The sequence below is a fragment of the Cimex lectularius genome, unplaced genomic scaffold (assembly GCF_000648675.2).
Source record: "Cimex lectularius strain Harlan isolate CLEC.00 unplaced genomic scaffold, Clec_2.1 scaffold361, whole genome shotgun sequence".
NCBI lineage: Eukaryota > Metazoa > Arthropoda > Insecta > Hemiptera > Cimicidae > Cimex > Cimex lectularius.
This window is the reverse complement of record NW_019392946.1, coordinates 42,632-186,810: the sequence shown is the minus strand read 5'-3', so window position 1 is coordinate 186,810 and position 144,179 is coordinate 42,632. Positions and strand designations below refer to the sequence as shown.

Sequence of the window (144,179 nt, the reverse complement as noted above, 5' to 3'; positions counted from 1 at the left end):
AATGAAAAAGTCGGTGTCACGAGCGGGATTCGAACCAACGTCCTTCGGCTCACTACTACTTGAGCTATTGTGCCTTCGATCCACTCAGACACCAACTTCCTATCTCAACCTACAACCTTTCGAATTTTCCCTCCTTCTTGCCATTTTTCAAATGTCGTGTAATCAGGATTCGATTCTCAGCGACAAATGAAATGGCCACGGGAAGCTGTTAGTGAAGTTATACTTCGTTTTACCTATTAAATCCATTGTATTTAGTGGTCTATTTAATGGAAATGAAATCCTTATTACAGGACGTTTGAAAAATGGCAAAAAGGAGGGAAAATTCGAAAGGTTGTAGGTTGATGGGAAGTTGGTATCCGAGTGGATGGAAGTCACGATAGCTCAGGGGTTAGAGCACCGGTGTATTGAGTCGAAGGTCGTGGGTTCGAATCCCGCTCGTGGCACTAGCTTTTTCATTTCAACCAAAACCTTACATAAAAAGATTAATTAATTGAAAGAAGTAATTTGGTCAATAGACCACTACATATAATGGATTCATATATATAAAGTTGAACATAGTCAGTTTTTAAGCAATTATTTAACTATCGATCTTATCATTCCATAGTTCAAAGCTTTTTGTAACTAGGAATGCAAGGAAGGTGCTTTAAGCATAGGAGCTTCTTTACGTTTTTTTTTAATTAGAATTTATTATATAATAAAACTATAGAAGAAATATACCACAAATTATTTTTAAGGAATGTTCTCTGTAAATAAAAAAAGGAATTCATAATTCTCTAAGGATGAAGTTTATCACATTTGCCCTTGCAGCTTTTAGCTTTTTAGAAAGTAGCGCGTTGAACAAATACTGTAGTACACGAGTTAATTTTTTTTTTTTTTTGCACAAGACTTATAGAGAAAGGCGTGGGTCTCACTTCTAACTGACCCCCAGCACATAAATTACTCTGGAAACATTTCGTATTTCTAGTATCTGCTAGGAATTAGCTATTATTTCTAAGTGACTTTAACAGGTGGTCAGCACAGACATACTTAACAGGCGCCAATGCTTGATGGTTATTCTGTTATTTCTAATATCATCGGTTTGAAAATGGAGGGAATTTTAAAATTGAATCGGATCAAATTGTTGTTCTTTCGAGGCGCAAAAGGAGCCGAAGAGATCATGGGTGGGTGCTTTAATCGTCCACGTTTTGGTTCTTGCTCGTGTTCGCGCCTTTCTCGTTAAAAGCCCTCGATCCGCGTTGAGGAAAAGCTCAAAGCGCGTCGTCGGGCCGGGCCCAAAGTCGCATTTTTACCGATGGAATCGCGCGCTCACGCTTGTTATTCAAGAGAAGAAGAAGAAGAAAAAAAAAGCTCGCCTCTCCCCACTCTCCGTCGGACCATTCCTGGAATTCACAGTTCGCCGGATGCGGCGGCAAGAATAAATTCGCGGCTTGATTTTGCGTTTATCCGGAAAAATCCGTCAAATTAATCCGCCAGGCTCGAAGACGGGGCGCGAGAAGTACGTCAAGCTTTCCATTGTTTACATCAAGCGCGATGCTATAACGCAAAGTTTATAAATAGACAGTCCAGAAGGAGTTTTTTTTTGCCGGTTATCGTAAGTGCAAAAGTAAAAAAACGAATAGGCGGAGGATTTCCTAGGTCTATTTTAGCCAGACACCGATTCAGATCGCCATCTCTTATGGAACTTCAAAACAAAAACAATCTGTGCATTGCTTGAAAGTGAAAATAATTATTTAGCAAGCACTGGTTTTTTCCATTAAAAATAAATGTTAGAATGTAAAGTTTTTGAATATCAAATATCATTTGATGCTCGGCTAAAATTGAAAAGACATTCTGAGCAATAGTGGATTTCAAACATTATCGCCTTTTAATTATGCAAAACGCATTATAAGAAATAAACATTTTGGTAAATGAAGCGTTAAATTATTTCTTTATTCGTGTAATTTAGAATGGAAGAATACAAATACAGGTGAATTTAGAGTTTGATAACGAGGATCGGACAGCCTCAACCAACAGAGTCAATAATTGAGGGATGTCTTAATCCTCCGGTTAAGAATTAAACAGAAGGCAAAAAAAAAGTGAAGGAGGCGTAAGTAGAGCAAGAGGTGGCGGAGGCTGGTTGGCGTCGGCCGCCGGTCGTTAAGTTTTCACTGCCGAAGAATATCTGGACGATCTTCGGCCCGGTGGAGCGTTTGAATTTAGTCGAAAGAATTAAAAGTGTGGCACAAGACAAAAGTCGAACTAACTAAAAATACACTATAAACATTAGCTGTTTACTCACTCACAGTTTCCGGTTTGTTGACATTGGAAGGGGGGCACAGATCCGAGGGTAACTAGGGGTTACAACGTGAAAAACGAGTTTAACCAGACTGGAGAGGTTTAAAGAGGATGGGAAGCGGTGGCCCGCGCTCAGTCGAGTAAGTTAACTGTGAAGAGTTGGACAAGATGGCTGCTCACTCCCTCTCTAAAAGCTCCTGGCCACCATATCCCTACTTCCCCTCTCTTTTTCTTACCTTATGGCCGTTTTCACTCTTTTTTTTTATCCCGCCTGTACATTTTGATACCGCGGTGGGTCCCATCTTAAGTGCGCCCCTCGGGAGCGCGCTACATCGGCATTTGTGCTCGGGAAAAGCGAAGGTGAAGAAAATCCAGGCGCGACGGTGTTCCCGAGACGAGGACTCGCTATCGTCGAGATCGACGTCCCCGACGCCCACGTACCACTCGTTCCAGCCAGTCGCTCGAAATGAATTTTCAAAGTATCCGCATTCTACTTCAACTCGGGAAAAACGGTTCATATTTCTTGTACATCACTTATTAACATACTGTGTACGAGATCTGCTCGAGATCTTTTAAATTATTTAACCTGTCCGCAATAGTTCATGCGATTAGATAAAGCTTGTTCCAACATGCGACAGTAGTTTTTCAGCAAATCTTTAAGGAATAACGACGATAACACCTATTCCACAATCCAACTGAGAATACTTACCTTGGCCAACGTACAAACACAAGAAGACGTTTAAACTAAAATAACAATAATGAGAAGATTCCAAAATTCAGGCAGATTTGGCTTACTGCCATCTTTAGAGAGTTATGGTGTCCTGTGCATATCTGTGAGTCCTAATGCTACTGCAATTACGGTTGATGATGATGATGGACTGCTAGGAACTGGGGGTTTCGTACTCCTCAAACACTGCAGCCTTTGCTTCTTTTGCTAGTTCATTAGTTCAGCACAACCAACTCCTCCTTTTAAGAAGTTTATGATAGAACTGCTGCAGTTCTTTTCTCTGGGATCTGTCTCCATAAGGAATTACGCTAAGCTTTGAGGACAAATCTCACCTCAACCGTAAAGAGAACTCGTTCCCAATCTTCAAATGTCAATTCACGTGCGAATTCAAGCCTGGCTGTTTTCTGAGCTGTGGTAAGAAGAGGTCCATATGCCGGATGCCGGGCCTTGGGTCCGCAAGCCGATTGCCGGGTCCTGAGGTTATTTTCATTAAGTCTTCTTACAGTCCTAGAAGAAATCGAAATATTTCGAACTTGTATTGTCAGATGAGATATCATTTCCCGTCTGCGGTTTCATAGAGTCTGATGACGGATGAATCTATTCTGAGTCTTTAGACTTAGGTCGACCCTTTCCTGGCCTTCTTGTGTGAAGCCCTGTTTCTCTGAGGAGCCGAAGAACCCTTCTTGTTGTAGAGAGATTTACACTCAGTCTACTGGCGACTTCGCGCTGGCTGGATACTTTCTCTAATGGCGGTATGACCCTGACATTGCATAATCAAATGCCTGACTGGAGCCGTTGAAAAAGCTTTATGAATAAGCATAATGTCAAATGAAATCAACGAAGGAAATAGATTATCTGAAAGTGCTCTTTAGTATAGCAGAAAGGAAGGGCGTAATGCTACTTTTTGTGCGTATGGTTTTAATCAATATAAGCTATGCATTATTTACCGTTTATTTTGACTACGATAGCTCCTACTTATCCGTAACTAATGTAGAAAAATGGATTGAATTTGAAACTAAATAAATTAAATGGTGCGTTAAAGTTGTCCAGCAGTGTGTATTTAAGAATTCAGGCATATTTTCATGTTGCAATCTTTTAGAGTTATCGTGTCCCACGTTCTGTACCTACAGCATATCAGTGAGTCTAACCCCACATCAACTACGGTTGATGATGATGAGGATGGAATAGGTTTCAAATCCAAGCACTGTAGATGATGATCTTACTGTACTTTTCCTAATTCCTTAGTTCAGTTCAATCAACTCCTTCCCTTAAGACGTATTAGGTTGTCTGTCATTGTTGCAATTCTTTTCCCTGGATCTTCTTTATATCCTAGGTCATGTTTGCTTTCAAATAATAGATTTTTTCTTTACACTGCCGAGCCTAGGAATGGGGTTATCATTGAATTTACTCTTGTTGTGTAGGTGTTTTCTTATGTTGTTGTCGTTCATGACGATGGTCAATGTTACCTTGCAGAAATTCCTTGAAGAAGACTGCCTACAACACTTCATCCACATTCCACCAGAGGGACACACCTTGGCCAACGTGCAAACACAAGAAGACGTTTAAACTAAAATAACGATATCTGTATAATGAGAAGACGTATACGTAGATTTAAAAATTCAAACATATTTGACATCCTGCAATCTTTTAGAGAGTTTTCTCCCACGTTCTGCACTTATAGCATATCTGTGAGTCCCAGCCCCATTTCAACTAATTGCAATGTTAGTTTGATGATGATGATGATGGAATGCTTGGAACAGGGGGTACTCATCTAACACTGCAGCCTTCTCTTACTGTACTTTTTCTAGTTTCTTGGTTCACTTCAATCAACTACTTCTCTTAAGAAGTATAAAATTGACTGTCATTGCTGCAATTCTTTTCCCTGGGTTTCTTGATATCCTAGATGAATTTTCCTTACAGATTATCAGTGTTTTCTCCCTTACTGAATAACCTAGGAATGGAGGTATCACTTTCATGAGTTCTCTGATCTTCCCAGCAGTGTTCAATAAATACAGTATTCAAATACATTGCACAAGCGTCATATTAATTATTAATTAATCCTTCATTTATTTTCAGCTACTTACCCAAATTCAGTCTATATATATATGTATATATATACTATATGTAGTCAGCATTAACTGAGATCCCTTTCTCCCAGTCTGCTTTATCGTGTACTTTAATTTGAAATTCCTTGTCAAATCTCAATGTTTGGGATAATATGCGTCGACAGACATCCCCAGGAACTCACCTGCCTGGTGATGTTGATGGTAATGGAGAGTTAGGGAGCGGCGGTTTTGTACTCCCCAAGCACTACAGTCTTGTCTTACTTGTCCTTGTTCCTTAGTTCAGTTCATATTACTTATCTTAAGAAGCCATTACATCATTGACTGGAATTTCTACAATTGTTTTTCATGAGTCTTAATGATGGACTATGTTATATCTCTATTGAGAGGTTGTTTCACATTCGAAGACGGCTTTTTCTTCCTTACTGCATAGCCTACGAATAGGTTATGATTGAATATACCCATGTTGCGTACGTGTTTTCTCATATGCCACTGACTGGTAATCCTATCATTCCTCTGAATTTTACCTTGTCAAAGTGAACCGATTAACCAGTTTTGGTGAGGGTTCTTTATCTATACGTTTGCTGTGTATGGCACCTCGTCGTGTCACCTTTCATCCACTTCTTTTGTTTTTTGTGGAGCCATTCTGAAATAGAGAAGTCTTGCCGATAGGTCTTGCAGATCCTCTGGCAGGTCTGCTTGTTATTACCCAGAACTCCTTTATGTCCTAGCACCCAAGATATTGGTTGTATTTTTCTAGGTGTTGGATGCATTCTCTGACTAATTTAGATCTGACGTTTTTACGCGCTCGTGCTTTTATGGCTGAAAGACTGTCCTTATGAGGACTTTTGTTAATGTAACCTCTTTTAATATTTTTTTATGGCGCAAGCATTGATAGCATATATTTCATCTTAAAAGACCGAGGTGTACTTAATCTCGCTGTTGAGACTTTCCGGTCAGTCGTTATTAGTCCCAATCCAATTTGATCGTTTTTGGAGTCTACATGAGCTTTTCCTAGCTCCAAGATGATGGGGTTGTTTTTTTTTCTCGTTCATTATTTTGACGTTCCGAACGCATTCTTCTGCATGTACCGGTTGATACAGATCTTCCTCAAATACTTTCCTGTTAAGATCTTAAGAGTTTTTCTCCTGCTTCCTTCGATGCATTCTACTGTTTCTTTCTTTCCAAATTCTCTCCGGAAAATGTTTGAACCGAGTGATTCCATCGTTTCCTCACATACGCCATTTTTTTCCTTAGATGATCGTTGATCGGTGGATACCACAAAAGCGTTCAGGGCCTATCAGCTTTCCTTGCAAGGGAATCCGTTTCTTGGTTTTTACACTTTTCCTGTGTTTCCTGACTCAAATCTTGTTTTGCGCATGTAATGTGTTTAGTTTTTGTAAACCTATCCCAAGAAAATTAAATTGGTCATCGATGGTCATGGTCGTACATAGCATACGTTTTTCCACCTGTTGTGTTTATCTTTGAATATATTAGTGCTATTTAACTCTCAAAGAAAATATTTTTTCTATCCTTTTGATTGTTTGCTTATTAATTAGGCCATTTCTAACTTCTCTATATAGGTTATTTCTATGCAAATGTTTAATAATTTTTTTTTCGTTTTTCAATAAATAAAAAATTTATAGTTCAATTAAAGGTTTGTTTTATTTTTCTATCGTTCAGTTCGAAAACGTTCAGTTTTGCGTGGGCACAGGGTCTGAGAGTTTGTTTCAACCATATCAGTTATTTATGTTCTATTCTTGCACGGCAACTGTTCTAGTTCGTTACTAAACGGATTTCGTACGTTCGATGAAAAATGATTTACATGCTTTTGTCCCGAGGTGTGTGTAAAATTGTGTATAAATCTTGAATAATTTTTACGAAATGTTGCGATGGTGGAGACAACATCGCATAAATCCGAATCTGTTGAAAGTCGAAAACGCAGCGTCCACCTGACAATAAAGAAGCTTCTGGACACGGGATAATTAAAAAGTTTAAATTCAACGCATAACTGGGTACGTCTAATGTTTGGAGTTAATTGGATGGAATTCCAAACGTATTCCTCACCGTGTTCGCTTTTAATGTCAGCCCAGGTTTCAAATGTATATGTAAACACCGCCTACGTTAAATCGCGATGGAAAAATCCGCGACAAATAAAATAGCGATCGGTACCATGTCCCAGGGATAAGCACAATTTCTTAAGAATATCACAGGACGGTGGTCGGTCGTATTTCGCTTTTCCTTTCGTGTCCCATCAACCGATAACCAATACATTTTTGTCGATTCATCTAACACCCCTATACCTAAAAGAATATTTTCTGAGATGGTTGCATTACGATTTAATACACACAGCGTCGAATTTTTTAATGTTTTTTTATTATTCAGTTTCACGATAGGATCAAATTACTAATTTGTTAGATTCTATTGTTTGGCTTGTTGATTATTTAAAACTAAATTAAGAAAAAAATCTATAGGTAAAAAAAAATCATCATATATTAGGAGAACAACATAAAATTAAATGCATCACCCGGTCAAATGGAGTGAAGAATTAAAACGATTCCAGTAGGAATCTTGGAGGCTATCAATTTCTTTAAAGGAAATAGTAAATTGTTGTATCTTTTACGCAAATCATGTACGTTTATACGTAAAAAACACATCATCATCACGAGGGCTGTGAACTTATGGTACTAAACTTTGTGTTTTCTTGGTTGCCAGTGAGCAGTAGTAATGTAACTCTCGTTTAATAACCATTCTTTATGTTTCATTCCATTGTTTGTTGCCTGTTCACAACACTGATATTTTTTACGTCAATATAAAATCTCCATCTTGGAATTTTGTACTCCAACATGACTTTCTGGATCTAGCATATTGGCTAAATGTTAGCTTATCTCAATCGGTTAGAGCGTGTGCAGTGTTTTTCTTTCAATGTTTCATCCCGTGTATTGGCAACACTGAATTTTTTGGCGCCAATCTCATCGTCTATCTCCAACATGGCTCTTCACTCCACCGCCCCATCTAGCATTGATTTTTATATTTGCCAAACACTTTTTCATGTACAGTTTATAAATTAACCGTTTCCTGCCCTAAGTTGCTTCAGAGCCAATTGTGTTTAAGCAGGAAATCCCTTGAATTTAGGGCGGGCGCAGTGTTGTTTCTGCACGTATATTGGCAACACTGATTTATTTGGCGCCAATCTAAACTCATCACTAACCTCATGGGATTTCCAGCTAACCATTTAACAAACTGTTAGGCCTTTAAAGAGTTAAATTTTAAGCCGAGTGAACTCCATCGTTTCCTCACATTCCCATTTCTTTCCTAAGATGATAGTTAATAATGTGGATATCACTTAAACGCAAGCTAAGCCTTCATCAGACTTGAATTTGCAATAGTTAAAAAGTCTTTATAACCATATTAATTCAACAGACTGTAAGATTTTTTCCTAGTTCCTTAGTTCAGTTCAGTTAACTCTTTCTCTTAAAAAGTATTTATTATTATTAGTAAGTAGTTATTTATTAAAAAAAAAAAGAGAAAATGTTATAACCGAATATGATGATAACAGAAGAAAAGAAACGCTAAACAACGGAGTTGTCATTTTCTTTTAAATCTTAACACAATATTTTCCCTTGGATTTAACAATTGATAATATTTTTTGCAAAATTCTTGTAGTTTTGAATTCGATTGAAAGAAAATCCTTCGAGAATTTATGAAAGAAATCCATTTAAATTCAAGGCCCCCTCAGTCTCGAGATAAACAAATCCCCAATTACCCTGATACGCAGTTAAATGGACAATATATTTTGTTGATTTATTATACCTGATAATAGGTTGTTCATGTCAGGTTTTGTCTCGAAGTGAAAAGTTAATTGATATAATTCCGAAACGAAAGTAAAGACTTTTCGTTTTAGAAACATACAGAACAATTCGGCAGATATTTACCGCTGTTCGCCGATTTGTATGAAAAAACCGTCAATATTTATCTAAAACATTTTTATCAAATCTGCAGGCGGAAGGAAACATCTTTTTCTACTTAGAAACAGTCCAGTTTATGAACTGTATTTCTATTTTACTTATGTTTCTTATCATTTAGGGTGGAGATATAATACGTTCACCACTACGAATAGTTTTATAATATTTATTTGTAAACTTCCGGTCGAAATTCGCCGGACTATTGCATGACTAAATGGTCATTTATATGAAATGTGAACCGCCTTGAGAATATCCGATCTCCTTTGGATCGAAGTGGACCGTCGACCCCCTCCTGGAGTCCTCGATTGAAAGGCGCTACATTTTCTTTTTATATTGGGTTGTCCGGAAAATAATGCAGGATTTTAAGTTTTCATTAAAAAAAATCTATATAAAATATTCTGTTTACGTTTACAGGATTACTCATTTGTATGAATGTCAACACTTNGGAGAAATGTATTGAGAGTATGGGAAATTATTTTGATTAAAGAACATTGCTTTAAAGTAACTAGTTTCTTTTTTTTTGTTTAATACCAAAATCCTGCATTATTTTCCGGACAACCCAATACATAATAAATTCACGTATAAATTAGGTTGGATTTTCAGGATTGAATCCCCCTTTAAAATGGAGGTCGTGCAGGATCTTCTTTCGTCCTTAGATTTAAGAGTTGGACTGAAAACAGACTTGCGGCCAAGTTAGCAAGAGACGGTGAAAAACCGAAACACTTCAGACAAACAAAAACAGCGAGGATATGCGGACCTGGATGATCGTAAGGACCGAATCATCCGCACAATTCAAGATATTTCACAAATCAGGTGGTTATGTATTTTTTCCCCTGGGTCACTGATGACGATAGTATCCCTTTCTTCCACTGCCATTAGGAAATGAGTATCTACAAATTATTGACGAGCAACTGCCTTGTTTGATTAAAGATCATATACTTATATGATGTTAAAGATCCTGAATTACCGAAATCACAAAGAATGAAGCTCTCATTGACTTTCCCTGAATCAGCAACATGTTTACACGTGAGCGATTCTGCACGAGTAAAATTTGAAATGTCAAAGAAATGAGTTGCCAATGATTTTCTATGAATCAGCGTGCGACAAGTTTCCACTGTGAGCGATTCTGCACGAGTAAAAGTTGAAATATCAAAGAAAGGAGTTGCCAATGATTTTCTATGAATCAGCGTGCAACAAGTTTACACTGTGAGCAATTCTGCACGAGTAAAAGCTGAAATTGCGAAGAAAGAAGTCTTTAACGCGTGTGATTGTTTACACTGCGAGCAAGTTAGTAAAATATTTCCACACTTGTTCTTTTCACATTTACCAATAATTCATATTTATAACCTTTAGCAAACTAGATTTTTGTCTGCTCTTACCCTAACCGGAGAGATTTCATTTTTACCACCCTTTTAAACGAAATCGAAGGCTATGAATTATGGATGATCTGAAAGAAATCAAAAGATGAAAGGCCCGGATGACCAAGAGCCCACTCAAAAGAGTCGGATAAAATGCCCATATTTTATTAACGAACGATATTCGAACATAGAGAATTCGAATAAGTGAAAGTGCGATCGAAGAAATTAATAGTAATATTAATAATAATTCTAGCGCTGAACAACATAATGTTTTAAATATTGAGAAGTCGTAAAATCTGTACTTTTGAGACATCGTCCTATGTGTTTTCCTGTTAATAGCTATGCCCTTCTTTCATATTCTGTGGCCCTATTATTCTAAAATAGTCCGACTTCCTTCCCCTCCCCCTTTTCGCTCTCTCTTCCTCTTTCTTACTCACTCTCTCTCTCTCTCTCTCTCTCTCTCTCTCTCGCTCTCTCAAGAAAGTGTTTTTGAAAAAAGTGTATTCGTTACTACGTCGCTTTCGAATGTAGGCCCGCTGGATTCGAACCCGGGTCCTTTGCCTTACAGTGCACCATGTCAACGCCTTAAACGTTGTGGCCAGCAAGGCCCCTGCGGTAAGCGTTAATTTATTTTTTCCCATTCACCTCCTTTAAAATCAGGAGTTGGCTTACCATATCCTTATTTCAATCCTTTAATAGGGTTAATACTTTTTTTTGGTCGTTTTCTACCTGACCCGCCCTTAACGACCCTTTGCGACGAGGTTTGCCTTTTACATAATAGTCTTTACATTACATTATCTCATCTGAGAGAATAACCTGAAACGAATCGAAATGCCTTTTTCTAATGGTCTGTAGCAAATCAAAGAAAGCGGTGGCCAAAGTTCTGTCCGTTCAATTGGATTAGAGATAATATTTCACTCAAAACAAGCTTACTCAAGGTGTCAGGTGTGAAGTAAGTTACGATTTAAGTACATTCAGACAGAAAAATATTTGATCTACGAATCATTTCATAAGCGATAATAAATCCAGATTGCGAATCACCAAATTGTGAAATTGAAAACAAAAAGGAAAAATGTGTGTTGTTAAAAAATTTGTTATTGTTAAAAAAGTTTCTATTTTAAGCCAATGAATCCATTGTGCAATTAAAGTATTATTCCCTCATCTCCGTTCGGCTATCAAACATCTCAAAATACTTTTAACTACTTGATCAAAAATTAGAATTTTTTTTGTGTGTGGTGATTAGTGACCGTTAGTCGATGATTATTCAGAAATCTTGAGATGCGGTTTGGTGTGATGTAGATTTCAGAAAAACATTTTCTTTATCGTGCCAACGTTTCGATCTTTATTGAGATCATCTTCAAAGCTCAAAGTGTTTGTCCTCTGTGTAATTGTGCCATTCTTGCGTGTCGTGTTGAGAGCGCCCAACACAACACTTCATGAATACACGACACGCAAGAATGGCACAATTACACAGAAAATAAACATTTTGAACCCTTAAGATGATGGCAATAAATATCGAAACGTTGGCACGATAAAGAAAATGTTTTTCTGAAACCTACATCACACCAGACCGCATCTCAAGATTTCTGAATAATCATTAGAATTTTTTACATATAATTTTTATGATTTTGCATTAAAGGTCGGCTGTCTTTTCAGACACTATTCGATAAAAATGCTGCATATAAAGGTGTGTGGGTTCGCAAATCGTAAATATCATAACATTTAATAAGCCTTTTGCACAGTTCAAATTATATGCAAAACACATACACACTGCACACTTAATGGACCGTGGTGGCAGAGTGGTTAGGGCATGTGACTCGTATTTGCCATGCTAGCGGTCCTGGGTTCGAATCCCGGCATAGCCCATGGGTATTTAATTGTGAATAGAGAGGAAGTATTCCAAAGTGGTTTAGCTATTAGTCCGCTACACCCAAGGTGTAGTTGTCATATGGTAGTATGACAGGAATTTTAACTTTACTTACTGCACAGACACACTTGCACCTGCTGAAGGGAGAAAGAATCAGAGAGTGAGTAGGAGAGAGAGAGAGAAAGAGAGTGAGTGAGTGAGAAAGGGAAATGTAGATAGATAAGTGGACAGATAGATGGATAAATAGAGAGAGATGAATAGAGACAGAGTGAGAAAGAGAGAGAGAGTAAGATAGATAAATAGGTACGTAAATAAATAGATGGAGATAGTGAGAAAGAATAAGAGAGATGGAAAGGTAGAAAGGTAGGAAGACAGATGAATAGGTAAATAGATAGAGATAGAGTAAGGAAAAGAAAGGGAAAGAGGGTAAGTATACATTGATAGATAGATAAATAAAAATATAGAGATAGTGAGATAGAAAGATGGATAGGGAAATATAAATAGATAGAAAAATGGATAAATAGACAGAGATGGATAGAAATAGAGTGATAGAGAGTGGGAGAGGGAGAAAGAGAGAGAGAGTAAGATAGATGTGTAATTAAATAAACAAATAGAGATAATGAGAAGGAAGGAGAGAGGTGGAAAGATAGATAGATAGATAGCTAGATAAAGAGAGAGAGAAGGTGGGGAAGTGAAAGCAAATAATATATATACATATACAGATGATGACGATGAACGCTTTATTTATCAATCACACAAGATTTTGTCTCAGGTTTAACCTACTTCTAATTTATTAAACATTAATTACATCGAATAACCTTATTTTTGTCAATATGTTCCATCTATTCGTTTTACATTGAACTTACATAATAATTAAGCAATTAAAAAGTAAATTTAGCAATTAAAATAAAACAAGTGAACAAAAATACTATTAAAAACAATGCAGTACAAATAATGAATTATAAACAAACCAATATAAATCTACAAATAAATTTGACTCACTAAATAGTAATATAAAACAAGACAAAACAACAACAGAAGTTAAATTTAAGACATTAATCATAACTAGATAAGAGATGATTTTTAAGATGATTCTGGAAATCTTTGATATTTTTACACCGTTTTATGGGTGTAGGGATTCTCGAAAATTTTATTGCGCCTTTTAGAAATTACACAAATTACATCCTTTTACAGAGAGAGAGAGAGAGAGAGAGAGAGAGAGAGGGAAAGAATGTGAGAAAGAGAGGGAGAGTGATATAAAAAGTAAGAGGAAGAGAAAATGAATGAGAGAGATGGTGACGAGGGCAAGAGAGTGCGTGAGGAGAGAGGAAAAGAGGATAAGAGAGTGAAAGAGAGAGAAACGAGTGAGAGGGATAGGAAAAGAGTAAAGAGTGAAATAGAGAGATAAAGAGTGAGTAAACTTTTATTCCTTATTTGTACAAATTTAAGACAATAATGTCCTCTAAGGAGAGAAGAGAGAGAGAGAGAGAGAGAGAGAGAGAGAGAGAGAGAGAGAAATGAGTGAGATAGAGATAGGATGGGAGTAAAGAGTGAAATAGGGAGATAAAGAGTGAGTAAACTTATATTCTTTATGTGTACAAATTTAGGACGCAATGTCCTCTAAGGAGAGGAGAGGAGAGGAGAGGAGAGGAAGGGGAGAGAGAGAGAGTGAGAGAGAGAGAGTGAGAAGGAAAAAATAGGAGAGGCAACGATTTTGGCATCGACACGGCGCTCATCATTGTAAGGTAAAGGTCCTGGGTTCGAATCCAGCGGACCTGCATTCGAACCCGACATACTTACAAATGGGCTTTTTTTTTAAAACACCGGCACCCTGAGGGTTTATATGACCCAAAAACAACTAGTAACGCATCAGGCAAGATATCTCTTATAAAAAACTATGAACGTCGATTAGGAAGGGACATACGGCTTAGTGGATTGTGAAGCTGAAACAAAGTGAGTGTGTGACTCTTCAGTTGATGCTAGAAAACCCGAAGTGCTTGGGATGAGCATCTAAGCATCTTCCAATTGATCAAAGAAAATTTCCCAGATTTACCGCGTTCCCCACCTTGTCACAATCATATAAAAACATCAGAATACAAATTCACTTTTCTCAACAATTTCACAGGAAGCAAACATGAAACCACAAGAATAACACCGCACTTTATGTATGAAATACTTGTCACAAAATTTATATTATTTACATGTGTATTGCACAATTTTTCCAGTCAACTAATTTTTTTAAATTTACACAGACACTGAAGATGACCCGAATAAAGATCGAAACGTTAAAAAAAAGAAAAAGGTGTTTTTTTCATCCTTGACTGTTCCTCACTATTCAACAAATTATTTTTTCTAAAAAGCTATTCCAATCGGTTTTTAATTATAACGTAGAATTTATCTGAGTAAATTAACCTTAACACTCTGCTAAATTGCTGCTGGAAAAAGAAAAACGACTCCTTTGTATTCTATCGGATTCAACTTTGATATATAGACCCGGGAATGGTATGCAATGAGTGTGGGACGAACCTAAGGGCTGAAATCGGTTTGATCAGGTGTTGCGACCGGAAGCCAAGTCTTGAATGAATGGGCTTAAATCTCAGGGGCCCTCGTTAAGTTCACTATACAGCACATCTGTCACGAATGGTTGAGATTAATCGGACTTTTAGGCCTGATTGTGATGGATCTAATTGTAAATGAACAGAGCAAACAGCCAAATAAGAGCGGTGGATCACAGACTAATTTAGATCAGCCTGTTTTTGAAAAAGGGGGTTACCGATAAAGAATAAGGTTTGGTCGAAGAAAACATCCTAACTTTAAACAGGACTGTCTGCTTGGCATTTTAATAAAATATGAATTACTCGACATTCTCCATTTATATTATTTATTATAAGATCTGAGATAGGTTGAAATGGGACGGACCATTTGATCACTTCGTGACATAATTAAGCGACGGAAGAAGATCCTGGAGGTCGACCGGCTCGGTTGCAGAGGAAAAAAGCTGAATTGAATAGGCCATCGAGAGCGACCCAACGACCATATGTTTTTCGGGGCTCAGCCGGCTACAAGGTCGCCTTCACGCAAACTGCCGTCTGATAAATCCCTGGATCCCGGGCTGTCAGGATCGGAACCCTTTGCTCCAACCCGCCCCCTGGAGGGAAACCTGACCCGAGTCGAACAACACTCCCCAGGTGGTGAGATGGTAGATGAGGAAGGATAGTCCTGTCTCGAAGGGGAAAACAAGACTTGTAAGACGTACAGAAGCGAAAGGATGCATCTCGAACTTGATTCGAGTCTCAAGTTCAATCGCTCAAGAACGAGTTGAACATTGAACCCCCGTCCGAAAGGGAAAAGCCACCAGCATCTTCAAGGACGACCCATGTCACAATATGCACACGAGATTTCTTGGAAGAAGCAGAAGATGTCGGTTGTCTCATACCGATGAAATATCTTCATTCTCCGTGTTCTATACCATTTGTCGTCAGGAGTTGATTATACGGGTCTTGTCATGCAACCCATTTTGCACGTAGTTGGCATATATTTGGATGAAAACCTTTGATACCAAATGAATGCTTGTATTAATCAAACAAAAAATAACAAACAATAGTCTCGAAGTTCCTTTCCTTTAATCAACACTGGTTAGCGTTATATAGAAAACTTGCAGTTATACCAGATTTCTTAAGATATCCAATTCCTCTCCCGAGAGACAACATTTATCCTAGATTTCTGATTTTAATTGTGGTGCGATTTCAGGAACCAGGTTGCACCAAGCCGGAAAACGAGATTGACCAACGGGGAAAATCGCCGAAGAAAAGGCTGACAAATTAAAAGGCGTCGCTCCTGCCCGACGGCCGGGATAGGAAAAGGTCAAGGATGAAGGCAGGACATCCGAGAATTAGCGTTTTATTTTTCGTCTTTAACGACAACGATGCAACTATGTATTACTTATTTATCGTAGTAAATGCAATAATTCGTTTAAATTGAGAAGTTTAGACTCTAAGCAATGCGCGGCCTTAAGAATTCCCGAGTTTCTTACATACATGACATTTCCAGGAATGGTGCGAATGTTAAGCATTTCAAAAACACCTTACGTTAGAAAAACAAGGAGTAAGAATATATCAGAATACATTCTGCAGCCATACCTATCAGAATCAAATTATGCAAGGAGAAAAATTTCTGATTTACACAGAAAGGGAGACTAAGGAACTCTCTCACTCTCACACACTCTGTCTCACTCTATCTATGTTTGTCTTCCTTTTCTTTGTCTTTCCCTCTTTCCCGTTCTTCTTTTCTTCCTCTTTCTTCTTCTTTTTCTTCCCTTTCCCAACTTGCTTTGATCCTTCTCCCCTTCTCCTCCTCTTTCTTCTCCTTCTCCTCCTATTTCTTCTTCTTTTTCTTCCCTTTTTCTACTGATTTTTCCTTCTCTCCTTCTCCTCCTCATTCTTCTTCTTTTCCGTCCCTTTTTCTACTTCTTTTCTCCATCTCTTCTTCTCCTCCTCTTTCTTCTTCTTTTTCTTCCCATTTCCAAATTCTTTTTTCCATCTTTCCTTCTCCTCCTGTTTCTTCTTCTTTTTCTTCCCTTTCCCAACTTGCTTTTTCCTTCTCTCCTTCTCCTCCTCTTTGTTCTTCTTTTTCTTCCCATTTCCAAATTCTTTTTTCCATATCTCCTTCTCCTTCTATTTCTTCTCCTTTTTCTTCCCATTTCCGAATTCTTTTTTCCATCTCTCCTTCTCCTTCTATTTCTTCTTCTTTTTCTTCCCTTTTTCTACTGCTTTTCCTTCTCTCCTTCTCCTCCTCTTTCTTCTCCTTCTCCTCCTCTTTCTTCTTCTTTTCCTTCCTTTTTTCTACTTCTTTTCTCCATCTCTCCTTCTCCTCCTCTTTCTTCTTCTGTTTTCTTTTCACTCTTTTATCATCTCTCCCTCTCTCTCTCACCTTCATTATTTCAGCCTTTTTATCACTCTCTCTCTTTCTTTCTTTCTTTCTTTCTTTCTTTCTCTCTCTCTTCTCTCTCTCTCTTTTCTCTCTCTCTCTCTTTTTCTTTCTTTCTTTCACCTTCATTCTTTTCTCCGCCTTTTTGTCACTATGTCTCCCTCACCCATTCTCTCTCCCTCGCACCATTTTCCTCTTCTCCTCCTCTTTCTTTTTTCCTCACTTTTTAACATCTCTTTCTTTCCCTCTCTCTTTCTCTCTACTCTTCTCTTCCCTTCACTTCTCTTTTCTTCACTTCTCTATCTATCTATCATTATCCTCTGTTTTACTCTAGTTTTAATTTCTAATCCCAGGTCACTTAATCACTCTTGCGACTTTCTGCAAAATTCAATTATGACATTAAGATCCCAGTTATGGCCGGAGAGAATAAGGAATTCTACTCCTTCGAGACAAAGGAAAAGACGCTGACCAGTACGACTCACAAGCGACGATTGTTCAGACTGTTCTTTATGGATTGAATTAAACGGATATCCTACAGAGAGGAACACCGGATAAGTATTTCCAAAAGCAAATATAAAGACAATTCTGTTGCGACCTATGATGTGGCTCTCTTATCTTTTTACTTACAGGAAGTAAGTTTCCGGATGATGTTCTATGATGTTTAATATAAAGCATGAAATATATGTTGAAGTTGACAAACACCAGCCTTTCTTATTTTAATTAAATTTTATATGAATAAATTTATTCGTTAGGAGATTTTTGGTTTAAAAAAATACAATTCGGCGGTGTTTTATATTCAGATTTTTCGAGAAGGGTAAGAACATAAAAAATTGAATTTAGTTATCTCTCTTTCTGGTATCTCTGAGATTAAAACCGACTATTCAGTTTAAAGGAGATCCGTGTGAGATGTTATTTGCGACTGAGTTGTTTTTTTCCAAAAGCATATTCGGATTCCGAAATAAACATTAAGTTTGAACTTTTGGATGTAGAACCAGATCGTTATCAAGAGGCTGGCCGTATATGGCTCGGGGTGGCCCCACCACTCACTTCAACATTTCGACTGACGTTCGAATGAATTTCACTCACCTTATGAATGATCGCCGGCCGAATAATTAACGGCGAACTAATTGCGTAAAACGTAAGAACGTGTTTTTAGCCTGGATTAAAACGCCAAGACTGTATAATCCATTTCGAAATTTAGACTTACATTTTAACTGAGTTTTTCACCTTTCAAGTCATACTGAAATCTACGATATTTCCATGGATTAGGAATAACGCTTTAATTGTTGCCTTGGTCTTAATTGCATTGAAATCGTTGAGTTCGAACAGATCGCCAAAAAAGTGGGTATTTTTTCTTGTCATGATTATAACAATTAACTCATACAATGTACTTTCACCATAACCATCCTTCTGCAGACCTCGTACCAATTTATGACAAAGTTCTCCGAATTGCCGTTTTTGTCTTCTTTTCTACATTATTATAACGTATAAAGAAACAAAACGTAATTTCAATTCAAATCTAAATACAAGAGTGTTACATAGTTTCAACAAAGGGAAAGAATTAGATTGGTTTGAGAAATTTGAAATTAAAAAATGTAAAATTGAACATGGTGATAAATGCATTAATAATATAACAGATTTTGATCTACCTCCCATTTTAAATATGTACATAAATAATATCAAACATCCAAATAATTAAACTAATTATTTTAATTGTTATTATTTTTATAGTAATTTAATAATATTAAGTATTTACTAGTATAATATTTATTTGTGTTATAATTTCCGCGTTTCGCACGTTCAAATTGAGCGCCATTAAAAAAATCAGCTGCTAATTGGAACGTCGCGTTGGCGGAGGTATCAGCAGGTTCACTTTGGCAATTCATGTCGAGAGACGTGGTTGTAGAAGTCCTTCAACCTGATGATGAGCTAAAAGGATCGAAATCCGGATCGTTCCAAAACAACTTACTGTGAGTAGGAACTATCTTTTTAAAAAGGATTGAACACCACACTCCATCATTTATCATTTCTCTTATTATAACGTTTTCTACGTTCATGTTGCTAATGTCTGACAAAAAGTAGTCTGAAATTTTTAGCCATTTGGTATGCTGCAAAACGGTTCAGGGGCGATAGTATCCTCATCGAACTTAACTTGGGTTACGTGCCCTGATATAGAACATGTCATTTTCTTGTTGCCCCAAAGACAAGACTTTGAAAAGCACTACTAACTATTAGCTAAAGATTATCCAGCACAAACCATGATAAACCTCAATCAAATACCAAATAGGCACATGTTTAAAATAGGAGATAGATCAAAATCTATTGTATTATTTATACATTTGTCTCCAATTGGCAGTTTGTAAAATTTAACCTGTAACTACTTAAATCAAGGACTTGACATCTCTCGTAATTCAGCGGTTCAGTCGTGGAACGCGAGTCGTTGTGTCAGTTGAGAAGACATCAGTACAATACTCTTGATAAAAACTAAGTTAAAATACTATACAAAAATTAAAAAACACAAAAACAAAACACTATTTCTATCGTTGAATATTTTCCAGTGAAAGGCTGGAAAAACTTAACCTTGTTGTTCAACAACTTTAAAAGATAGTTTGTTGTTTTCATCGATCAGTATTTTAAGCCTTAAAGCTCTTCATCAGGTCTCTTGACATGAAGTGTAATAATGAGCCTGCCGATCCAATGAGAAGCTGGTTTTTATTGGCGCTGAATTGTTAACGTATGAAAAAGTGAATTACAACAGCTAAATATCATCCTAACAAATATTATAAGAAAATAATTTTAAATTAGTCATTAATATGTATCAATTAATTAAACTTTATGTAAGGTATTGGTTGAAATGAAAAGTCTCGTGAGAGCGGGATTCGAACCCACGACCTTCGGCTCAATAAACCGGTGCTCTAACCTCTTGAGCTATCCTGACTTCGATCCACTCGGACACCAACTCCCCATCTCAACCTACCTTTCGAATTTTCCCTCCTTTGAAAAATGGCAAAAAGGCGGGAAAATTCGAAAGGTAAGTTGAGATGGGCAGTTTGTGTCCGGGTGGATCGAAGTCAGGATAGCTCGAGGGGTTAGAGCAGCGGTTTATTGAGCCGAAGGTCGTGTGTTCGAATCCCGCTCGTGACAATAACTTTTTCATTTCAACCAATACCTTATATAAAGATTAATTAATTGTAAGAAGTTATTTGGTCAATCGTACCACGAAATATAATGGAATTTATTTGTATTTCAAATATTATTTAGGTACATGTTTAAATTAGGAGGTAGATCAAATCTATTATATTATTTATACATTTGTCTTCATGTTTAATTTTACATTTTTTCAAATTTCAAATTTATAAAACAATATAGCTCATTCCTTTTGGTAAAACTGTGTAACACTGTTGCATTTCAACACTGTATTCAAAATTTTATATAATTAAATATAAAAATAAGACATTTTTCTTTTAATTTGAGAATTTAAAAAAAAAATATAAAATTGTTTTATACGTGAAATACCACATAAAAATTAATCACAAATAAAATTAAAAACAAAATCAAATATAAAAACAAATAATTTTTCAATTTATTTTAAATTTATTTAATTACTTGAAGATATTTCATTTCATCTCAAGTTTTTTGTTGCGTCATTTTGAAGTAAAAAGGGTTCATTTGAAGTTAAAAAAGGTTAATTTGTAGGTACAAAAGGGTTAATTGTATGTCGAAAAAGATTCACTTGACATTAAAAAATGGTTAATTTGAAGTTAAAAATGGTTAATTCGAAGTTCACTACGGTTAATTTGAAGTTATAAAATGGTTAATTTGAAGTTAAAACGTGTTAACAAATGATACTTAAATTAATTTTTAATTTGTTTAATTTCATGCACATATTTCATACCATCTGCTAAATTTTTGGTTGCTTTAAAGAAACGGTTAATTTGGAAGTAAAAACGGGTTCATTTGAAGTTAAAAAAATGGTTCAATTGAATTTAAAAAAGGTTAATTTGAAGTGATAAAAGGGTTAATTTGATGTTAAAACGTGTTAACAAATGATACTTCAATTAATGCTTAGTATTTAATTTCTTGTACATATGTCATACCATCTCCTAAATTTTTGTTGCTTTAAAGAAACGGTTAATTTGGAGTTAAAAATGGTTAATTCGAAGTTAACAACGGTTAATTTTAAGTTACAAAAGGGTTAATTTCAGGTAAAAAAGGGTTAACAAATGATCCTTAAATTAATTTTTAAATTTAACTTCAAATTTTCATGCTACCGTTAATATGTTTATATGCAAATATTATATGTTTTACTTGTTGCGTCGAAGAATGCAGTTGTAAAAAACAAATAAAAAGTTTAAAAAAAATCTAATTTCATGCACATATTTCATATTGTCGGTTAGTTTAAAGTTAAAAAAATGGTTCATTTCAAGTTAAAAAGGGTTAAGTTGAAGTTTAAAAAGACTTAGTTTTAAGTTGAAAAAGGGTTAATGTGGAATTAAAAAAAGTTTAATTTGAACTAAAAAGGGTTATTTGGATGGGAAAACGTTATAGTAGGTTGGAGGAGATATGGCGATGGTTAAAGTTTATTAAGTTGGATTTGGTTTAATGGAGCCCAATCATCCATTTCTTGAACCATTCTTCCAAACAGGAAAACTTACTAAGTTCATTAATTTTCAACAAAAATTAACACCACAGAAAATTTATGCTGCAAATAAATTAATCCATTTCTACCAACTATCTATTATAACGCATTGTACTCAATTTTTTTTTTACAATTAGTCGTTTTGTCACCAATTTTGACGTTAATTTTCTAGCTTTAACTGAAATATTTAAAATAAGAGCCAAATCAATTCATCACATTTCTGGTTGATTATTAAACTCCCGAAGAAGAAAAAAAAATTCGAAACCTAATATCAATTTTACGAGTATGAGATTTGCATGAAATGCATTTCTTCAATCTATATAATTTTTTCATTACATTTTTTCTCTCTTAAGTCTTAAGCACTTTAAGATATCTATAATTGCAAGTGTAGGCGGGGTTTCTTAAGTTCTCATTACGTGCTTTAGCCGCAAGGTAAAAGAGACAAATTGCCGCTCTTAATTTAAAATATCGTCGACTTTACCTAATTTAATTGATGTGATTTTTTTGTTCTATATCGATTTGCTCGATTAAAAACTGTTTTAATTTAATAGTTTTTTGTAATGAGGTCTATGACCTGATCGTTCCTTTATCGCTGTATTCTCGATCTTGCTGCTAGACGGCACAATTTTAAATTTAAATACAACAGTGTTACACAGTTTTACCAAAGGGAAGGAGCTAGATTGGTTTATAAATTTAAAAAAATGTAAAATTAAACATGGAGACAAAAGCATAAATAATATAATAGATTTGATCTACCTCCTATTTTAAACATGTACCTAAATAATATCAATTGAACCATTTTTTACCTTCAAATGAACCCGTTTTTAACTCCAAATTAACCGTTTCTTTAAAGCAACAAAAAATGAGATGGTATGAAATATGTCCATGAAATGAAATAAATTAAAAATTAATTGAAGTATCATTTGTTAACACGTGTTAACTTCAAATTAACCCTTTTATAACTCCAAATTAACCGTAGTGAACTTCAACTTAACCATTTTTAACTTGAAATGAACAATTTTTTAACTTCAAATTAACCGATGGTATGAAATATGTGCATGAAATTAAATTTTTTTAAAAATTAACGGTAGCATGAAAATTTGAAGTTAAATTTAAAAATTAATTTAAGGATCATTTTTTAACTCTTTTTTACCTGAAATTAACCCTTTTGTAACTTAACATTAACCGTTGTTAACTTCGAATTAACCATTTTTTAACTCCAAATTAACCGTTTCTTTAAAGCAACAAAAATTTAGGAGATGGTATGAAATATGTGCATGAAATTAAACAAATTAAAAATTAATTTAAGTATCATTTGTTAACACGTTTTAACTTCAAATTAACCATTTTATAACTTCAAATTAACCGTAGTGAACTTCGAATTAACCATTTTTAACTTCAAATAACCATTTTTTAATTTCAAGTGAATCTTTTTCGACATACAATTAACCCTTTTGTACCTTCAAATTAACCTTTTTTTTACTTAAAATTAACAGTTGTTAACTTCAAATTAACCATTTTTTAACTTCAAAAGAACCCTTTTTAAGTTCAAAATGATTGTTTTTTTAAAACAACAAAAAACTTGAGATGGTATGAAATATGTGCAAGTTATTAAATAAATTTAAAATTAATTGAAGAATTATTTGTTTTTATATTTGATTTACATGGTTTTTCATTTTATTTGTAATTAATTTTTATGTGGTATTTCAGGTATAAAACAATTTTATATTTTTTAAAAATTCTCAAATTAAAAGAAAAATGCCTTATTTTTATATTTAATTATATAAACTTTTGAATACAGTATTGAAATACAAGAGTGTTATACAGTTTTACCAAAAGGAATGAGCTATATTGGTTTATAAATTTGAAATTTGAAAAAATGTAAAATTAAACATGGAGACAAATGTATAAATAATATAATAGATTTTGATCTACCTCCTAATTTAAACATGTACCTAAATAATATTTGAAATACAAATAAATTCTCTTATATTTCGTGGTCCGATTGACAAATAACTTCTTACAATTAATTAATCTTTTTGTAAGGTATTGGTTGAAATGAAAAAGTTATTGTCACGATCGGGATTCGAACACACGACCTTCGGCTCAATAAACCGCTGCTCTAACCCCTTGATTTATCCTGACTTCGATCCACCCGGACACCAACTTCCCATCTCAACCTACTTTTCGAATTTTCCTTCTTTTTTTGCCATTTTTCAAAGGAGGGAAAATTCGAAAGGTAGGTTGAGATGGGGGGTTGGTGTCCGAGTGGATCGAGTCAGGATAGCTCAAGGGGTCAGAGCACCGGTTTATTGAGCCGAAGGTCGTGGGTTCGAATCCCGTTCTCACGAGACTTTTCATTTCAACCAATACCTTACATAAAGTTTAATTAATTGATACATATTAATGACTAATTTAAAATTATTTTCTTATAATATTTGTTAGGATGATATTTAGCTGTTGTAATTCACTTTTTCATACGTTAACAATTCAGCGCCAATAAAAACCAGCTTCTCATTGGATCGGCAGGCTCATTATTACACTTCATGTCGAGAGACCTGATGAAGAGCTTTAAGGCTTAAAATCCGGATCGATGAAAACAACAAACTATCTTTTGAAGTAGTTGAACAACATACTCACACCACCTTTATCATTTCGAAAAATAGTACTTTTGTATCGGAGTTGTATGGAGGTTAAGTTTTTCCAGCCTTTCCCTGGAAAATGTTCAACGATAAAAATAGTGTTTTGTTTTTGTGTTTTTTAATTTTTGTATAGTATTTTAACTTAGTTTTTATCAAGAGTATTCAACTGATGAAATTGTATTCTCAACTGACACAACGACTCGCGTTCCATGATTGAACTGCTGAATTACGAGAGATGTCAAGTCCTTGATTTAAGTAGTTACAGGTTTTAAATTTTACAAACTGTCAATTTTCTTTGAACATGCGGCAATTATTAATGCAGGTCCACCGTTCAGCCGAGCCGTTACAAAAGGCCTTGTGTATTGAAATATTGTTAAACAAGACAAATATTGATTCTTTTTATTAGGACATTGCATCCTAATAGGGCGACTTTTGGGTCCCGACTTTCAAGGTGTGCTTCGAAGGGACCGTCAGTTGGAACTGTTGTTTGAGAAGATTCGCGTAGATCGAGACTTGCATTACCCTCCTTATATCCCTAACGCGCCACAAATCCAATCCACATGTCCGGTCGACTGTACTTGTTTGAATATACAAACCGATTAACGCAGGTTTTTCACCTCAAATAAATGGAGTCTTTTTTTGTATTGGACGGCTGTTTCAATAAACAGACAAAACCACATCGTCTGCGGTACTCCAGCACCTTCTCAGAAGTTCTTTACAAAAACAAAAGGTGCACTCTTTTTCTTGAAGGGGTGGGGGGGGCAAATTGTGGAGTTACCACTTCTATAATTTCCGTCGTCGAACTGCCCTCAACCAACACTTGAGAAACTGATAAAGAGGGAGAGAGAAAAAAAGAGAAACAGACAGATAGATACATAGATAGAGGGAGAGAGAGAGTGAGGGAGGGAGGGATGGGGAAGAGAATGAGTGTGGGCGAAAGTAAATGGGAGAAGGAGAGAAGGCAAGGGACGAGGTGAGAAAGTAAGAAAGAAAAAGAGAGAGAGAGGTGGAGAAAGAGAGAGGGACAGAAAAAAAGAGAGACAGACAGACAGATACAGAGAGAGAGGGAGAAGGAGAGAAGGGGAAGAGATTGAGTGTGGGCGAAAGTAAATGGAAGAAGGAGAGAAGGCAAGGAACGAGGTGAGAAAGTAAGAAAGAAAAAGAGAGAGAGAGGTGGAGAAAGAGAGAGGGACAGAAAGAAAGAGAGACAGACAGACAGATACAGAGAGAGAGGGAGAAGGAGAGAAGGGGAAGAGATTGAGTGTGGGCGAAAGTAAATGGGAGAAGGAGAGAAGGCAAGGAACGAGGTGAGAAAGTAAGAAAGAAAAAGAGAGAGAGAGGGTGAGAGAGAGAGGGTATAAGAGAGAGGGACAGAAAGAAAGAGAGACAGACATATACAGAGAGAGAGAGAGAGAGAGAGAGAGAAGGAGAGAAGGAGAAGAGATTGAGTGTGGGCGAAAGTAAATGGGAGAAGGAGAGAAGGCAAGGAAAAGGTGAGAAAAAGAAAGATCGCAGAGCGAGAGGGAGAAAGAAAGAGAAAGGCAGATAAACAGACAGAGGATAGAGACAAAATTTGATAGCGAGTATATGAAAGAGAGAGAGAGGGAGAGAGAAGGAGAGAGAGTGAGAAACAACGACCAAGGAGAGAGAGAGAGGAAGAGAGAGCCTGACAAAGAATAGAGAGAGAGGAGAGAGAGAGAGAGAGAGAGAGAGAGAGAGAGAGAGAGAGGATCTATATCCGATTCAGACACGGACATGCTCAGCAAGTTTCAAAACAACTTACATGGTCATCACCCCGTACTGCAAAACGATAACTCTCCCAATTTATTACATTTGGTCAAAATATTTCAATGTACACGAAATATTCGGTCGCGAGAACATTTAAAATGTAAACCAAAAGAACCCATTCGGAACTAGTAGATTTTGTATCTTCAGTCCAAAATTTTTTCAGGAAGTACAGAAAAAAATGTGGATTATACCAAGACAAAAATAATATCTTGCAGAAAACATTGCCCGCAAAGAATTTAATCTTGGTTTTTCCTCTGACAAAGTGACTAGTCTTTTCGGAATTCCTTGACACATTCATGAGAAGTGCGATAACTGAATAAGAATGAACTGCAAACTAGGGAAACAAAACAAAGAGTTAAGTAATACCTAATTTTAAATTAAAAGTAAAAAAAATTCAGATTCTTTTATCCACTGTAGTGTATAAATTAATTAAATAGAAGGTTCTACATATTTTAAAGTTAAGTTGCGTTTGATGCTCAAATTGAGCCAACTAACATGCGAACAAAACTCATTAGTGTTCAAATTCGTACGAAAGAAAAAGCACACTCCAAAACACAGGTTGCATGCCGAGGGCCGGGCAACTCGGCCTAATTTTCTCCACCACCTTGCAGATTTATCGGTGCTTAACATCTTAAAATGAATAGTTAAACTTTGTAACTCACAGACGCAGATGTGAAACGTGTAAATACACAAACATATGGTGCCGCAGAGACCTCTTTCCCAGTGAAACGGAGTACATTTGAGTACACAGACCATTTACGGACTACGCCTTCTATTATTTTTTTTTAATATTCATTATATTTTTTAAACTTTTTCAACACCGGATATTTTGTTTATTTTGTCCGAGGGCAGGTGTGAGGCAAGAAAGGAGAATTATGATTGAATTACTAAGGAAGTTACCCAACGCGTAAACCCAACAGAACATTGAAATGTCAAAACAGACAAATTTTTACTTTTTTCCATATTTTAAGACATTCTTAACAAGAAAGAGAGAGAATGAGATATAAATATCTGGATATGCATGTAGTTATATTCATTTTATACAGCTTTATTCCGTGAAATTAATCCTTTTTAATTACAAATGAACTCTTGAACTATTTTATAAAATATTTCACTCGTTTCCAATCATTTTAGGTCTGCCAATTCTCGCCATCATCAGTGATGAGATTTTGTTTTACTATAAATAACAACTTTATAGTGTCTGGACAAAGTCAATTAACTCTTTGTCGGATCAATTTAACCTTTTTAATTTCAAATTAACCGTGATTTCCCTCAAATAACCCTTTTTAATTTCAAAATAACCCTTTACTTAAAACATCGAAAACCCACAAGGTGGTAGCGTTTTTTTCCTATTTTTAACTATTTTATACGATAACTCGCTCGTTTTCGATCATTCTAGGTCTTCCTATTCACGTCATCTTCAGTGATGGGTTATGTCATATGGGTTTTACTATAACTAACGACTTTATAGTGCCTGGACAAAGTCAATTAACTCTTTGTCGGATTAATTTAACCTTTTTAATTTTTTTTCTTTTCATAATTTCTATTAATTTAACCTTTTTAATTTCAAATTAACCGTGATTTCCCTCAAATAACCCTTTTTAATTTCAAGTTGGTTTTTTTTATTTCAAATTAACTCTTTCTTTAAAACATCGAAAACCCAGAAGGTGTAGCGGCTTTTCCTATTTCAATTTTATAAGATAACTAACTCGTTTTCGATCATTCTAAGTCTTCCTATTCTCGCCATCTTCAGTGATGGGTTATGTTATATGAGTTTTACAATAATACTTTATACCAAGTCCCCAGTTATAGCTCTTTTTTGACTAATTAACCTTTTTCCGCATCAAAATTAACCCTTTTTAATTTCAAATTCACCTTTTTTAATTAACACCTGATAATACTACTTTTATACCACTTTTTATTTGAAATTAATTTTTTCTTTAAAACATCAAAAACCAAGGAACTACTTTCTAAAACAGATTTCTCGTTTTTGATCATTTTTGAACTTACTATTCTAGCCATCTTCAGGTGTGAGTTTATGTTTTACTGTAACACATAAACTTACGTTTTATGTTATGTTATGTTGTTTTAACTTATGTTTTACTATAACTAACAACTTTATAGTGCCTGGACAAAGTCAATTAACTCTTTGTCGGATTTATTTAACCTTTTTAATTTCAAAATAACCTGGGTGCCCTTCAAATTAACCCTTTTTAATTTCGAGTTGGTTCTTTTTTATTTCAGATTAACTCTTTCTTTAAAACATCGAAAACCCAGAAGATGGTAGCGTTTTTTCCTATTTTTAACTATTTTGTAAAATAACTCCCTCGTTTTCCTTCCTTATAGGAATAGGACTTCCTATTCTCGCCATCTTCAGTGATGGGTTATGTTATGAGTTTTACTATAACGTATAAACTTTATAGTGTCTGAACCAAGTCCCCAGTTATAGCTTTTTTTTTTTTTTTTTGACAAATTACCCTTTTTCCGCATCAAACGACGAGTCCACTCGTCGACTTCTTTTAAAATCAACTATTGTAAAAAACAAATTGGGCAAGAACATGTTTTATAATAAAGTTAAATAACAAATAAAACAGTTAGATTACAAAATTTTCATATTTACAAATTCAGTAGAAGTTTCACTTATTCACCATGAAAGACCGAATTCGCATAACTTGTGACATAAAGTGGTATAAAAGGTACAAACGCTTACGTGAAGATCCATTCAGTAGGTTCACAAGGTTTGCTGAGTGGGAGTTGCTGCCCACAACAAAATCCAAGTAAGCAAGTCGGAAGGGTTTATAAATTGGTCAATTGAATAAAATATGTGAAAGGTATAAAAGATCATATAAAAATTAATAAAAAATTAAAATGAAAAATATGTAAAATCGAGTATTCATATGATTAAAATAAAGGATTTTCAAATTAGAAAAAGAATAATTTATTTTTATATTTTATTTTATATAATTTATAATGTTAATATTAACTTTCATATGATCTTAAAAGGGCCCAAATATTTTTCTTTTTACTGTAGATGCATTCGTACCATACATTCATACCATTTCCTAGGTTTTTCGATGTTTTAAACAAAGGGTTAATTTGAAATAAAAAAGAGCCAACTTGAAATTAAAAAAGGTAATTTAAAGGAAAGCATGGTTAATTTGAAATTAAAAAGGGTTAATTTGTCTTTTGAGTTAAGGATGTCGATCGATAACTAAAAAATATGGTTTTGAAAGAATAAACGGTTTACACACTATAAAATTACTATAACCTATAAAGTTTATGTGTTACAGTAAAACATAAGCTAACACCTGAAGATGGCTAGAAAGCTGTTTTTGAAAAAAAAAGCCCATTTGTAAGTATGTCGAAGCAGGGCCGCTGGATTCGAACCCGGGACCTTTACCCTACAGTGATGAACGCCGTGTCGACGCCTAAACCGTTGCGGCCACCGACACCCCATTATTATTATTATTATTTAGAAATCGTGAGATGCGGTCTGGTGTGATGTAGGTTTCAGAAAAACATTTTCTTTATCGTGCCAACGTTTCGATCTTTATTGATATCATCTTCAGGGCCTGGGATTTACAAACATTGTTTACATTTAACAAATACATTTTGGATGTGGAAAAGTGAATTTATACAATGCAAAATATATTTTTTATATATTCAATCAAAGTATTTCTACTCACTCAAGGTGTTTGTCTTCTGTGTAATTGTGCCATTGTGCCATTCTTGCGTGTCGTGTTGAGTTCCAGTGAGATTTTGCTGTTTTTTGTTTATATACGTTGGGTTTTGTAGGTGTTTGGTTGGCCGTCCGTTTATAATGGAACGTGTATAAACGCAAAACAGCAAAATCTCGCTGGAACTCAACCCGACACGCAAGAATGGCACAATGGCACAATTACACAGAAGACAAACACCTTGAGTGAGTAGAAATACTTTGATTGAATATATAAAAAATATATTTTGCATTGTATAAATTCACTTTTCCACATCCAAAATGTATTTGTTAAATGTAAACAATGTTTGTAAATCCCAGGCCCTGAAGATGATCTCAATAAAGATCGAAACGTTGGCACGATAAAGAAAATGTTTTTCTGAAACCTACATCACACCAGACCGCATCTCACGATTTCTAAATAATAATAATAATAATGGGGTGTCGGTGGCCGCAACGGTTTAGGCGTCGACACGGCGTTCATCACTGTAGGGTAAAGGTCCCGGGTTCGAATCCAGCGGCCCTGCTTCGACATACTTACAAATGGGCTTTTTTTTTCAAAAACACCGGCAGCCTGAGGGTTGATATGACTTCTGCTGTTGCGAACCCTCGTAAAAAATAATAATAATAATAATATATGACCTTTTATACATAATACATTCCATTTATTTTATACTTGAAAAAGTTCCTAAATTAAAAGAAAAACTCTTTATTTTTTATAATTTTAAATTATTGTTTTTGTATGATATTTATTACATTTCTAAATTAGAATAAAATTAAGTGAAGAATGCAGTGGTAATTCTCCAAGCATTTGTTAACAGGCACACCAGACACCACTATAAATAACTAAAAAATTTATTTTCCTAGAAATTATTCTATTTAGTTTAATAAGAAAAATACTTCTAATAGATGGACACGGATACCAAAATTACAGATATTTCAGTGAAAAATCTCTTATAAGCGGATATCGAAAAAAACCCTCAGGATTCAATAAATGGCAGATGACTCTTACTACTTGCAGAAAGCAATATTTCGGAAAATTTCACACCCAGCACCACCATCTCGAAAATATCCTTCCAATAAGCGTACAAAATTCCCGAGTGATGTCCTTTTAGGGGAAGATCGTACAGTAATTCGCACGCCTCTCGCCAGCGACGTCGGATAGTTGAAACCATCATTGCAACTAGGTCTTGCGGGCAAACTATATTTCATGCCATAAGACAATTACACGCCGTGAGGTCCTATTGTGCAGTTTGAGCTTTTATTTATTACGTATTTACATTTTTAATTATTTCGTAAATACCTAAATGATCGTTCCTTCTTTAATTTCATAATAAAACTGAACATTTTTTTTTAAATCTAGTTCTTCATAAAGGAATGTTAAGGCCAATATGAATTGTGTGATTTGATACGTAGAATGGAGCGTTTACTATTTTTTTGAGGATTTTAGATTGGGCTGCGATGTCAGTCGGAGCATTTGGTCGAATCCCAATGATGAAATTGATCGTTTGTCAAGAATTCGTGAGGGTGTTTTGTAATGTCTAATCAGTTCCCGATTTATTAGTCGTGTATGTTAATTCTATGTTAGTCTTTCGGTGTGCACCCCAAGATGACGGGCGGGGTTAACTATAGCTGTAGGTACAGTGAGGCATTCGTCAGAGGGTAAAGGTCATATGTTCATTTTTGTCAACAAAAGATCTGTTTTGGAATCCCTTTTTCAACCAAGATTTTAAGTTCATTAGGTTAGCCTTAGAGGGCAATGAAAGAGGATCTTTATTGGAGCAGATAGCAGTATCATCTGTACATGTAGTTGAAAACAAGTTGGGACCAAAGATATTATCTAGTGTGACTCCAGCCTTAAAAGGATAGTTGTCAGAAAGTGTTCTTTGGCAGACCTAACAGAAGCTGTCGGTTGTGATCGGAAGAGGTAGTTGAAATAAGGATGGGATTATTATTTTCGTGGGCTTCTCGAAGAGTTTGGAAAGAAACTTATCTGGCGATAGGTTTGAGGTAAGTAGTTAGGCTGGAAGCTAGAGTTAAAATCGCTGGGAAAAACATCAACGATCTCAGTTATGCAGATGGTACCACTTTGATGGCTGACAGCGAGTTGAGGAGTGTGATAGGTGAAAGAAGAAAGCGCAAAAGCTGGTTTGCAGTTAAACCACAACAAATCCAAGATTATGGCATCCATCTCGATTGATAATTTGCAAATAGAGGGTAAAAGAGGAAGCACTGACCTGCTTTGGATTTCTGGGTGCACAGATTACTGCCGACGCTGACTGCAGCCAGGAAATCAGAACACGTCTTCTTCTCTCTTGGGAAGAGAGCAATGGCAAATCTTGATAAAATAGTTAAAAGCAGAGATATTACACTGACAACAAAGGTCCGCATAGTTAAAGCAATAGTATTTCCACTAGTAACCTATGATTGCGAGAGCTGGACCATAAGGAAGGCTGAGCGAAGGAAGATAGGAGGAAAATTCTGAGAGTGCCTTGGACTGCAAAAAGATCAACCAGTCCATATTCCAGGAAATAAAGCCAGACTGCTCATGAGGGAATGATGTTAAAGGCAAAGCTGAACTACTTTGGCCACATAATGAGAAGACAAGAGACCCTGGAGAAGAAGCTGATAGGGAAAGTGGAAGGCAAAGGGAATAGGATCCAACCAAGGTAAATTGATGGGTGTATTGGAATATTGTATTGGTGTGTTGGTATATTCTGTAGATGACGGACACAATCATGGAGGAACTGGAGGTGGTTGCTGGTAGGATGTTTTTCAGCTTCCACAACATTCTAGTATCATACTCGGGTCAAAGGCTTGATGTATATCCAAGAACACACCAGTGCAATGTTGCTTTAGCTCAAGAGTTCTGGAAATAACTTCTGTGTTTTTTCTTTATACCTATCCACCTCCTCGCCGTACCTAAGGGAGACCACATACCAGCGGACCACGACCACTGAATAAGTTTCTATGATTTTTTTCAAATTTAGGGAATCTTACGGTACTTAACGGCTTCCTTCAGCCTTGCCCTAAAAGGTGAGGCCAAAGGAATATTTTTCTTTATTATTATTGCTATTTACCTCATCTAATAGGTAGGTATAGGTCTCCCCCTTGTTGGTTAATCCTTTTGAAAACATTTTCTAATAAAACAAACAGAATAAAAATATACATTAATAAGTAACAAACAAATATGGAAACAAGGGAAACCTGCCGAGATTAAGAGTTCAGGGTAGCGGTTAATCCAGCAATTAACTTAAATAACATTAAACAACTTATAAACTAGCCAGGTGCTTTATTGACTATAGCTCGGCTAACAGGCTTGAGGGCCCAAAGGTACTATTTTCTTTGATTAGTTTATTGAGGATGACCAAGAGTGGCGGAAAAGAGGTTTTAAAGATCCCCTCGCACTTTCAAAGAGGTGATAGTTGAACAGTTTGTGTCGGACACTGTCATCGACCCGCAGTCGGGACACAGATGACTGTTAGCTCTATGGGACTGTTGAAATTTCCGTGCCCTGTCAGCATTTGTCTGATCCAGAAATCTGGTTGAAAAGTGCTCTGACTTGATCCGCAATACTGGGTAGAAACTCGTGGGTTAGCCTACCTTGGTGCTTCCGTCCCATCTTTCCTGCCACGAATTTCAATCTCTATCTGACGCATCCAACTTGGCGCTCCTTTCCGTCTTTTAGCTGTCGTATTCCAATTCTGATTTAGATGACAATGTCCGTTGGTAGAGCGAAAGCTAGGACTTGGAGAGCGCGAATAGGGGCTGTCCTATAAGCTTTTGTCGTTATCTACTCTTTGTCTCTGTTCGATGATGCTTTGCAATTTTTTCCCCAGGTGCTCCTCGGTGCGTGGCGATGGGCAGAAATTAACCTTTATACGATGTCTTTGTTGGAAAGTCGAGTAGCAACTCCGAAAGCCGAATTGGTGATGGGGAACTGTGTTTGCAGGAATTTCCTTGGTCAATAAGAGCTTTTCCAGTATATTGCCAATATTGGGCAAAAGGCTGATGAGTAGGAAAGTGATTAGGTTTTTTAGGTATTGAGATCAACCTGATGCAACTATCCAAGGGGTAGAGAAATGGGTTGTACGTTGATTGGGAAGAAAGCTTTTTCTAAGAAGGATATGAAGAATTTCAGCGGTTATAAGGTCATAGCCAGGAGCTTTCTATTTAAGAAGGTTTTTGATAACATACTGGACATCTGAATTATAAAAAGCTTTTACTACTACAACTAGTGTTGATGATGGGTTTTGGTCTGCGAGTCGGTAAACTCATGTTGAACTACTGTTACTAGTCCAACCCAACTAGTTCTTTTCCTGTAGTTTCTGTATGATCAGGACTGGAATATTTTGGAAATATTTTGAGCCAAGAGCTATGTATTTCGTTCGTCTAACTTAGCCCATCAGTTAGCCCTTTCTTTTATAAGAGTTAGACTTTTAAACAGTTAGACTTTCTTCACATAAAATATAAAACCAGCTGATGTTACAAGACTTGCAAAAGTTTCGTTTACATGAACCTGAATAAATCCAGTTACTTGAAAAATTAGAAAGTGAATTCCTTGCCGAAAGTTCATTTATATCTGCAGCCACAGTTAAAAATCAAAGTAGCTTATACATGTGAGATTATATAAACAAGGGAATTTTTTTCCCTTCTCTCTCCTATTTGGAAGTGTTGAACGTTTGAATAATAAAAGCGATTGTCGGTTGTCCTCAGACAGTTCGGATCACTTTTACTTGTAAAGAGGTGTGTAATTTGATAAAAGCGTGTAAGCGTCGGTCTCGTTAAAGCCGGCCGAGAGAAGCCAAAGCTTTTATTACGCGCCTTTTCAAAGTAGGCTTGAAAAATCAGTAACACGTATGTAACAAGGTTGTAGGAAAGGTTCAACGGGCGTCGTTACGTAACATCCATCTTGGCCGATCCACATGTAAGCACGACTCTCATAAAGCGGTGTGCGTGAGCATGTCACCTCGGAAGTTAACAACTAAATAATAAACCAATCTGGTAAGAACGAATGACATTTCTAGAATAGAAGTCAGGGGGGGGGCAGAATTGGAAGAGGAAACGGTGGCGGCATAAGGAAAAAAAGATAAATAAAGAGCAAATTTGCATACTGGGAGATAGGGTCCTAAAATTAAGATTTCTCCGATTTCCACAGATAAGATGAGGTCGTAAATTCGTTAAAAGACGAGCTTTACCAACTGTTAGTGGGAGAAAAACGTTAAAGTGGCGAGTTCGAGGGAAGGGGAGTGGACATAAGAAGACTTTGGACAGGTGGACTAAATTATCCGAAAGGTCAACGGAAAGAGGACGCTACTTCCAGGTTCAAACAATCATTTTTCACCATCATCCAGACTTTCATCTGAAACAAATCAGACGAGACCTTCTTTGTCAGAATATCTTTTCCATTATCGTCTATTCATTTTTATTCTCTAGCTTCCTCTTAAAAATTAAGCCGCCATTTTCCATAGTGCAGAGAAAAAAATTCTTACAACGTAACTTGTGCTTTTATAAACATTTTTTAAACTTCAAAATAAATAATGAATATACTTGAAAATACTTGAAATTAACGATTTTGAATTTCAATTTAACCCTTTCTTTAAAATATTACAAAGACATAGGAGATGGTATGAAATATAAGCATGTAAAGTAAAATGCCTGTTTATTTCAATTTTTTATTGGATTCACTAGTTTTCGTGGTCCGCTTGACCAATTAATATCTTTCAATTAATTAAGGTTCGAGCGGGATTCGAACCCACGACCTTCGGCTAGACACGCCGCTACTCTACCACTTGAGATATCGAGACTTCCATCGTCGTGGGTTCGAATCCCGCTCGTGGCACTGACTTTTCTATCTCAACTAAAAACCTTAATTAATTGAAAAAAAAATTTATTGGATTGTCCAGAAAATAATTTAGGTTTTCATGTTTTCTTTCAATTACCACCCCTGTACAGGATGTTGGGCTACTCGTGTTACAAACTTTGCCAGTAGATTCCACATTCAAAATGGAACCAAAAAGTCTTAGTTAACTATGGTCCGAATCTCAGCAGTTTCAGGGTTATTCCCACTTTTCTGATTTTTTAAGATTTCACAACCTAACTTCAAATAAACAATGATAACTAAAACTAAAAGGTTTTGGACAAATCCGTTGATGCCATTGAAAACTACGTTAAATTTCCGATAAGATGTGATTAATACTAAACTTGTAAACGTTGGTGAAATAAGCGTTTTAGTTGCCAGAACATCGAAAAAAAGTTTTTTTTTTGTTAATGTTGAAAAACTTACTACGGTGATTTCTAAACGACTACTTCCAAACCTAGAGACCAACAAATTTCAAAAAACGTACTCCATTTAATCTCCTTTTTATTGGTTCAATTTATTTTTTAATTACTTTTTTCAGTGGAAGAAAGTAATGAAGGGAAGGTAAAAACCGTAGTTGATGGATTAGTAAGTTGGAAAGATTTAAAAAAATGAAAAAACTTAAGTAAATTTTGAATGAATTTTTTAAACGTTTTTTAATTTGGCTTAGAAACCAAAATAGTGCAATTTTTTACTTATTTCCAACACGATTGCAACTTCGATGAAATGATTATTGTATTATTATTCCCAAGAATAAAAGAGTTTTAAGATTCAGACGTTTTTAGTTCACTTCATTCAAAATTTCCTTTTTTTTTTTTTTTTATTACTATTAATCTTTCCACCTTACCAATCCATCGACCACAGTTTTTGTCCTCTTTTAACTAACGTATATTTCATACCATCTAATTTTTTAAAGCTTTAAGGAAAAGATTAATTTAAAGTTAAAAAGGGTTAATTTGAAATTATAAAAATGTTATTTTTTAATTCTCAAATGTACTTTTTTACATTTTTGCATTTTACAGGACAACCCAATCTCCTAAGTTATTTAATGTTTTAAAGAAAGGGTTTAGTTGAAATTAAAAAGCATTAATTTAAAGTTAAAAAGTGCTAATTTGAAATCGTAAAAAAAATTTATTCTCAAATATTCAGGCATTTTACTGTACAAACGTATATTTCATACAATCACCTAAGTTTTTGATGCTTTAAAAAACGACTCGTTTGAAATTAAAAAGGGCTAATTTGAAATCGAAAAAAAAATTATTCTCAAATATTCAGGCATTTTACTGTACAAACGTATATTTCATACCATCACCTAAGTTTTTGATGCTTTAAAAAACGACTCGTTTGAAATTAAAAAGGGCTAATTTGAAATCGAACAAAAAAATTTATTCTCAAATATTCAGGCATTTTACTGTACAAACGTATATTTCATACCATCACCTACGTTTTTGATGCTTTAAAGAAAGGACATTTGAAATTAAAAAGGGCTAATTTAAACTTAAAAGGGGTTTGAAATTGTAAAAAGATTTTTTTATTCTCATATATTCAGGCATTTTACTATACAAACGTATCCATCATACCATCTCCTAACTTTTTAATTCTACAAAAAAAAGGTTAATTTGAAATTACAATAGTTTAATTTGATATTTAAAAAATTAAAATTTGGCAGAAAAAAGCTATAAAAATGACTCAAATTTTATTATTATTAATTCCTGTACCCTAGATTTCCAATTTAAGCTTCGTTAAAAGACTGGGTAATCGGCGGGTTTCCGCGTCTTGCATTTTATTACGTCTCAGCCTTTAAGGAAAGGATTTCGTCTCCATCCGTTTCCTGTAACCATTTGAAAATCTGATTTAAATAACATCTCACTTGCCTTTCTTGTTATGACTTATTCATCGGACGACCAAGACGCATCACCACTCGACAAAGACATCTTAACCAATCGAAAGAGTTTTTCGGACTGTAATCGACATCCAAGGAAGATCAAAATTGCGCCTTAAGCTCTACGGTTTACAAGGATATTCAAAAATTCCAACCTTTTAATGGAATGTTTTGATGGTTCCCGACTATAAAACCTATCCTGCGTAAAAAAAAAAGTTTTAACGATGTTTTAAAATAGGGAGATTTGCCTGCGGAATCTGTCCAATTCCAATTACCCAGACTTTTAAAAAATTATTAAGCTAATTCGTTTATAACGTTTTATCTCTCAAACACTTAACCTCAAAAAAACTATTTTCAAATTCCAACCAGGGTTTCCTACCGTTTATTCAACCTTTGTCGACCAACTTATAATATAATTATGCACATTTATAACAGTGTTTTGCATAATTTATGCACAGAGTCAAAGGCAGAGTGTGGATAAAGGGACCCGTTACGATTTACCTAAAAACAAGTGAGATTATACTTTGAGGTCTTCTGGACTGTAGTTGAGCTCTATCAAATGTGTTTCGTCATCTTCTGTAGTGGGTTTGAATGTTATTTTACGCTGTTAATGTCAGTGTTATTTCTTTTATGCTCACTTAAATGTTTGCTTTATTAATACGCATTAAAAATTACACTCAAAACAAATCAAAAGTCTTTTGTGGGAGGCTTAGAATCATGGGATAAAAGAAGGATGCACATGAAATCGAAAGTCTTCATCTCGCCCTGCTTATAACTTGAAAATCTTATTTTGGCGCTATGTCTATACTATTTAATTGTTCTCTTGAAAGCATGCAGAATAAACCAAAAATAACCTGAGGGAAACTTACTCGACGTAGCATATAATAACATGATACTATAGATGAATTAAACATAAACGTCGCCGTTTTTCGACGTTTGTGTGCTCAATAGCAGAACAGTCTGCTGAAATAGGTAGTGGTAGTGATCGTTTATAAACTGGCCATCGGGGTGTCTAAAAACGACGAACCGTAGGAACGGAACCTCCCAGGGAAGGTACAATCCGTTAGGATACTGATTGATCCAGGTCCCAAGAACGTACCTGACCTTGAAGTCCTTATTCTTAACACCTATGGTAGCCAATCGACTATCATAGCACTTTACTTGAATATCATCAGATAGTGCTGAATTGCAAGATCAGACTAAATTTGAAAAACCGTTTTCCACCTGGTACGAGGGCATGTAGAATTAGGGGGGAACGAAGAAGCAGATGACCTTGCTAGGCAAGTAGCCACAACGTTCGCCCGAACCTTTCCGCGCGGTGGGTGTTCAATCAGAATCATCTTAGAATAGAGGGAAAGGAGAAAATGAAGATACGACGTGATTTTCCATCCGGTAAAACCCGATCAGACTGTGGTCCTACAACTATTCGCACAAGAAAGTGTTTTCGGAAACAACTGTGGATGGAGTACAGGTGAAACCGGATCAATTAATAGACATTTTTTAATTATTCTCTTTGTCTAACATATTACAAGTGTTATCACAAAACGTTTTTTCACAGGGTCACAGCACTAATATTGTGCCAGCGCTGCATCCTGCGGACATATGGCATGAGAAACTAGCCAACGCTGGCACTCAGTGAGGGATAAGGAACAAGGAAGTCTCGAGGCCATGGTCGATTAAGGCGAGGTGGTGGATTCTCGGTATGTGATTCCGTAGAGAGGGCTCAAGCAGTAGGATTAGGATGGATCGAGACGTTTTTCTAAAACTTTTGAAATCTGGAATGGATCAGGTCATTGACAAAAGGAATCTTGAGGTTATTGCGGTTGGTGAAATAGTAAGGATCATTGACGATTTGACAGAGGACTTTTGATTGGAAGTATTAGGTGCGTTAGATGTTGGATGGCTTGGCCGAACCCCACAGTTCCACTCCGTATGTCCAAAGTGGTCTCATTAAAGTCTTCTATAAGGTAGTTTAGTATTGTCAAGATGGATTTCGGTCCTAGAAGTCTTCGTAGTTGTCCAAGGTTTCTGTTAATTTGTTGTCTCTTAAGTATTGTGTGGGTATTCCACGTCAGTCTGTTGTCTAGGTATTTGATTTGAATGGAAGTAGGTATCTCTTTATTGTTGATGTACAGTGTAGGACAAGACTGTTTTTTTCAATGTGAACGTATACTGAGTACATTTTTGTTCATTTAGTCTTGTCCACTTTTTTCACCAGTCTTCAATAAGCTCAAGGTGTTCTTGGATGTTGGAGGTAGCTTACTTTCGAGTTAGAGGACAGAATTGCAGTATTAGAGTGTATTGGTAGCTCAGAATTATAAATGATAAAAGGATGGGACCAAGAACGTTCCCTTGTGAGACGCCGGCTTGTATGTGTTTAACATACGAGAGATTGCTTTGGTGCGTTCCTAGATGTAGCATGAGCGTTTGATCGGGTCTGGCACCGGAGTATGACTATGATGATGAAAAGAAACTAGGAAGTAAGATTTATGTTGCGCAAGCACTGAACCTTTCTGGCTAATTGTGTTTCCCTAGTTCCGTACTTCATTCCTCGAATCGATCCTTCTTTTAAGGAGTACTAGGTCGAGTGTCGTTGCTAAATTTCCCTGGGTTTTCTTTGTACCACTGGTTATGTATTGAGCAGTTGCTTCACAAAGAATATATAGGCTGTTTCTTCCTCCTGATTGCGTAATCTACTAATTATTAGTTGTTTTCTCAGATGCACTATAAATAGTTATATCGAGTAAGTTTAGCCCTCTCTAACTGTAGCTTTACAACCCCGGGCATGCTTTATAAATTTATAAACTTAGCTTCCTATCCACGACCTTAATACCTTCTCCTGAGTGTTGGAGGTAGCTTGTATAGGATTAGAGTTGTAGGACAAAGTTGCGATATCGTTCGCGTAAGTGATGATGGTATAGGGTGTATAGGTTGATCAGCAGTATAAATGATAAAAAGGGTCATCAATCAATAATAACGCAGCAATAATAATTGGGACTTACCGGACTTACTTGGTACAAAACTGTTTGAATGTTAAGCATACTTCAGGTTGGCAAAGATATCAACATATAAACAATGCAAGTTTATTTTGAATTCTAGAAATCCTGCGATAGCCTGATTTTGTATAAAGGAAGAGGTACAACGAAATTCGAAAACTGGGATGAAAGTAGAAGGATTTTGTCCGTTTAGCATTAATCCCAGCACCAACGATTCTTTATAGCATAAACAATAAATTAAAATATTTTCGCATTTTTAATTCAATAATTTATGTTCAAATCAACAAATGATATTGGAATGCGGTCTGCTTGGAAGAAAGGTATCTTTAAGACATTAATATCAAAGGAACTGGTATCTCACAGCTAACCGAAGGGGGTTGTCCAACCTGTTTCATTGGATCTGAGCTATTAGGTCAACAATTTGGGTCGCAAACAGCTTAACCGTCTGCTTGGAAGGATAAAGACCTCCTGAACCCGTTTAAATTAAAAATATATAATAGAACTTAATTTGACGACTTAACGCGAACTTCAATGGCCTTATTGAATCCCTGGTCAATCCACAATCCTCAATCTGGAACTTGATGGCTCACGAGTCCTTAAATAAAAAAATCTTCCCCTTCTCTCAAGTCCTGAAAACATCGCAGTCAATAGTCCTCAGCTAGCCGCCCCGGCCTCCTCACTCCAGACGGTCCGGTTTATTCAGTTCATTCATACCAAGTTATATCAATGAAATTGGACTTGAATGTCAAACTTGTCGTTTGGATACAAAAAACAACTATTTAGTAATTGAATACAAATACATTCGAAATTCTTATAAAATACGGCATGGAATTTTAACGGCGGACCTCTGCCGATCGTCCCTACGATCTGAGACAAAATGTCAAATATTAAATTCACTAATTTCGTGGTCCGCTTGACCAATTAATATATTACAATTAATTAAGGTTTTTAGTTGAGATAAAAAAGTCAATGGCATGAGCGGGATTCGAACCCACGATCTTCGGCTTGATACGCCGCTGCTCTACCACTTGAACTATCGTGACCTCGATCCACTCGGACATCAATTCCCATCTCAACTACACCTTTTGAATTTTCCTTCCTTTTTGCCATTTTTCAAGGAAGAATTCAAAAAGTGCGGTTGAGATGGGAAGTTAGGTTAGATAGCTCAAGTGGTAGAGTAGCGGCGTATCTATCCGAAGGTCGTGGTTTCGAATCCCGCTCATGCCATTGACTTTTTTATCTCAACTAAAAACCTTAATTAATTGTAATTTAAAATATATTGTTCTACCTTTGTTGTGTATGTATTTCGAGGACATTATATATCAGTAGATATGTTTTTTTAACCTAAGAATAAGAAACTAATAAGGAAGCTCGTATTAAAGAAGGTCAAAATAAAAATAGGATAAGTCAACTATAAGTCCTTACACACTTACTAGGGAAATGACGTAAAGGAACATCCAAAACGTTTTATTTTATTTCTCTCGTGCCAATTTTTTTTACCAAGGCCAATTGATGGCATTACGTGGAGTTTATAGGATTCTAAGGTCCTGTAATGTTTCCTGTGAATCCGTGGTGCAGTTTCAAAGTTATCTCTATTTTCTTGATTTTAGAAATAAATCGGGGACAATTGGAAGGGAAAAATTTTAGAATTAGTTCTGGAGGGTAATGAAAAGTGTAGAAGAAGCGCCAGGCCCGACCTCCGGACTTAACCTCTGCAATCCGACCCTCTGACGCTAAAAATGCAATAAAAAACATGATTAAAAGAAGTTCTCACGGATCAAGTACTCTATCGATAAGTGGCCCTCAGAGGATCTGACTCGTAGAAGAAAGGTCATCCTCACGCGATTAAGGATAGACCATGCGAGGATGACACTTGGACACTTTTGGGCTAAGGCCAGTGTATGTGTCCGGCATGTACATTGCACCACCTAAGTGAACGATACAATTCCTTGGGTCCATAGCGACAGCATGTAGGAATGCCATCCGATATGACAATCATGCTTGCGCACAGCAGCAAGTATCTGGGTCTTCTGTTCCGATTCTTGAAGTAACAAGGTTGTTTTACCGTATATAGTTCTTATGTTTTTGTGTATCCTAGTGTGTGTTGAGAGTGAATACATTTATTAGCGTGAAAGTCTAGTGTGAGAAGTCGGTGGTGGAATATTGTGTACCCTACCAACTAACCTCAGTTAGGTTAGTTATATGATAGAAGTAAAGGGTGATGGAGGAATATCGAGTTGTCCATCACCCTAACTGAGTGAATGGTATGTAAATTGGAAAGGATGGATTTAAGAATGAATGAGAGTGTGAATGGTTCTGGATCTAGCACGTGCATTTGGTGTTGAATTGGCCTAGATGTTGACAGCACCTGGAGTTCAACCTCAGTGGCTGGACAGATAAGACCGAGTTTATTATAAACTACAAAAGCTCAAATTGCCAGTGGACTGTAGAAGTGATAGGTGTGTGTATGTATATATGCAGATGCTTATATAAATCCAAATCCTTATGAAAATTATGTTAATTAGGGCTTGATGATATAGTCCTGACCTCCAGGGGAAAATTCAAAGAAACCCTCTGTAACATAATCCAAAAAGGGATAAAAATGACAAATGAATGGTGTAAAACCCCTAGTTTAGGTATAGCCCTAATAAAACAACTGCTTTTACACAGAAATGATAATTGGATCACAGGAGGCAGATAAAACTCAATAATACTGTAGAAAGAGGCCAAATATCTATATCTATATATATTATGCAGGGTGGGCGACCAAGACGCGAGGGGTTAAATGCCTGGGTAGACTCGTACCCCATCCATTAAAGGTCCGGGACTTGGTCGGTTCACGTGTCCTGCATAAACCTCTTGGACTTGTTCACAAACCCCAAGATTTTGGACCATTTTATCTCAGGAAGTGATTTGGTGATGTCCGCTCCTTCAAAGATTTCAAATCTAGACCTAGCATACCTATCACACTTTGCGAGGTAGTGCCTTGCCGTTTCTTCTTATTTCGCAGAAGCGGCAAAAGGGATCTGGTAGGATACCCATTACGAAGAGGTGTCTTCTCAGTGGGCAGTGGCCTGTCAAAATACCTATCAGCCTCCTGATTCCCTTCCTTGAGATAGAGAATAGCCATTTCGATTATGCTGTTTTGATCACTTTAACAAACTCTTTCGATTGCCTGTGTCTGGGGGATAAATTCCACTCCCTAAGGAATTGTTTCATGCCCCAGTTATTGATACTCTTTTTTGCTGTGCTCATAGAGTGAGGTAATACCGGTTGTGGCCCGACAAACGCAGTATTAGAACCTTCTTTGGCTAGGCCATCCGCCTTTTCATTGCCATTGTGTCCTTTATATGCTGGTATCCAAATAAGGGTCACCTTCTTCTCAAACCTGAAAGAGATCCTATTGATAAGATCTATAGTTTCCTCCACCAGTCGTGAGGTTGACAAATCTTTTTGTAATGCCCTAAGACTAGCCTGACTGTCAGAAAAGATTTTAATATCTTTTCCCTTAATTTTATTTTCCATAAGTGTTCTACAACACACATTGATGGCCCAGATTTCCGCCTGAAAAACGGAGGTGTTATTGCCAAGAGGGGAGGAGATGCTGATTCCTAATTTTGGTATGTAGATTCCTGAACCACTCCCTCCTCCTTTGATAAGTGATCCATCTGTGTAGCAGTCTATGTTACGATGGTCATCATCCAGACTATAATTATAATCACAAGGGGTGACTACCTGAAAATGCTTTTTCCCCGAAGGGGTTTTAATCTTTTTATCACTAACGCTTAATAATTGACCGTTAACCTTACTCAATAGTTGTGAGATTTTCGAGTGACCTATGTTGTTGCACTTATGATTCCAGCTGCCCTCGCTAATTAATCTGTAGCAGCTGATTAGTGCTCTGACCTTAACCTCAAAGTGAAGGGGTGTGGTATTGGTTATGATTTCAAGAGCTAGGGTGGGTGTAGTTGAAAATGCTCCTGTCATCATCAAACAACCTAGTCTTTGAAATGACCTTAATTTATTACTATTCCCTTTATTTTCTAGATCTTTCCACCACACTAAAGCTGCGAAAAAGAATCTAGGTAGAATAATTGCAGTATATAGCCATTTGGCAACCCATGGTTTGATGCCCCATGTTTTACCGGCAATTCTCCTACATTGTACCATTGATATAGTATCTTTACTGTATATGTTATTAATATGACCTTGCCAATCAAGTTTCCTGTCAAGTGTCACACCAAGGAACTTGATGGAATCCACTAACTTTAATTCTACGCCCTGAAATTTAGGGTTTTTAAAGTTACCTAATGAATGGCCAAATATCTAAGCATAACACTAGACAAAACACTGGCTTTTAAGGAACATATCCATTATCAAGAAAGCGGGATGAGCTTTAATGGTGTCCGGAAGAATAGCAAGAAAAAATTAGGGATGCAGACCGGAAAGCCTGCTCTGGATGTACACCATGACCTATTCTCACATGTGGCGCCTATAAGGTAGAACAAATAACAAAATGAAGAGAACTCAGAAAAATGCAGAGACTCGCAAGCATCTGGGACTGATGAGAACATGTCCCACAGTTGGTAAGGAGAAGATACGCAAGTTGAAAGACCGTCCGACACTCATGGCCCCAAGAGATGAGATGTACAGAATGTTTGAGTTTAATCAAAATTTCCAAATAAACTTAGGTACCAAAAAACAATGGGAAAGAGAGAAAAACACCTCCTTTAAGAGTGGCAACATCTACTGGTACATGGGCGGATCTAGAACGCAAGAAGGTATGGGGACAGGAGTAATCCATCCTGGAACCAAATACTCAGAACCCGAGAGATGTACCCAGTTCAACTTGAACAAAGGGTTCAAAAAGAAGAATATCGTTACCATGTCAGATAACCAAGCAGCCATCTAAGCTCTAAGTTCAAACATCAATAGTCAAAGATGATGCTGATTTGCAAAACTAAACTAAACAAATTAGGTATGCAAAACAAAGTTACCCTTTGTTGGGTCCCAGGGCATATGCTGCCATACGGCTGAAAGGACCTGAGCCCTTCTGTGGCATAGGAATCCACACTATCAATGAGAACCTCGGAAAGAAGAATAATAAGAAAATGAGGGAAAATGGAACTCACTTATTAAACATAAACAATCCAACAACCAAAGTTTGTTAAGAAAAAAGTAAGACAATGCATTAAAGGAAGCAGGAAAAAACTTCAAATCCGAATGAGTTCTTTACAGGACACTGCAAACTAAATGGACATCTGAAGACGGTTGAAATAACTCAACATGACAAATGCAGGTTGTGAAAAGAAGCAGAGGAAACACCAATACACCTACTGGGCTGCTACACTTGCCCTCAGGATGAAGTGTTTTGTGACGTACAACATAACCGTAGAAGAGATTCAACTACTGAAACCAGTCCCTTGATGAACCAGCACCCACGGGTGTACTATAAGCACACAAAGGGGGATACAACAGCTCTTAAATGGTGCAGTATAATACACACCCCGATGAATGCATCTACATCTAAGGACTCACCTCGATCAAATGCACAGATATTTCTATAAAAAAATATTAAAGCTGGAATTCATCGCTAACTCTATATGTTTGACAAACTGATGGTTCTCAAATTTCTCCAAGAAGACTATTGTAATTCTGCCTGATCGTTTGCATGCGTGTTTTGATTAAACAAAATCTCTTCTGATCCGATAATTTTTAGGCATTTACATTGACGCATAATCTAGTCGAATGGTAGATTAAAATATTCACTAAATCTATCAGGCATAGGAAGCATATACAAATACATACAAGATATAAATCTGAATTTATGCAATACATACGTATTTGTATAATTTAGACGTTTATAAATCCCAGGCCCTGAAGATGATCTCAATAAAGATATAAACATTATCACGGTAAACATGTTTTTCTAACCTACATCACATCAGACTACACATCACTATCTGTAAATAATCGTTAATTAACAGTCACTAAATATTACACATGTAATTAAGGTTTTCATAACGTTGAATTTGCAATTGCACATTTAGAGAGAAAATATTTGTACGTTCCCATGAATTTAGATGACAGAGACAATGGCATACCCAAATATGTAAATGTGATTAGGACAACAGAATTATCGAATGTAAGTTGTTTGCCCTAGCTAAGCATAAGCCTTCATGAAAGGGGAGCACAACAGTTTTAACATCGACAGACAATAAGTTTCGAGTGCATATTACTCTAATCGTTTCAATTTATGTTGTGTCTCCAGTTATTTACAAAGATGACAAGATCATCATTCCAACGTTTCTACATTTATTGAGATCATCTTCAGAGCCTGGGATTTATATATGTTTACATTATAAAAATACATATAATATATGAATATGAATTTATAAAACGATGTATACATTAAAGAATGCTTTAGGTTTAATCAAAATATTTGTACTCACTCAAAGTATGTTTTCTTATTTTATATATTACCAACTCCACGGTTCATATCTTCTCTATTGATAAGTTGAAAAATTCCAAAAGTTCTCCGTGGTTGAAAGCCTTTGTTCAATTTAGTAAATTACATGTACGTTTCGGGGTCCTGGCCCATCATCAGAAACTATACATACAGAAATCTCATGGTATAATTCCCAATCTGAAGGCACACCCATCAGTAATTTCCTTTTTTTAAATGAAAGTATTTATACCTGGACTATGCGAATGATACATATATATTATTTTTCCACCCAAGGGTTTTATATACATAAAGAATCTCATTACCACGTGGTATACCAATAAGGGATTAAAGTCGGGGCGTCGGTGGCCGCAAGGTTTAGTCTTTGACACGGTGCTCATCACTGTAGGGTAAAGGTCCCGGGTTCGAATCCAATGGCCATGCATTCAAACCCGACATACTTACAAATGGGCTTTTTTTCAAAAACACCGGCACCCTGAGGGTTTATATGACCTCTGCTGTTGCGAACCCTCGTAAAAAAAAAAAAAAAAATTAATTAAAGTTGTTTAATACTTTAAAGAAGGGCTAATTTGAAACAAAAAGGGTTAATTCTAAATGAAGAAGGGTTAATTTAATGTTCAAAAGAGATTAATTTGAAAATTAAAAAGAGTTTATTTTAATTATTAACTAAAAAAGGGTTTTTTTTACTAACATATATTTCATACTATCTAATTTTTTTAATGCTTTAAAGAAAATATTAATTTAAAGTTAAAAGGGATTAATTTGAAATTATAAAATGGTTATTTTTTAATTCTCAAATGTACTTTTTTACATTTTTGCGTTTTACAGAACAAACCAATCTCCTAAGTTATTTAATGTTTTAAAGAAAGGGTTAATTTTAAATTAACAAGCGTTAATTTAAAGTTAAAAAGGGCTAATTGTACAAAAAAATTATTCTCAAATATTCAAGCAATTTACTGTACAAACGTATATTTCATACCATCACCTAAGTTTTTGATGCTTTAAAAAAAACGACTCGTTTGAAATTAAAAAGGGCTAATTTAAACGTAAAACGGGTTTAAAATTGTAAAAAGATTTTTTTATTCTCATATCTTCATATATTACTCACAGGTGTGCCTTCAAATTGGGAATTATACTGTGAGATTTCTCTGTTTAGTTCTGATGATGGGCCAGGAGCTCGAAACGTACATGTAATTTACTAAATTGAATAAAAGTTTTCAACCACGGAGAACTTGGAATTTTTCAACCTATCAACAGAGAAGTGTGTTTTCTGTGTAGTCGTGTCAATTGTGAGTCGTGTTGAGTGTCAGTGAGATTTTAATGTTTTTTGATTATATATGGCCGATTTTGAAGGAGTGGGAAAGAAGGTAGGGATAGAAATGAACATTTCCATAAGATTGGCTTCTCTGAGGTGAAAGGGTTCGACAATGGAAAATAGGTAATGGTTTGTCGCTCAGGCAGGCCCTGAAGACGCTATTAATAAAGATCGAAACGGCACGATAAAGAAAATGTTTTCTAACCTACATCTCACGATCTTTAAATAATCAGTAATTAACGGTCACTAAATTACATGAAAATGGTAAGATTTGATATACAGGGTGAATTGCTACTCGTGCTACAAACTTCTCCAGTAGATTCTTCACCCTAAAATGAACAAAAAAGTTCATATTGTCCATGGTCCGATTCTCAACCATTTCAGAGTAATTTCGCTTTTTATCGATTTTGAAAGATATCACGTCCTGGCGTCGGAAAATCGTGATATCTTTTAATCTAAACATTTCTCTTAAAATCTATAAGCACCGTTGAAATCCCCGTTAATTTTTAGAGAGAATCAAAATCATAATTCCATTGAAATTTTTTAATTTAATTTAATGCCCATTTAGTATGTAATGCTTAAGAAGTTTACAAACAGCTAGAAGGTCAAGGAAGAAAGACCCAAACGTTTTGCCACCTTCATCTTCTTATTGAAAAATTAACGGGGATTTCAACGGTGCTTATAGATTTTAAGAGAAATGTTTAGATTAAAAGATATCACGATTTTCCGACGCCAGGACGTGATATCTTTCAAAATCGATAAAAAGCGAAATTACTCTGAAATGGTTGAGAATCGGACCATGGTCAATATGAACTTTTTTGTTCATTTTAGGGTCAAGAATCTACTGGTGAAGTTTGTAGCACGAGTAGCAAGTCACTCTCAAACATTAGCAATCCTTGAACCACCATTTTTTCTCTTTTTGTCATCAACATCTTGGTCTCACAACCACTAAATAAGAAAATGACGAGTGCGTTGGAAGCGTTATTAAATCAGGTAGTTTTCCTCAAATTTGCTGCCTTCTGAGACTAAAATTAGAAACTCTGGATTACTTTATACACTTTCCGATTTACACAATTTTCCACTCTTTTTGTAGTTCTGGCTGAAATAAAACACAAAAAATTAGCCCAAACATTTTGCCACCGTCATCTTCTTATTGAAAAATTAACGGGAATTTCAACGGTGCTATTAGATTTTCAGAGAAATGTTTAGATTAAAAGATATCACGATTTTCCGACGCCAGGACGTGATATCTTTCAAAATCGATAAAAAGCGAAATTACTCTGAAATGGTTGAGAATCGGACCATGGACAATATGAACTTTTTTGTTCATTTTAGGGTGAAGAATCTACTGGAGAAGTTTGTAGCACGAGTAGCAATTCACCCTGTATAGAAAGAAGCATTTACGATGATTCAAAGGATTTTTGATTGTAGAGATTGTATACGTCATAGGTTGGGATATTTTTATGAACCCCAAAATACAATGCTGTATGTCCAAATTTGTCTCAAAATAGTTAATAAATGAGCCGTTTATTTTATAGAGTCAGTTTTGATCTTTCGTACAAACCATTTGGCTATCGTTTTCAAAATGGCTATTAATTTCTTTACTTCTTCCCAGATAGTTGTTGCAACATCCATGTTAATAAAAAGCTTTTATATTATTACTCAAATATATAAATATATATATATTAAAAGGAGAGAATAAACAACAAAATCCAAGAAACAAGATTCATTTATTTTTCAAAATGTAGACCACAAATAATACTTCACTTTCTACAAATTATCACAGTATAGACTGGTATTGCTTTATTTGTTCGTTTTCTTTGTTAAATTTTATTATGGTTATTATCGTTTCACATACAGGAAATTCTTAATGACATATTTACATACAATAAGAAGGCACTGTTTTGTTGCATTTACAATAAATCACAATTACTTAATACTTTGTATTTATTATTGAACATAAGGCACGAATCATTTTCTCACAATTCTAGTTCAACTTTCAACCTCATTTAATTGACCTTCTCAACTAGCTGTTTATGATACATAATAATTCTATAATACAATAATAATAAGTAATAATTGTTCATGAGTGTAAAAAAAATTGTTATATAATTCAAAAGAGAAACATAATTACCGACATATTTCAGTTCGCGCAATAACATATTATTTAATAGCAATAAATGAAAATAAAAATAATACTTATGTGAACAAGCAAATGTGAGAAGTTGTGCATGTAAATTATTTTTCGCACAATAAATATTTTGAAATACTGAAATCTCAAGAGTTCTCATGTTCCACTACTTTCTAACAATTACAAAAATAATCTTTGAAAGTTGACTATATTTAAATATTTCAGTACAACAATGTAATAATATTAATAATTATGCTAATAATCATTACTCTTAAAAATGTATAAGCAAATATATAAAAGATAATACATATAAAAACATTTAAGACATTGTTTTAGCGAATGTCGATAGAAAAAAGCGGCACTAATCGGCCGTGGCATCACTGAGCAATTATACCCATCAACATATCAAATGCAATTACATAATAAATTATGTTTCAAACATAATAAAAAATACAAACCAAGAATACTACACCTTACAAGCGTCACTTGCTCACTAACAGAGAAGCAGTGCCGCAATTGAGCAATTTATTATAAATAAATTTATTGATGCTAACACATTTAAATTCATAAAAAAATTAGAATCATAATTATGATTATAGTAATAAAAATAAAATAAAAACCTGATAAGATATGCATAATAAAGCAAAAAGAACATCAAGCATATATTTGCATAAATGTATACTCAATAAATTTGTACATAAAAAGAAATGTTAATAATCCCAAGCTTTCATTGGTAAATTATAAATCACATCATAATTATGATTACAGACAATAAAAGGAAGATAAAAACCTTATAAGAAATTAATAAAGTAATATGAACTTCGAGCTTTTGCTTAAAATAAAAAGTATGCCCAGAAAATTTGTACTTAGCTTTAAAAAAATTCAACTAAACTGTTTGTTCTGGAAAATAACTTGGGAAAACGATGTTAACAACTATACCGGCGACCATTAAAACAAGGTACAGGAACAATGCAAACCACCAGAGCGTCTTTTCCCATGATCTTACATGCAAATTTCTCAAAACATATATTCCAACCAAAAATCCAGCGATTGCACCGGCTAAATGCGCAGCGTAGCCAATCTAAATATAGGTACAAAAAGAAAATTGATGAATTTGCATACGAAAAAGTGTCATCGTGTACTTACTTGCATGTTAACATGAAGAACGTAACGATTTCGCACTGCAGATCCAACATCCAATGTAATTAATGTAAGCAATACAATTAGCTGCCACTTTGCAAACTGCATTTCAGACCAATTCTAGAAACAAATTTAGAAATAAGTAAATAATAAATACGTAATTTTCAGAAGACAATAGTGTTCATAAGAAATTTTGCACTTTTTTCAAATACTAGGTTGTAAATATAATATATTAACTACCCAGAAGCAGGAAACAAAAATCTAGAGGGTGTAGAAATAGCTGAATAGCTCCAATAAATAATCACATTAACTGTGGGACCTGATTCGCTTGTCTTGTTTACCAGGCAGATATTGTCCGAGAGATTTGAAACAGCTGAGAACTTGACACCATGGCATCATTTATAGTAAATGTGTGAAGGTGAAGTTCTCATATTTAAACAGGGATAGGACAAACAGGATGGATTTTTGATCCTTGACGATAGGACTGCATAACAGAAGCTCTCGGGAATTGAGGGGGTGTTGCATATGCATTAGTTTGAACAGCCTGGAGTCATGACCCACCCTGTAGGAAGGGCTTTGACTGCCAGGCCTCATGAATTTGCTCAATTTTCAAGAGGGTCCCCCTTGTCGAGAGAACCGGTATAAAACACGAGAATTGGAAAATCAAATCGGTCAAAGTTTAACTAACGAGCAGAAAGGAGTCAACTGACAAGCAGTGACAAGCAGTGGAGGAGAGCTGAGTCCAAAGAAAATGAGAAAAACGGAGACCTTAGGAGTGCAGAGACATGGGGTGGGTGAAGACGTTAGGTGTGCTAAAAAACAAGGAAAGTGGAGACTCTAGAAGTGCAGAAGCACAAGGAGAGAGGAGACAAGGAGGCAGAGATATGAGGATAGCAGAGAATGTAGGGGTGGTGTAGAGGCATGAGGAGAGTGGAGATAAGGAGTGCAAATGTACAAGGAGAGCAGAAGGGTGCAAATAACAAGAAGAGTAGGAGTGTAGAGACATGAGGAAAGTGGAGATAAAGAGTGCAAATGTACAAGGAGAGCAGAAGGGTGCAAATAACAAGAAGAGTAGGAGTGTAGAGACATAAGGAAAGTGGAGATAAAGAGTGCAAATGTACAAAGAGAGCAGAATGGTGCAAATAAACAAGAAGAGTAGGAGTGTAGTGACACAAGGAGTGTGGAGGTTCTAGGAGTGAAGAGATACAAGGAGAGCAGAAATTCTACGAGTACAGAGACACAAGGAGAGCCGAGACCCTAGGAGTGTAGCGACACAAGTTTTCACCTCTAGGAGTGTAGATACAAGAGAAAGGAGAGAAAACAGGAATGTGAAGACCCTAGAAGTGAAGAGTGGTTCTTCCAGGAGTGCAGAGACATGAGTAGAGTCCAGAGTTCAGAAGAGTATAGAAACTACAGACAAGGAGAGACCGGGAATTTGGGTTATTGCGGTTGAGTTATCAACCGTGGCTTCTCTTTGAGGGACAGTGTATTGCATGTTGTTGACTTTTGATGTCGACTTTTACTTAAGACTAAGACCTCTTTGAGGCGAGGTCGTCTGGTCGATTCAACTAGTTGACTGCCTTGTGAAGACATGGCTGGTTTCACACCAAGCAACTTGTGGAATCGACTTCTCTTCCAAACGGGAGGTCAGTGCAATGTAAGAACTCGAAGAAGCAGAAGCACTTCTTTTGCTTGCTCTTCTGCAAGAGAGAGGCAAAAAAAGAGGCAACCCAGTCAAAGAAAAGTGTGGGTTCATCCAGTTACAAAATCGGGAAACAGACGTATGGTCCGGTTGTTTCAATTCCAAGAAAAACAAGTTGGTTTTCAATGTTACCAAAATTATGCTATAGGATTTTAAATATTGCAAAATGAGCTTTTTACTCTAGCGAAGGGTTTTTCAAAATTAAAAATAAAATTTCATTACCATTATTAAAGTTGCGATATGTGCAGTAATAATGGCATAAACACCACCAGAAGCTCCGGCTAGATAGACCGAAGGGTCAGCGATTGATGTGCCAAGCGATCCAGCGCATACACCGGCCAAATAAATTACAAGCACTCTCCACCAGCCATGGACCATTTCTAACGGAATCCCGAGCAGCAGTTGAACAACAACGTTCACCAATAAATGAAAAAATCTGTAAAATTTATATCATTTTAAAATCCCATTAAAAAATAAATAAAATTCATATATTTTTAACTTACCCAACATGAACAAACATGTAAGTTAAAAACCGCCAAGCTTCTTTCCTTCTGTGGGGATTGTATATAAATAGGTGTGAAGCAGGTGTATTGGTAACATTTGCACCTCTTTGATTATAGAAATCAAAAATGAACACACCTATCTGGAAATTATTCAAACTCATGACTTTTTTAAATATTAATTTTTGGAAAAAACAACTGTTTTTCATACATACCTCTATTAAACTAACAATTATCATGCATAATGTTGGTGGTGTACAAGAATACTCCTCTTCGTATTCCCCGTCAATTTCATCAGATCTCACAATTTGCCTTCTACCCGGAATTGTATGAATAATATAATTTGAAAAGATCCTTTTCACCGTTGTCCCTTCTCTGCTTTTGATCTAAAAGTTTCAATGTAATAATAAACTATAATTGCTTGAACTTAAATCAGTAAAAGTTTATTTATTCTTACTGCTTGCTATTTTTATTTTATTTATTATTATTAAGTTAGAACAGGGCTAGATTGTTACAAGTGGGTATCTGTTTTTATTCACCAAAGAGGAAATCGTGAGGCAAGTTAGTCGGAAATGAGATTTGAAGGTTTGTGCGGATAGTAAGGTTAGATAAGAAGTTGGGAGGATCTTGGAGTGGAAAGAATACATTCTTTGGAGGTTGAAACCCACAGTTCAATTTGGATGAGGGACCAGGATTTCGTGGCACCTGTACCAACTTCTGGCAATTTCAAGAACAAATGGGATCTGAAGGTCTGTATGGGTAGTAACGTGGCAAAAAAAATAGTTTGAACAATGGTTCGGAGGATTTTGGACTGGATTCTTTGGAGGTTAAAAACCACAGTTCAATTCCTAGACGATTGGGATGAGGGTCCAGGGTTTTATGCATCTGCGTCTATATTGATTTCTTGGGGTTTCCAAGGACAAATGGGGTTTGAAATGTGTGGAAAGTAAGTAAGTACTTACGTAAGTAGGGAGCTCGGGCAATGGTTTGGAGGACTTTTGACTAGAGTGACTTGATTTTTTGAGGTTGGAATTGGAGTGATTGGTTGTAATAGTGATTAGTTAACGAGGTGTTTTACAGTGACAGTTTCGATCAGTTGTCGAAGTCTTTTGTGTCGATATAAAGTCCCAAATAGCGGATGGCATTAGTTGCTGAGAGAGGAACAGAGTTTTTATAGATTGAAGAAGAGGTGGATAAGACAGAGGGTGAAGGTTATTTCCAGGAATTTGGTTTTGTCGAGTCTAATCCTCCATTTCTAAAACGATTCTTCCAAACAGGAGAGATGGTCATGGAGTTTTCTCAAGGCCACCATTGGGTCTGTGTTGAAAGAATGGCAGTATCATCTGAATATACAAGCAGTTCTTTCAGAATTAATAGGAATGTCTGAGGTGTAAACTGAATGGGGAACGGGATTGAGAATGCTGTCTTGCTGAACACCCACTTCGGCATAATGGATGGCGGAGAAGGATGTTCCGATTCGTATTTGAAAGTTGAAATTGAAAATATATTGGACTGATAGATAAGGATAATAAAATGTAAGTTGCAAATACGATCCTTCCGTTTAAGGGAGGATACAATGTCTATCACCCTTGGGCACTATTGAATAAGCGTTGTCATCGTAACCTAAATTAATGGGATGGAATGGCATAGGAGCTTTCAAAGATGGGATATCTGGAGGATCTTTTCAAGGATTCTGCCAAGTAATGGCAAAAAATTTTAAAAATATATTATTTCAATGTTCTTACCAACTGATAAAATTCTGGAAAAGTAATGAAATCATCGCCGTTTTCATCTGCTTTCCTTAACAAATCTTCAAGGACATCACGGTCAATGTTATTATCCCTGGTTAGTTCCAGCGTAAACTGGGATATAGGAATTTTTCCATCATGGTCGTGATCGTACTGAAAACAAACAAACAGATGCATTTAGATCAGCCAAAATGTTTGTGTAACTCGATACAGCAATACTCACTGTGTTGAAAATCCTATTCCAATGCTTTAAAAACAAAACAAAAAAAATGAGAACATCAGATAAAAATTATTTAGAAAAAAAAAATTATAACTATTTAAGTATTACAGCTTAAACTGTAAATGTGAGATTTCCTCCTGTGGCTTGTGGGGTGATTTTTTATGTTTGCCTGTCCTCTCTGGGCTGGTCAGTAAAGTTTCGACAGAGAGACACACTGAAGATGGCAAAATCGCAAAAAAAAGCATCTGACAAGCCAAACTATCAAGGATAGCCAGGTTGAAATTTAACAATCACTCAATCATCAATTTTATATAAACAGTTGGCGTAAATTTTTTAATTTCAATATACACACTTACATTTTTGGTGTATCGCAATGGTACTTCCTCTTTCCTCCTGTTTCTCTTTGAAGACATTTTGAGTCTGTAAAATTATAAAATTTAGTCTTTAAATATGATGCCAAAAACAAAAGGTATCTGTGTTCAATTATATTATTTAAACCCAACCAAATTTTATGGATTTTTTTTTTTTTTTTGACATTCCTATTCTATTTTTCCAACAATTTTAATTACCCAAAGAAATATATGAATCTTACTGTGATATTTTACAATCAAATTGTGATTAGACTAATCTTACAAGTACAAAGGGGATAAGGTACAGTCAAAAACAAATAATAAATTAATACTCTAATATTCAATGAAAGAAAATTATGAAAAACACTTCACAAATTATAATTATAAACGGATTTTCATTCAAGATTATCAATATATCACCAAATGTTTCACGTACTATGATTACCAACAGTAATATTAGTCCTTGATCATCTTGGTTTACCAATTTTTGCTTTGTACATTAGTCAGCTTTATAAATAAAAAGAATATAACTCACGAGTCACCAACAAGGTTTGTCAAGGCCTAATCAGTATCCAGATAATAATATTTGTTCAATTTTCATTTTCATTAAAAAAATTTGAAGGGTCTCAGTACTAGAATATTTTACATTGTTATATTAAATTACAAAAAAAATCCTTGAAGTTGGTCCTATATAACATATTGCAATTAAATAACAAAATGGGAAGAAAAATATTGGAATTAAATATTTTAAACTAATCTTGAATTTTGTTTCAACAGTATGGCCATGAACAATTAACCAAGTCGATTACACAATTATTATTATTTTTTTTTTTTTAAGTTAAAACANTGAACGATTAACCAAGTCGATTACACAATTATTATTTTTTTTATTAATTTATTTATTTTTTTGTGAAATGGAGAACTTGTAAAATTATTTCAGAATTGGGACTGCGATGAGCGAGTTGTTAGGGCATCTGACTCTCATATTGCACTTATATCAGATTTGAGTAAGCAAATTATTGGAAAAAAAAATTGCGATTGTCCATACCCCTCAAAGCTGCATGTTAAGCTCTCCTGTACGACTTAACTGTAACTTTTTAATTCAAAATTAGACTTCTCACGCTAAGTCTGAATTTTTCAAATCGTGGACGAATTATTCAGTACCGATGTACAAACCGAAATGTCCCATTTCCACAAGAACGATTCCATATTTGAAGATATCTCTTATACACCAATGCACTTTGTTCTGTGTAGCTTATTATAAGCACGTGTTGTGGGTGCCACAACGGCAAAAAAGGGGGAAGAAACCCCCCTACCAAAACAGCAGCTTCGTAACTCCTACGATGGACCCCTTCCTATTAATTGGGAAAATTGACTTGCAACACCTGACAAAGTTTCTCACTCACGAAGATGCCAGGAGGTTTTACAATAATTTGGTCACGGATTATATTTGACACAGAAACTCAGGATGATGTTTATTTTGATTATGAGGTAGATGATGAGTAACGTAAAACTTTTTAGCTTAGAGCTTTTTAACTTTTTTCAGTTTTGTTTTTGCAATAATTAATATAAAATTATGACCATAGAAATCATTTCAGAATTTTCGTTTCACTTTGTCTGTTCATCTTTGAAATTAATAATAAAATTTCGTAATCATCGTATTTTCTTATTTGTTCCTGGGTTCAAAATGAGGGTTTAATGGTTTTTGGATCATGAGAATTACACAGAAAGAACTCTAAATATTATAACAATTATTGAATCAAACATCATAAAAGAAATTTCACCAATAGTCATGAAACTTTAAATTTAGTGTTTTTCAACTGTTGAAAAAATGGAGCCTCATCATTTTTCCACTGGACCCTACAAATGTGATTATAAAATGTTACTTCTTACAATCAACTCTAATTGATCTCACTGCACCCAGAGGACACATGCCATGAGAATCAGCCAATGCTGGCATTCATGTAAGGGGTTAAGAGGCGAAGAGGTCTCAATGCCACCATCGATTAAGACGACATGGCGAGTTCTTGGGATGGGAAGGCGTAGAGAGAACTCGGACAGTAGGGTTAGGATGGATCGAGTGGTTGGTGTGAAACTTTTGGAATTGGGAACTGATCAGTTCTGACAATAAGGAGTGTTGAGGTCGTGGATAATGAGGTTAGTGAAATAATAAGGAGTTTTGACAATTTGTCTGAGGATTTTTGATTGGAAGGACTAGTTGGACTGGATGTTGGATGGCTTGGCAGAACCCCATAGTTCCACTCCATATGTCCAAAATCGCAGGAAAATCTTGTACAATGCTAGTTTAGTTTTGATGGCCAAGACAGATTTTGGTCCTAGAAATCTTCGTAGTTGTCCAAGTATTCTGTTGAGTTGTTGACTCTTAATTCTTCTATGGGAATTCCATTTCAGTCTTCTGACTAGGTACAGTCCTAAGTATTTGACTTGAATGGAAGTCGGTTATCTCTTTGTTGTTGATGTACAGTGGACACTTTTCTGAATTTGAACGTACATTGAGAACAACTCAGTCTTGTCCTCCACTTTTTCCACTTTGACATGCTCAAGGTCTTCTTGGATGTTGGAGTTAGCTTGGATAGGATTCGAGGTTTAGGACAAAAGTACAGTATCATCGGCGTAGGTGGTGATGACGGTACAGGTAGGTACTATGTACAGAAAAGTACTGGGTGCGCAGAATCAATCTACAAACAGAACTGAGAAATGACACTTTTAATAGTTCCGAGCAACCTTCTCTCTTTACAGGACACTTGGTTTAGCTTTGCCCCCCCCCCAAAAAAAAAGCATTTATATTATCCTAAGTCGGTTGAGCGTGATGTCGCTTCAGCCGATCAGATTATCTGAAAACCTACTATGCTCCTGATACTGAAGTTTTAATAAATAATTACAATTTTTAATATAATCTGTACTAGTTTTTTTTCTGTGAACTAGAGAATTCTTAGAATTAAAGCTTAAAAATTAACCGTGAAAAATGTGAGACAAAAACTTTTACCCTAAGTAGAAAAATAGACATAGAAAGGAAATAAAAACAAATAATTAGTTATGTTGAGACTGACCTATAATTAATAATTGTATTTAAGAGGATTGGAAGGTCAGCTGACCTTCTGACAATAAAACAAATTAATTGGAATACAAGTTACCAAGGAGTTACTTACGGGTTACTAAGATAATCAGCGTACTGTAGCAAGCGTACACTATTACTTTGTTTTATTATTGCTATTATTGCTAACTGCTATACTTTCAACTATTAAAGGGTCAAAAGTATACTGAGTACCCCATCAATCCTAAATTTTGTTAGTCGTATGGTTTGTATGTAGGGTGGTGATGAAATATCTTTGTCCTACTTTAAGTGAATCTTATGCAAAAGAATCTAATCACTTTATTTTGTTTATACTATCTAGTCTGTAACTACAATATGACCTCAGTATAGTTATATTATAATAATCTTCTGATTTCTATTTATTTATTAGAAGATATAGTTATTTGAAGATCATGAGATGCGGTCTGGTGTGATGTAGGTTTTAGAAAAACATTTTCTTTATCGTGCCAACGTTTCTATCTTTATTGAGATCATCTTCTGTGCTCAAAGTGTTTGTTTTCTGTGTAGATGTGTCATTCTTGTGTGTCGTGTTGAGAGTGCCAGTGAGATACCCTCAACACTCTCGACACGATCGAAAGATCGAAACGTTGGCTCGATAAAGAACATGTTTTTCTAAAACCTACGTCACACCAGACCGCATCTCATGATCTTCGAATAATCATTAACTAATAGTCACTAAACACCACACACAGAGTATATAGTGTTCATTTTTACCGATCATTTTGGTCTGGGTGTTATGACAGACCAAACTGATCAGTGAGGACCAAATTAATCATCATCGTAGAAAACGCAAAGTACTCTCACAGATTAGCGTTGGGTAATGTACGCCTTGAAACTGATCGACAAACTTCTATAATTTCGACAATAATTCAAGAACGGAGAACAGTGTCAGTGAAAAGAATTAAAATTTCCCAGTGTGTTTTTTTATTTTGTTTGTAAATTGTACGACCTTTGCAAGGAGGAAAAATAGAAAAATATTAAAATAAAATGGATGCGTCAGACCTCCTTATTTAACAAGAGAAATCAAAGAAATAGTTTTCCTGAATAAATTATTTAGCGTTTTAATAATTAATTTTAATGTTTTTATTCGAACGAGAAAATGAAGTCCAAAACAATTTTTTAATGGCCTATAAACTTAGAAAACCGGTGTAAAATTATATTTCACACCACAAAAAGTGATGATTTTTGGAACAAACCTTTTAAACTTGTTGATCCTTTTCTGACGAGGGGCTGTCCACAGAACGGGGATTATAAATGGGACGAAAAACGGCTTGACCGTTGTTTAAAAAACGGGTTTTGAAGAAGTCAACACCAGATAAGAAAAGGCCTAGTTTATTTTCGCGATTAGTCATAAAACTAACAACAAGAGTTCAAGTGACAAGCCCAACTGACATACAGGCGTCGGAAACAAACCGCAACCTTCCTCAAACCGTTTTCCCTTTTAGGCGCGGGCGAGGGAGAAAAAAAAATTAAAAAACAAACAGAAAAGCCGCCCGGCTGGCAATTTTTCCAAAATCGAAAACACTCGAAAAATGAACAAAACAAAAAGAAAAGAAAAAAAATACTTATTAATTCAAAATTTTTGCGTATAATGGTCTTGATTCTACTTCAAAGAAAACTGACAACGAACCGACAATCGAACGTTTGAAAATACAATTTTCAATAGTTTTTATCGTTTTTCAAAATCAAAAATGCTAATCTGTTTTTAAATAAAACTTAAAAAAATATGCCGCAGGTGGTTAAAAAAGAAAAGTATTTCCAGGCCTAGCAAAAATCAAATTTCTCAGAAATCTTCCAGTGACAGTTTCATTGAATTCAAGAAAGGGCGCTGGATTCTGTATATTTCATGAATCTCGGTTTAAAATTTTATTACTTTCAAAATTAATTTTCTGTTCGTGTGAAAATTTTGTTTTTTGAACAAAAAAATTTTGTTCAATTTGTTAGAGGAATTAGCCTTGGGACTTGGATGCTTAACCTGTAGTATTTCCACGAGCGTTTAAATTTTATTAACTGGTCAACATCATTCATTATTAAATTCACAAGTTTCGTGGTCCGCTTGACCAATTAATATCATAAATTAATTAAGGTTTTTAGTTGAGATAAAAAAGTTAATGGCACGAGCGGGATTCGAACCCACGATCTTCGGCTTGATACGCCACTGCTCTACCACTTGAGCTATCGTGACCTCGATCCACTCGGACACCAACCTCCCATCTCAACCACACCTTTAGAATTTTCCCTTCTTTTTGCCATTTTTCAAATGGCAGTCATTTCATTCGTCGCCGAGAATGGAATCCGATTACACGACATTTGAAAAATGGCAAAAAGGAGGGAAAATTCTAAAGGTGTGGTTGAGATGAGAGGTTGGTGTCCGAGTGGATCAAGGTCACAATAGCTCAAGTGGTAGAGGAGCGGCGTATTTAGCCGAAGGTCGTGGGTTCGAACCCAGCTCGTGACACTGACTTTTTTATCTCAACTAAAAACCTTAATTAATTGTATCATTCATTATTATTAATTTTTAGAATTTTTCGGAACACGGCTTTCCTGTCATAAAATTTTGAGAAATACACTACTACAACAAATCTTGAAATTTCATCTTTTCACAACCCAATAATTTCCTGATCTAATGTGAAAATTATTCCAGAAGAATTACACTTAGGATTTGGGAGTTAAACATTTGATATTTTTACGAGGGGCTTTTTAACAACGCAGCGCTTTTAAATTTTTATAGCTTGTCAACATTTTTTGTCGTTAAATTTCATCTTTTCACAACCGAATTTGCAATAATTAATTTTCTGATCAAATGTGAAAATTTAGGTCAAATTGTTTCAGAGGAATTATACTCGTGGTATTTCCACGAGGGGCTTTGCAACTTAATATCTTATTTAATTTTTTTTTGCTGATCAATATCATTTGTCGCTAATTTCCTCCAACTTTTTTTTTAAACGCGTCTTTCCTGACAAATTTTTGAGAAATACACTACTGTAGCTGGTTTTAAAATTTCATCTTTATACAACCCAATTTGCAGTAATTATTTATTTACTGATCTAACGTGAAAATTTAGGTCAAATTGTTTCAGAGGAATTACCAATGAGACGGGAACTAAACTTGTGGTATTTCCATGAAGGACTTTACAACTTAATAGGGCGTGTTTTCGACTAGTCATAAAACTAACAAGAAGAGTCAAAGTGACAAGCCCAACTGACATCAGGGCGTCGGAAAGAAACCACAACCTCGATCAAATCATTTTCACTTTTACGGGCTTTCGAATTTTTTTTTTTTTTTTTTTTTTTTTTGAAACACTAAATTAATTTTAAGAAACACACTAAAGGAGGTTGTTAGGTCTTCAGTTGGTTCACAAAGTCTCAATACATTTTTATGACGAATTTACTTTCAATTAAAATAAATAGGAGAGCTTTTGCAAAGATCTCGTGCGACTGGCTCCACAACTAGGTCGAGTATGTTATACACTGAGAAGCAAAAAAAAAAAAAGTGGTCACCCTTAATATTTTTAATTACTTCTTAGACAATACTCTATTGATTTCTTACAACAATATTTGATCCGTTTAAAAGGATTAGAGGTAAATGAAACCGATAAAATCTCCCATTTGTGTTTACAAATTGATTTTGTAAATAAACATATTAATAATCAATCTCTTTTTTGTGTTTTAGAGTTTTGTTTTACACATTTTGCACAATACTTTGATGAGCAGCTGATAAAGTTGCTCCTGGGTGTTGAAGGTGGCTTGAGTAGGTTTGAGTCAGGAGATAAAATTATAGGTAAGGATGTTGGGATGTATCGGAAAGTAAACAGTATAAATGGTAAATAGGATTCGACGGAATGCTTCCTTGTGCGACGCCGGTTAGATTCGGTATCGTCCCTCAGACATCAACACCGCACCTTACTTTGAAGCGTCTTATGTGTTAGGTTTTTAGGATTAGGTAATTAGTAGTTGGTAGGAACTGCTTTAGTTGAAGAGTACTCCCGCCAAAAGCTTGAATAATGTCTAAGAAAGTATGCGCAAGCGAGAGACGATGCGAATATCCTAGTTGCTGTAGCTAGTGTTGACGGTTTGCTCCATTAGTGAGAGTTGGGATAACCTGAAGCTGGCCAGTGAGTTATAGAAAAATAGAGGAACACAAAAGATCTATTCGGGTCGATATGCAGAAGGCCTTATGGCCGCCTCATTTATCCCTATCCCTCTCTTATGAGGTTTCTTTCTCTACTTTATCAATTCAGTTTGCCAGACCTAAAGACCAAAATCTGACTTATCTAGTCATGCCCCGATGGTTTAAGCTTGAGAGTGATTATGGAATTTTGAAAATTATGTTGGGTCATTAAGGCGACTATCATCAGTAAGCATGACAGGATAGGGATAAAAGAGGCGACCACAAGGTGTACTGCACCTCGACCCGAATAGATCTATTGTTCCTGTTATTTATAACTCACTGGCCAGGTTCAGGTTATTAACCAGACTCCACAGATTTGCCAGCGGCTCCTTGGTGTAGGATCTTGCTTGTGGTTTTTCTTGTCCTAGTTGCGATAACCTACACCTACATAGAAACATAAAATGTGTTCTGCGGTCTGCTCCTCTTCCTGGCAGTATCTGCACAGTTGTTCTGTCTGTACTCCTATCCGTTGCAGGTGCCTTCTTAAGTGGCAGTGCCCTGTCAGCAGTCCAACCAGAATCCTGGTTCGGTTGCGATTGCCTTCCAGCAATTCTTTTGTAAGTTTTGCGGATGGTCCTTCTATGAATCTCTTCGCGTGCCTCATACCTGCGGTATTGTTCCACCAGGTTTTGGACTCATTAAGGATCCATTTTAAGATTTATCCTCTTTTGTGGCAGGCTGCTAAGCCGCAGTAGGGTTCTGGGACGAGGGAGTCCATACCTTTTTTGGCCATGTCAACCTTTTCGTCGCCTCTATGTCTCGAATGTCCAGGGACGCATGCCAGGAATGTTGTACCATGTTTCATCACTGTGCCATAATATGTTCTAATTAAAACGAGATGCAAAGGTGCAAACAATTTTTTAGAAGTCAACTGAAAAAAAATGTGTTTCTATATGTAAAGAATAATTAATCATATAATATATATATCATAGAAAAACGTGTAACTAAGTGGCCTGTTGGGCGGTAACTAGGGTGTTTCCTCGTTCATAGAATGTTGTGATACGGACGCAGAAAACTGAATAATTAGTTTCTAGTTTGTTTATAAAGGATTTTAAATTTTATAGTGAAAGTTTTATGTTAATTAGGTTCATTTTTCTGTTTGCAAGGATCGACCTCACTTTAGGATAATAACAGACTTGTCCGAGCTTCATCTTCATCAGGCAGTATTCAGATTTTTGTTTGGATTATAAGGTGTCTTTTATAATCCATATGGCTTCGAGGGAGGAAAACAAAAGCGAAGAAAAATGGTTCAGGGGTTCCGAAGGGCGCGACAAACCCGAGGGCGATATGACCAGCATAACTCTGTCGGAATTCTTTGATTTTCTATCATGCGCGTACCAGTTGAACGTTGATCTCGCGGAAAAGGACAGGGCAAATTCGAAAATCGATTGGGATAAATTAACGTCGAACGCCCTTCTTTCGAAATTGATCGCCCTCCATCAAAACGAATTGAACAGAACGAACAAGATGAAAATGGACCAGAGGAACAGGAAAATTGGCTTCGCCTCCGAACCAGAGACCATTAATTCGCATAATCTTATAGTCGCCGGGATACAAGACTATCTCAACAGCAAAGTTGAGAATGTGTTGGACGAAGGCCTATTGGATTCCATAATGCCGTTTATGGTCCCTAAAATAAACAGCTTCGAGTCTGGAAGAAGATCTTCGGACGTCTCCAGGAGAATGAGTGCCTGCGACAATTATTCCTCTCAACAAAACAATTACAACGAATCTCCCTCAGAACCAAACGATATTAAAGAGTAAGTAGATGAGACTTTTTTAATTCCATAAATTTTATCGTCAAGCTCAATATTTTATGCAATAAATTATTACTGAATTGCCTACCTAGTCGAGGACATCTTTTTAAACATAAACAATTTTCATATCAAACGTCACAAACAAATGTTCCTTAGATATGTACATAGCAAATAGGAATCATACTGATGATGACGATGATGATAATGATGAGGATACTAGGAAGCGGGGGTTTGGTATTCCCCAAGCAATGAATCCTGGCTTTCTATTTTCCCTAAGAGTAGTAGGTCATTGCTGCAATTTTTTACGTCTTCTTGGCACCCTAGGTTCCATAGGGTTCTCCAATGAGCAGTAGCTTCATATTCGAATGTTTTGGTTAGGGTTCTTTAATCATGAGTTTACTGTGTACGGCACCTTTGGACACTATGTTTGACCTGGTTATTCCCAATTAACTGGGCTTATATATGGTTCCTCCTCTGGCCAGTTTGTCTGCTTGTTCATTACCCAGAACTCCTTTGTGCCTGTCATCCAAGATAACTGTCAGGTTGTTATGTTTCCCCAGTTTTATATGCATTCACTGATTATTTGGATGTAACTTTTTTATGTGTTATTGCTTTTAGGGCTAATAGGTATACCTTTGTTTGTCTCTCCATTGAGGGGTTGCTTTGCAGTCAAAAATGATATATGTGGCTTCTCACTGCATAATTAGATATGTGTATACTGATGATGTGCAGATGTTTTCTCAGATCATATCATTCCCCCTGGATTTTAACCTGCCTAACTGCAGCATTGTGTTTGCCTGTAGGAAATAGGAATGGTGATGATGAGAAGGTACTAGGAAATGAGGGTTTGGTATTCTCCAAGCACTACAGCGTATTAGTTTAATGTATTTTGCATTGTTCCTTAATTCAGTTCAATTGACTTGATCCTTCTGTTAAGAAAGGTCATTGCCACAATCTTTTGTGTTAACTTCACATTCGAAAATGGTATGAGCGACAGTTTCTTCTTCCTCATCACATAACCTATAAATTGAGTCATCATTGAATATACCAATGATGTGCAGGTGTTTTCTCAGATCATATCATTCCCCCTGGATTTTAACCTGTCTAACTGCAGCATTGTGTTTGCCTGTAGGAAATAGGAATGGTGATGATGAGAAGGTACTAGGAAGTGAGGGTTTGGTATTCTCCAAGCACTACAGCATATTAGTTCATTGTATTTTGCATGTTCCTTAATTCAGTTCAATTGACTTGAGCCTTCTGTTAAGAAATAGTTGGTCATAGCTGCTATCTTTTGTGTTAGCTTCACATTCGAAAATGGCATGGGTGACAGTTTCTTCTTCCTCATCATATAACCTACAAATTGAGTCATCATTGAATAAACCAATGATGTGCAGGTGTTTTCTCAGTTCAAGTCATTCCCCCCAGGTTTTGCCCAGTCTAACTGTCGCAATATGTTTGCCCATTTTGGTGAGTATTTAATCATGAGTTTATTGTGGAGTTCCTCCACTTCTCCTTTTGTTGTGGAGCCATTCTAAATGGAAAAGATATTGTTTGATATTGTTATCCCAATTATAGGGTTTGGGCCTATATTTGTTCTGGTAGAACTTCCTCTGGCCAGTCTGCTTGTTCAATACCCATGACGTTTTTAGGTTATTGTGATTTCCCAGGTTTTGAATGCATTCATCAATTATTTTGGATGTGACTTTTTCATATGTCATTGTTTTTAGGGTTACAAGGCATAGCCTAGATTATGTCTCCATTGAGCATTTGCTTCACTTTCTCAGATGCCAGTGACCAGTGTATATCCCTATCACTCCCTGGAATTTTATCCTATCTATGTGTTTTTTAGTTTTGATGATGGCTGTTTAACTATGAGTTTACTATATCTGGCACCTTTAGAGTTTGTCCACTTCTGCCTTTGTTTTAGGTGGACCCATTCTGAAATGGAGGAGACTGTTTGATCTTGTTACTCCAAGTTATCTAGACATATAAATGGTTTTATCGATCCTCCTCTGGCAAGTTTGTCTGCTTGTTTTATTCAGAATTCATTTGTGGCCTGGCATCCAAGATATTGTCAAGTAGTTGTTTTTCCCAAGGTTTGGATATTTTGGTTGCAATCTTTGTACGTGCTAATGCTTTTAGGATCACTTGGCTGTCTGATCTTATGAAGATGTTTTTTCATTGGAACCTCTTTTATATTATTAACATCAACCAAGAAGAATCTCCAAAGGGATTTAAAGTTAAATGGAAGGAAAAAAAAACATCCCAATGAGAGAATATCCAATACTCATAGCTAGGGATGACATGCCCAGGATATTTGCATTTGTTTGCATATTTGCAAACAAAACTTCCAAACTCACCTCAGTACCCAAAAGTAGTTGGAAATAGGAAAAAGCCTCAACCAAGGACACAATTGTTTGTTAAACTGATGGATCTAGGATGCAATAAGGTACCAAAAGGGGTTATGGAAAAGTGAACCAGTATCTTTCAAGCTGAAATTTTTGTAATTAAGAAATTACTCAAACAAATTTAAATATGGTGTGTAAGGACAAAGGCAGCTGCTAGCATGTCAGACAGCAAGGATAAGAATTAAACTCAAGAAAATTAGATTACACTGTAGTAGCTGTAGTGTTAGTTTTGGAGCTGAATCACAAAACCAAACTAATGAAAATAAACCACATTTACTGAGTCTGAAGGCGTACAGGATTAGAGGAAAATGAAGAAGCAGATGCCCTTGCAAGGAAATTGGCTCTTACACCGTTGATAGGTCCTGAATCTTTTGTGGTATGGGGGTTGAGCTTTAGTTTGTCTTATTTCTGCTGTGTATAATCTATATGCTATATTTTTTATACTAGGGTTCTTCTGATCACCAATAGTGTTCTTTTACTTTTGGGTATGATATATGGTGAGGGTTCCAAGTTCATGAGCCTTAAGTTAACCTAGTATTTCTGTTTCTTTTCTTGGTATTAAAATTTAAGACCATATTATACCATTCTTATTTGCTATTGGCCATTCTCCTTAAACCAAAGTTTGTCGGCCAATTTACAAACATTTTTCAATGAACTAACACTATCGGATTTCGTACCTTGGGAAAAAATCACACTACAAAAATTAAGTGTTTTTTCACTCTTTAAACTTCAAAACGGAGAAATGTGTTTGGATATCTTCCTTGCAGAAAATAGTTTAATAAATGTTTATTACAATCAATTTTTTTTGCAGTACTCTTGCCAGAAGACAAAAGTAAAGCATCAAACATTTGAAGGAAAATTGATCCTCTATTCCTCTGTTAATTAAGTTCTACTGTATATATCTTGATTTAAATTAATTAAAATGAAAAACAAAACTTAGAATATGAAGTGCAAAAACCTGAAAATATAAAACTAGATTAATTGTAATGTGGAAGTTTTCAATAGTCCGATAGTCAGGCCATATTTTATACAATGTCAAATCTAGATATGGACGATTATTATTTCGATCTATTATTATTTAATTTCATTTTAATTGTTTAATTATTTTTCTTTTCCAGGGTAGAAATTGATATCCAGGTGTGCGATGAGCTTAGGCACAAAACAAAAATGTTTAAATGCCCTAGGGACATGCTCCTTGCGAAAATGCAATACTTTGCAGACGTGACCTCAGGTAAAGTTATTCTCATTAAATACAAAATGTATAAAATAGTATTCATGTAAGTACTGACAATAATGTGTCATATAGGTCAAAAATTAGAAGACATGGATATATCTGTTCACTGCGATTTGACAATATTTGAATGGCTCATGAAATGGGTTAAACACACAACACCGGATAATAAACCTGCCCTATGTAAGGCACATTTTTTCACAATGTTTTATATTTCATTAATTAAGTCTACAATACTAATATTATTTTATTTTATTTTTCAATGATATTAATTACTTTTTCCACAGTGTTTTATAACAAGCTTGCATGTTCCATTAAATAAACTATTGCTAATTAATGATTACATTAATCGGTATTGTGTTTGCAGTTATCCAGAATGTTGTTCAAGTTTTAGTATCAGCTACATTTTTACAAATGGAGCCATTGATATCAGAATGCATCGCTTTCCTTCGACAAAATGTTGATGAAGTTATAAGAACAGCATCAAGTAATCTATCTTGTTTGAATGATACTGTAATAACTAAGTAAGCACTAAAACCCAATTCGTTACTCCGAGTCAATTGTAACAGATTCTTTTTTAGGATAGCAGATGCTTTAACCAACGTTGAAGTTGATGCAATGAATGATCCAAAAGATAAAATTCAGTCTCGGCTGTTTTGCAAATTAATCATTTTCCTAGCTAGCAAAACGAACGATTACAAAAAAGGTCATTTTTCTTCGATAGCTTATTTGTATAAATGTTCCCTTTGCCATAAAATCCTCCACAATGACTATGGCCATTACCTACCTTGTCTACCAAAAAATATCAAGCTGAATACATCCGGAACTATGGTCGGAATGCATGAAGTGTATGTCTCTTCATAATACTCTTGTCGATTTATTTATTTATTATTGTTTTGTTTTATTAAAAATAGATTTAATTTTTAAGTGATGAAACGTGGAGCTTGAACGCATACATCAAAGAGCTGAAAACCGAATTAAAGACATGGAGAAAAGTCTATTGGAAATTGTACGGCAGGTGCCACTATTTAAAGTGTTCACATTGTTCATGCTACTACTCTATCTGTTACACGAACTGGTGTCGTTACCATGAACAGTTTCCTCAGTTCTTTCCTTCTGAACAAGGCAAATCCACTTCATTTGTTGGTAAGTGATTTGATAAAATTAGTCTTCATTGATAAAACTAACTAACTTCATGGAAAAACGTTGAAACATGAATATGTAACCTAACCTTACTCTGTCCCTAAGCCTAACTACACTAACCCTACTTCACCTAATCTGTTCCTAACCCTAACCCAACCCTACTTAACCTAACTTGTCCTTAACCCTAACCCAACCTATGTGTACCTGATCTTAACTAACCAACCCTCGTTAGCCTAACCTGTCCCTGTCCCTAACTCAACCCCTGTGGCCGTAAACCTAACTAACCAAACCTACTGAACCTAATCTGTCCCTAACCTATGTTAGGCCTAGTCCTAACTAACCTCATCTTACTTAACCTAACATGTCCTTAACCTAACCCATCCCATGTGTCCCTAAGCCAAACTAACCAACCCTTCTTAACCTAACATGACTCTAACCCTAACCAAGCCTATGTGTCCTTAAGCCTAATTAACTAACCCTACTTAACCTAACCTTTCTCTTATCCTAACCCAACTCATGTGCATTTTTCAATAATGCGAAATCAATGATTTGAAAATGGTCTCACAAAAAAAAATTGCGTATCTATCTCCAAAACATATCCATGTTAACATAAAATATCTACAACCATATTTACCAATCTTCTTATCAATTTTTAGATTAATATGCTTTTAATTTATACTATAAAAGTGAAATTTTGTCTACTACTAGGTAAATATATGTGCTGTGGAGCCAAAACTTATAGGTTTGAGATTCTACCGACTCCATCTGTAAGCAATGAAATTAATTGTGCTAGTATTGAATTAAATTTTTTGCTTTTAATATTAAAAAGTAATTTATTGTAAAATTTGAAGAAGATTTTAAATTATTATTTCATTCTAAACAGGGGTGTACATTCAGGCCTCACCGCCCCCAATTGGATTCACAACTTAGACAATTATTATTTATATTTGATGGCCATTCCAAGCTCATATGCATCAATCCACCAAAGACAAAAATAACTTATTCAACAAGTAAGACCTGTGAAAGCATAACTGGTATGCAGTAATTGTACTGTCTTTTATGCCTGACATAATTCATTTATAAAACTTGACTATTTAACTTTTCAGACGGCTACGATGTCAACTCTGACACTATAAGAAACGAATATTTTTGGTGGCATGAGTTAAATCTAACACACAACACCTTACAAATGACTCTACACAAGCACATTGCAGCTGATGTGTTGGAAGATGAACATGAAGATAATGATGATATTCAAGGTTGAATTATGATAACAATTTTACTAGAATATTTCAAAATGAAAATTATTATTTTAAGATGCTGAAAACAATAGTAACAGTTCAAAATCCGCCAATAATATACTGAGTGAATTTAGTTCAGAAATTTACTCGTCGAGCGATGAGATTGATAGTTCCAGTGTTGATGAGGATGATGTGTCTGATGAAGATTCACCGACTCAATCTCACACCAGCCATTCCAGACGACGAAAACGATATCGCAATAAAATTCATGCAGTGTGAGTTTGATCAACCTCTTTTTAATAAAAATGACTTAAAAGATAAATAGATAAAATTATGTACATGATTTTTAGAAGGCGTGCACAATTCACTAAAAGATGGCTGCCAAAACTCTCTGTGAGATGCAATCAGGATAATCAGAGAGACAAAGAGGAAAGAATAATGAAAAGCTACGTCCAGAAATTGACAAATCGACCATCAAATACAAATTGCAGCGAGTTGAATAGATTTCAAACTAACGGTTTTTACTCACGTTGCCCATCGCAGGATGATTTAAAATTAGCAGGTTTGTAATTAGTATTAATAAATAAATATAAAAATAATCAATGCATTAATTCTAGGTGGGACATATGCTCAATTGGAGTTAGAATGGAGGGAATCGTTGAAACAGCCAAGTTCACCAAAAAAACGCTCTAGTTCTTTAAAAGTAAAAATATCAGGGAAACAAACTGGCTCTTGATACCTGCTTAATTTTAGGCTAACAATATATACCATTGTTTTTAAATTTATCTCTCAAAATCAATATGTTAAGTAATTTGTCTTTAAATATAATTTTCTATTAAAAATTATTTAATCTATCTGCCATTATATCAATTATTGTTTTAGAGAGTATAGTAGATAGTTCCAGATTCTGAATTTGTCATATAGACTAATTTTCTTTGCATAATTTACTGTGAGAAATTGGACCCAGGATGGATTAGTGGCAGCATCTAGTCACTACTGTAAATAGATTTACCTTTATTGACTATTATTAATATATGAGTGAATGTCTATTATTTTGGTCTGCCTATCCTCCCCGGTTTTTTCGTGTCAAGAAGCATCTTCATGGAAAAGATTGAGAGTACAAAGTACAAGCATGGTAAATGACGGATATAACTTGTGGAACTGGAGGTTAACCTAAGATCCATCAAAAGATTGGACAAGAAAAAATGTGATTGAACAACAATTAATAATGAAAAAACAACAAATCAGAAACGGAACTCTTGGAATACCAAAGTAGACCAAATATAAAAAAACTTAGAAAAACAGGCCTTTGAAAATGGAAAAACATGGATCAAAATTAACTAAGGATAAAGTCTCAACAATGTGGTTGAGTGATATAAACTTCTAAATGATATTGTTCACATTACGGTTTTGTGTTCGAATCCTGGTAATAGCTCTTGGATTGCACTCCAGAAAAACTATTTTAAAGTGGTTTGTGAAAACCATTGGGTGTAGTTGGAAATTAAGCAAAAGACAACAAAGTCCAATATCCGCTTCATCCCAACCAACTTCTACAAACAAACTTGTGACTATATTTTCTCCACTTCACAGAAAAACACTGAATCATAGTAACCTAACCTAACTAAATCTAACTTAACCTAACCCAACTGATTCTAGCCTCACCCATCCTAATCTAGCCTGTCTTAACCAATATCCTCTTCATCCCTCATCCCAATCAACTTCAACAAGAAAGCTCACAATTCACACATATCTTCTCTGCTTCACAGAAAAGTGAATCATTGTAACCTTACCCTACCTAATCTAACGAAAACTAACTTAACCTAACCAAATCTAGCCTATATCCGTTCCTTCCCTCATCACATCTAACTTCTACAAGAAAAAAACTTATTAAAAACATATTATTTCACTTCATGGAAAAACATTAAATCTTGGAAATGTAACCTTACCTAATCTGTTGAATCTAACCTAACCCAACTAAATCTAAATTGTGTAAGCATCCAATTTAAGGATGAAACTATAGCAATAATTTACAGCATGCAAATACCAATAATTGACCAATAATACTATTTAAATTTACCCGCAAAACATTTAAATTTTTTTTAATCCAAACTAAAAAAATTTACTGATGAAAGTGTTTTCGGGTTTAGCGGTATTTTGCTGTGTGGTCACTTCTTTCTCATTTTCATTGTTGTTCCAGTGTTTTATTAGTTTAAATTTTTCCTGTCACAGTTAAACCACAAGGAAATGAAAGAAAAAGAAGGTTAAAAAACTTGAAAAATAATTTTATTTTACAGCTGTAAAATTATAGTGTAATGTAGTATTAGGTGTTCAAGGATAAACCTTTTAGAAACTATATATTAACTTAAAAAACAAAAAACTGGGTTAAATAAAGCAAATAGCAATAAAGCGGTAAGTAGTTAAAGACAAATTATTTTTATCCTTTGAGGGAAGATAAACCAGCCCTCATAACTTCATCAACAAGGAGAAGATTGCTGGCGACGACAACACTGAAAGAAAAATTGAGAAATTAAAACCATTTTATGTTATTGAACGAACTTAATCAAACAATTTACCTTGATATTATGGATTGCCGTTTAACAGAAAAATTGTCGTACACTCCGACTTGACTCGGAATCATAGGTTTGCCGGTGTCAATGTCCAATCCGAATTGAAACTTAAGAGAATCCTTTGATTCGACATCGAGCAAACCAATAATTTCCTGAGGATCATGGCCTCCGTTCACAGCTGAAAACATTGAATAAATAAATTTCAAATTCAATTTAGCATAAAAAATAATACAGGAAACTAAATTACCAAGTACTTTCGGGATTATAAGAAGTGCATCTGCAAATGCTTTGATACCAACTTTATTTCTATCAGTAATGCTGTCAGCGTATTTAAGCAGTTCACGTCTAAGCGATACTTCAATGGCACCACCGCCAGGAAGTAAGCAACCTTGAAAATTATGTATAAAATTAGAAATTTGTATAGAGATAAAAGATGTATAGAGATAAATTTCAATAAAATACCATCGTCGATGGTGTTCTTGATAGCCCTCAAACCGTCACGGACTGCATCTTTTATCTGAGTAATTGCGTATTGTGTTGGTCCGTGGATAAGGATGGTAACGCTCTGTGGTTTAGCACATTCCATTACAAAAGTATACTTATTTTCACCCTGAAATTCATATAAAATAAAATTGTAAAAAATCAAGCCTCAATAATCTAATTAATTATAAAATATACAAACCAAAACATATTCATAAACAAGACCAGCATGCCCTAAGCAATCTTCAGTTAAATCATCAACACTGTTCATTGGAGCACCTCCACAAGCAAGGGTCAATCTTTCCATATTCCTCTTTTTAGCCCTTCTCAATGCCAAAATTCCCTCTTTCGCTAAAGCGTCTAGAGAAATCGGGTCAATTCCCTTTAAAATAATAAAAATGATTGATGCTAGTTACAAGCCATAATTGCAAATATTCCTTTTTTTTAAACTATTTTAAACCTTTTGATTTATGACGACAAAGCCCTTGTCGGTACCATCACAGACTTTCTTCTTCAATTCTATTATCTTGTTAACCCTCTTTTGAATAAATTCCCTTTCAGACAAAACAAGTTTATCTCTTTCTTCAGCTGACTTGTAGAAAAATCCTGAATTCACCTCACTGCAAGCAATTAAAAATTGAGTTGAAATTAAATTAAAAAAAAAAAAAAAAGTTAAGTAAAACATACGTCTTTTCATATTCCAAGCTAACATTACAAGTGAGAATGTATGCATTGGTCAATCGTTTGGGCATATTCGGATGACGAGCCCCATGATCTAAGACAATGCCATCAACCAATTTTGTTTCAGTTTCTAACTTGGATTTCATAGTCATAATTTCAACCATGTGGAGATCAATGGAATTTCCGATTTCTTTAACCGCAAGGACAGCATCAACGCATGCCTATTAATGTAAATCAGAGAATAAACAAAATATTTTAACAAATGAAAAGTGAAACAAAAATACAATACATCTGTCAGGATATCGGCCAGGTGAGAAGGAAGTTTGGTATTAAGTGACGTTTTCGCTACAGCGTACAATAAATCCCTCTCTCCATTGTAAGGCAATTTGAAATTTTCAAGAGCTTTCAAACAATGATTGCGAGCCAAACCAAAACCTTCTGTAATTGTTCTTGGGTGAACACCCTGGGAAAAAAAATAACAGAAGAAATCATTAAAAATTATCCTTAAATATATTTTTAAAATAAGAAACATACCTCTGATATGTACATATCAGCTTGTTTTAAAAACTCGGCGATCATTAGTACTGTAGAGGTCGTACCATCGCCAGTATTGTCATCCATGGCAGTGCAAGTTCGTGCAATAAGGGCTACAGTAGGGTGCTGAATTTGCTGTTAAGTAATAATACAAAAATATTAACAAATTTTGAAATATTTCCACTATAAACGTTAAGACCATTTGTTCGAGTGTTGTTTGTGCTACAGAGTTAGAGGAGTTTATGCATATTCTCTTTATGTTTCAATAAAATGCATTTAAATAAGAAGGATGGGTAATCAAAACCAGGTCTCAGGTATTCTTGGGTTTATTTTAACTACTAAAGGAACAGTGAATTTAAGGTCTTCATAATCTAAGCAACACAGCTTTTATAACAATTTTTAACATGGATATGCTTTTGGGCTGGATAGACAATTTTTTGCATGACCATTTTGCGGTGTGCATGGGTTACATTAGGTAGGGCTAAGATGCTAGTTTTGGTAGGATTTCAATTACATTTTGTCGCGTAGAATAAGACTAAGAGTTAGGTTACATATTCATGATTCTATGTTTTTCAATGAAATGGGGAAAATATGTGAGTGTGAAGTGCTATTATGAGTGGTCGTAAAAACTCAACGAAATGAACTTGTTCAATGAATGGTTCCACATTGAATCTTACAACGAACTTGTTCAATGAAATGTTCCTCATTGAATTTTTGAATGAACTTGTTCAATGAACGGTTCCACTTTGAATCCTGCAATGAACAGTTCTACATAGAATCCGGTAATGAACTTCTTCAATTAACAGTTCCACATTGAACCTTGCAATGAACTTGTTCAACAAACTGTTCCACATTCAATCTTGCATTGAACTTGTTTTTATGAACTGTTCCACATTGAATGAACTTATTCAACAGAGTTCAACATTCAATCTTGCAATGAACTTGATAAATGAACGGTTCCAAATAGAATCTTGTAATGAACTTCTTCAATTAACAGTTCCACATTGAACCTTGCAATAAACTTGTTCAACAAACGGTTGTGCACATTGATTCTTGCATTGAACTTGTTCAATGAACGGTTCCACATTGAATGAACTTGTTCAACAAACAGTTCCACATTGAATGAACTTATTCAACAGAGTTCAACATTGAATCTTGCAATGAACGGTTCCAAATAGAATCTTGTAATGAACTTCTTCAGTTAACAGTTCCACATTGAACCTTGCATTGAACTTGTTCAATGAACGGTTCCACATTGAATGAACTTGTTCAACAAACAGTTCCACATTGAATCTTGCATTGAACTTGTTCAATGAAATAGAATCTTGTAATGAACTTCTTCAGTTAACAGTTCCACATTGAACCTTGCATTGAACTTGTTCAATGAACGGTTCCACATTGAATGAACTTGTTCAACAAACAGTTCCACATTGAATCTTGCATTGAACTTGTTCAATGAACATTTCCACATTGAATGAACTTATTCAACCCAGCTCAACTTTGAATCTTGCAATGAACGGTTCCACATAGAATCTTGCAATGAACGGTTCTACATCGAATCTATCGCATCGCTTTCTATGAGGACTCAGTTGACTCAACTAAATGACTGATGTGAAGGATTAATGTTCAGTTACCGTTGTGTTTTTTGGTTAAATCAACCAATGCAAATAAAAATGCGAGTAGGACGAGTCGACTGAGTTTGAAGGGATTCTGCTGGTTGATTCCCTAACCCTTCTGAAGGTTCAGAATCCGTCCAAATTTAATAAAAGGTGCGTTTACAGGGTAAAACCATTTCGAAGTGTAAATGAATCTCTTTCGGTTTAACTGTCATTAACGTTAGGGGCACCGTTTTCGATTTTAAAGGAGTAACATGTGCGCCGGGTGTTGGCCGTTTAAAGGTTGGAAAGGAGTATGGGGTATAAATCGTAAAATAAATCAAATCTACTGTTAAACAATGCGGAAAATATTAAAAAAAGAATTATTTGGTTGTGTAAATACCATGTCGTGCAGCAAAACGTTTCCGTCTTTCGTGATGCGGATTTCGCCGGACCCGGAGACGAGCCTGTAACAAAGAAATTAATAAATTAAAAGGGGAAATTTTCGTAAACGTCTAGGTGTCGGGTTGAGGCGATACTTGCATTTTCATCGTCCCTTTCGGCCCCAAGTTGGTCTTCATCACGTCCTGGAGGCCCCGGGCCGCTGTGATGTTGAGGTTCAACGCCTGGGCGGCTTTCACGTATTCCGCCTTCGGATTCACGTAACTAATAGAAGCCATCGTTTTATTTAAACGAGTTCAAACCCGGTTTCAAAATCTGACGGGATCTCAAAATTTATCTATTTGTCAAAAAACGAAAATCGGCTATCACGTGTTTGCAGTTTTGGACGATTGAAGGCTTAGCGACCTAAACAGCTCAATGTGGGAGGATAAGTTACAGTGTTGCCGGCTGAAGAAAAAACAAGGCGGCCCTCAACAGCAGAAGTACCTCACAAGAAACATTTCCATTGCATAGAAAAAGTCTAACCCGACAGATTTATTTCAATTCCAGTTCTTTACAAAAATAAAACAATTTTTAAACAAGGAAATACTACCAAAAAACTAACTTTTCCTGAATGTTACGCAATTTTACAACTTTGGCGGTTAAAAATCGATATACGACACCCCTTCATCCAATGGACTATTCAACAAACATAAAATAAATGGGGATGACTATTTAGAGATCTTGAGATGTGGTCTCGTTTAAAAAAACATTTTTTAATCGTGCCAATGTTTTTAAGCTGGTAGGAATCATTTAAGTTTATAGAAGAAGCCAGGTACCATAGATTTTTCCTAGACATCGCAGAGCAGTTGCATAAGGTATGTGTTGAACAAAAAAGTTATGCTTGTCCTGTTAAATAGAATTCCAGAATAAGGTAATAAGGAAGGGAAGAAGTGTTTAAGTTCATATAGGATGCCTGGGTGCCAGAAATGGTTAAAACGAGTCTCGAGGATTTTGAACGTCAAAGGAAGAAGTTTGATGGGTCTATATGAGGGATATATCCATGTCTATATTGTACAGGTATGCCTTTTCTAGCTATCCTAGATTTTTTAGGAAAACATTTTCTTTATCGTGCCAATGCTTCGATCTTCATTGAGATAGTAATAAGACACTCGGCTCAGGTGGAAATTGATTTGGGTGAGGATAACAACGCTCCGTGCTTCGAGGCATACACAAATGGTAGTCGCATTGACGAAATGGTGGGATTTGCAGTGGTCATTTACTGACCACAGAAACCAAATACAAGTTTTGCAAAGAAAGTTTGCATCATACCAACAGTCAGGCAGAGCTACTAGCAATAAATAAATGAGGCCTTAGGATGGTTTTTACGCTACAACAGTCATGGTGAAAAAACTCTACAGCTGAAAACAGATAGTGCAATCACCTTTGCTGTATTTCAAGACCACACAAATCACAACCTAACTGCAGAATCTATTAGGAATATGCTGTGGGAACTGCGGAAAACTCTGGAATAATCTGGATTTCAGTACGGTCTTGATGAAAAAACAAATTTAATCATTATCTGCCAAGCTTTTGATCTATTTTAAGGTCATCATCAGGGCAAACAATCTTAATGATGTTTACAAATGGGCATAATTAACTTTTTAATAGATAGTTTCAAAATGCTTTTTTGAGCTATCATAGACTTTTCCTGGGCATTGCAGGGTAGTTGTCTAAGGTATAAATTGAACAAAAAAATATGTTTTTCCTGTTGAATAGAATTCCAGGATAGGTTAATAAAAAGGGTAGGAAGTATTTAAGTTTATAGAAGATGCCAGGGTACCAAAAACTATTAAAAACCTGGGTGTCACACCAAAGAAATTTCCTTTTTTCTCTAGAGCAGAGATAATTGTAACGACTCCTTACCGTATCATACGATGTGAAGACAGGCCAGTTGCATAGGATAAATGTTGAAACAAAATGTTATGTTTTGCTGTTAAGGGCGGGTAGGAATCATTTAACTTTATAGAATAAGCCTGGGTGCCAGAAATGATTAAAACGAGTCTTTTGAGTATTTTGAACATCACAGGAAGAAGTCTGAACTCTGATGGGCTGAACGAGGAGGATATATCTAGGTCTATATTGCACATGCTTTTTTGAGTTATCATAGACTTTTCCTAGGCATTGCAGGGTAGTTGCATAAGATATATGTTGAACAAAAAAGTTATGATTATTCGAAAATCGTGAGATGCGGTCTGGTGTGATGAAGGTTTTAAAAAAACATTTTCTTTATTGTGCCAATGTTTCAATCTTTATTTGGGGGGCCTGGGATTTATAAACAATCTTTGAATTTTACAAATACACGTAGGATGTGGAAAAAAATTATCAATTTATACAATGCTACAAAATTTTAGAAAAAAAATGAATGAATTTACACAATGCTAGAAAATTTTAGATTCAATCAAAGTATTCCTAAAAAAGTTATGTTTTTTCTGTTGAATAGAATTCCAGGATAAAGTAATAAGAAGGGGTAGGAAGTGTAAGTTCCTGGGTGCCAAAAATGGTTAAAACGCGTATCGAGGATTTTGAATGTCAAAGGAAGAAGTTGGATGGGTGTGTATGAGGGATATATCTAGATCTATATTGCACAGGTATGCCTTTTCCACCTATCATAAATTTTTATTAGGCAATGCATAAGATAAATGTTGGAAAAAAATTATGTTTTCCTGTTAAATAGTGGGGGCTGTCTGGGGGGGATCTGCTTATGTAGGATTATTTGATTTCTTTGTTGTTACCATTGACTTTTCCTAGGCATTGCAGGGCAGTTGTATAAGAACAAAAAAGTTATGTTTTTTCTATTGAATGGAGTTCCAGCATAAAGGAGGGGTAGGAAATGTTTAAATTTATAGAGGATGCCTGGGTGCCAGAAATTAATAAAATCTTTCGAGGATTTTGAACATCTCAGGAAGAAGGCTGATGGGTCTGTACGAGGATATATCTAGGTCTATATTGCATAGGAATACCTTTTTGATATATCGTACTTTTCCTGGGCATTGCATGGTAGTTGCATAAGATATACGTTGAACAAAAAAGTTATGCTTTTCCTGTTGGATAGAATTCCAGGATAAGGTAATAAAGAGGGGGAGGAAATGTTTAACTTTATAGAAGCCTGGGTGCTAAAAATGGTTAAAACGAATTTTGAGGATTTGGAACCTTGAATCATAGTAACCTAACCTAACTAAATCTAACTTAACCCAATTGATTCTAGCCTCACCCTTCCTAATTTAGCCTGTCTTAACCTATATCCTCTTCATCCCTCATCCCAAGCAACTCCAACAAGAAACCTCACACTTCACACATATCTTCTCTGCTTCACAGAAAAAGTGAATCATTGTAACCTTACCCTACCTAACCTAACGAAAACTAACAACCTAATTAAACGAACCTAACCAAATCTAGCCTATATCCGTTCCTTCCCTCATCACATCTAACTTCTACAAGAAAAAAACTTATTAAAAACATATTATTTCACTTCATGGAAAAACATTAAATCTTGGAAATGTAACCTTACCTAATCTGTTGAATCTAACCTAACCCAACTAAATCTAAATTGTGTAAGCATCCAATTTAAGGATGGAACTATAGCAATAATTTACAGCATGCAAATCCCAATAACTGACCATTAATACTATTTAAATTTAAACGACAAGGAAATGAAAGAAAAAGAAGATTAAAAAACTTGAAAAATAATTTTATTTTACAGCTGTAAAATTATAGTGTAATGTAGAATTAGGTGTTCAAGGATAAACCTTTTAGAAACTATATATTAACTTAAAAAACAAAAAACTGGGTTAAATAAAGCAAATAGCAATAAAGCGGTAAGTAGTTAAAGACGAATTATTTTTGTCCTTTGAGGGAAGATAAACCAGCTCTCATAACTTCATCAACAAGGAGAAGATTGCTGGCGACGACAACACTGAAAGAAAAATTGAGAAATTAAAACCATTTTATGTTATTGAACGAGCTTAATCAAACAATTTACCTTGATATTATGGATTGCAGTCAAAGGAATAAGTTTCGTGGGTCTGTATGAGGGATATATCTAGGTCTATATTGCACAGGTATGCCTTTTCCAGCTATCATAGATTTTTTCTAGGCATTGCATAAGGAATGCATTTGCATTTGGAAAAAAAAAAAATTCCTGTTAAATAGGGGGCGTGCCCGGGGAGGGGTCTGCTTATGTAGGATTCTTTGATTTATTTGTTTGTTGTAGGTTTAAAAAAATAAATATTGGATGTAATGAACTTTAAAAAACTAGTTAGAGCTAGTTAGGTGTATCGGACGTTGGGTCATAGTTTACATTTTTTCGTGTAATGTGCAATGTAAAATAGTGGGTTATGCTGGGATTTGAACCCAGAACAGCTGGCGTGGCATAAACGAGTCTGACCCAACCACTTGAGCCTATTTTTGCCCAACTCTGGCTATTATGGGTCTAAACGTAGAAAAACGGTCGAGACTGTTGACAAATTTGAAAACAAGCTGTTTAGCCAAATGGTCTAGCTATTGTTGGACAATGTTATTTATCGTCCATATGGCCCGAGGGCGGGTGGAAAACGTCGCCCAGATTTTTCTGCAGTATGGAAAATTTTCGTTGTTTGGTTGAAATGTTTGCCGCAGTCGTCTGTGACGTCATGAGTGGTGCACGAATGAGCGATGGCGCTGCATCACAGCTGATAAGAAGTCGTCCTCGTTCTCTTCCACTTCCTTAGTTCCTACCCCTCTTCTTCGTACAGTTCTCTATAGTATCTATAGTTCCCTTCCTACCATGTCCATGTCGCGCTTTTCGATTTTTCCTCCTCGCCTATAATGTAATTGTGCAATTGAATCGTAATACCGTTGTTCTGATCCGGCGAGCCTCTTTCAAATACGCCTCCGCCTGTTGAAAATCGTGGGAAAAGTGTCCCGAGCCGCCCTTCGACCGCTGGGAGGCGATAATAAAATTAATACAAAAGTGGGAGGATCGGACGAGCTGCGGAATTGTTCCGAGTCTTCTCATTTTTTCTTTCTTATTTTTTTATTTATTTATTTATTTTTCCCCCTTACGACCTCCTCTCGCCAGCTATCGCGATCGAATCGGCGAGACCAGGTTTATGATGAAAATTGTATGACTCGGAAACATGGCAAATGTGGAAAGGTACAGAACTCAGATGGTCTATACAGTGCAGGAGTACGGATTGTATCCAGTCCGGGACCACCACGAAAACGTAAGTCACGTTTCATGCAGATAACTACGTCTTTAGAATCTTTTCTTTTTTTTCTTTTTGCTTTCACTTTTAATAGATTTTTATTTATCCCCCGTCGAGTTCCGTTTCTGTTGTCCTCGCCGTCCTCAGTGTCACGGTGCCGTGTTGGCCTTCCACGATAAAAATCCCCTGGCATTCATTTTTTTTTGTACCCTTTGCCCTGACAAAATCCCAATATTTGCGATTAAACCAACAGATTTAACCTCGCCTTAATTTTGTTTATTTTCGCAAAGTGTAAAAAAAAAAAAATGTTTACCCGTTTTTGCCATCGTCAGACCTAAATTCCCCCAAAACAAAAGAAAAAACAAAAAAAACATCAAAATCTGTCAAAGTGACATTGCCTCTTTGGAATAAATCTTACTTGAATTATCAACAGGAAATAATGATTCTTTTCAAGTCTATTTCCATATAAGACTTCAAAAAACAGTTTGTTTTCATTAGAGACTATAAATTTAAAACACAGGAAACTGTTTACGAAATTCTTTTAATTGTATTAAGTGATCCCGTAATTGGAGTTAAATTTCAAATAAGGCCTTTCATTCTCCCCCAAGTTTTTTCATTATCTTGCACACATTTCACACTAAATATCCAAGACTGTATTTTTCGATATTACAACGTGCCGAAAGAAAAATATATCCATACTTTTCTTATTTAAGCACATCGATTCAGTATTATGTTGAGAACCATTTTTTTTTAACACTGTTATGTTTAAGTATCATAATTTTTTTATTATTTAAAAAATTGTTTTGAACGATTGAAACAGTAATGGTTTGTGAAATACAACCGAACATCCAATGAAAAGTCAAAAACTTAAAACAGCCGGTTGTTTAATTCATCTTCGTTTTCTTAATGGTGGAGATATCGACATTGTTAACCTTAAACAGTAATCGTATGTTGCCTGTCAGTTTATCTCATGTCAGTTTTTTGACAGACCCAACAACAAAGATGGCTAAATGTGTCTGACAAGCCAACAGAGTGTGTGGGTAGGCAGACCAAAATGATTGGTAACAACAAAATTACTAGTTCATTACTCCATATTTATTCCGTCGAGTACTGCGTTAAAATTGATTTCCATGAAAACATACGATGGAGATTACTAATACTATTGATTATAAACTATAATTTCAAGTTGCTTGTTAGTGTATTTCATGTTAGTTTTTTTTTTATAATAAATTTTTTAATATAGACAGACCCAACAACGAAGATGATGAAATGTGTCTGACAGGCCAACACAGCAAGTGTTGGCATATCAAAATGATCACTGACAACCAGATTACTAGTTCATCACCCCATATTTATTTAGTTGAGTGCGGTACTGTGTTAAAACAGATTTCCATGAAAACATACGGTGGAGATTACTAACTCTGTTAACCATAAACTGTAATTGCAAGTGACTTGTTATAGTCATATTTCATTTTAGTTCTTTTGGAAATTAAATTTTAAAATACAGACGGGCTCAATAACAAACATGGCTAAATGTGTATGACAGGCCAACACAGCAAGTGTAGGCATATCAAAATGATCCGTGACAACCAAATTAATAATAATCTTCATTCACAGCTTTAGCCATTTTACATTACATATAAATACATCACATACGATACATTATGTTGGAGCAACACTCAAAGCGGATGTAATTTTATTTTTAAAGTTTTGTAAGCTATTACAGAAAAGATCCACCTCTACTGAACTCATGAGCCTACATGCTCTGATAATAGGTGCTGAGAATAAGTAGTATTACAGAAAGGGATAGAAAATAGATTTTTATGTCTATTTAATTTCAAAGGAACATTTATATAAACTCGTTGCAGAAGCTGAACTCATTTCTCTAATAAAATTTAACATTTTATATAAAAATATAAAATCAAAAATATCTCTTCTTATTTTAAGGGGAATAATTTCCATCACAGCTCTTAGTTCATCATAATTTATATAATTAATTAAGGTTTTCAGTTGAGATAAAAAGTCAATGGCATGAGCAGGATTCGAACCCACGATCTTTGGCTTGATACGCCGCTGCTCTACCACCTGAGCTATTGAGACCTCGATCCACTCGGACACCAACCTCCCATCTCAACTACACCTTTTGAATTTTCCCTCCTTTTTGCCATTTTTCAAATGCTTCAAAAGCTGAAGATCATGGGTTCGAATCGCGCTCGTGCCATTGACTTTTTTATCCCAACTGAAAACCTTAATTAATTGTAAGATATTAATTGGTCAAGCGGACCACCAAACTAGTGAATTTAATAATTTATATAGTCTAAGTTTAAGTGTAATTTATAGGCTGAGAATCTTAAAAACCGATTTTGGACTTTTTCAAGTTTATTGATGCATTTGAGATAACTTGGAGACCAAACTGGAGAGTTGAACTTAAGAATAAATAGATTAATTGAAAAGCACAGAGTTTTTATACAATTTATTGTTGAAATCCTTGGAGTTTCTTTTTAAGAATCCTAGCAGTTTCACGGTTTATTTTCAATTGCACCTGTATGATCAGTAAAAGATAAAATTGTGTCAAAGATGATTTTTTTATTTTAAATTTATAGCACAAATATTATAACTAAATACAATCGGATTAGGGTTTCTATAAAAGCGTATAATTTGGCATTTGTTAATGTTCAGGTTCGTTATTTTTATCACACCAATTAATTAGGTTGTTCAGTTCAAATTGAACACTATCACAGTCTTCTAATGACATAATTACTAGTTTCTAGTTCATCACCCCATATTTATTTAGTCGAGTGCTGTACTGGTTAAAACTGATTTCCGTGAAAACATACGGTGGTATTACTGATACTGTTAACCATAAACTGTAATTGCAAGTTGTTAGTTTATTTAATTTTAGTTCTTTTGGATAATACATTTTAAAATGCAGATGGGCTCAATAATGATGATGGCTAAATGTCTCTGACAGGCCAACACAGCAATGATAGGCATATCAAAATGATCTGTGACACCAAATTACTAGTTCATCACCCCATATTTATTTAGTCGAGTGCTGTACTGAGTTAAAACTGATTTCTGTGAAAACTTAAGGTGGTGATTATTTCTACTGTTAACTGCTTATTTAATTTTAGTTCTTTTGGATAATAAATTTTAACATACAGACAGGCCGGATAATGTAAATGTGTCTGATAGGCCAACAGAGTGAGTTAGGCAGACCAAACTGATTGGTAATGACCAGATCACGACACTGAGAGGAAAGAAAAAGTGGCCACCTTTAATATATTTAATTATCTCTTAGACAATCCTCTATTGATTATCTTACAACAATATTTGGTCCGTTTCAAAGGATTAGAGGTAAATAAAACACAGATAAAATCTCCCACTTGTGTTTGCAATTGGATTTTGTAAATAAATCTTTGAATAGTCAATATTTTCATTGCTATTTTTTCTGTAAAGCTTCTTTTCTAATGTTCTGATGGATTTGTTTTTTTTTTTAAGTTGTACAATTTTTAAGTTTCAAACTGGGTTGAGTGATGGTTTTATGTGATACGGATTCGACTAGAATCATAGCATGGAAGATGGTAGAAGTCAAATGTATGTGACCAAGGTGCTTAACATTCCCAGAACAACTGTCCGAAGGGTCTTCCATCGCCACCAAGATACTGGAGGTTGCTCAAGAGGGCATGGACAGGTCGCTATCATGTCACATCTATCGCCACCAAGATACTGGAGGTTGCTCAAGAGGGCATGGACAGGTCGCCATCACGTCACATCTATCGCCACCAAGATACTGGAGGTTGCTCAAGAGGGCATGGACAGGTCGCCATCATGTCACATCTATCGCCACCAAGATACTGGAGGTTGCTCAAGAGGGCATGGACAGGTCGCCATCATGTCACATCTATCGCCACCAAGATACTGGAGGTTACTCAAGAAGGCATGGATAGGTCGCCATCATGTCACATCTATCGCCACCAAGATACTAGAAGTTACTCAAGAAGGCATGGATAGGTCGCCATCATGTCACATCTATCGCCACCAAGATACTAGAGGTTACTCAAGAAGGCATGTACAGGTCGCCATCATATCACATCTATCGCCACCAAGATACTGGAGGTTGTGCAAGAAGGCAAAGATATGGTCGCCATCAAGTCACATCTCAGAGACGATCGTTTTATTGTTGCAAATGTACTCTGTAATTGACATTTCATCGCTATTGAGATTAAGCAACGACTTCACCAAGTTAGAAATGTTACTGTCAGTTTATGCACTGTAAGGCAAAGACTTTCAGAAACTGGATTACATACTAGAAGGCCTGCCTCTGGTCCAGAACTTCTGACAAGGCATAGAACAGCTCAGTTAAATTTCACTAAAAATCACATCAATTGGTCTGAGCAAGATTGGGCTAAAATCTTGTTTTGGGATGAGTCAAGGTTTTGTTTGAGGTCTAATGACGGCCAAGAGAAGATTTGGAGAAGAACAGGAGAGCAATATATTCCCGCAACATTTTCACTCTGGAGAAGCTAAGGGAGGTGGTGGTGCAGCGTCAATATTGACAGAATTGTTTAATTTGCTTTCAGTATTTTTCCTAATAGTGAAAATTTCTTCTGGTTGGCGGGGTGATGAACCTGTAATTTGACCTTTACTGATCATATTGGATTTTTATTTAGGGTTGGTCTGTCAGTTGCATTTAGGCAAACCAAAATGATGGATGGAAATCATTGATATTCTTGTCAGTAAACTATAGTTGTAATGTAGCTAGGAGTTCTGATAGGATAATAAAGGTTATAATACAGACCCAACACTGAAGATGCTGAAATACGTCAGACAGATCAACACAGTGAGGATAGGCAGACAAAGTGGTAATTAGTGGCCGAATTACAAGATACATCGTGAGAAACAATACGACTATAGCTTAAACAAATGTTTCACACCTGGAATAATGTGTAAAAGCTAGAATATGTCTAGGGAATTTTTGTTACACCCTCGTATTGTATATTAAATTCTAGAATCATTGAACATGTTTTTCATGTTGAGAATTCATTTGAATAATTTAGAATATTGTGAATGTGTTACTGGAAACATTTATTTTGTTACGGTATTTTTTAAAATATATTTTTATATTTATATTATTTATCTTGTCAACCTACAGAACACTAGGTTGATAAAATCGTAACTTCTCAGAGAAAACTTTAAAAACGTTCAGTGCAGGTCATGACACATAACGTTTCAATGAATAGGAAATTTTTGCTGTTGAGAGGAGGAAAAATTGAAAAACCAGGCCGCTCTGAATGTTAAAGTCGGTGGAACCTGTGGGACTTCATAAATTCAAAATTAATGCCTCCGACCACACCTGTTGAGGGTTTTAATTCAATTAAATTGTCCAAATTAATAGTTTCTATTACATTAGTATTAGTAATCTTAAGTTGGCTGTGGGTTTATTTTATCTTAGGGTAATAATTTTAATATATACATATTTTAATAAATATTTTTTATTGATGGAGAGCTGTGCTGCTTGCATAACTTTATGATGTCAAAAGTTACAAGTAAAAATTGGTTGTAGGTAGAGTTTACTGACATTATTAACAATAAACTGTAATTGGACTATAGATAGAATTTTACTTCATTTCGGTTTTGTTAGAAAGTTTTTTTATTGGGCGAATGCTGTATTGTAATTGTGGTTTGTAGAACCATCATTTCCAACTATTGAATTGATATATACACTCCATCGTTATGATTTAAAAAAATAATTTTCTGTATTGCATGTACAACCATAACAATCTATAAATAAAATTTGTTGATAATTGATTATTATACATGGTTGACAATAAGAAGTAAGTGTACTATGACGGTTGGCTTATTTCATTTGCTTTGTTAGGATAATAAAATTTATTTTATTGTACATAGTTTTTACAGTAAGAACCATTTTCTGTGAAAACGTACAGTGGAGATTATCGACATTCATAACAATAAAACAGTTACGTATGACTTCCGTTTATTTCATTTCTGCGCTTACTCACTTGTCATTACTCACCGTGACACAGATTTTTTTCCTTGTATTTCGAAAGAAAGCCTTCAACTGAGTTTATTTACAGTGATGATATAAAATTTGCTTTAGTATTTAATTACAAAGGAAGGTCCTCTACCATTTCTTACATTTTCTTGCTCATTATTTTTCCTGTTAATATGGTACAAATCTATATTTGTTGATGATGCTTTGACGTACTTTATGTTTTAAAAGATTACATCATTTCTCTCCTATTGGAACATATTTTTGGCCTTCTTAATAATGTACAAACATGAGCAGATCTCACCTATGGTGCAATAGCTTCAGGAAACAAAACCATTCAAATTACCAAATAAAAAGAACTCTCTAAAATACACAAACTAGAGAAAATGTTCTATATTTACTATGGAAAACATTACTGAGACGAGCTCTTCTCCATGAAATTATTATTGTGGCTACAAAGCCAACCGTGAAAACCATGAAAAAATAACCATAGTATCATGATTTTAACAAAACTTCTGTATTCTAATAACTACAAATGGGAATTGGAGAAAACTAATATATTTATAATGCTAGCCTAGTGCAAGAGGGTTTTAGTCCTAAAACCATTCTCTCTCATCTTTCAAAGGAAAGTTATTGTAAATGATAAAGAAACTCAATCTAATCTGAACAGAAGATTTAAACTTAAAGACCGTGATCATGTTATTGGGTTCCATGCATGCTCAGTTTGTCTGTCAGTGAATTTGACCTCAGTTTACAGTGAAGGAAAATGAATAATTAGATGCCATTAGAAAAAGAATATCGTTTAACTGACAGAACTGGAACCCTTCTATCGGATAAAAATGCTCGATATATTTTTAGAATAGAAAGGTGATGTGGATCTCAAGGGACGATTTGAAAAGAAAGAAATATAATAAGAGGAAGTGGAAAGAAACTAAGAATTTTTTCACAGTGGTGCAGCTTTTGACAGAATGGGCATCAGAAAAAGGTTGCAGTCAAGAAATATTTTGTTGATTCTGTATAGAAGTTTAAGAAACTCTGATACGTTTTCTAACAGATATAGGGCTACAACACAACTGATAGAAACTAGAGAAATAAATAAAACTCATGTTTAATTAGGATGAACATTTGTACTGTAACTACAGGACTTAAAGGGCATATAGTCAGGACCCCACATATTTCTCATTCATTCTCAGACATAGATCGGTTGGGTTAGGTTTGGTTGGGTCACAGGCACATTAGGTTAGGTAGGATTCAGGACAAGTTAGGTAGAATTAGGGTCAGACCGTTTAGGTTAGGTAGGATTAGGGACAAGTTAAGTGCCATAAATGATTCATTGTTTTCCTGTGAACTTGAGAAATGCTACAGCTGGCAGTTTTAGCAAAAAAAAAATAGAAATATATATATACAAAAATACTAAATAACCAGAACAACTGAAGTGTTTGAAACTTTGATATTTTTCTCTCAGATGGGACTGACCAGAATATGCAAACCAGGATTATCTAATACAATCAATTTAAAAATGAAAAAATCTATATTTGCTTTTTTTAGGATAACACGAATAAATTTATTTGCTGAGTCTTTTACTGTATTTGTTTTCAACCATTTTCACATTAAAAATAAAATGAATTTCTTCATTTTTTTTTATCCACGATGTTGACAATGGTCAATGTGTTTGAAATTAAGTACATAGAGATAATTGCTTTTGTAGTATGATTAGAGATCGGAGCACTCGACCAGAATTCAATCTTTATTGTCCTTATCAAGCCAAAAATGTTATTTTTTTTTTAACTGTTCAGTTATTGAAAAATATTAGTATTTTTAATTCACCTTGTGTCATGCATAATTAACTGCAACGTAGGTGCAGGAATGAAATAAACTCTGAGCTACATCACGGCTATATTTCATTGTTCTAAATGTCCAGTAATCTTCACCTAGATCTAATTTTTATTTGTACGTTTTCACAGAAAATGGTCGTAAATACAATACAGTACTCGGCCCATTTTATATTACTTTATTACCGTAATAAAACAAACTGACGGCTGTTTACAGACTAAAGCTCATTTCTTAGAAGGAATGATGTTCGTCAAATATCTTTTTACAAAAATGTAGATTGTATTATTTCTTTACAACGTTTCAACTCTCATTGAGATGCAAGGAATTTGTGTTTTAAGTTTTTATTTAGTTATTTATTTTAAATTGTATTAACTAAAGACGTTGCTTGGTTCCTGGTTATTTCGGTTCGTCACTCGCCTCAGCTTTTTGCGATCTTAGTGGTGGGTTTCTGTTATTTTCATTTGATCAAGTATAAAATGGACCTGAATAATAGAAAATGAAAAACAAAAAAGCGACTCATAGGCCATCAATCTGCAAATCTCAACATCCAGTGTCACAATAAAATTTTGCATTACTATGGCATGATGGCTTGGGTTATGTATTTTATTTATGATTTTGAAAAACTTGAAAAAATAAAGAAATTTACTTGCTTATTTTAACATTTTTTCTTGTTTTATTATTGAAACTGGCCGTTATGTAAAACAAATAGTTTTAAAAATAATCCATTTGTACTACACTCAGCATGTTATTTTCTTTATTGCCCTTCACGTTGAAATGATTCACCGATAAGTCAATACTATTCCATTTTGCTTTATTGTCAGGGTTGCACAAACTTATTCAAAAATTTGCATTTACGCTAATTGTACACGTTCCAGGTTCACTGTTTCATGCATTGATATAGTGTATACGTATATGTAATTAATTTTTTAAAATAATTGTATAACACTGTTGTTACTTTGTGTTTAATAATTTATAATTTCAGGATAATGAAGCAACTAGACGAGTACGTCTTAAAATTATAAGAGGTCATCAGTTGGCAAAAAAAGATATTTTTGGAGCAAGGTAAGGCTCTTTTTATCATAATTACTGGTGTTTGGTTTAGTTTTCATCTGTTGGCAGAGTTGGATAAAATTAGGCTATGGGAAATTGTGTTCTGACTTAATTTATCATTATTTTTTATTTGCATAGCCTAAAATAAATTTAGATGTCAAGATATTTCTCTCTCTCTCTCTCTCTCTCTCTCTCTCTCTCTCTCTCTCTCTNTATATATATTTTCCCCCCACTTTATTTTGGATATTTCTTCTCAACACACAACAAATTGATTAAAATTAATCACACCAACTATAGTTTCTAATATCTGGCCTCAAAAAGTATTATCAGTTTTTGTTGTTCATCATCTGATACAGGGGACATTTTAACTGTTCCAGCGATCCTTATGTGAGGATTGACCTGAATACAATAGTTGGTGAAGCGACTGTGGATTCTGTCTTGACCAAAACAAAAAAAAGGGTGATTACTTGTTGTTATCAAACAGTTTAAACAAATATTCTACTTTTAATGCTGTTATCTTTGTTTACAGACGTTAAATCCATCCTGGAATGAAGAGTTTATTTTTAAAGTAATTACTATTATCTCATTAGAAATATAGTACATTAATAGCAATATTATAAATTAAAAAAAAATAAATGTCTTTTCAAGGTAAAACCGTCTGAACATAAACTTGTTCTTCAAGTTTTTGACGAAAATCGTTTGACGCGAGATGATTTCCTTGGCCAAGTTGAACTGTTATTGGAAAACTTACCAGTGGAAGTCGAAGGAACAGAAATAGCTTCAAAAAAGTATATTCTTTATCCAAGGAGGTAAGCAATGGTGTTTTTATAAATTATTTCTCTTTCTCTCTCTTGAAAAATCGTAAAAACGCGTATTAATCTGTTTTTACTTCATTTTCATTTGCAATCATAGTAAAGAAAAACTGGTGGTTTTTAAAAATTGAAATCACTACGTAAATATTAAATTTTATATTGTTTGGTGTTTTAACAACCACACCTTGCTAGTGATTAATATATTTAATTATTTTTATAAAAACAATTAAAATGGTTAATAATTCTTTATATAAAATAATTTACCGACATGTTTTTTCTGTTTTGATCTGCATTGTGTTAATTGTTATTAATATTTAACAGCAATAATTACATAGTACTGAGAAACATTGTGCAATATTATAATATTAAAACAAATATTCTTTTTATGGTCTAGTTTAAATTATGATCTTACATATGGTGCTGCGTATGCGTATTTTTTTTGGGGGGAGGTAAAAAAGGCCAGGGGTAAAGGTAAGAATTGAACTCGTGACTGCGGGGTACATGAAACGACAGTCTTATCTAACCCCTCTGCTACCTCGGTTTCCACTTTAGATATTTAATAATCTTTCTTTTTATCATTTATATTAAAGTCATGATAATGTTTTTCCGCCAAATTTTAATTTAGTTGTTTATCTCAGTTATGTTTAAAAATATGAGGCAGATATTTTATTATCATATCGTACTGTGATCTTCGTTAGAGATTTTTTTTTTTTTTTTTTTTTTTTTTTGGTAGAGATTATTTATCTTGAAATGAGTTATTTATTGCAACAAATCTCATTAATATTGGGCTGGTGCAAAAATAACGCTGATTTTGAAAAGGCAGTCAAAACTATTTTTAATTTTTTATAAAGTAAAGAAAATTTATTTGAAATATTTTTCATCACAATCTATACTTCTTTGCCAATGTGTAATAAGTGCTTTTATTCCGCTGGCATAAAAATCTTTATTTCGACTCACAATAAAGTCTTGGAAGGTTCTTTCGGTTTAACTGTGTTCTATAAAAAATTTATCCCTCAAGAAGTGATCAAAATACCTAAAAAAGTAGAAATCTGTCTAGGGTCGGGTGAATATAGAGGGTGCGGTAAGGTTTCGTACCCTTAGCCCTTAAGTCACTGCAAGGTTGGCATTGGGACATGTGGCCTAGCGTTATCCTGAAGACGAATAACGGTTTACCTTACGGTTTACCAATGCTGGACAAAGACATTGCAATTTCTCATGCATTTTGTCAATTTCTCGACAATATTTCTCTGCTGTGATAGTTTCACCGTAATTCAGGAAATTATAGCGAACAACACTAGCAGTACACTACCGAACAGTCACCATAACGCCTAACTAAACCGTTGCAGCCACCACTTTGTATTTTTAAAAATAAAATCCTGGAAAACTTGTTATATAAGGATTAAAAGTCCAAAATTTCATTGGAATGATTTTTTTTGTCTTTTTAATGTTTGATTACTTGTATTTAGCATGTAATGTGTTCTATTTTAAAGTTTACCTTTATTTGCAATTTTAAAGATTATTTACTAATAATTTTCTCTTGACTGTTTCTTTTGGCCATGAGCCTGTAATATTTGAATATTAATAATAATAATTGGTTGGGTTTTATATAACTTTTACAGTTCAAGATCACGTGTTCGAGGCTATTTGGAAATTTATCATGCCTTTATTGATGATGAAGTCAGTAACAATTCAAGAAGAGATGGCTCAAGGGATTTGGAAGTAGAAGCTAGTTCAGAAGCATGCGATCGAAACAATTTGCCAGAGGGAGCTCAAGTATGTTTTTTTTTTAATATATATTTTATTGTTCGAATATTGACAGTTTTTTTAATGTTTAGGTCTGTGATAACACCCTCCCTGCAGGATGGGAAGAAAGGCAAGATGCTAATGGACGGACTTACTATGTAAACCATGTTGCTCGGTCTACACAGTGGGACAGGCCTGTTCCAGAGTATGTATAAGTTGTTATAATTTTTCGCTTAAGGAAATGGGCCATTGCTTGATTGCTTGGAAGATGTAGCCTGAAGGTGCAAGGTCAGGACTTAGGGTTGTTACGGTAGAAACTCGTGATGTCCGCTTGAAAACTATTTTGCTTGTGCAGTCAGACATTGTCTTGTAGAAAAAGTACTTTCTTCCTTTTCTCCAAAGCTGGGTATTGCCTCTCCAAAACATTGTTGCAGGTAACAATTCTTTTGATGAAATGTACATCATTTGGATTTTGAAGGAGAAGGTAGTTTTGTTTCCAGGTGTTCAGCTGCAAGGTGGGCTCTCATGTAGAAACTCTTAAATCCTTTTCAGTTTCCCTGACTGTGTGCCGGTGCTATTCACATACAGGGTGAATTGCTACTCGTGCTACAAACTTCTCCAGTAGATTCTTCACCCTAAAATGAACAAAAAAGTTCATATTGTCCATGGTCCGATTCTCAACCATTTCAGAGTAATTTCGCTTTTTATCGATTTTGAAAGATATCACGTCCTGGCGTCGGAAAATCGTGATATCTTTTAATCTAAACATTTCTCTGAAAATCTAATAGCACCGTTGAAATTCCCGTTAATTTTTCAATAAGAAGATGACGGTGGCAAAATGTTTGGGCTAATTTTTTGTGTTTTATTTCAGCCAGAACTACAAAAAGAGTGGGAAATTGTGTAAATCGGAAAGTGTATAAAGTAATCCAGAGTTTCTAATTTTAGTCTCAGAAGGCAGCAAATTTGAGGAAAACTACCTGATTTAATAACGCTTCCAACGCACTCGTCATTTTCTTATTTAGTGGTTGTGAGACCAAGATGTTGATGACAAAAAGAGAAAAAATGGTGGTTCAAGGATTGCTAATGTTTGAGAGTGACTTGCTACTCGTGCTACAAACTTCACCAGTAGATTCTTGACCCTAAAATGAACAAAAAAGTTCATATTGACCATGGTCCGATTCTCAACCATTTCAGAGTAATTTCGCTTTTTATCGATTTTGAAAGATATCACGTCCTGGCGTCGGAAAATCGTGATATCTTTTAATCTAAACATTTCTCTTAAAATCTATAAGCACCGTTGAAATCCCCGTTAATTTTTCAATAAGAAGATGAAGGTGGCAAAACGTTTGGGTCTTTCTTCCTTGACCTTCTAGCTGTTTGTAAACTTCTTAAGCATTACATACTAAATGGGCATTAAATTAAATTAAAAAATTTCAATGGAATTATGATTTTGATTCTCTCTAAAAATTAACGGGGATTTCAACGGTGCTTATAGATTTTAAGAGAAATGTTTAGATTAAAAGATATCACGATTTTCCGACGCCAGGACGTGATATCTTTCAAAATCGATAAAAAGCGAAATTACTCTGAAATGGTTGAGAATCGGACCATGGTCAATATGAACTTTTTTGTTCATTTTAGGGTCAAGAATCTACTGGTGAAGTTTGTAGCACGAGTAGCAAGTCACTCTCAAACATTAGCAATCCTTGAACCACCATTTTTTCTCTTTTTGTCATCAACATCTTGGTCTCACAACCACTAAATAAGAAAATGACGAGTGCGTTGGAAGCGTTATTAAATCAGGTAGTTTTCCTCAAATTTGCTGCCTTCTGAGACTAAAATTAGAAACTCTGGATTACTTTATACACTTTCCGATTTACACAATTTTCCACTCTTTTTGTAGTTCTGGCTGAAATAAAACACAAAAAATTAGCCCAAACATTTTGCCACCGTCATCTTCTTATTGAAAAATTAACGGGAATTTCAACGGTGCTATTAGATTTTCAGAGAAATGTTTAGATTAAAAGATATCACGATTTTCCGACGCCAGGACGTGATATCTTTCAAAATCGATAAAAAGCGAAATTACTCTGAAATGGTTGAGAATCGGACCATGGACAATATGAACTTTTTTGTTCATTTTAGGGTGAAGAATCTACTGGAGAAGTTTGTAGCACGAGTAGCAATTCACCCTGTATAACAAATCTACATAGGTGTATCGAAATCATTTTTTTTTGTATAAACAAATCTCAGAAGGGTCTGATGACCTGAAGGGGTTGATGACAGGTAGGTTGTACTGTTAGACCACCACTCCCCCAGGTCCCTTTAGTATCAATAGAAACCATGAATGAAACTGGCACAAAACTCTGTCAAGAACCTGTGTTTTTGCTTGGCTTAAAAAATTTTCTACAGGGTGTGAAAAGGTTGAGAACAAAATCTACGATCACCAGCCACGAGTGTGACCAAGAGCAAAATTAAGGGGGTTTTTGTCGTTTTTCCATGATTGACGCACAATTAATGTGCAATGTTATTGTGAATTATCGGATGGTGAAAAATTGCCATTTCGAATCAAAAGGAAGAAACAATCGGCCAGAAGTGTCATTCTTCTACATCAGTGGTTCCCAAAGTGGTCCCTACGGACCCCCAGGGGTCCCTGGTACATTCAGAGGGTCCGTGGAAAATTAAAATTGATTTGGGGGTCTCTGAACAACGTCAGGGGGTCCGCGCAAGGTTTAATATAAAATAATATAATATAAATAATAATATAATATAAAACAGAAGTACGTTGGTTATCTAAAAGTGCATGTTTAAATGGATTTTATGCGCTCTTTGACTCAGTGTTGGAATTCCTGGAAACCAAAGACAGTGATTTGCGACACAATTTAATTAACTCAAAAAATGACAGTCTATTCTGATTTATTTGCCAGATTTAACGAAACTAATTTGAAATTACAAGGTGCCCAATTAAATTTAATCAAAACTAAAAGCGTAATGTTTGCAAAACTTGGGAAGAGGAGAATGTTCTCAGTTTCCAAATCTTTCGAAATTGCAAATTAAAGATGAAGATTTGCTTGCTTACTGTTAACACTTAACAGCTTTTCACACAGACCTGAACAAAAGATTTGAAGACATTCTTCACTTCCTGTGAACCCTTTTGCATGTGGACAAACTCAGATCCCAAACACAGATGAATCCATACTAATACAGGAGCAGCTTATTGAAATATCCACAAATGAGGAACTTAAACCAATGTTTGTACAAGGATACCACAAATTATGGTTACAAAAACAGATCCCGATTTTATATCCTGCATTATGGGTTATTGTACAGTTGTTGACTGCTTTGGTTGAATGTGGATTCAGTGCCGTTATGAACCTCATCACAAAAGAAAGAAACTGATTAGAAATTATACACTCATAACATCTCATCACGTTCATCCAAGTCATTAATTTTTGTATATTTTAAATAAAAGTAATTAATATTATAATTTATATACACTAATTTCTTGGTCCGCTTGACCAGTTAATATATTATAATTAATTAAGGTTTTTAGTTGAAATAAAAAAGTCAGTGGCATGAGTGGGATTCGAACCCACGATCTTCGGCTTGATACGCCACTGCTCTACCACTTGAGCTAGCTATCGTGACCTCGACCACTCGGACCCAACTTCCCATCTCAACCGCACCTTTTGAATTTTCCCTCCTTTTTGCCATTTTTCAAATGTCGTGTAATCAGATTGGATTCTCGACGACAAATGAAATGGCCACGGAGAGCTTTAGTGAAGTATACTTCATTCCAAATAATTAAAAAAGGTGAAAAATGGCAAAAAGGAGGGAAAATTCAAAAGGTGCGGTTGAGATGGGAAGTTGGTGTCCGAGTGGATCAAGGTCACGATAGCTCAAGTGGTAGAGCAGTATCAAGCCGAAGATCGTGGGTTTGAATCCCGCTCGTGCCATTGACTTTTTTATCTCAACTAAAAACCTTAATTACAATAATTTATATATATTTATAATTTCAAAAATACTTCTTCAACAAAACTTTTTTTAAAATTTGTAATTTTTATATTATGCATTTATGTGGCTTTTTCACTTGGGGTTCCCTGGGCAATTTTTGACTATAAAAAGGGGGTCCATGGGTCAAAAAAGTTTGGGAACCACTGTTCTACATAACACCAGTCCTCATCCGGCTTATACCACAATGCAAAAATTGGATGCAGTATTTCTAGATAGAAAAAAATATTAAAAAAATCTATAAAAAAAATAATATATTTTTGTAAGCTTAATAAAATAAAGTTAGAATTTTTAAAAATGAATCCTGTTTATATTTGATACACCCAAGGAAGTTTATTTGATAGTTTTTGTTAGTAGTTCGATAGTTTTTTAGGTTTTTTTTGTTTTTAGTATCAGCTTCATTAGCAGCATTCGAGACTCACCTTTAACCTTGCTCCTTTTGCAGGCTTTCATCACCTCTCTCAATTTTTAAACAACAAAATTCATCACTGAGTCTTCTCCTTTTACAAATTTAAAACAAGTAATTGGTAATGAATCAATTATCTAATCCAATAATTGCCTGAATATTACAAGAATTTTCATACCTCAGTGTCATTTTTATCAAAAGAATGCCAAACAAACAGTGAAAATAAAATGAGGGGCATTGTTTACAAAATGATTTCATATAGTAAAGGGTTGTGAAGTGATAACAATAACATACAAAAGAGAGTGGGAAACAAATAAACATTTGGAATAGTTCAAAAACTCACTTTTTACCACTTGTTTGTGTCTATCTCTAGTTCTGCCCACCAAAACCTGCAGAACCTGGAATCGGCTGCAACTGAATTTCAAAGACGTTTTCACATAAGTGTCGATGAAGCAGACTCATCAACACGGAGAGCCAGTTTAATGTCCTCTCATGTAAGTATTTGATTAAAAAAAAAAAAAAATAATAATAATTAGAGGCATCGCTTGATTTCCATGATTTCAGAGCACCGATGATCAGACTGTCAATACTTCTAGTGAAGGCCTGCCCGAAGGTTGGGGCTTACAAATCGCTCCGAATGGCAGAGTATTTTTCATAGATCATAATAAAAAATCGACAACTTGGGTGGATCCTAGGACTGGTAAGAGAAATAACTAAACCCGTAAATTTACGGAAAAGTGATATTAAATATTTTAATGTATAATTTTTTAATTTTTTAAAGGCAGGGCAAGTGCTATGCCCCAACAAAGTGGAGCGGGAAGTCAAATCAGAGGACATGTCACACCTGACGGAGATTTGGGTTCTTTACCAGAAGGATGGGAAGAGAGGGTCCATACTGACGGCCGGATATTTTTTATTGATCATAGTAAGAACTATTTGAATAAACTGCAACCTTTGCATCGTGTTAAATATGTTATTGTGCTATTAACACCTTTTTAGACGCAATATTTTTTTTTAATTGATAAACTATAATAATAATTTTTTTGTTTTATAATGTTTATTTATTATGTACCTAAGTGACATAATTAAAGATTTTCATCTGTTCGCTAAAATTTTACGTTTATTATTTAATAGATGAAGGGTAAGGGATTAGGGTGCGAGTAGTAGGTCAACCCCTTTTCCTACCCGAATGAGTAAAGTGGCTTATGTTATTGTACTTGAAAAATACCAAAAAAATTACTTTAAAAAAGTGTAATAACGAATTTTTCAAAATTGGAATTTCAGAATTCGAAAATTTTCAAATAAAATGGGGGGGATAGCATGAAAAAAATACCAGGGGCGATGGTGGGAATCAAAAACACGACCGAAGTTCTACTCAGCTACCGCGGTCCTCACTTGAACATAATTTAAAAAAATAGATGAACTGACAAGGTCTTGTTGCTTAAATTTTAAATATTGCACTCTTGATTAAAAAAAAAATTTTATTAGGTAGTTTATGAAATGTGTTTATATGTTATATGTTTTATTTAAATATTTTTAAGTTTTAAAATAAATTTATTCAACTTTTAATTGCAGATTCTAGAAAAACACAATGGGAAGACCCCAGATTAGCTAATCCCCAGATTGCTGGACCAGTAAGTGTTTTTGTTTTTTGATGAAGTGGTTTTTTATATATTTGATTTTTAATTTTTTTTTTTTTTTTTATAGGCGGTGCCTTACTCTAGAGACTACAAACGTAAATACGAATATCTGAAAACTCAGTTAAGGAAGCCTGTAAGTTGTACTTTTTTAAAATAAATATTCTTTAGCCCAATAAGCTCCTGTAACGTCTCTAATTACTCAAATATATAAAATTAAATTTTGAACTATTATGGGAAATTATTTTCAGACAAATGTTCCAAACAAATTGGAAATTAAAGTTAGAAGACATGCAATTTTGGAAGATTCGTATAGAATTATTACAAACAACGCATCGCGGCCTGATTTACTGAAAACTAAACTTTGGGTGGAATTTGAGGGCGAAGTGGGATTGGACTATGGAGGCCTGGCGAGGGAATGGTTTTTTCTTTTGTCCAAAGAAATGTTCAACCCTTATTATGGATTGTTTGAATATTCAGCCATGTAAGTACATCTCGCATATGAAAAAAAAAGCTTAATAAAACCTTGCCTAACAAATTAACAACGGATTTATTTTATTTTTTTAATTTTTCAAAGGGACAACTATACTCTACAGATCAACCCAAATTCTGGTTTATGTAATGAGGAACATCTGAACTACTTTAAATTTATTGGAAGAATTGCTGGGCTTGCGGTATATCACGGAAAACTTCTTGATGGTAAAATATTTGTAATTTATTAAAAAAAAAAAATTACAGTTATTCATACATATGTGTTTCTCATAGCATTTTTCATTCGACCATTTTACAAAATGATGCTTGGAAAAAATATCGAATTAAAAGACATGGAAAGCGTAGATTCCGAGTACTACAATTCTCTCTTGTGGATTAAGGAAAATGATCCGGCTGAACTCGGTCTGACATTTTCCGTTGACGAAGACACCTTAGGCCATACATGTCAGAGAGAATTGAAACCAAACGGTGGTAATATTCCACTAACACAGGAAAATAAAGATGAATATATAAGGTTGGTTTTAAATATTTTTTCCCTACATAAATGAACTTTTTTAAATTTAAATTCATGTGTACTTTTTTGTATAGACTTGTGATAGAGTGGAGATTTGTTGCTCGTGTGCAGGACCAAATGAATGCTTTCTTAGATGGATTCAATGCTCTCGTTCCGCTTAATCTCATTAAAATCTTTGATGAGAACGAACTGGAATTACTCATGTGTGGCATACAGAACATAGATGTCAAGGATTGGAAGACAAATACCGTTTATAAAGGAGATTATCATCCTAATCACATTACTATTCAATGGTTTTGGAGGGTAAAGTATTATTCGTTTAGCACAGTTTATATCAGTTATTAGTTATTCCATGATGGGTGCACGATTATTAAATATATAAAAATAATCTGAGAAAATTGACAAATCTAATTTATTTGTAGGTAGTACTATCTTTTAGTAATGAAATGAGGTCAAGATTGCTTCAGTTTGTCACAGGAACTTCAAGAGTTCCTATGAACGGATTTAAAGAACTATACGGGAGCAACGGGCCACAGATGTTCACTATTGAAAAGTGGGGTTCAACTGACAATTACCCAAGAGCTCATACTTGGTACTTAATTTTAAATTTATCTTGTTACTAATTAAAAAAAAAAAGGTTTTTTTGTAATATATATTTTTTTTAAATCAGCTTCAACCGTCTAGATCTTCCTCCTTATGAAAGTTATCAGGACTTGAGAGAAAAATTAATAAAGGCCATTGAAGGGTCACAGGGTTTTGCAGGAGTTGACTAGCCTTTTTGAATTGTAGCGAGGTAAACAGATATCACACTACTTTATAAATCAAGAAAGTTGTAAGTTTTTTTTATACCGATGTACTGCATTTACTCATTTTGTTGTTTTTCATTTGTGATACATTATTAGTCATACATTGTTTTTTCTTTGGGGGGGGGGGATTTGGCTCATTTTTTAATTTTTAATTTTTTTTTTAGAACTTCTAAAAAGGAAACGTGACTTTATGTTGAATGAAATTTGAAAAGCAATTAACTTAAAATTTAAGATTTTGAAGAAAGAACTAGTCCTACAGCTACCTCATCACTTTTCCATTTGATACGATACCACTTTTGAAAAGCCAATAACACACTTGCACAACGGATTGTATTAACAATTAAAAAAATTATTAACACATTGATGTTTTTTTTTTAATAATTATTTTATTTATGCTATATATTTATAATTTTAAAAGGTTTAATGATGCTTTTCTGCTTTTGTTGAAAAGTTATGTGTAAAATAATTATTTATCTTACATTTTAAAAACATTGATTTTAATTGACAATTTTCTAACATCTGATTAGACAATTTTTTTTTAAAATTTGTGTGATAATAAGTGATTAGTAAAAACTATTTTTTTTTTAATGTTAAAATTTCCTTTTTATTAGTTCAACTTTTTCCATTTTTTGAATATATAAACAATAAAGTCTTAAGTGTTGCAGATACTGTTAATAAAATAATTTTTTACTGTGAGACAACGTGCAGAAACAGCCAATGGTAAAAAATATCACTGGTATTGAGTAAATTCAGTATATCTTAAAAAAAAAAAAAAAAATCGAAACTGCAGGGAAACTTAACATGTGATTGTTAAAATTATTATGTGATGAAAAAAAAATGTGTGTAAAGTGCATTACTTGCAATACTTTACGGTCCTTTAACTGTGAATTATATTTTTCATAAAAAATTAGTCCATATTTAATATATTTCTTTAAGTTGATTTTTACATTTTATTTCTTTTTAAGTAATATTTGATAAACATATAAATAAATATATATATTATATAATAATGTTACATATTGCTGTACTTTTATTGACAAACTTTTTGTCCAAAACGATGGATTTTACAAATTACACTACTTGTTGATTTAGAAATTTGTATTGTAGACATTATTAAATGAATATATATTTTAATTATATCAATATTGTATAATTTGTAATATCTTGTTTTCATTTGTGAAAAGGTCGTCGCAAAAAAAAAAATAAATAAATAAAATAAAATAAATAAATAAAAATTACAAAAAAAATAAAAGTAAAGTAAAAATATTAAACATGTGGCAACTTGTATGAATATTCTTTTGAATTTTGTTTGCTATAGATCGACAACTGAGATTTGTTTATTCAAATTGTACAGAGATTTTTAAATTGATCCTTTATCGTTTTTGTTACATATTGTACAAGAGGAATGCCGTTCTCTCTTGTCGGTAGAATTCCATATATAAATTTGTAGAAATATTACCGTCCATTTTTAATTAATATTTAATTAAGATATTTAAAATTATTAAATGTATATTGCAATTGATTAAATATATGTGAAACATATTAAAACATCAATAATTAAATATAATCACTATAAAATGGATATTAAATTATTTTAACTATATTTTTAACCACAAGAGCTTTATTATAAGTATTTATAATATATCATTTTAAAATTTATGTACAGCTAAATGTGTTTTTGTATTCAACTGAGCATTGATTAGATGATAGGTATTAGACTCAGAGATTTAGAAAGACTGTAAATTATACAATTATTATACACGCTGTTTACAATACTTCAAAATGCATTCCTCTATGTAAATACAATCTATCTAGCATTTATAAACTCATAAAAAAAAATTATAATAGCTGCCTAGAAAATAATAGCGATTTTTCTTCCTAATTGGATCGTCTCTGGAATGTTTTTGGATATTTTACATTTGCCATATCTTTAACCAACATGTTTTAATGTAATTTATAACTGATTGGTTAGTTATATTGTTACTGTTGTTATTATTGTTGCTATTGTTAAATATTGTTCAGCCAAAAATTCTATTTCTCTTGGAAATAAATTCTTAAAAAAAAAAAAAAAAATCATTGAACTAGTGCCTATTGTTTTTGATTCATAAAGGATCATAAATAAATTATAACTTAAGTGTAATTTTATTAGATAGAATTTTTCTATTTCTAAAAGATCAGGAATTGTGTATCATACTTAAGTATGCCATTGTTAAAATATGTTTTCTTCCCTTAAAACTAAGGTTTTCACGCTTCATTTGAGTTAATTTGTTGCACTTTTTGTTAAACTATTTCCAGCTTTGATGTATGAATTTCAACTTTAATTGTACAACCTTTTAATTTGGTTTTATCACGAGTGAAGAATTTTTTTTTTTTAATATTTCATTTAATAATGCCACCCGTTTATGATCACTAAAAGTTTCAAAAACTTTTTGTATTTGATAACCAGTTGTTAATATAAATCACATTGAAAAAAAGTACAAGTAAATAATATTTCTAGTCAATAGTTACTGTTGTATGATGTATATTGACTTATCTTTTGCATATTACATTTTAATTATTTTTAAAACCAACCGAGAAAACTAAATGTAACTATTGTTTGTTTAGGGCGTTAGCTTAAGATAACATTTATATTGTGCATTTTTATAAAACAATGTTTTATTTAGATTGACAAGGTACAGGATTTACTTTATAATTGCAGTTCAGTGATCCAAAAATGACATGCACTTCAGTGCTGTACCAGTTACATTCCTTTTAGAATATCTTTATAATATTTTGATTTTTTTTTGTCATATAACAAAGAATATTATAAGAAAAAAAAGTTACCAATCATATTTTGATTGCTTTCCACCCTTTTATTTCTTGAATTTTCTCATCCAAATGGGTTTAATGTATTCTTTATCTTTTATGTTATTTTTTCAATAACTGTATTTTTTATGGCATATCATTGTCATGTAACATCTTTAGGGTTATTTTTCAGTAAAGCCTGTACAAAGCAATGTAGCAGCACGGAATTTTCATCCGGTGTAACTATCGCCTGCAATTCATCTTCTGGATAGAAGAAAAGTTTCAGTTTGAATGAATGCAGTTTTTAGTCTCTTCTAATCTTGTCACAAGTTTCGAGGCAACCAACCCAATTATGGGTAACTCGGAGAAGTTCATTGTATCTGTATTTCTGTACCAAGAAATAAATAAATCGGGTGCCAGACTATTTTTCCAGGGAATACTGATCGTAAGAAATAATAGGTCTAGTAGACAACAACAAAACAGCACACTCGATCAAAACTTATTCCTGGTTGGCCAACTCACAGCAAAAAATGTATAACCAGCTAAAATAAACAAACATATATACTTATAAGAACTAAAAGATAGTCTGATCTAATTTTCAACGTCGCGCTCAACGATCTTGTACAATCTCCTCGAGATTCTCTTGAGCTCCTTGGCAATCTCACCAATTTCTCTCTGCTTCTCACGAACTGCCTTGAGGTCCTCTGGAGTCCTGTAATCCAAAAACCATAAAAAAATGTCCAGAAAGTGATTTTTTTTTTTACTTCCATCTCTGCAGGCCAGCCCCTCCCCTCTTTATTGCTCCGACTGGGCCCTTGCTGTTCTACTTATGCTCTTCTCCTCTTCCCGAACCGCCTGAGCATTTTAGACCCTACGCAGTCATCGCCCAGGTTTCTTATGGAGTCCTCCATCTGATTCGGCCACCCTATCCACTAAAAAAAAGTCTATTATCTTTCTTCCCTTTTTCAACCTTCAACAATGGCAGCAATTCAATTGTGTTGCTGAGGCAATTTTTTATCACCTGTGTGCACTTACATTTTGTTCTCAGGCAACTCATTATCAGATTATATCAAATCTCAAATTCAAAATTTGGGTAAACAATTTAGTATTATTATTATATTACAATTAATTAAGGTTTTTAGTTGAGATGAAAAAAAGTTAATGGCACGAGAGGGATTCGAACCCACGACCTTCGGCTAGATACACTGCTGCTCTACCACCTGAGCAATCGTGACCTCGGACATCAACTCAGTGAATTTAATGATTAAAATGAAGTACACTTCACTAAAGCTCTCCGTCGCCATTTCAATTGTCGTCGAGAATCCAAACTGATTACACGACATTTGAAAAATGGCAAAAGGAGGGAAAACTCATAAGGTGGGGTTGAGATGGGGAGTTGATGTCCAAGTGGATCGATGTCACGATAGCTCAGGTGGTAGAGCAGCGGCGTATCTAGCCAAAGGTCGTGGGTTCGAATACCTCTCGTGCCATTAACGTTTTTTCATCTCAACTAAAAACCTTAATTAATTTTAATGTATTAATTGGTCAAGCGGACCACGAAATTAGTGAATTTAGGAATTATTATTATATTTTTAATATTTAAAGTGTTGGAGAGAGTCAGTCAACCGAAAATAAAGAAAAGAAAATGAAGCTTCTCGGGCATCAACAGAAAGCATGGTTTTAAGCTGAGAAGATCACACCTGGGCAGATGCTTTAGCCACAGTCGGTCGTAACGTCTGTTATATAGCCCATGTCCTGAGTGCCATGCTGTACCATTGAAGATGGTCTAGTGGGGGCACCGAAGATAAGTTAGAAGATACGACTGCCAGAGGCAATAATTTTATTACTTCTACACCGTGAAACCGTCTGGTCTTTCTTTCTTTGTCCTCTGTTCCTTAGCCTCTTCGGGCTCTATCAGAGATTTTTGCATTTGCAACTTGCACTGCCAGACGGTCGTAAACCTTACTCCATCAAGCATTAGTCAGATATATATTAACTTATCTGTCCGGGATGGACCGCGCGAAGGAGCTTGATCGGGATCTGGAGCGGGTTTTCCTTTTATTTTTTTTGTACTTTTTTCCTTTTTTTGTTTCCAATTTATAGTTACAGTTTACAATCTCCCATTTTTTTTTTATAAATAAATAAATACTAACAATTAAATAATACATGCAATTTATAAATAGAATTCAATAAATATCACAGCCAATTTTTTTTTCTTTCTTTTTTTGTGCCGTGTCGAGTGGAATGATCCAAGACTTAATTTTCATTATTGCGTGGGTGAATTGCTTTGTGGCCAGAAAATTCTCCTTTGTGTCAACCATTTTCGGAGTTAGCCCTTCATTAATCCCTCTGTGGTTTATTTTTCTTAACCAAATTTCTCTTGGTACAGCATATCGTTCACATTCAAATACCACATGTGATAACATCTCCTCTGGTGATTCACATTCGCATATTGGTGATTATTTTAGGCGGAAGGAATATAACTTAGCCTTGAAGTCCCCGTGATCTGTTAAAATTTGACATAAATAGTGGTCAAGTTCCACATGCTTCATTTTTTGACGTTTATCTATGTTTGGGAAAAATCTATACGTCGTCCTTCCTTTTGTGTAGTTGGACCATCTTCTTTGCTACTCGTGAATTCCCCAATCTAATATGGCCGATCCGTTTTGAAAATTGATGGATGTCTCAGCGTCATTATCTAGCTCCCATTTTATGGTGTCCATTTTTAATTTAATGTCTATTGGGAATTGACCTGTAATTACCTGGAGGGATTCGGTTGAACATGTTCGATACACCTTTGTGCATAAAAGTGCTCTTTGTGCTTGAATTAGCACTCGCTTCGGCGGTACATATACTAAAATTGGAATGATACAGAGAAGATTAGCATGGCCCCTGCGTAAGGATGACACGCAAAATCGTGAAGCGTTCTACACTATGAAACCACAATTTGACCACTTCCTTGATAGGTAGTCAACTCCATATGGTCCATAATGTATAGGTGAGCTCTAAAACAGTTATCAGAAGGCCTCATGAAAATAGCTTAATCTCTTGACGCCCTTTGTACTAGTGGATCTGATAGAAAGGCGACTATTTGAAAATCAGCATCTTGCTTGGACATTTTAACAATGGGGGGCTGTCCTTTTCACAGATGAATGCCAGTTTGGTTTGTGGCAATCAGATGACGGACCGTGTGCAGAAAGCTGTTTCGTGTGCCATGCTGATCCCAGCCTTTCAAAGACAGTTCATGGTATGGGGTGGAATCATAGTCCATGCCTTTACCGATTATCATTCAGAATGGATCTTCAATTGCTCTAAGGTACATTAAGGATGTTCTTCCAATTCGCGCCATTTAGTGGAACTATATGTTATTGCATGGTAATGTTCAACCTTATGTAGCTTGAGTTGTCATCCTACACTTGGATTGCCGCAATGAATTGACCAGCATGAATCCCATAGAACAGTTATCGGACATGACAACAGATTGGTTAGACATCACTTGCTGCCTTCAACAAATGTTGAAGAGCCTCAAACTGCTATTTTTCAAAAATGGAATTCTGTCTCACAAGAGAAAAAACAATTGCTTTATTTACTTGCTGCCTAGAAGATTTAAGGCACCCTACGAGGCCAGAGCGTTTGTGTTATTTAGAGCAAAACCAGGTCATCCCAGTATCCACGTACATGGTATAAAGATATTGAATAACAGTTTTTTTAATGTATATATTTTTTTTAATGAGGGGTTTGCAACAGCAGAGGTCATGGCAATCCCATCAACCTCTAGAGTGTCGGTTACAAAAAGCCCATTTGTAAATATGGAGTAAGCTGAATTCAAAACCACGACGCTGCCCCGAGTCGGTGTTAGTTACACAAAATTGATGACACCACCAACAGGTAAGTAAAAATGTAAAATAGACCCTGTAGCAGAGGTGAGAACCATTTTGCAATACTTTTGTCATATATTCTCAGTTGGGATGCATACCCAGAACCACAAACGAGGCAAATTAAAGTCAGACGCCCTAACCACTCAGCCACCGCAGTCAAATAATTACCAATGGGGTATGATTTTAATATTAGCTATGTTAAAATGAGGGCTGTCTACCCTTTGGGTGTTGTGGGTGAGGGATCAAACCACTTTACAATACTTTCTCCATATTATTCACAATTAAAAATCCACGGGGTATGCTGGGATTCGAACCCAGAACTTCTAGCATGGTAAATGTATGCAAGCTATGTTAAAGCACCTTGTTTCACCATTAAATCAACTTTTTAAAGGTTCATTCACTGAAATGGAAAAAAAAACTGATGAGCCAGAAAATACAATTGAATTAATAATGTGTAGAGATTAGTGACCGTTAATCGATAGTTATTCAGATATCGTGAGATGCGGTCAGGTGTGATGTAGGTTTCAGAAAAACATTTTCTTTATCGTGCCAACGTTTCGTCTTTTATTGAGATCTCTTCAGGCACTCTCAACACGACACGCAAGGATGGCACTATTACACAGAAGACAAACACTTTGAGCCCTGAAGATGATCTCAATAAAAGATCGAAACGTTGGCACGATAAAATGTTTTTCTGAAACCTACATCACACCCGACCGCATCTCACAATATCTGAATAACTATGAATTAATAATTAACAATTTTAGAAAAGATAATGAGATAAATTAATGGACATATAAAGCAAAAAATGCTCAAACACGACATTCTTATGGCTAAATGCGAGGACATTTAATGTATACGCCTAATTACTTTTTATGTGGAATGAAAGTAAGGTTAAAAAAAAAATAGAGTTAATATTCATACATATTTATTTTTACACTCACATCACTGTACAAATGGGAATGGAATGAACACAAAAACAACCAAACAAAACTCTACTCTAGGGGTGAGTTTATTCAGAAAATGAACTTAACCCAAACGGTGCTCACCTACACAATTTTCCACAGTTTCCAGCTACTCCTGGTTTCTTCTTTCTGCTATTGCCTTGACGCTCAACAGTCGACTCATCTGGCTGTCCTCTTTTTGACTTTAGCTGAGGTTCTATCCTTTCTACTACTTTCCAAACAAAATGACTTCCTCCATCATGTTGTTCTTCGACTGTCGACTCTATTTGACTTGTCTGATTGGCTGTCCCCTTTCTGACTCTAGCTGATTGAGTCTATCCTTTATTCTGCTTTGCAAACAAATTGACATCCTATATCGCGCCGCTCGTTGCAAGTCAACTGTTTTGACTTGTTTGCCTGTCCCCTTTCTGACTCTAGCAGACTGAATCCTCTGACTGAGTCTGCCCTTTCTGCTGCTGCCCAGGCACTGAACAGTCAACTCACCCTGAATTGGGTTGCTCTTTGACAGTTGACTCTGACTCATATCGACCCTCGATAGTCATGTCTGTCTGACTGACCCATTTTTGCTTTTCCCAATCTAATCCCTTTTATATTGGTTTCCCAACAAGGACGGAGGGGAAGGAATGCCCTTCTTGCAAGCTTTGGTCATGACCTGGTTGTCCTGCAACCCGTTGTAATTCTAGAGTGCTTCTATTATGTAGCTCTCTGGTCCTTTGTTGATATCCTTACAGTGTAATGCAAAGTCCGTCCAGTTGACAAAGTCCCAAATTTATGGTGTCCCTCAGCTTGATGAGCCTTGTCCAATATGCGAAAACTTTCCCTCAATAAATAACTTTTTCTTTTTTGTTATTTATTGGGGATATTGCTTGTCGCATTTCTGCAACCTTCAGGTTTTTAAAAAACATTCCTTCGTTCAGTACTGGGTTGGTGAGCCCTCAGTAATAACTAATCCTAGCTTACTTATTGTCTGTGTGTTGATGAACTCATGGTGAACCGGCATTGGATCATTTGCAGGTTAGTTGAACTATTCAAACGTATTTTGGCATTGTGCCATCTCAATCTAGTTCCATACTGAAGATGAACTACTGAACGCGGTTGAGAAGTTCAACAAGTCCACGATGATGACAGACTAAATAAGTGACCCAGTGCCGGTTCAGGATTACTTATCCTAACTTATATTAATATGTGGACTGGCTTACTCAATAAAAATTCATTTGTCTTTAAAATATATCTTTCCACTGGAGCAATGGATGAATATGAAGTTCTTTTATAGTCTGCTGAGATGATCTACTGCTAATGCAAGTTTCCTTATGTTGCTTAAACAACCTGCTGAAGCTTCTTGTAAAGATTCGTCAGATGATGAAATCGTTTGTAATAAATACTATAAAATTTATCACTTCGTGAGATATAGTGTCATATTAATAATAGATTAATATGACTTACTGGTACGACGCCGCTATGATGGAGTGTCACACAGTTGAACGGGTCTTGTGATATGTTATTCAAGGCAAGTGCGGTCGTCCTGTGGACTCTCCTTTCTTTGCTCCCCATGTAAGTTACAAGAGGTGCAACTGCTCCTAATCGTCCAAATTCAAAGCAATTGTTTCCCCATTTACAACACTGAGCTATAGCCATAGCGAGGTGTTCACGTAGATCATCCTCTTCCTGCAAATTGGATATGAGTAGAATGTTTTATTTGTGATACTTTGTCTGTCTTTTGACACTGACAGCATGGACAAGATTGCAAAGTAAAGGAACAACACCATGGTCTGTTATTACTGCTAAATTATCCTGATCTTGTGCTATATGGGCTAAAGCAGCGCATACACTTGCCAAAACCGCTTTGTCTTTACTCTTTAAAAGGCTTACAATTAATTCTAATCCTCCAACCAAACTTCTGACCGTCTCTCCACAGTCCTGAAAAAGAAATATGAAAGTTTTATCAAATGGTATTTTCAGAGAATAATTATTTACATTAGAATTGCTAATGCAAGGAACCAAGGCCCAAGCTGCGCTGGCTTGAACTCGGGGTGATTTATTTTTCAGCAGTGACCAAATTAATCTTACTCCATCGAGCTCCTCTATTTTAGCCATACATTCAACTTCATTTCCACATTCTCCAAGAACTTTTGTCACATTTTCTAATAAAGCTCGATTTGTTAAATTCAACAACGAAACAAGAGCTTCTATACCACCACTTTTACCAATATTGTCTCGATTGTGTTGTAATTTTGCACACTCGGCAAGGGCTCCAGCAACATTTTTTAATACCTACATCAAACAATTTAATTAGGCAACATTGTTGTAAAGAAGAATGCGTAAATTGACCTGTTCATCTTCATCTTTCAAGAGTTCAACAAGAACTGTTATAATATCAAGTTGATCCAACCTTCGAACATTATCTATCGACTTTGCACACTTCCATATTGCTCCTGTTGCAGCCGACAATAGAGCCTTATCCTCTTTATTTTCCTCTTTGCTTATTAACTCGACAAGCGGCTCTAGCCCGCCGAATTCCCTGACTAATCTCCTCGTGTGCTCGTCCTCTGCACACTTGAAACACATATCATACAAACACCATTACATATCACAAATCAAGCTTTCATTATGTTATACCTTGAAAATAGCAGAAGCACAGTGCTTTTTTAGCAGCGCATTTTCCGCAGAAAGAAATCTAACCATATCACCAATCATTGACTCACTTTGAATGTCAAGTTGATAACATCTCTGTAAATATTAAAGAACTGTGCTGGAAAAAATGATCATTTGCTAATTCATGATTTTTCTTATGTAGAAAAAATTTTCAAAAAATTTTAACTTTCACACATCAAACATCTTACTTAGGTACCTAACCCTTATAATAGAAGACCTAACCCTTATAGATAGAGCCACCCAAAATAAGAGTAGTTTTTGAACCAAGTATCTCGGTCCACCTGTTATGTATTAAATGTCTTGAGATAAATATGTAGTGAAAGTATTTGCCATCATGAATGTTTGGAGTATATACATTGATAACCTATTAGCCTACTTAGCTCTGTTAGTAAGGTACTCGAGCATGTTATGCTCTCCTGCAATTCCTGAATGAAAACAGCATCATTATGCTGAAACAAAATTTGGACAGCCACTCCCCAATTAGCCAGGATAATAGATGACTATTAAGTTTAATGTATAAAAACCTACTGGCATGGTTTTGATAGATTTCCAAACATACACTTTTTGGCATAATAGTACAGTCAACAGGATACTTCTCACCCCAAATAATAAAAATAGTCCACTACTATCTCTTATCCAGAAAATTCTGAGATTCTTTTCGGTCATGCCTGTCCCAACTTAGAAACATTCATTGTTGATGGTGTTCCTCAAGGCTCTATCCTTAGACCTGTCCTGTTCTTTGTATATATCAACAAAATACCTCTCTTTTTACTCTTCCTCTTGAGGATAGATATAATGTAGAACAGGTTAGACTGCGCAATGTGCTGAATAGTAAGATTCTTCAGCTGTTTGAAAACTAAAATTAATCATAATAATAAAGAGGCAATAGTTTTCAGAAAGCATTGACTGTTATTGTAAATACTAAAATTGAAGGTGTATCTGTGTCATGGTCTGAGTCGGTCAAATATCTTGGGGTGATATAGCTAATGATAAACAAGGGCTTAGCGGCTATTCATGTATTTTTCTCTATGCTTTGTCGTCAGTTCAGTCTGTCATGGGCCAATAAATTTGTGCTAACAAACATTGAAGCTGGTGTTCCTCAGGGCTCTGTCCTTGGACCTAACCTGTTCAAAAGAACACCTAGCCCAAAGAACGTAAAAATGGCTCTCTATGCTGACATTGTTGCTCTCTACTCTTCCTCTTGGAGGAAAGAAATAATATCGAACAGGTTAGATATTGCAATGCAATACGACTTCTGTACGAAGTGGTCAGGCTGATGCTTATGCGTGTCCCTCTGGGAGTCTCACATGCAGGACTAATGCCACCAAACTGCAGGCTGTGTAGAACAAGTTTCTAAGGCTGTGATAGACTCACAGTACAATGCATTCTTGTGATGGAATAATCAATAATTTTTTAAACAATGCAAGGCTAGTACCAGTACAATCTGTTCCCAGTTATGTAATTACAGTTTGTACGACAGTTGTACAGAGGAATAAAGAATGCTCTCCTTTAACTTGGAGGTTTTTTAAAACTAATTTCCCCATAAAAACAAACAATGTATTGTAATAATAATTTTATTGTAACTTAACCAGCTGGAGGTAGTTTCTACAAGATGATCATCCTTAACTTCTTGATCATCCTCTATTGCTATGGGTTGTACTACCTTTGCCAAGTATATTTCCATACCTCTGAGATATGTACTAGTTCATAGCCTAAAAATGCTAACCACTTAGGTTAATTTTATTCTTTATATAAAAGGTGATGGAGGAATATTGCTCTCACAGTCACTTTCCCTCCTGCTAGAAGGAATCCAAGGTCATATAATGAAACCTGGAAAGTCACCAACTAATCCTACTAATTATAGACCTATCAGCCTTCTCAGCACAATTAGCAAAATATTTGAAAAAATATTACTGACATGTATATACCGTCACCTCTTCTCCAACAACATAATATCTGAGTGCCAACATGGGTTTCGTCCGGGATTAAGCGCGACAACTCAATTATCCAGAGTTGTCGATCATGTGACACTGAATTTTAATTTAAAAAAACACACGGGGATGGTTTTGCTCGACATGGAGAAGGCATTTGAAACGGTTTGGCACAAAGGTATTGTCTATAGGTTTATAAAAGACAAATTCCCAAGCTACATTGTGAGAATAATAGCTATCTACAAAAAAGGACATTCAGGGTAACCTCCAATGAAATTGTCTCACCACTGTGTAAAATTCCCGCTGGAGTTCCACAAGGTTCGGTTCTAGGGCCAACCTTGTTCAATATATTTATGAATGCACTCCCTAGGCTAGACTGTGAAATAGCTATGTATGCTGATGACATGATACTGTTCATCGTGGAGGGTAAGTGCTATTACTAACAAATTGAACCAAAACCTCCATAGGATCGTTAGGTTTTGCCACAGATGGAAACTCCGGTTAAACACAACAAAAACTGAGGCAATTCTATTCACAAAACGACATCCTATACATAGGGAATTTATAAGAATCGGTGACTCAAATGTTCCTTGGCGCAATAGTGTTCAATACCTTGGTTTACACCTCGATAGCAAGCATAACTTTGGTACCAACACTTGTAAAAAGGTTGATAAAGGGAAGTGTGCTATCAAGACTCTGTTCCCTTTAATGTGTAGAGAATCTGGGATTCGCCCCCAAAATAAACTCATTATATATAAAACCATAGTCAGACCAATGCTGTTATACGCCTGTTAGGTATGGAGCTACACAAGTAACACCAATGTAAAGTGCCTACAAACCATTCAAAATAAATTTTTAAGGTTAATTACATCCTCTAAAAGAAGTGTTCGTATAAATTATATGCACGGAATTTTAAACATCCCATACATTAAGGATGGTATCAAAAGGATCACTAGCTTCTTTTATGAACGTAGCGCTGAGAGTACAAATATGACAGACAGTAAAGAATGTAGGAAACTATAACCTCAACAAAAATTGGAAACACAGGAGGATCAAACACATTTTAGTATGACTGCTTTGTATATTTATTCACTGTGATATTATTTATTAAATTGTTTTTTTTTTGCCTTATGATCTTTGCATATTAGCCATGTCGAATTCTTATAGATGTTGTTCAAATTGGGGGTTATCGGGAAAAAAGGGCCAGAGGCGACGGTGGGAATCGAACCCACGACTGCGGTGTGAGAGTCTCTCATGCTAACCACTCGGCTACCGCGGTCCCCATATTAAATTAAATTGTTAATTTTACGGTTTATATATGTATTTATTTATTTACCAAATTAGTAAATGTCAGACTATGTATTGTCACAAGTCTAATCAATGATTTTAACTCATAATAATTAGTAATTATTGATTAACTTGCTTATTTATTAACTTATTTATGAAATTAGCTAATATTAAAGAAATGTGTTGTTTATCAAACTTATCTATTGTACATATGTAGTCAATGACTTATGATTTATAATTTATAATATATGTAATTATTTGTAACTTCCCTATTTATTAATGTATTCTTTCTGCAAGTGGTTTTTAGTATAATTTTCACCACTGTTCTTATTTCTCTAGGCCAAATCAACAAATATTGTAAATATACTTAAGCCCTCTGCCACAAGGATGTATAATGTCCTAGACATTTCCCCTTGTAGTCACTTTGTACAAAATGTATGTAAAAGTATCTAATAAATAAACTATATAGGAATATTGAATACTTTATTGTCAAACTGACAAGTGCATAATGATACAACCTAATGCAAATAAGTAATATATTTAAGTATGAATGATATATAAGTTGTTTATAAGTTGCATGCATGAATGGTCACAACCGATAACACTGGAGACTAACTTCAGCAACAAAATTGACTTCTATCATTTGTCTAATAACATAAGAATAAGCCATTTTCATATCTCACCATGACAAGCATGACAAGTTTAATCATAATAATAAATTAAATTAAGAAGAAAACCATAAATAACTATATCTTATTTAGGTTATCTTTATTTTATGAAAAGATCTTTATACGGCATACCCAATGTTTTTCTACTAAAAACATTGCACAACATATAAAGTTGAAATTTTATAAAAAAAAGTGTCATTACTTCAGATGAACATTCATCAATTGTCCCAAGAGTGTAAAGTAGAATATCTTCATGTACTGATGAAAGAAACCTGGCTAGTATTGAAACAAGGCCAGCTTTTCTCATTAATTCTTTATTCCGCCTTGATAAAGAAAGAGCCCACAGTGCTTTTCCACTGCCAGTCACTATGTTTAAAATCTGTAAATAATGAAGTTAGGTTAATATTGGTTGTTTTAATAATATTCTTATCTAAATACCTTCTGTTCAGCATCTGTTAATGAGCTTGTAGGTGTTGTGAGGAAACTCTTTGGAACGTCTAAAAGGTCAACCTAGAACACGACATTAAAAAAACCACACATAATATTTGCTTGGATTGAATATTACCAGTATCGGTATGCCTCCTGCATGTCTGACTAGGTTCCTTGCTTTTGAAGTAGTCGCCAAGTAAGAAATCGTCGTCGCTGCTAGACTTTGAAGCTGTGGTTCAGACGATTTGAGAAGACCGACAAGAAGTGGAACGGCGCCAAGTTCAGTCAATTCTTTTTTTACATCGTTCTTCTCTGATACAGATTCTAATACTTGCAGGGAGCCTAACTAAATTGACAAGTAAATATGCATTGGCTCTTTGTATTATTTAAAAAATACATACCACACATTTGTGAACGTTTGTTTCCAACAAGTTGATTAATATTTCCAAACCTCCGATATCCTTAATTGCCAACAAGGCTATATCTGAATTCAAGTCAAGATCTTTCATACATGCCAGGGCGATTATTGTGGCAGTTTGATTTCCGACCTGAAAGTTGAATGATAAGAGCACCATTTTGGTTGACGATTTACGCCCTTGACCACGATATATTTACATTACATCTTTTATAAAGTAGTTGTTATAAATTAAAAAATGAGATATCATCAACGAAGGAGGGGAACTGCATAACAGAAGCAGCCCTGTCCATTGTGTGACCATTCTTCATCATTTCAATATACTATAAAGGAGAAGAATCTAATAATTTTCTTTCTGATGCATCAAAAATCAATTTAATCCCTCGTAAACTATTCAATGGATATTGTTAAAATCCATTGTTTTAATGGAGTTGAAATATATTGCCGTGTAGATAAGGCTGAGGCCTCATTTCATTGCCTCGGCCCTGCATTTCTCTCCTGCTTTATACTTATGGTACGTTCTGTTTAGTATATAAAAAAGGGTCTACCTGCATTTAAGTCAGACTAATACCTAGACTTTTTGTCTAGTCTCTATGCTTATGAAAAAGAACTGTCACCAAATCTGGCCAACCCATTGCTACAGATGGCTCAGAGGAGTGATAGGACTATATATCTCCCTGACTATATATCACCTAAAGCATAGTACGCATGGGATTCTTTGTCGCGGAGCTACATCTGGGATTCATTTTCTTGCATCTGGAACGCTCGGCAAAAATGAATTTTGAATCTGGTATGCTGTGTTTTAGTATTTTTGAATCCTATCCAAACAAAATTTCAGAATCCCGTTCCCATCTAAGTGTGTCAAGAAGATCGTGCCCATGCTTATTCCGATCCTTGAATATCCCACGAATCCACCAATGTGGTGGCTTTTTGGCTTTTTCACTCTGTAGAGCTACATAAAGTGCTACTGCAATCCCCGAGAGCGCAACCTCGTTTGACATGGCTCAGACACAAACTAGACGCAAACACGATTTCCGAAGTGATAATATTGCGGGCGAAGAGTCTGCGACAAAGAGTCTGAACAAAGAATTCCAGTGCATACTAGGCTTAAGAGACGACGATGTTCTTTTTTGTCCTTGTATCTTAGAAAATCTTAAAAGAGATTACACTTAGATCCTTGCAAGATCAGATTAATTTTTCCAGGGTTTTTGGTCTCTATTGAGCGGTTGCTTTGCCTCCTCATTGCATAACCTAAATGGATCATTGAATCCATGTTGTAGGTGTTTGCAGATGCCGGGGACTGGTAGTTCTATCACTTCCCTGCGTTCAGCCTTCTCTAACTGTAACTGTGAGTTTGCCAGTCTTGGTGAAGGTTGTTTTAATATAAGTTTATTGTGGCTAGCGCCCCCTTGAGCTTATCCACTTGTCCTTTGTCTTCGTTGGATCCATTCTGTTTTTTTTTGTTATACCAAGAATGGTTCAGGGTCTACAGGGTGTCCCTGTTCCTTCTGACGAAACTCAGGGAATCGATTCTACTCTTTGTTTGGAGCAAAAAATGCTCAGGAGAAAATTTTCGGAAAGTTCTCTATTTTGAAGATATTCGTCAATTTAGGTTTTTTCAACTTTTCACTACCTTACCACATAAAAACGCTTACAACTTCCAAAATGTTGAGACTACAACAAATCCAATTAGACCATTTGAAAGAACGCTAAATTTGCTGTAAGATACTTCTTTACAATAATCTGAACGACATAAAATGTTAGCCAATATCAGTTGGAACATGTCAAAATTACAAAATTTAAAATTTTGGTCATGATTACAAAAAAATACCTACAACTTGTCAAATTTTACAAAAACTTCTTCATCTAATATGCTTTATGTTGATATATCCAGGTTTTTAAATAACGTTCTAGTAGAGTTGAAAAATAACAATTGAATGTTCGAAAACGTGAGCTAAGGTAAATTAGAAGGGGAGGGGCATAGAAATTCAGCAAGTCATTTATGCATTCGAGAAGAGGGAAAACATTTTGAGAATTTCCTCTGAAAAGTTCCCCCTTTGTTGTTAGGTACTTGCTACAAGAAGAACCATTGAATTTTATTGTATGAAGCTTTCTGGTATGGTTTTTGTGAGATTACAGATGTGTCATTTTTATTTTACAAAGCGAGTTCTAATTGATTGATTTCTACTCCCCTTCAAATTTACCTTAGCTCAAGTTTTCGAACATTCAATTGTTATTTTTCAACTCTACTAGAACGTTATTTAAAAACCTGTATATATCAACGTAAAGCATATTAGATGAAGAAGTTTTTATAAAATTTGTCAAGTTGTAGGTATTTTTTTGTAACCTCAGTAGAAAGTGCAATCATGACCAAAATTTTAAATTTTGTAATTTTGACATGTTCCAACTGATATTGGCTAACATTTTATGTCATTCAGATTATTGGAAAGAAGTATCTTACAGCAAATTTAGTGTTCTTTCCAATGGTGTAATTTGGATTTGTTGCAGTCTCAACATTTTGGAAGTTGTAAGTGTTTTTATGCGGTAAGCTAGTGAAAAGTTGAAAAAACCTAAATTGACGAATATCTTCAAAATAGAGAACTTTCCGAAAATTTTCTCCTGAGCATTTTTTGCTCCAAACAAAGAGTAGAATCGATTCCCTGAGTTTCGTCAGAAGGAACTGGGACACCCTGTATATATGGTCTTGCAGCTCCTTCTCTGGCCAGTATGTCTGCTTTTTCGCTACTCAAAATTCCTTTGTGTCATGGTACCCAAGTATCATCAGGTTGTAGTGTTTCCCCAGGTTTTGCAGATTTTAGAAAGAGAATTTGGAAATTTTTTTATACTGACTAATTTTGATGTGATTTTTTACATGCTAATGCTTTAATAGCTGCTTGGCTATCTGATCTTTTGAGCATCTAAATGTAATCTCTATGAAGATTTTCTAAGATATAAGGACGAAAAAGAACCTTGTTGCCTCTTAGGCAATGCAACCTGTACAGGGAAATATATAGTCCTATCCCTCCTTTGGGCCATCTGTAATTGTATCAGTGAGTTGGCCAGTTTTGATGGCTTCTTTTTCATAAGCATACTGAGTTACTAAGTCTAGAGGAACAATCTAGGTATAAATCTAACTTAAATGGAAGTAGACCCTTTTTGATATACTAAAGGGAGTGTACCATATGTACATATACAAATATGAGGCAGGCGAGAAATGCAGGGCGGTGATGAAATGGCCTTATCTACGACTATATATTTTCACCCCATTAAAATGATGGATTTCAACAATATCCATTGAATAGTTGACAGAGGATGAAGTTAATTTTTAATGCAACGAAAAGGAAATCATATGGTTCTTGTCCGTTAGTCATTAGTTAGTTAGTTGCCGTTAGTCCCCATATAGTTTGATTGTTTTTGGAGTCTGGATGAGCTTTTCCTAGCTTCTACATGATAGGGTTGTTTTTCTTGTATAGTTACATCGTAAATTGTTCACTTATTCTTTTGTTTTTTGAGGACCTATTCTGAGATGGTATCTATGTTTGATTTTGTTATACAAAATATAGGTTATGGGCTTAGTTGGTTTGAAGATCTTCCTCTGACCAATTTGCCAAAATTCCTTCATGGCTTGGCATCCAAGATATTACCAGGTTGTTCTTTTCCCAGTGTTTGGAGATTCACCGACTGTTTTGGATGTGACCCTTTTTCGTACAAATGCTTGATGTCTGTACTTATGAAGATTTTTTTGCCTCTTCCTCTTGTATGTTGTCTGATGAGAGTTACATAATAGAGAACCTTTTCAATTTTCTAAAGCTGATATTTTATCTAAAATGTAGAAAACTAGGAAAATAGTTGAGTTTCCTCGGTAGCACTTGTGTGAGGGTGGTGGTTGAAGCTGCCGGCGGGTGCTGTGGACTTTTCTGTTGTCCATTATTTTTTTCAAGACAAATTATCAATAAGGTGTATTAGTAGGTTATTTATGCATAGTGGTTCCTTTACAAATTTTCTTTAAAAAACTTTTTAAGTATTTTCAGGACTGCCGCCGTGTGGTAGGTTTAATGCAGAAATGATTCACGTACCTTGATGTACTTCAGAAGTTTCTGGAGATGCCAATATTCGGATGGCAAGTCCGACTTGTTTGTCGTTGTATCGTCGTGCCATTTTTCTTGGTCTAGAGAATCACTTTCTTCTGAATCGCTGTCGGACATTTTCACCCTTTTCGTAGCAACGGGACAACAACTGCATAACAACTCGCTCGGACATTCACAAAATCAGTGCATTAACTCGCTTGTACTCGTGCTTTTCTTTATTAATTGGTCCGTCAGTTACGTTTCGGTGATTCGCCATCTTCAGAAGAACCAGCACAATGAGGATAGGCAGACCAAAATGATCGTTAACGGCCAACTTAAAGTACAAAAATTCTAAAATTTGTTGATTTCTTTTCTTTTATTATGAAAGCTCCTTTATAGAACAGTCACTTACAAAAAATCCTTTTGCTTTCCGATTAGTACTACTTCTGGGTCTACTTGTATTGGAAAAAATCATGCGAAAATATAGAGCGAGACGTCCCACTCCATTGACTACTGAAAATTTTAACTTATAATTTTTATACTCTATGCAGGAGTATAACTAACACTGAAAAAGAGTTTTACCTAAAAATAATCATTAATTAACGGTCACTAAATACTACACAAAATATTATATTTGTAATGGTGGACCAATAGAGGTAAAAGAGAAAAGTACAAAGAGAAAAGAGAGAGAAAAGTATTATATTGTTTTAAAATGAAAAAAATATGGAAAAACGAATAATTCTACATAAGAAATATTTTACATATAAGAAAAATTACTACAAAAATAAATAAAAAAATAAAATAAAATAGAAAATACAAACAAAAACAAACAAATGTTAATCCTCATTTTTATGAACGGATTTATTTAAGAGTATTAAACATGAACATTTTTAAAACAAACACCTTTTCTCGTCTTTCCTTTTCTCCATTTTAATCCAGTTGTATTCTCTGTAACCATGGAAAGACATCATTATGAACCAGAAGTTCGCAATATTATTGAGAGAATGAGTCATCCAGGTCATCGGAAAGTGGATATCGCAGAGGTAGTTGGTGGTTTCTCTGGTTTCTCAGATGGTCTCCAGGGCTTTAGCCCGATTCCGAGAGATTGGAAATAAGAGCACTGGTAATGGATCTCAGTGCATTTTGACGCCAAGGAAGGACAGAAATATTGTCATTGCTGCAAGTCGGAACTCTGTCCATAGTGCCGGCCAGATCCTAAATGAAATACAAGATGTTTTGGCAAGGTCTTTATCAATACAAACGATTCGTACTTGGCCTCACATCGTACGCCTCTTTGAGACATCCTGCAGCAACAGCCCGCCACCATCAACTCAGGAGAATCATTAGGTTCCCGCACTCGTTCGTCCTTAAAAGAACAATGAGGATCTTTAACGTCCGCACCTAGCCGTTCAGGCCTTATAGGACGTTTTGATTCTCAAGATGAGAGCTGACGCACCTCCGCATTTTAGAGCACTAACCAGCTGCTATAGATTAATTAGTGAAGGCAGCTGGAACCATAAGGGAAACAACATAGGTCACTCGAAAATTCTACAATTATTGAGTAAGGTCAACAACCAACTACTAAGCGTTAGCGATAAAAAGGTTAAAACACCTTTAGGGAATAAGCACTTTCATGTAGTTACTCCCTGTGATTATAACTATAGTGCGGATGATGACCATCGTAGCCTAGACTGCTTCACCGATGGCTCACTCATTAAGGACAAGGGAAGCGGTGCTGGAATACATATACCTAAATTAGGGATCAGCATCTCCTCCCCTCTTGGTAATAACACCTCAGTCTTTCAGGCGGAGGTCTGGGCCAACAATGTTTGCTGCAGAACACTCATGGATAACAAGATTAAGAGAAAAGATATTAGAATTTTTTCCGACAGTCAGGCCAGTCTTAAGTCATTACAAAAAGAGTTATCAACATCTAGGCTGGTAGAGGAAACCGTTGAACTTATTAATAGGATTACTACCAGGTACGAGAATAGGGTAACCCTCATATGGATACCAGCTCATAAGGGGCACTATGGCAATGAAGAGGTGGACAGCCTGGCCAAAGAAGGCTCAAATACTGCGTTTGTCGGGCCACAACCGGTATTACCTCACTCTATGAGCACGGCGAAAGAGAGTATCAATAACTGGGGCATGAAACAATTCCTTAGGGAGTGGAATTTATCCCCCGGACACAGGCAATCGAAAGAGTTTGTTAATGCGATCAAACCAGCTGAATCGAAATGGCTAGTCTCTATCTCAAGGAAGGGAATTAGGAGGCTGATAGGTATTCTGACAGGCCATTGCCCCTTGAGAAGACACCTCTTCATAATGGGTATTTTACCAGACCCCTTTTGCCGCTTCAGTGAAATAAAAGAAGAAACGGATCGACACTACCTCGCAGAATGTGATAGGTATGCCAGGGATAGATTTGAAACTTTTGAAGGAGAGGACATTGCTAAATCAGTCCCCAAGATAAAATGGTCCAAAATCTTGGGGTTTGTGAACAGGTCCAAGAGGTTTATGCAGGAGCCGACCAAGACCCGGACCTTTTAGGGATGGGGTACGAGTCTACCTAGGCATTTAACCCCTCGGGTCTTGGTCGCCCACCCTGTGTAATATATATATATATATATATATATACCTCCGCATACGACAGACGAGTGCTACAGCATTGGTGTAAAGGCAGTCCCGGCCCCGAGGAGCCAACCTCGCTCCCTGCTTGCCCAGTCCCAGTGGTCGGGTCCGCATTCAGCATCGAAACGTATGCCGTGCGCAAAGGGCTACCTAAGGCTACCTACCGAAGGGCTCCGGCAGGCACTGGTGCAGCAAATGCCTAGAACAGACCAATTGGAATGCTGTTATGTTTATTGATGAGTCGTCTTTTCTGTCTGTATAGTGATAGCAGGCGCTGAAGTGTCTACCGAGAACAGGGGTACGTAAAATGCCCCAGTTCGTGCTCCCTTCAGTACAGTTTGGAGGAGGCGGTGTAATAGTCTGGGCTGGGATTTACACTGGAGGACGAACCGGACTCCATATTGTTGAAGGCAACCTCACCGCAGTCCGTTATGTCCAAGAAATGATCGTGGAATAGACCTCAAACAAGGTATCTCATTGGCAGGGATGTTAGATTTCTAGATAACAATGCGAGACCTCATAGATGCAGAGTTGTTCATAAATGTTTTGAAAACCTGGAAATTTCCCATCTGCCCCTTCCCCCATTGTCTCCAGATCTCAATTCCATTGAGCACGTGTGGGATGCGTTGCAGCGAAGGCTTTTCGATCATCATCCGCAGCCAGTTGTCCTGCAACCACTCAGTGCAGCGTTGCAACATCCATGGAGTGAAATTCCGTATGAAATTAATGACAACTTTATTAACAGCATGCTTAACGGTGCACAGAAGCTTTAGCTAACAGAGGACATTATACACGGTATTAATTGTTTAAAACAATCCAACAAACAAAATGTTGCAATTAAAACCTTTTATTTTGTTATTTTTTAAAATACCTTAATTAAAATTTTTCTTCAGTAAAAATCGTAATAATTTCTAATAAATTTTAATGCGATTTATAATAAAACTGCTAGGGAAAGTAAATACTACAAAATTGGCAATATCGCTATTCATTTTTGAGCAGTTTAGTAAAAGAAAAAAAAAATCCGAAATCGAAGTACCCAAAAGGAAGAAACTACATCAAAGTTATATTTGGCGTAAGGTCATTGTGTGGGTATCGTAGAGTTGATATATTTGAAACTTTACAGAAATTTTACAGTGGTTTAGAATCCGTAAGGCCGTAAACTTTGTCTCTGTAAATCGACGAGGACCGGAAATATGCAATAAAATGTTTAAGGAGGTTGTGTTGATTTCATCCTTATTTTTCTCGCTTATAATGGTATAAATTAAATAAACCTTATTCACATAATTATTCAGAATCGTGAGATGCGGTCTGGTGCGATGTAGGTTTCAGAAAAACATTTTCTTTATCGTGCCAACGTTTCGATCTTTATTGAGATCATCTTCAGGGCTCAAAGTGTTTGTCTTCTGTGTAATTGTGCCATTCTTGCGTGTCGTGTTGAGAGTGCCAGAAGACAAACTTTGAGCCCTGAAGATGATCTCAATAAAGATCAAAACGTTGGTACGATAAAGAAAATGTTTTTCTGAAACCTACATCACACCAGACCGCATCTCACGATTTCTGAATAATTATCGATTAACGGTCACTAATCACCACACACTTATTCGCATAGGCTAAAAATCGAAATATTCAGCTTTCCAGCGGTTGTAATAACGTTGAATTCGGATAAAATCCAGAGGAGTTATGACTTTTTAAGTGGTAACATATGGTTGAGGACACGCGTGTAATACGCGGTTGACACACCTTTTGGGCCAAAGTCCCCGTCCAAGTCGGCCAACAAGTCTCATACAACTGAAAGTCATCTGTATATTTTGTACGTGGCGTGAAAAGGAAGTAAAAGCAAAAGAGATACTAGATGTATATTGAAAATAGAAGAGGGCCTAAGATGGACTCCCGTCGAACTACAGAATTAACAAAGCCAATATTAGATCTTTTAATGCTGAAACTGACTTGTGACCGACTACTCAGATATGACAAAAAAATTACAAGTGGTAGAGATGAAATTAAATTTTTGGCGAAGCGAAAAGACGAGATAATAGTTGCTTGCGTTTCTGTAGGATTAATATTTAACAAATTATTGTTAGTCTAGTCAGATGAATATGTTGATGGATAAAATTATTAATGCAGTCATCTTCACATTTTGTAAGTGACATGAAAGGAAAACGAAATATTGGTGTATATGGAAACCAGAAGAGGGCCTAAGATGGACCCATGTGGAACTCCAGAATTAACAAAGCAAATATCAGACACTGATGATTTGGGGTATAAAAATGCTCATCTATTCGGTTTGCCGGTACTAATGATAGTTTACGGACAGACGCGTTTCATCCGTCAACGAAGTCAACAGTGGTGTCAACAAACTGACAAGAGTTCATTCTTCCATCCAACCGTTAATTTTGTTCATTGAACTATGGATTTTTAAATATTGCCCACTGATTTGTTTTTGTGTATGCAAATAGTTTGTCCTATTCTTCGGTCTGAACGGACAAAGTGAGTACCCGCGGTTTTTGCAGAAAAACTAAGACCGCAGTCGATTATTGTAATGAAAACAGCACGACGCGATCTGAAATTGTGCGAGATCGTGTTGCGGCCGTCCTGCTGGATGGGACGAGGGAAAATAAAAACTAAATAAGAAAAAGAAAGAAGAAATCACCCGGGAACTATGGTGAATCGTCGCGGCGACGAGGTGGGGGATCAACCGGAGAACACCTGCCATCCTTGCTTCCACATCCAGTCTCTCCCTCGACGCTAGCCGGGGATCAAGCTCAGATCGCGCTATCACACCTGTGATATTCACCTAACAAATCTGAAAAAAAATATATATAACACACCAGAGAAGATCGTTCGACAAATCGTAAATTTTGGAGTAGTCGAGTCTCGAAGACACCGGAGGACTCCTTGGTCGATCGCTGGTGCCAGGATCTTCTGGAGGAGCGGCTTTTGTGCTTCGCGCTTTGGACTTTTCGACAATTGTGCTTTTTTAATAAGTGCCTATGTGTTTTTCTATATCTTCATAAGAACCAATATTGTTTAGAATTTTTTTTATAGTTAAAAATCAACTAGTGAATTTTGTTATTTGAGGACTACCCAGGATACTACCCACCTAAATCGAGCAGGTACAGTCATTATTTTAATATTTTACAACAATAGCACGTGTAATTCAGGAGAAAAACTATTAATTAGAATAATTATAACTAACAGTAATCAACATACACAACCAAACCCGCAATAAAAAATAATTAAACCTTTATTTATCATATGTTATCTATTTAAAATTAAATCTAAACATTTCAAAGGCAGTTGAAGAATGAATGGAAAATCAAAAACCCAAAACTTGCAAATGCGTTTTTGGGTAAAAAAAATTATGTGTATGTATGAAGAGGTAAAACATTGTCATACATACTGTGATTGATGCACCTAACTGCAAGCTAGTTTCAATTTTTAAAATTTAAAATTAAATAGACACCAATAAAGTAAGAAACTGAGTCCACCAAATTCATGGAGCTTTGTTGAAAAAATATTCCAACATCCTATTAGTATGGTTTTTTTAAACAGTCGATCTTTTAAAAAATGTACCATTGAACATATGACAACTTAGATTGCGCGCAATCAGGGTATAAGCCGGGTGAGGCGAAACACCTAATCTACCCAATTAATGTAGCTTTGTTAAAAAAAATCGAATATCGTGAAAGTTATTTTTTTAATAGATCTTTTTACCGTTGAATACATGAGACCTTGGATTGCGCGAAATCAGGGTATAAGCAGGGAGAGGCAAGAAACCTAATCCACCCGATTCACGCAACTTTGCTGAAAAAATATTCCAACATCCTGATAAGGATTAGTTTTTAAATAAACGTCCTTTTAAAAAATGAAAAAAAAATTACCATTGAACATATGACACCTTACATTGCACGAAATCAGGGTATAGGCAGGGAAAGGCAAGGCATCGAATCTACCCGAGTCATCTAATTTTCTAATTACTAATAAATTTCCTTTAAAAAGGAGAAAAAAAGGACCATCGAATATTTTTAATATCGTGACAGTTAGTTTTTTAATGGAAGATGTTTTTACCATTGAACATATGACACATTAGATTACGCGAAATGAGGGTATACGGAGGGTGAGACAAGGCACCGAACCCACCCGATTCATCTAATTTTCTTTAAAAAACTAACATCCTGATATTATATATTTTTTTAAATATACGACCTTTAGAAAGAGAAAAAAGTACCAATGAACGGATGACACGTTCGATTGGGGGGGGGGTTATAATATTAAATAATAAAATAGGGATATAAACGGGGTGAGGCGAAACACCTAATCCACCCAATTAATGGACCTTTGTTAACAAAAATCGAATATCGTGAAAGTATTTTTTTAATAGAAGATCTTTTCACCGTTGAATACATGACACCTTGGATTGCGCGAAATCAGGGTATAAGCTGGGTGAGGCAAGAAACCTAATCCACCCGATTCACGCACCTTTGCTGAAAGGATAAGGATTAGTTTTTAAATAAACGTCCTTTTAAAAAATGAAAAAAAATTACCATTGAACATATGACACCTTACATTGCACGAAATCAGGGTATAGGCAGGGAAAGGCAAGACATCGAATCGACCCGATTCTTCTAATTTTCTTTAAAAAACTAACATCCCGATATTAAATATTTGTTTAAACATAGAACCTTTGAAAAGGAGAAAAAAAGGGCCATTGAACATATGACACATTAGATTGCGCGAAATCAGGGTATAAGCATGGTGAGGCAAGAAACCTAAACCACCCGATTCACCCAACTTTGCTGAACAAATATTCCAACATCCTGATAAGGATTAGTTTTTAAATAAACGTCCTTTTAAAAAATGAAAAAAAATTACCATTGAACATATGACACCTTACATTGCACGAAATCAGGGTAAGGTACAAGCAGGGTGAGACAAGGCACCGAATCCACCCGATTCATCTAATTTTCTTTAAAAAAAACCTAACATCCTAATATCAAAAATATTTTTAAACATACGATCTTTAAAAAGGAGAAAAAAGTACCATTGAACGGATGACACTTTAGATTGAGTGAAATAGGGTTATAAGCCGGGTGTTACATAATCCACACAATTAATGTAGCTTCGTTAAAAAAATTCTAATATCGTGACAGTTAGTTTTTTAATGGAAGATCTTTTTACCATTGAGCATATGACACCTTCGATTGCGCGAAATCAGACTATAAGCAGGGTGAGACAAGGCACCGAATCCACCCGATTCATCTGATTTTCTTTAAAAAGAACTAACATTCTGATATTAAATTTTTTTTAACATACGCCCTTAAAAAGGAGAAAAAAGCCATTAACGAATGACAGGTTAGGTTGCGCGAAATAGGGTTATAAGCCGGGTGTTACATAATCCACACAATTAATGTAGCTTTGTTAAAAAAAATCTAATATCGTGACAGTTTTTTAATGGAAGATCTTTTTGCCATTGAACATATGACACCTTAGATTGCACGAAACCAGGGTTATAAGCAGGGTGAAGCAAGAAACCTTAATTCACCGATTCACGCACCTTTGCTGAAAAAATTAACATGCTTGTAATGATTAGTTAGTCCTAGAACGGATGACACCTTAAATTGCGCAAAAAATAATTAACCCTTTATTTATCACTTGTTATCTATTTCAAATTAAATCTGAACATTTGAAAGGCAGTCGAAGAATGAATGGAAAATCAAAAACCCGAAACTTGCAATTGTCTTTTTGGGGTAAAAAATGCATATGTATAAAGAGGTAAAACATAGTCAGACATACATATGAATTACGTACCTAGCCGCAAGTTAGATTGAATTTAGAAAATGTAAAATTAAATTAATTGGCTTGTCAAACGCCTTTTATAATACTCAACGAATAGTTATTTATTAATCAACAATATCGAAAAAATATATTAATTTCGTTGGAACAATGTATTTCTTCGTTCATGTTTTGCAAAGAAACACATCGTTGACACAAAATGTAACGAATTATTTCTTTATCTACACAAAAGTCGGTTTATTTCTCCAGGTTCCATCCATATAAATTCATTTACAAAAAATTATCTACTTGATCCGTGAAATTTTCACTTTGATAAAGCACGTTGTAAATTCCAATAGAATACAATATTTGCCTTGGATATGCCTGCAATATCGAGCTAGGATGGTACGAAGAAAGCTTTTTGGATGTGGAAACATCCACAGATCGACTTGACGACAAGAGGATAAAATACGATTTGTACAACTGCTATAAAAGTCGGCCTTACTAGAAAAAACCTAAGAGACCTTTTCAGTAAGTTCTCCCTAGTCACACTTTATAAAGTTGTTCACTTGTGAAAAAAAGAAACTTTTTTAAAAACTATTTCAACGTGTAAGAGATTTATGTAAACCCAGTTTTAAAGACTGAAGCATCAATATATATAAAAAAATTAATGGCACATACCCTAAAATTTCAGAACTTCCTCTGAACCCTACTTGATCTTCAAGAATTGATATAAATTTTGCCTTAAAGAGACAAGAATTAACACTCATGGCTCAACAAAACAGTCGTCAATTGTCCATAAAAATGGTTCATTTTTATTACAAAACACTTAAATTACTTCTATTTCACTAAACATAAGCAATTAACGACGGTTAACTATATTTCAGGCGGCATTAAATTTTGGAGAAGTTATGCGTTCATGCGGTTTCGAGGGGAAAAAATTGCTCAACGAGGTTTTTTCATTTTCAACGGGGAAAATTAACCGACTAAAAACCATCGATTATGCACATCAATTCAATTTATGGAATATTGTTGAAAAATTATTCTAATATCCTGATAGTAGATACTTTTTAAACAAACGACTTTTAAAAAGGAAAAATGTACAAATGAACGGATGACACCTTAGATTGCGCGAAAACAGGGTTGTAAGCAGGGCGAGGCAAGACCTAATTCTCTCACATGGCGTTTTGTTAAAAAATACTCTAACATCTTAATAATAGTTAGTTTTAGTCACGCTCATAAAAAGAAAAAAAAAGAAAAGAAAAAAAACTTGTGCGACATGAGGGTTAATAAGCACGGCGAGGCAAGTTCACCCATTCATGGAATTTTGTGTAAAAAATACTCTAGCATTCTGAGAGTTGTTAATTTTGATGTACCATTGAATGGATTGCACGTAAGTTAGATGGCGCAAAATCAGGGGTATAAGCTTGGTGAGGCGCGACACTGATTCCATCCACTTCAGCGAAATTTTTTCTTGGTCGAACTCAAACGCTCGACAACCTCATCTCTTTTCCAATTTATAATAATTCTGAGTCAATGCTTAAGTATCCAATATAATTTCTTTTCAACCGATACCTTACATAAAGATTAATTAATTGAAAGAAGTTATTTGGTCAATCGGACCACGAAATATAATGGATTTAATAAGTAAAACGAGGGGGCGTTGGTGGCCGCAACGGTTTAGGTGTTGACACGGCGCTCATCACTGTAAGGTAAAGGTCCCGGGTTCGAATCCAGCGGCCCTGCATTCGAACCCGACATACTTAAAAATGGGCTTTTTTAAAAAACAGCAGCACCCTGAGGGTTGATATGACCTCTGCTGTTGCGAACCCTCGTAAAAAAAATTTAAAAAAAAGTAAAACGAAGTATATCTTCACTAAAGCTCTCCGTGGCCATTTCATTTGTCGCCGAGAATCAAATCTTGATTACACGACATTTGAAAAATGGCAAAAAGGAGGGAAAATTCGAAAGGCTGTAGGTTGAGATAGGGAGTTGGTGACCGAGAGGATCGAAGTCACGATAGCTCAAGTGGTAGTGTAGCGGCGTATTTAGCCGAAGATCGTGGGTTCGAATCCCGCTCGTGACACTAGCTTTTTGTTTTCAACCAATACCTTACGCAAAGATTAATTAATTGAAAAGAATTTATTTGGTCAATCGGATCAATATAATGGATCCAATATACTGTTATTAATCTATACAGTTATTATTGGGCTTAGTTTTATTTTATTATGAAAAACAGAAATGGAGAGAGAGATAATAAAAAAAGTGACAAATTGCCTGAAGAAGAGATGAGAAGAGCTCAAAAAATAGAATGTAAGGATGTAGAAAAAGCTGTAAAGTTCAATGAAGTATGGATACCAAATAAAATAACATTATCCATTAACAAAAAAAATTGGAGAAAATAACGGTAAAACATTGTAAGCGTTCTTCTTAAGGTGTTGTAAGGTTTGCTGTGTGATAAAGCGGTTTTTTTAAAGGAGGGTTTGCAACAGCAGAACTCATATCAACCCTCTGTGAGCCAGTGTTTTTTTTGTGAAAAAAAGCTTATTTGTAATTATGTCGGGTTCGGATGCAGGGCCGCTGGATTCGAACCCGGGACCTTTACCTTACAGTGATGAGCGCCGTGTCAACGCCTATACCGTTGAGGCCACCGACGCCCCTGATAAAGCTATTGTATGGTCGTTTTCTGTTCATTCCGACCTGCCTATATATAAAAACAGAAAGAATGACGCATCGGATCACACAGAACTTAATTGTTCCAACCTATAGCTATGACGTCGCGAACCCAAAATTGGAACTAAAAAAGTTTGCTTATCATTAACACATAATAAATACCATTAACGACTTTTGGGTTTGATTGGGATGTTTTATTGTTTGGAAATTTTTTTTCACCCTGTGCACTCATATGCATCAGCAGTGCTAGTAATTAGTTACCGTTCACGAATTATAGGCGCATTAATAAAAAAAGAAGAATATAATTAAACCATGTGCCAAAAGGTTATTAATTTTCTAAGAGTATACCGGGGGTTATTAATAATTTCGAGGAAGGCACTGGCGAGATTAGGGACAAGTAGAACGGAGAATCCGGTAATTGGTATGGAAGTGGTTATTATAAAAGGTTCTGGTTTGGATATTGTATCCGTGATGTTGAGGTTAAGACGTGACTGAACCTCTCTTTCCTTCCACACAACCTTCAGCAAGGAGGATTTTTATTACGTTCTCGTTCCTCCGGGGTGGACGAGCTCTACTACACGTGTAACAAGCCCGACGACGTGCACCAACGGGGGATTTTTGTACGGCCACGTCTGTGGATAAATATAACGGATGAATTTATTTTGGCATGGGACAAAAATACAAACAAACAAAAATGATCAATGAACATCAAACTTGGCTGTCACATAGAAAGTAATACGAAAAAATCTTTACCCACGTTATTCTACAAAAGCACTTCGATTTTCTATAGAATACTAAAAGTTATGACGGCTATAAAGCTAGTTACACCGAAAGAAATCAAAACTCTACCTTGCCACTGGAGAAATTACAGAAAAAGGAGTTAGTTAAACTAAACATACCTATTAACATGGAAATGTTAGATTACGTTAGGTAGGGTTAGGCTAGGTTAGATATAGCTATGTTATGTTAGGTAGTGTTAGAGTTAGAGTTAGGGGCATGTTAGGTGAAGTTAGGTAGGGTTAGGGTTAGGTAATGCCGAAATCCGTCTGACAGACCTAGACAACAGAGATAGACTTAAATGATGGGTAACAACCAAATCACAAAATAAACAGCAAATCGTAAGTCCTAACAAGGATTCCTTTTGTGCAAACCAAGGATAAAAATTAAATGCGGATTTTATTAACATGGATTGTTGTTGTTGTGTAAAATTGTTTTGAGTAACTGGGAAATGCGCATATGTTAGGGCTAGTGTTACGTACATGCTTAGTTAGGTTAAGTAGGGTTAGCGTTAGCGTTAATGACTGGTTAGTTTAGGTAGGTTTAGGGCTTGTTAATGCCGAAATGTGTCTTATAGACCAACGCAGCAAAGATAGACAGACCAAATTACAAAATAAATGAAAACATCATAATTTTTGAAATGTATTCCTGTTGTGCAATCGTTGGTAAAAAATTAAATGTGAAAATTCTTTTTTTTATTAACATGGAGAGGGTTGGATGCACAAATATGTTTTGAGTGCTCATCGGTTAGGTTTGGTTATGTTAGGTAGGCTTAGGGTTATGTTAGGGACGGGTTAGTTTAGGATTAGTTAATGCCGAAATGTATCTGATAGACCATCCAGTGTAGACAGACAGACCAAATTACAAAATAAATGAAAGCAAATAATAAGTTCTAAAAAGGATTCCTTTTGTACAATCTCAGGTTAGAAATTAAATATGTACACCCTTCTTTTATTAACATGGATATTTTTTGGTTGGATGTATTGGGTTGTCCGGAAAATAATGCAGGATTTTGGTATTAAACAAAAAAAAAGAAACTAGTTACTTTAAAGCAATGTTCTTTAATCAAAATAATTTCCCATACTCTCAATACATTTCTCCCAACGTGTTGGTAACTTATTAATTCCGTCTGAGTAGAATTCAGAATTTTTAGAATTGATAAAGTCAATAAATGCATTTTCCAGTTCCGTTTGATTTTTGAATATTATGTGTTGTAAGTAGTGGTCCAGGTGTCTAAAAAAATGGTAGTCAGTAGGCGAGAGGTCCGGAGAGTAGGGTGGGTGAGGCAAAGTTTCATAGCCAAGCTCCAATAATTTTTGTGACGTTACACGTGACACATGTGGTCGAGCGTTGTCATGCAACAAAATGGGCCCTTTCCGATTGACCAAAGAGGGCTTCATTACTGCCAATTTCTGATGCATGGTATTAATTTGGTTACAGTATGATTCAGCATTGATGGTTTCGCCAGGATTTAAGAAGCTGTAGTGTATTAAACCAAATGAAGCCCACCATACCGTAACCATTACCTTTTTTTGATGAGTTGGGGGCTTTGGAAAATGTATTGGAGCTTCTCCTTTGTCGAGCCACTGTCCAGAACGTCTAGTGTTATCGTAGAGAATCCACTTTTCGTCACATGTAACAATTCTGGCCAGAAATGGGTCATTTTTGTTTCGACAAAGAAGTGATGCACAAACATCAAAGCGCTGATTTTTTTGGCGATCGTTTAATGAGTGTGGAACCCAATTTTCGAGTTTTTTCACTTTTCCAATCGCCTTGAGGTGGTCAGCGACGGTCGTTTTACTGACTTTGAGTTGCTCTGCAAGTTCTCGAACAGTTGTTTTGGGGTTTTCTTCCACCACTGATCGCAGAACATCATCATTAAGAGAGGAAGGCCTTCCACGACCTTCTTCATCTTCAAGGCTGAAATCTCCCTCCCGAAATTTTTTAAACCACCTTTGCACAGTGCACTCATTAACACAACCCTCGCCCCAGACTTGGTTAATGTTTCTAGCCGTTTGGGCTCCGCTTCGGCCGAGTTTAAACTCGTACAAGAAAATCGTACGAAATTCTCGCTTTGACATTATAAGGATGACTGAATTATTTCCAAGTAGCGGAATGCTACAGAGGTAAACAAACAATATCATTTGGAAGAGGATTAATAAGTGTTGACATTCATACAAATGAGTAATCCTGTAAACGTAAACAGAATATTTTATATAGATTTTTTTTAATGAAAACTTAAAATCCTGCATTATTTTCCGGACAACCCGATACAAATTTGTTTTGAGTTATAGCGGAGTGCGCATAGATTAGGTTAGGTAGGGTTAGGGTTAGAGTTAGGGACTGGTTACGTTAGGTTAGGTAGCCTTAGGGTTAGGTTAAATATCCGCGATTCAATGTTTTTTCCGCGAAGCGGAGAAAATAGTGATTCTCGTACTTTAAATCTTCTCCAGCATTTTAATATTACAATCAGATGTTACTATGTTCCAAGTGTCTGGAAACTCGTCATTTTGATGGCGAAACCGAGAAAACCGCCAAACAATGTCAAATAGTACAGATCTTTATCGCTATTACCTAAAATCTCTGAGCTTCACGAAAATATTTCAATAAAAAACACTAAAACCAATAGTAAAAAAAAAAAATTGAACATTATTCCAAGAGCAACGATTTGTATTTCGATCAAGATACTCAACCAAATTCACCGAGTAAAGGCGGTATTAGAACTCGAATTAAATCTAATTTGTTTTGCTATCTTCCTTGATTTTTGACAAGTTCTGACATAAAGAACATACCAGTAAAAATAATAAGAATACCAAAGCAGTACGTATTATCATATCCTATTCAAATGACAGAAATTGTAATGACAAGAAGATTAATATTCACAACTTAAAAAAAACAAAAAATGAGGGAATGCCCAAGGGAGTATACTAGGTCAAATTCATTTGTTATACACCAGGGATTTTCAAAAACGGATGGCGCAAAAATTGCAACGTTTGCACGTGAGAACAGAGATCATATCAACTAGACCGAGCATCAACCAAACACCTTGAAATAGATTGCGGATAAATCATTGGGCAAAAACTGTAGGATTAGGCTCAATCAGCTCAAATCGCTAAATATCAATTTCACTATCATACTGTGAAACATCTCAATATCTGGAAATCTAGATGACAAAGCTGAGATAGAAACCTTAAAATACAAAATAAAGTTAAAAAATTCGTTAATTTTAAACACATTAGTATTTAAAGAAATAGGGATCTTATGACTAAATTTACCCCAAAATATTATGAATTAAATCCAAAATGGGCCGGGTCGTCCGAGAGGCTTTTGCGCGTCAAATGTACGATTCGTAGATGGCCCCCCGAGAACTTGAGCCGGAAACAAGAAATCATCCTTACGCGATTAAGAATAGGCCATACGCGGTTGACACACAGGCACCTGCTCTTGGGGCTCTTGGGCCAAAACCCGCGCAGGTGCCCCTTATGCAGAGAAAGGTTGCTCGACGTGTCCCACATACTGGAAACATGTCATGCCTTGGCTCCCTACAGGCAGCGTGTAGGCATGCGATCCAATCTGAAAATGGTACTCGAGCACTGCAGCGGGTTTCTGGGTCCCCTGTTCCGCTTTCTATGGGAAATTGTTTTTTTAAAAATTGTATATAGTCTTATGTGTTGTGTGTCTATATGTTTTGTCTGAGTGCATGTATTTATTAGCGTGAATGGAGAGGGGTGAGGGTGAAATATAACGTCATCATTGCCCCTCGAACTTTGAGAGCGTATGAGTGTGTTTTCGGGGTCGATGGCGGAATATTTATAAAAGTACGACATCGACCCCAATCTAGATTAGTTTGAGTATAGGTCGGTGGAGGAATATCAAGTACTCCACCGACCAAACGGAATGAGCGTACTGTATGGATGTATTTATGTGTATGAATATATTTATTTGTATGAATGTAGTGTGTGAAAGGGTAAATAGAATATAGACTTAGTCGGTGGCTGAAATGACCTAGATGTCGGAAGCCCCAGGGAAAAAAAATATCGTGTACAAATTGTCAAATTTTCTTGACCTCTTATGTCTGAACTATGCCAAATTCTGTAGAGGATTTATTATCCTTACCGTAATAGAATTCTCACTAATTAGTTTAAAAAACATTTTAACCTGTAATTGTTTTGCTTATTCCATGTTCTAACAGGGCGCTATAACGCAAAAAATAGCATTTGCATAATCGAAATTTTACAAATATCTTGGGATTATGCTTACGTCCAAATTATCTCTTAAGAAGCATTTCGAAGAAAAAAGTGTAATAGCAAAGCAAATATGTATACGATAATGGTCTTCCATTGTCGAAAATAATACCATCCCATTAGAATCAAAATTGGTGCTCTTTTGGTGTTCAATACAAGCATTTGTCTGTTATGGCGGGCAAATTTGAAGTGGAAACTACTATGAAAAACAACAGATTTTTAGATTTTTCTTGAAAAAAAAATGTTTAGATTAGCCTGTTTTGTTATATCTCGAGACAAGATGCCAACCGAGCCATTTACATACAATCGCATCTCGTATTGCAACTAGGCCGTTAAAATTTCAAATATGTCATGTGATAGATTTCCATATGTAGTTGCAGGTGAATGTATTAAATTAAAGGTTGGTATAGAGAAATTCAACCGAAAATGGGGGAACTTTGTGTTTATGGGAGTGGATTGAATATAAAAATTGTATTCAATTCACTAGTTTCGTGGTCCGTTGACCAATTAATATATTACAATTAATTAAGGTTTTCAGTTGAGATAAAAAAAGTCAATGGCACGAGCGGGATTCGAACCCACGATCTTCGGCTTGATACGCCGCTGCTCTACCACTTGAGCTATCGTGACTTCGATCCTCTCGGACACCAACTCCACATCTCAACCTACAGCCTTTCGAATTTTCCCTACATTTTGCCATTTTTCAAATGTGTAATCAATTTGATTCTCGGCGACAAATGAAATGGCCACGGAGAGCTTTAGTGAAGGTATACTTCATTTTAAACTTATTCAATTCACTAGTTTCGTGGTCCGTTTGACCAATTAACATATTACAATTAATTAAGGTTTTCAGTTGTGATAAAAATTGTAGAGAAACTTATGGGTAAAAGTATTCAGTGAGAACCATTTCGAGCGAAACAGACTTAACTTGATAAATAGGATACAACTCAACGAAAATTATCCTTTATAAAATGTTTTAGACTTCAAACAAGCAATGAATGTGTGTTAACGATATAACATGGATTGTAAAAATTAGAAGGGACTTAATAAAGTTAAATTTTAATACCTTTTATCCCACTGAGGGAGGATGCTCATTGTTAGGAATGAATGAAATTGAAGACTTGTTTCACTCTATGGCAATAATCTGAAGTTCGAATGAATTGGTTTGGGGCTGACACCCTGGATGCAGTGGAGGCATTAGAAGTCGTGTGGAAGACGAAAGACGCAAATCGTTCCAGAAGTCACGGAGGAAATCCAACACCAGCTAGGAAGACTTTTAGAAATTTCTCAGTTTTAAAAGGGAGTTTCCGGCTTCAGACCCTGTTCGTGACGGCCTTCTAGGTATAATACGACAATTTGCTGACTCACTCTGAAAAATCCTTAACAAAATGAGGTTGTACAAGAAGGCCGCCTGGTAGAAGTTTTAAGTTTCGATAAAAGTATGTAAATCAGACAGTGCTCTGTCTGATCTTCTTTCTTAAGAATTGGTGCATATTTTTCGATCTGTTCGATTCGTTAAAAGACGGTAATGGAATAGATCAACAAAATAATGAACGAAGATAAACGAGGTCGTATGAAAAGAGGATTTGGTGCAACGATATCAGTCAGGGAGAGAGCAAAATCAATTTCAGACAAATTTGTGGCTGTGAATCCTCGGGGATTTTTCTTGAATTTCATCTCATGAATTGGCTAGTTTTATAAATAACTGAATTGAGGAGAATTTTTTAACTTGGGAAAAAGGATCTTCGATGAATTCACAACAGTACGACAATTCTTTACGTTTTCGCCGAGGTTTCGACGATTATATCGCCATCATCAGGGCCTACTTATTTCAGGAAAATATCGCAAATACGCCCAGATCGTCGAACACTCGGCAAAAGCAACAAAAGTATTGTCGTTCTGTTGTGACTTCATCGAAGATCCTTTTTTCCAAGTTGTTCAACATCAGGCCGATATATCATCTATCGTTAACAAGAATTTCATAGGTTTTTTTTAGAACGCGGGAAATCCTGCCAAATTCAGTGTATTTGTGGGAAAATGACGAACTTTTAAGGACCAATTGGCCAATTTAATCGAAATTGAATTCGACCTACTAAAAGCAGCTAAATCGAAGATACGAATAGATTGATGTTTTCCTATTTTCTGTATATAGATTTAGAGGTTAGGAATGGTTAGAGTTGGGGTCAGGTTAGGTTGCATGTTCAAATGTAATAGTTAATTTCAATTAATTAATCTTTAAGTAAGGTATTGGTTGAGATAGAAAAGTCAGTGTCTTGAGTGGGAAAACCACTTGAGCTATCGTGACTTCGATCCACTCGGACACCAACTTCCCATTTCAACCCAACCTTTTGAATTTTCCCTCCTTTTTACCATTTTTAAATGAAGTATACTTCACTAAAGCTCTCCGCGGCCATTTCATTTGTCGCCGAGAATCAAATAGATTGATTACACGACATTTGAAAAATAGCAAAAAGGAGGGAAAATTCAAAAGGTGGGGTTGAGATGGGAAGTTGGTGTCCGAGTGGATCGAAGTCACCATAGCTCAAGCGGTTTTCCCGCTCATGACACTGACTTTTTTCTCAATCAAAACCTTACTTAAAGATTAATTAATTGAAATTAACTATTACATTTGAACATGCAACCTAACCTGACCTCAACTCTAACCATTCCTAACCTCTAAATCTACATATATATATAGAAAATAGGAAAGTGGTTAGAGCAGCGGCGTATTTAGCCGAAGGTCGTGGGTTCAAATCCCGCTCGTGACACTGACTTTTTTATCTCAACCAATACCTTACTTAAAGATTAATTAATTGAAAAGAATTTATTTGGTCAATCTGACCACGAAACATAATCGATGTAATAGTTAATTTCACTATTTTCGTGGTCCGCTTGACCAATTAATACTTTACAATTAATTAATGTTTTTAGTTGAGATGAAAAAAAGTTAATGGCACGAGAGGGATTCGAACCCACGACCTTCGGCTAGATACGCCGCTGCTCTACCACCTGAGCTATCGTGACCTCGATCCACTCGGACATCAACTCCCCATCCCAACCCCAGTGGGAGGTGGATCGATGTCACGATAGCTCAGGTGGTAGAGCAGCGGGGCGTATCTAGCCGAAGGTCGTGGGTTCGAATCCCTTTCGTGCCATTAACTTTTTTTCATCTCAACTAAAAACCTTAATTAATTGTAAAGTAATAGTTAATTTTATTAAATTTTTGTACAAGGAATACTATATATACCAAGAATCGTAAATATTAATTATGGGAAGAATCAAAAATCTCTTGAAGGGACGATATTTTACACCGGCCTAATAAATGATACAATCTTGACAGTGTTGTTATTACTCATATAACACGGCTTTTAAACACGATACGCCACTTGTAAGGGTTACGGTCCTTGGTTCCAAGTAAACATTTGTGTTTTTCATTATCACCTACTTAATTAGAATTGTGATACATCACGAAGTGAATTTATTTGCGTGCCGTAAATAAACGGTTTCGTCTTGTTCAAGACAAACATACTAATTCACCCGCAACATGTCATTAGTCTTCCCTTGTTAACTATTCGCCTTCCTTCGCCCTTTTCTTTCTCTCCCGAGGCTCGGGTGTTTCAGGAAATAACGGGCTAGCTGTGAAATCAGTATTCGACTGATTACAACCATCATGGTTGATCAAATCGTGTATGGAATTTATTTAATTGTTACGGCTGGAACAATAAACCGTAATGAGGGTGGCGAGACGGAGGGGAAAAAATGAAACCACTATGGTCATTATGTAATTCCTAGTTTCTAACTCGAAAGACGTGATCAACTGATTTAAATTTCACTCCCATGTCCAAAAAATAGTTCGTGTACCGAATGCCGTGGTTACTGTTGGAAAGAAGGAAATTGGATAGTGTAAGGGATAGTGTAGTACAAAACAAAGTTTGTAAAGCTCTCCCATTGTTTTTTACAGTTGGCCATTAGGGCCTGGAAAGAAGTTTTCAAATGTCATTCTAGGAGGGTTTCGTTTTGGTATGGCTTGGACATGAACACTTTGTACCTTCTTCGACTTTTTTCTTTCTTTCTCACTCTAAGAAGATCAAGATTGTCAGTTGGCTTACTTTTTAACCCAGCTAAATTCCAGGTTTTTTGCTGCTACAACCAGCACAAAGTTTGACAAAGGAACAGATTTTCAAATAGAAAGTTTGGACTCTTTTGCTACAACAGTTGCTAAATCAAGATAGATGAAAGAATGATAAAAAAAAATTCTTTGAATGCTGAGTAATGAAAAAGTTAGCCTGTCAAATGCAACAATTTTTACCAAATGAAAAGTTAATTAATTTAACAAAATCATTCGATTAAATTAATAATTAAGGTTAAATTAATNAAGCTTTAAAAAAATTGTACCTATTTATAAATGCCTATCGTCCATATTTTCACGCAATCTTAAATATCATTCTCAAGATATCTTTTAGAAAAACAGTAACACATTACTTATAACGCAAGTTATGTAGGATGTATAACCTAACCACCTATGCGCTTTTAGATTTAGTTCCAAAATCTACGCGCCCTTCATACTTTTTTTCAAAGCTATAAAAATATAAATAACTAATTTACAATATTAATAAATAACTAATCTAGTTTATTGATGTCTACATTCTTTAATTTCAAATATCATTCTCAAATTTTTAACCAACCCTAACAACTCTTACCCTACTTGACCTAACCTAACCTAACCTGTCCGTAACCCTAACCCTAACCCAGCCCATGGACACTCCTTGGTTACACAAATATTTTTGGTAATTAGTTAACAAATCTATGGACCCTTAATAATTTTTGTGTTTTGTTTAAAGGTTTAAAAATATACTAACTTATTCACTAACTACTATAAATGACTAACCCTACCTAACCTAAACTGTCCATAGCCTTAACCATTCCTAAACTAACCCAATCATGAGCATTCCCCGGTAACGCGAATATTTTTGGTAATCAGTTCAAAAAAACTACCCACCCTTAATGAGTTTTGTTTAAAGCCTTGAGAATATAAATGGCTAATTCACAATATATCGTCCCTATTCGTCTTGTTCACAATTCCTATCATCCATATTTATTAAGCAATTTCTTAAATCAATCTCAAAATTTCTTTTAGAAAAAAGAAGAAACATGTTGATCTTGATTTGTAACCTATCCCTACCTAACCTGACCGTAATCATTCTTAACCTAACCAAACTATAAAGCAAACCGCCTCCATTTAGGCAGTCTTTATCGCAGGTGTCTATTCAATTGACGAAATGAAAATCAATCAATTTTGTAGCGGGTCATTTACATAGGTTCAATGTTATTTAGAATCTGTAGGTCGGACATCTCTTACTCGTAAAACTGGTACTGCCATCTTTGTGCTCATATTTGCCCTTTTTACGTTTAATTTTGTAAACGAGATCCTCTTGTGGTCTGACTAGTTATGAACCTCTAATTTGGTCGTTTGGTCGGCACAGCCTCGTTTTGTTTGATCGGTCGGACGCGTTTCGGCTTCCCGCCATCATCAATGAGGGGTTTAGTGTAGAAACTGCTTCTTAAGATTCAAGAATCGCCAAAAAAACGCTCTTTTGGAAAATAAATAATTATTGTCCATAGTGGCACTTTTGCAATACTTTACTGCAATACAATACACGTTCAGAAATACAGTCTGCGTTGCAACACATCGTTGTCACTAATGATGTTTTATAAACAAATGAAGGAAAAGTAGTTTTGTTTCTTTTGTCCTCGCTTGGTGAAATGACTCCCAAGTGTAGAAATAATTTCGGTTTTTACTTATACTTTCTATCCTTTCCCGATGGACGTGACATCGCATTTTACCTCCGATAACAGGTGGATGGCGTCGTCTAATTCACCCGGGCTACCGGAGGTCGCGGACCCTCAACTATTTCTTCTCTCCCGATCCACTCGAAAAAATGCCACTTAATTTGTCATGAATTATATCCCTCTTATCGCTGCACCATTATAATTGCTCATTATGTATTCCTCGGCAGTAGTTTTTTCTCTTTGAAACGCCCCAGGCACCCCGGTTTTGCACCCGCGACTCCGCTCGAGTATGTAACAGTTTGTGACTTGTAACGGCCCAACGGCCAAAATAATTGAACATCGACTCAACCCAGATCCTGCCCGTTCCCAGCATTATTTGCTCGTGTGGGATTATTCAATTAGTAACTTTTTTTAAAACCGGCTATCGTTTTAGACAACGGTCCTTAAAACAATGGCGCCTACACACTACTGACCGTGCTATTTTTCTTCTATAACCACACTAAAAAAAACAATGACTTTTAAGCACACTGTCCTTTTTTTGTACTTTAGGGCTTGAAGACTCCTTAAGATCGGGTAGATTAAGTTGTTGATCTGTCTCGATGGAATCACACATGGCGAAACACAATCTCCGCAACTTCGTTTTTTGAACAGTTTGATCGACACTTCATGGAGATAAGGCCATAGTTTAGCTATATTCACCTGGGCTAAATCTAATGATTGATGGTGTCTGTAAAAGCATAATCTGTAAAGAACGATAAGAACGTCTTGTGGGATTTCATCGCTAGCGGACCAACTGGCCAGACAAAGTTACAGAGGACAAGACCGTATTGGGATAATAAGTTTACATGTGAGAAGTCATAGTTAAAGAACCCATGCCAAAACTGGCAATCACTTTACATCAACTAGGGTAAAAACTATGGGAGTCTGGCATCTAACAAAACACCTACACAAAATGGGTCTATTTAAAAATGAGGAGGAAGCAACCGCGAATCATATTGTTGTGACTATGGTATACTGAAGTTTCCACCAGATGCATTGTTGGCAGTCACTACTTCAATACTTCCTTCTTCCAA

The 144,179-nt window shown here is 35.4% G+C and overlaps 6 protein-coding genes and 1 non-coding gene across 14 annotated transcripts in view; 3 read left to right on the top strand and 4 right to left on the bottom strand.

Moving 5' to 3' along the window:
- The window catches only part of LOC112127895, a 96,689-nt gene extending 94,235 nt beyond the window's left edge, over positions 1-2,454 (bottom strand). Inside the window, exon 1 of one of the 2 annotated variants that reach the window (XM_024229441.1) lies at positions 2,279-2,454. The gene's annotated coding sequence lies outside the window, so the exon portion shown is untranslated. The remainder of the gene's footprint in view (positions 1-2,278) is intronic. The other variant, XM_024229442.1, reaches the window with a different exon arrangement.
- A 48,408-nt stretch (positions 2,455-50,862) lies between these two features.
- LOC106663355 (protein rhomboid) lies at positions 50,863-60,805 on the bottom strand. Of its 3 annotated transcripts, none has more exons than XM_024229443.1 (9): positions 60,586-60,805; positions 56,281-56,344; positions 55,928-55,951; positions 55,702-55,857; positions 54,172-54,342; positions 53,960-54,099; positions 53,679-53,892; positions 51,761-51,874; positions 50,863-51,695 (listed from the first exon to the last, which is right to left on the bottom strand). In XM_024229443.1, exons 2-9 carry the CDS (start codon positions 56,335-56,337, stop codon positions 51,501-51,503), a joined length of 1,071 nt encoding a protein of 356 aa, XP_024085211.1. In that variant the 5' UTR covers positions 56,338-56,344; positions 60,586-60,805; the 3' UTR covers positions 50,863-51,500. The 3 variants fall into 3 exon arrangements, with proteins under 3 accessions (XP_024085211.1, XP_014243641.1, XP_014243643.1); XM_014388155.2 differs by lacking the exon at positions 60,586-60,805 and adding an exon at positions 56,711-56,810; XM_014388157.2 differs by lacking the exon at positions 60,586-60,805 and adding an exon at positions 56,428-56,446.
- A 3,734-nt stretch (positions 60,806-64,539) lies between these two features.
- On the top strand, positions 64,540-72,530 carry LOC106663354 (uncharacterized protein KIAA1841 homolog). 2 transcript variants are annotated; one of them, XM_014388153.2, is made up of 12 exons: positions 64,540-65,319; positions 68,843-68,955; positions 69,031-69,138; positions 69,323-69,479; positions 69,537-69,803; positions 69,884-70,101; positions 70,807-70,865; positions 70,982-71,132; positions 71,205-71,357; positions 71,416-71,614; positions 71,690-71,901; positions 71,957-72,530. In XM_014388153.2, exons 1-12 carry the CDS (start codon positions 64,769-64,771, stop codon positions 72,073-72,075), a joined length of 2,307 nt encoding a protein of 768 aa, XP_014243639.1. In that variant the 5' UTR covers positions 64,540-64,768; the 3' UTR covers positions 72,076-72,530. The 2 variants fall into 2 exon arrangements, with proteins under 2 accessions (XP_014243639.1, XP_014243640.1); XM_014388154.2 differs by having other exon boundaries at positions 69,525-69,803; positions 70,982-71,108.
- A 1,070-nt stretch (positions 72,531-73,600) lies between these two features.
- LOC106663374 (T-complex protein 1 subunit zeta-like) lies at positions 73,601-78,033 on the bottom strand. The gene is made up of 11 exons (XM_014388186.2): positions 77,740-78,033; positions 77,600-77,663; positions 75,602-75,736; positions 75,357-75,530; positions 75,074-75,288; positions 74,847-75,006; positions 74,589-74,768; positions 74,369-74,516; positions 74,154-74,294; positions 73,913-74,084; positions 73,601-73,846 (listed from the first exon to the last, which is right to left on the bottom strand). Exons 1-11 carry the CDS (start codon positions 77,874-77,876, stop codon positions 73,774-73,776), a joined length of 1,599 nt encoding a protein of 532 aa, XP_014243672.1. The 5' UTR covers positions 77,877-78,033; the 3' UTR covers positions 73,601-73,773.
- Positions 78,034-82,315: 4,282 nt separating this feature from the next.
- LOC106663324 (E3 ubiquitin-protein ligase Nedd-4) lies at positions 82,316-102,500 on the top strand. 4 transcript variants are annotated; one of them, XR_001340013.2, is made up of 19 exons: positions 82,316-82,841; positions 91,652-91,731; positions 92,076-92,178; positions 92,249-92,287; positions 92,368-92,528; positions 94,151-94,304; positions 94,367-94,479; positions 99,065-99,185; positions 99,256-99,391; positions 99,473-99,616; positions 100,267-100,325; positions 100,399-100,464; positions 100,580-100,812; positions 100,906-101,027; positions 101,094-101,334; positions 101,409-101,637; positions 101,757-101,926; positions 102,005-102,166; positions 102,305-102,500. XR_001340013.2 is itself a non-coding variant. In XM_014388076.2 (19 exons), the coding sequence occupies exons 1-18, from the start codon at positions 82,755-82,757 to the stop codon at positions 102,105-102,107; spliced, it is 2,361 nt and encodes a 786-aa protein (XP_014243562.1). In that variant the 5' UTR covers positions 82,316-82,754; the 3' UTR covers positions 102,108-102,127; positions 102,305-102,500. The 4 variants fall into 4 exon arrangements, 3 of the variants coding, with proteins under 3 accessions (XP_014243562.1, XP_014243561.1, XP_014243563.1); XM_014388076.2 differs by having other exon boundaries at positions 102,005-102,127; XM_014388075.2 differs by having other exon boundaries at positions 102,005-102,500.
- Positions 102,501-107,754: 5,254 nt separating this feature from the next.
- LOC112127898 lies at positions 107,755-107,861 on the top strand. The gene has a single exon (XR_002910772.1). It is a non-coding gene; the product is annotated as a U6 spliceosomal RNA (small nuclear RNA).
- Positions 107,862-109,747: 1,886 nt separating this feature from the next.
- On the bottom strand, positions 109,748-121,380 carry LOC106663271 (armadillo repeat-containing protein gudu-like). The gene is made up of 11 exons (XM_014387973.2): positions 121,226-121,380; positions 117,136-117,282; positions 116,871-117,080; positions 116,744-116,815; positions 116,508-116,684; positions 112,384-112,494; positions 112,096-112,320; positions 111,742-112,038; positions 111,496-111,684; positions 111,211-111,432; positions 109,748-111,148 (listed from the first exon to the last, which is right to left on the bottom strand). Exons 1-11 carry the CDS (start codon positions 121,352-121,354, stop codon positions 111,035-111,037), a joined length of 1,893 nt encoding a protein of 630 aa, XP_014243459.1. The 5' UTR covers positions 121,355-121,380; the 3' UTR covers positions 109,748-111,034.
- Positions 121,381-144,179: the final 22,799 nt, after the last annotated feature.

What these genes read in the sequence shown, in the direction of transcription:
- LOC106663271 (XM_014387973.2), bottom strand. Translation starts at nt 121,354, where the DNA reads ATGTCCGACAGCGATTCAGAAGAAAGTGATTCTCTAGACCAAGAAAAA. An exon ending in CAAACGTTCACAAATGTGTG is followed by an intron (nt 117,081 to 117,135) that starts GTATGTATTTTT and finishes TTGTCAATTTAG; the next exon opens with TTAGGCTCCCTGCAAGTATT. An exon ending in ATCATAGCGGCGTCGTACCA is followed by an intron (nt 111,149 to 111,210) that starts GTAAGTCATATT and finishes TAAATTTTATAG; the next exon opens with TATTTATTACAAACGATTTC.
- LOC106663324 (XM_014388076.2), top strand. Translation starts at nt 82,755, where the DNA reads ATGGCAAATGTGGAAAGGTACAGAACTCAGATGGTCTATACAGTGCAG. An exon ending in CTATTCAATGGTTTTGGAGG is followed by an intron (nt 101,638 to 101,756) that starts GTAAAGTATTAT and finishes ATTTATTTGTAG; the next exon opens with GTAGTACTATCTTTTAGTAA. An exon ending in TACCCAAGAGCTCATACTTG is followed by an intron (nt 101,927 to 102,004) that starts GTACTTAATTTT and finishes TTTTTAAATCAG; the next exon opens with CTTCAACCGTCTAGATCTTC.
- LOC106663355 (XM_024229443.1), bottom strand. Translation starts at nt 56,337, where the DNA reads ATGTCTTCAAAGAGAAACAGGAGGAAAGAGGAAGTACCATTGCGATAC. An exon ending in ATATCGCAACTTTAATAATG is followed by an intron (nt 51,875 to 53,678) that starts GTAATGAAATTT and finishes ATTTGTTTCTAG; the next exon opens with AATTGGTCTGAAATGCAGTT. An exon ending in TTCTTCATGTTAACATGCAA is followed by an intron (nt 51,696 to 51,760) that starts GTAAGTACACGA and finishes ACCTATATTTAG; the next exon opens with ATTGGCTACGCTGCGCATTT.
- LOC106663374 (XM_014388186.2), bottom strand. Translation starts at nt 77,876, where the DNA reads ATGGCTTCTATTAGTTACGTGAATCCGAAGGCGGAATACGTGAAAGCC. An exon ending in AGCTTGGAATATGAAAAGAC is followed by an intron (nt 75,007 to 75,073) that starts GTATGTTTTACT and finishes AATTGCTTGCAG; the next exon opens with TGAGGTGAATTCAGGATTTT. An exon ending in CAAGAACACCATCGACGATG is followed by an intron (nt 74,295 to 74,368) that starts GTATTTTATTGA and finishes ATAATTTTCAAG; the next exon opens with GTTGCTTACTTCCTGGCGGT.
- LOC106663354 (XM_014388153.2), top strand. Translation starts at nt 64,769, where the DNA reads ATGGCTTCGAGGGAGGAAAACAAAAGCGAAGAAAAATGGTTCAGGGGT. An exon ending in AATGATACTGTAATAACTAA is followed by an intron (nt 69,480 to 69,536) that starts GTAAGCACTAAA and finishes ATTCTTTTTTAG; the next exon opens with GATAGCAGATGCTTTAACCA. An exon ending in ATGGTCGGAATGCATGAAGT is followed by an intron (nt 69,804 to 69,883) that starts GTATGTCTCTTC and finishes TTAATTTTTAAG; the next exon opens with TGATGAAACGTGGAGCTTGA.